The 144179-nt window shown below is 44.2% G+C and overlaps 3 pseudogenes; all 3 read right to left on the bottom strand.

The window, feature by feature from the left end:
- Positions 1–8892: 8892 nt before the first annotated feature.
- On the bottom strand, positions 8893–37397 carry LOC148147685 (NACHT, LRR and PYD domains-containing protein 3-like; annotated as a pseudogene).
- Positions 37398–51709: 14312 nt separating this feature from the next.
- Positions 51710–120531, bottom strand: LOC148147686 (NACHT, LRR and PYD domains-containing protein 3-like; annotated as a pseudogene).
- Positions 120532–138658: 18127 nt separating this feature from the next.
- The window catches only part of LOC148147687 (NACHT, LRR and PYD domains-containing protein 3-like), a 10308-nt pseudogene continuing 4787 nt past the window's right edge, over positions 138659–144179 (bottom strand).

Here is a 144179-nt window from a genome sequence, read left to right on the forward strand (position 1 = left end):
GAGATTGCAGACAGCTGTAAGAAGAATCGTGTCGTAATAGTCTGGGGCTTTAACTTTCCAAACATAGACTGAGATTACCATAGTATTAAGGGCTTGGATGGGGAGGAATTTGATCATTGTGCTCAAGAAAACTTTCTCAATGAATAAGTAGATGTCACGACTAGACAAGGGGCAGAACTCTCCATTATCTACTGAAAAATGGCACAGGCTGATGATACCCCAAATGGAGGGAGCATATATTGCTGCTAATTCTCATAGGTATAGTTGGATCATGCTTCTGGGAATCCTTATCTAACTGCAAGAGCAGGTTGTTATGGACCAGGCCAGACTCCCTCAAAATATTCCAACAAGGGAGCCCAGAACTCTTACTTTCGCTTATTTTAAAGGTACATGTGAATTCGATATTCCAGGTATGGTGCAGCTGGTCAAACCACTTGGCTTTAAGCAAAACAGTATTTATTTAAACACTACAGTTGAAACACGAACAAAGGAAAACAGAATTTAGAATAACGTAACCATCTGAAAACCATCCAACACGATGCAGCAACTTAACTGAGGAATTGGCCCAATTCCCACAACATCCCATCAACACAGCTTTTGGCAAAAGGTAAATTCAAACACAGGTTCTTACAGGTAAGAGAGATTTCAGAGAGAAAGCCAGTCAGGAACCATCTGGTGAAGCTTGAAACCTTTCTGCTATTGCAGGCAGCTTCTTACTGTTACAATTAAAATAACCTAGAAAAAACAGAACTGGGAGAACTCCCCTGCCATTGTTAAACTAGGCTCCAGTCCAGACATATTGGCACCTCTGTTCTTGGAAAAAACAAAGGACAAAATAACCTTTTAAAAGTGATAGCATTGTCACACCTCCATTACAAAAATGGCTTCATTTTAAATCACTTTGTCTTACTCTGTGAGTACACTAATTCAGTATAACCACGCAAACATGCCCTACTACATTCATTTTCAGTCTGTTTTCTCCTGCCACTAACACCTTTGATTATTCATTCAAGTCTCGACAATGTGTTGGCCATAACATTTTCGCATCCTGCCACATGTATAATTTTCAATTTGAATGGCTGCAATAACAAGCTCCAATAACAAGTTTAGTCCTTAAAGTTTTGTCCTTAAATTTCTCCAAAAACTTTAATGGGTTATGATCAATGTATATACTTGTGTTAGACACATTACTACCAACGTAAGTGTTGAAATGTTGTAACGCCAACACCAATCTCAAGGTTTCCTTCTCAGTTGTTGAAAGCTTCTTTTGATGAATGTTCGGTTTCCTGGAGAAGTATTGATAGGTCTTTCTAACTTCCCGTCTTCTTGTGAGAGTACAGCACTAACAGCCACATCACTTATATCAAAAGCCACCATGAATGGCTTTGCGTAATTAGGTGTGGTTCATACTGGGGCAGTGGTTAACACAGCTTTAGGCTGTCAAATGCTTTCTGACAGTCTGCCTTCCACTGAAACCTCCTGCATTTCTGTAGTAATTCAATAATTTAGCCAACTGCTAAATTTCAGTATGAACTTCTGGCAAAATCCACTCAATCCCAGGAAGTGTAGTAACTCTGTCTTCATTGATGGTATGGGAAACTGCCCAATAATCTGCTTTGTCTCAACCATTTGATCAAACATGGTCTCTGATAATTCTACTTTAACTCCCTTATATGTATTCTGTGATTTCTCCTCCTGTTTCAGCTGGTAACTGTGAGCTTGCTACCATACAATCAGGAAAAATCCCAGGATATGCTTCCTGCAATACCCCAGATGCCTGATTTTACACTGGCCTTTCAAACACAATAGGCGGCACTTATACCTGTGACCCAGCTGTATCGTTATCAAGGGCAAATGATATTCCTGGTGTCAAGAGGTCATCCAGTCCTCCTACCACCACTTCTTCACTTTTCACTGGACACTCTAACCTCACTCGACATAAGTGAATTCCACGTACTAGCACTTTTTCTGGCAATAGTCCTTCTGAGTTACATATCTCCTTAGATTCCTGGGTCCCTCCTTAGATTCCTGAAACCTTGTCTGCAGGCGTCTGGCTCCAGCTCATATACACTTAAAATGGCTTTCCTCACCTCCTCATATTCCCCAGATACCTCCTCTGATAGTGAGGCAAATACTTCACTAGCTCTACATACCAGCTTTGTTTGGATCAACAAAACCCACATGGTCACTGGTCGCTTCATTTCTTTAGCCACTTTCTCAAATGCGATGAAAACGTATTCTACATCCTTCTCCTCAAATTAAGGCAATGTTTGGATGTAATTGAACAGATCCCCACCAGCCCTTGGCTGTGATGGGTTTGCACATCCTCACTGTTCTCCTCACTAAGCCTACCTTCTACCTTCACCTCCATCCTTTTTAACCAACTTTCCTGTTTAAGTGCCAGTTTCTGAAGGTCAAATTCTCTCTTTATTTCTCTTTTTCCGCGTTCTCTTCTCATGCTCAGCCCTTCCTTTCCTTTCCTTTTGTTTTTTTCTGCTAAAGCCGTTTGCACTTTTTCATTTTTGTCTGCTTTTAATCGTAATTTAAACTGTTTCCATTCTTTTCCATGTTAAAGCTCTCTCATTTCCAATTAAATTCCAGCCATTTCCAGAGATTCTGATGACGTTTCCAGCAAATGTAAATGCTGAGCTGTTGCTGGAATTATCTCTCCTTTTCTGACGGATGAAGATGATCTCATCTCCAGCATGTCTGCCAGTTCCAACAGCTTTGCCTTGCTCACCTTTTATAAAACCCTCAGTCACTTTGTCCACCCCCAGAAAACCCTCAGTGACTGAACGATCCATTACTACACCAAGCCCTGTTTAAACCGACCGAATCCAACACCCAGAATAAAAGACACTAACGCCTAATACACTCTGTCTACAATCCCAAACCCAAACTGGAATAATCCAATAAAGACTGGTTTGCAAGGTTAGGTCACATGGAGAACTGGCCATTGGAGACAGAACTGGCTTGAAAGGAGGAGACAGAGGGTGGTGGTGGAGGGTTGCCTTTTGACTGGAGACCTGTGACCAGCGGGGTGCCACAAGGATTGGTGCTGGGTCCTCTACTTTTTATCATTTATATGAATGATTTAGATGTGAACCTAGGATATATAGTTGTTAAGTTTGCAGATTGGAGGTGTAGTGGACAGCGAAGAAGGTTACCTCAGATTACAACAGGATCGTAAACAGGTGGGCCAATGAGCTGAGGTGTAGCAAGATGGAGTTTGAATACAATAAAAAGTACAGCAGGTCAGGCAGCATCCAAGGAAATGTGGACTTAATGAAGGAGTTGCCGGGGGAATGGTGTCTGTGAAATGCTGATAGGGGTGGGGAGGGAAATATGTCTCTGGTGGTGGGGTCTGTCTGTAGGTGGCAGAAATGGCGGAGGGTGATGCGCTGTGTCTGGAGATCAGTGGGGTGGAAGGTGAGAACCAGAGGGATTCTCTCCTTGTTACAGTTGGAGGGGTCTGGTTCAACACCAGATGTTCAATCAGTGGAGGAGATGTACCGGAGAGCATGATTGATCCTGTGGGAGAGGCAATTGCAGTCCTTGAAATACGAGGCCATGTGGGATGTTCTGGAGTGAAATTGCTCCTCCTATGAGCAGATACAGCAGATGCAGAGGAATTGGGAGTAAAGGGTTGTGTTTTTACAGGAGTGGGGTTGGGAAAAGGTGTAGTTCAGGTAGCTGTGGGAGTCGGTGGTTTGGAATAGAGTCTGTGTGGGGTTGGTCGCCAGAGATGGATACGGATAGGTCCAGGAAAGGGACAGAGGTGTCCGAGATGGTGATGGTGAAAGGTGTTAATGAAGCTGATGAACTGTTCAACCTCCTCGTGGGAGCACAATGTGCTGGTACAATCGTTAATATAGTGGAGGAAAAGGTGGGGAATGGTGTCGGTGTTGCTGCCGAAGACGGACTGTTTCACATATCCTATGAAGAGGCAGACACAGTTAGGGTCCATGCAGGTACCCATGGTCTGAAGGAAGTTGAAGGAAAAGTTGAAGGTGGAGACCAGTTCCACCAATTGAATGAGTGTGTCTGGGAGGGGAACATTTTGGGTCGGGAGGAGAGGAGGAAACGAAGAGCTTGAAGGCCTTCACCATGGTGGATGGACATGTACAGGGACTGGATGTCCATGGTGAGGATGAGGCAATGGGGGGCTGGGGATCCAAAAGTCATGAAACAGGTGAAGGGAGTGGGGGTATCCCGAATGTTTGTGGGGAGCTCCTGGACCAAGGAGGACAGGGTGGTGTCAAGATGTGAGGAGATAAGTCTGGTGGGTCAGGAACAAGTGGAGATGATGGGTTGACTGGGGCATTTTGGGTCAGGAGATAGTCAGTTCAAGGATTGTCAAGTCTGGTGAAGGAGCTCAGTCAGAATGAGGATTATTTTCATTGGTTTGGGTGTACTGTAGTCCCCATCATCTAGAAGTTCATTCAAAATTTGGCCATTGTTAACTGAGCTTTACACCAGTTAGAGAAAGATCAAGCTGAATAAAATAATCAGTGCTTGGGATCTTCACTGAGAGGACCCATCACTCCCTATCCATGTCAGCTTCCTCCAACCATTTCCTGTTGATCGCAGAGTCCCAGCTGAACTTGATTTATTTCAACTCATTGACACAGTCCTGCTGGGATTCCTCTGTTAAACATCAGCTCTGGTCCAGGAGTGAATAGCATAATTCTTCATGCGGCGAGCCCATGTGCTGTTGGAAGGACTGTTTGTGTGGGTGCTGGGTATACACACTGATGCATCCACATTTAAACCGCGGTGTTGGTCTAGGAATGTCTCGGTGTAGGTGATGCTCCTTTGTTTTGTTCCAGTCTTATTCAGCTGCCTTGCTGTGATGACTGTCTTTGTGCCATTCATTTGATCAGCTCAATGTGGAGTAACTTTATCAACTTATTTAAAATTTCCACAAATTCCCGGTACTCAACAGACCTTCTTTGGCATTTTTCTCCCGTCTTCAATTCCTCCAATTCCGTTTCAGGCAATTGTCTCTCTGTTACTATCATGCATAAGCTCAGAGACTCCCATATCTATCATGGTCCCACCCATCTCCATTCCTTTGGCCTGTTGCCCCTTATATCTATCTCGTTGTTGGTATTGTCGACAGCGAAGGTTATCTAAGATTACTGAGGGACTTGGTCAAGTGAGACAACAGGCTGATTGGTGGCAGATAGAGTTTATTGCAGTTTAGTAAAAAAAACAAGGTCAGGACTTGTACAGTTAATGGTAGGGCCCCAGGTAGCTTTGTCGAATGGAGACACCGAGGGATTCAGGCACATTGTTCCGTTAAAGTTGTGTCACAGGTAGACAGGGTGGTTAAAATGATGGTTAACATGCTTGCTTTCATTGCTCAGACCATTGAGTCGTCATGTTGACGTTGCACAGGACATTGATGAGGCCACTTTTGGAATGTATAGTTTGAGTCACCCTGCTCTATGAAGGATGTTACTAAATTGGAGAGGGTTCAGTAAAGATTTACCAGGATGTTGTCAGAGGTGGAGGGTTTGCGTTATAAAACAGGCAGGATAGGCTGGGAATGTTTTGACTGAGCGTAGGAGATTGAGGGGTGACCGTTTGGAGGTTTATAAAATCATAGATAAGATGAATAGCAAAGGTCTTTTCCTTAGGGTGGTGGAGTTCAAAATTACGCACCATATTTTTAAGATGAAGAAGGTTTAAAAAGGACATATTAAGCAATTTATTTCTGAATGCAGAGAGCGGCTCATGTGCAGAATGAACTTGATTAGATTAGATTAGATTCCCCACAGTACAGAAACAGGCCAACAAGGTCACACCATCCTCAGAAGAGTAACCCACCCAGACCCATTCCCCTACATTTACCCCTGACTAATGTACCTAACACTATGGGCAATTTACCATGCCCAATTCACCTGACCTGCACACCTTTGGATAGTGGGAGGAAACTCGAGCACCCAGAGGAAACCCACGGAGACACAGGGACAATGTGCAAGCTCCACACAGACAGTCACCCAAGGTGGGAATCGAATCCGGGTCCCTGGTGCTATGAGGCAGTAGTGCTAACCACTGAGCCACCATACCGCCCCAACTCCCCTGCTTCACCCCACACCTCCCCCAACCAAAGAAAGTGGTGGATAATTACAACGTTTAAAAGATATTTGGATACGTAGATGAATTGGAAAGGTTTGGAAGGTTATGGGCCAAATGCAGGCAAGTAGGACTAGTTTAGTTTGGGAACATGGTCAGAGTGGATGAGTTAGACTAAAGGGTCTGTTTGCGTGCTGCATGATGCAATGACTCTGTGTGAGAAACAATAAACCAACGTTCTTTATTCTGTCCAATATATTACTCAGTTAAATATTCGAGTGTAAGCCACACTGTGAACTAGTGTTAGCTGTTATTTTACATGTTACCCAGGAGTTTTCAATAACAGGAGTTTATTCTGATAGGATATTTAAATTTCACAAACTGTTACATAATGAATGATCTCCTCAAGCTTTAGTCACTATCAAAGTGCCTGCATTAATTTCAAGTCAAATTATAGCTCTTTTTTTGGGATAATTTCTGAAAGTTCCATGATTCCATAGATCCTCAGACACAGAGGTCAATGACTATAATGGGGGTTTTTACTACCCAGTGTTTGCGGAAACCAGTACACGTACAGACTTGTGGAAATCTCCCTAGTTATTCCATACAGATCTACTAAATAAGATGTAACTCTAATAGGTCTGCGAGGAGTCTTTAAGTTGTTTAGAATTCAATCTATAAATCTTTAGATTTCATTATTCAATTATAATTGAGAACAATTCTATTCAACAATTCTTTGAAAAATCCTTCCTCTAATTTTCTAAGTCAAAGTCTGTTTGACTATATAGGTTATACAGCACTTAATTTCTCTCGTGTACAGTTTATAGAAGCCGTAATATGAGAAACATTGCTATTTTATTTTAACTGCATTTTTGGTTGAATTTCCTAACACATCCATGCATTGTAAATCATGTAAATAAAATATTTAGAACATAGAACATAGAACAGTACAGCACAGAACAGGCCCTTCAGCCCACGATGTTGTGCCGACCACTGATCCTCATGTATGCACCCTTAAATTTCTGTGACCATATGCATGTCCAGGAGTCTCTTAAATGTCCCCAATGACCTCGCTTCCACAACTGCTGCTGGCAACGCATTCCATGCTCTCACAACTCTCTGTGTAAAAAACTCGCCTCTGACATCCCCTCTATACTTTCCTCCAACCAGCTTAAAACCCCTCCAACCCCTCGTGTTAGTAATTTCTGCCCTCGGAAATAGTCTCTGGCTATCGACTCTATCTATGCCTCTCATTATCTTGTATACCTCAATTAGGTCCCCTCTTCTCCTCCTTTTCGCCAATGAAAAAAGTCCGAGCTCAGTCAACCTCTCTTCATAAGATAAGCCCTCCAGTACAGGCAGCATCCTGGGTAAACCTCCTCTGAACCCTCTCCAAAGCATCCATACCTTTCCTATATTAGGGCGACCAGAACTGGACGCAGTATTCCAAGTGCGGTCTAACCAAAGTTTTATAGAGCTGCAACAAGATCTGATTAGATTAGATTATATTAGATTAGATTAGATTACTTACAGTGTAGAAACAGGCCCTTCGACCCAACAAGTCCACACCGACCCGCCGAAGCAAAACCCACCCATACCCCTACATTTACCCCTTACCTAACACTACGGGCAATTTAGCATGGCCAATTCACCTGACCTGCACATCTTTGGACTGTGGGAGGAAACCGGAGCACCCGGAGGAAACCCACGCAGACACGGGGAGAACGTGCAAACTCCACACAGTCAGTCGCCTGAGTCGGGAATTGAACCCAGGTCTCTAGCGCTGTGAGGCACTGTGCCACCGTGCCGCCCACAAACTCACAACTCTTAAACTCAATATCCCTGTTAATGAAAGCCAAGACACCATATTCTTAACAACCCACACTTGAGTGGCCATTTTAAGGGATCTGTTACCTGCACCCCAAGATCCCTCTGTTCCTCCACACTGCCAAGAATCCTATCCTTAATCCTATACTCAGCTTTCAAATTCGACTTTACAAAATGCATCACCTCGCATTTATCCAGGTTGAACTCCATCTGCCATCTCTCAGCCCATCTCTGCATCCTGTCAATGTCCCGCTGCAGCCTACAACAGCCCTCTATACTGTCAACGACACCTCCAAACTTTTTGTCATCTGCAAACTTGCTGACCCATCCTTCAATCCCCTCATCCAAGTCATTAATAAAAATTACAAACAATAGAAACCCAAGGACAGAGCCCTGTGGAACACCACTCACCACAGACTTCCAGGCAGAATATTTTCCTTCTACTACCACTCGCTGTCTTCTGTAGGCCAGCCAATTCTGTATCCAGACAGCTATGTTCCCCTGAATCCCATTCCTCCTGACCTTCTGAATGAGCGTACCATGGGGAACCTTATCAAATGCCTTGCTGAAGTCCATATACACCACATCCACAACTCGACCCTCATCAACTTTTCTAGTCACATCCTCAAAGAACTCGATAAGGTTTGTGAGGCATGACCTGCCCCTCACAAAGCCGTGTTGACTGCATTTAATCAAGCCATGCTCTTCCAGATGGTCATAAATCCTATCCCTCAGAATCATTTCTAACACCTTGCAGACGACAGACGTGAGACTTATGGTCTGTAATTGCCGGGGATATCCCTATTTCCTTTCTTGAAGAGAGGAATTACATTTGCCTCATTCCAGTACTCAGGTACGACTCCAGTGGAGAGTGAGGTTGAAAAGATCTTCGCAAGTGGCGAAGCAATTACATTTCTCATTTCCCAAAACAGTCGAGGACAAATCTGGACCGGGCCTGGCGACTTGTCAATCTTAGCTCACTTATCATTGCACAGTCCTCAATCCATTAAGCTTAAAGACTTTTAGAAATCTCAATGTGGACCCAGTTAGTGCTTTGATCTGAGGCTCAAACAGATTTTGCCATGTTCTCGGGAGATTATCAATTTCACTTGCTGTATTTCTAATTTGTTCTTTAACCTTCTCCTTCACCCAATCACTTTGCAGGCTGTTTGATGAAGAAATTGACTCTGAAACTCCTCCAAGGGCTGAGTTGTCAGTGTGGAGGAGACACAAGCAACAAAATGGAGAAATCTCTCAAACTGCCCATCTTCCTTGCGATGGGCTTCACTGAGGAGCCTTGGGTTGTCCCTGGGTTCTGGGGTCAGGAACTGTACCAGAGCAGCTACAAACTCTTGGATGGTGAGATGTGGGAATGTGTAAAACTGCACTGTAGACAGAATCGTCTCCCGCCAAAAATTCCATCATGAATCCAGACAGGAACTGGGAGGATTGTTGGATGTACTGGATCAAATCTCCATTCCTAAGCACAATCTTCTTCTCAGAGGCTCCTGTGAAGTCCATCTCACCAAGCTTCAGTCACACATCACGGGGATCTTCAATCTCTCGGCTATGGTTTTGCAGATGTTATAAATATAGTAGGAGTAGAGCTGGGTGATGTTCCTGGGAACTTGCTGTTGTTTCCTGTCTTTTTCTGTGAAAAATTGACCCAGTGACAGACCGAGGATCCAGCAGTACGAAGGGTTGTAGCACATGGTGTACAGGATCTCGTTCTCCTCCATGTGCCTGAAAACAGCTGCTGCCACCGTCTGTTCCTCAAAAAACCTGTTAAAATATTCCTTCCGCTCATCCCCAACAAATCCCAGGATTTCATCCCAGACACTGATCCCAGCCTTTTCCAACAAATGGGATGCAGTCGGACAGCTGGTCACTAACACTGAACATCCTGGGAGCAGCTTGTGCTGGATTAAACTGTACACAACTGTACACACGTCACACCAGCTTTCAGGGTCTGTGCACATGAACTGAGGTTCTGTATTTCTCCGACTGTCAGAAAAATCGATGCTGTCTTTGAACTAATTCAAACCATCGAATGTAAACAGCAAACCCTCTGGGTTCTTCCAGAGCTCTCCCAAAACATTCCCAAATTAAGGATACTGATCCAGTATCAGGTTCCTCAGGTTTATACGACAGTTAATCGTGTTCAAATCCCAAAATTTAAAACTGAAAACAAATGTAAATTCTGGCTATATTTTCCCAGTTGCTCAGTCATAAACAACCTTTTGTACCATTATTGTCTTTCCAATCCCTGGGTCACAATCACTGTTACCATACTTGCATTGACCTAAGTAGGAAAGATGTATTGGGTAGGCTAGAGGTTATTAAGGTAGACAAATCCCCAGGACTGGATGAGATCTATCCCAGGTTGCTGAGGGAGGTGAGAGAGGAAATAACTGGGGCCGTGACATATATCTTTAGAGCATCCTTAAACAAAGGTGAAGTGCCGGACGACTGGAGATTTGCAAACGTTATTCCCCTTGATCAAGAAGGGTAGTAGGGATATTCCATACCAGTGAGCCTGGCCTCAGTGGTGGGAAAGTTGCTGGAGAAGGTACTGAAGAATAAAATGTATTTATTTTTGGAAAAGAATGGGCTTATCAGTGATAAGCAACATGGTTTTGTGCGGGGGAGATTGTGCCTTCTTAACGTAATGGAGTTCTTTGAGGAAGTGACCAAGTTGGTAGATGAGGAAAGGGCTGTGGATGTTACATACATGGACTTTAGAAAGGAATTTGATAAGGTTCCCCATGGTAAACTCATGGAGAAAGTGAAGTCACATTGTGTGCAGAGTGTTCTAGCTAGGTGGATAAAGAACTGGTTGAGCAACGGGGACAGAGAGTAGTAGTTGAAGGGAATTTCTTGAAATGGAGAAAGGTGACCAGTGGTGTTGCACAGGGATCATTGCTGGAGCCACTGTTGTTTGTGATATACATAAATGGTCTGGAAGAGGGCACTGTTGGTATGATCAGCAAGTTTGCAGATGACACGAAGATTGGTGAGTAGCAGAAAGCATAGGGGACTGCCAAAGAATACAGGAGAATATAGATAGACTGGAGAGTTGGGCGGAGAAGTGGCAGATGGAGTTCAATCCAGACAATTGCGAGCTGATGTATTTTGGAAAGCCTACAGTGAACTATACTGTAAACAGAAGAGCCTTGGGAAAATTTGATAAGCAGAGAGATCTGGGAGTTCAGGTCCATTGTACCCTGAAGGTTGCTGCACAGGTGGATAGAGTGGTCAAGAAGGCATATAGTATGCTTGCCTTCATCAGAAGGGGTATTGAGTATAAGAGCTGCAAGGTGACATTAAAATTGTACAAGACTTTGGTTCGGCCGCATTTAGAATACTGTGTACAGTTCTGGTCGCCACATTACCAAAAGGATGTGGACGCTTTGGAGAGGGTACATAGAAGGTTTACGAGGATGTTACCTCATATGAAAGGGGCTAGCTATGAAGAGAGGTTGAGTAGGTTAGGATTGTTTTCATTAGAAATAAGGAGATTGAGGTCTACAAAATCATGAAGGTTATAGACAAGGTGGATAGAGATAAGATTTTTCCCAGGGTGAAGGATTCAGTAATGAGAAGTCATGCTTTCAAGGTGAGAGGTTAAAAGTTTAAGGGGAATACACTTGGCAAGTACTTTACACAGAGGGTAGTAGGTGCCTGGAATTTGTTGCCAGCAGAGGTAGTAGAGGCAGACATGGGGTAGATTCATTTAAGATGTGTCTCAACATGAGTAGGTGGGGAGAAGAGGGATACAGATGCTTAGGAATTGGGCAGTAGGTTGAGAGAGTGGATATGGATTGGCTCATGCTTGGAGGGCCAAAGGGCCTGTTTCTCAGGTGTAGATTTTCTTTGTTCTTTGTTCTTTGTAGTCCCAGGTATGTAATTTATCTGGGGGATAAAAACTGCTCTGGAACAACTGATGAGATTGTATTTTTTCCATGTCTCTCCAGAGATGTTTGTCTCTCTACACCTCATGATCTTGGCCTCTTACCAGCAGCTCATCTTCCATTAATGTCCGATCTCGTATGTTAGCGATCAGCAGTAACTCAGTGTATTAATCCACCAGCTCGAAACTGTTCATCTCCTCATTTACTGGGACAGTGTTCACTCAGATTTTTAGTTTGTATCTGGAGCATCACCTCGTGTTTCGACTGAACACCTTCAATCTGGAACAGAAAGAAAGTGGTTCACAATGTTAGCTGTACTGTCATTACAACAATTTCTCAACACCATTTCATGATGTAATATCTACTATTGAATAAATTGCTGTCGATTTTATTTACAGCTTCAATCAACCTATGTGCAGCAATCGAACCAGTTTTTGGAAAACCCTTGAAATTGGGCAATGGTCCAGAAATGTTTCAATCATCAACTGATTTTAATCTGTACTCAACATGAAGATTTCCCTCAGATCATTAATATAACCACCCATCCAGTACTCCAGGCATTTCATTGCAAATCAACACATGGTTCTGGGAATGCCCAGTATAAACGGACAAGGAGTTATTTGGTCCCTCAAGCTGTTTCGTAAGGTCATGTCCTAGTCAAGTTAGGTTGTCAAGCTGTTACCAGAAGGATTAGTGCTTGGGCCCCTGCAGTTCACAATGATTTGAATGGGGGGGCCATTTATAATATTTTCAAATTTGCAAATGACAAAAACGCTTAGTGGGATTGCATTGAATGGAGCACACACACACTCAGACCCTCTCTCATGCACTCACACATATACTCCCACACACGCCCTCTCACAGAATTAAACCCCTTTACACTCACACTCAACACATACACACACCCTCTCAAAGTCACTCATGACTCCCTTGTGAGATTTTGTAAATCCATTTTTTAGATTAGAATCAGTCTGCCCATTGTGGCACAGACAGTCTCACACAGGGCAGCTCACACCTTCAATACACTACCTGGGTACAGATAGCCTTTACACGGAGCTAACACCTACAACACCTTATCTGGGTTGACATGACACCAATTGTTAAAGTGCACTTGAGAATGTAACTTTTAAAAAAGGGTTTGTGATTTACATATGAAGGAACTGAAACCAACATGGTCATTCTAAAAGATGAGAGATTTAACAAACTATCCAGGTCTTTTTCAATATATAATTTCAGTTACATCACACTGTAAACTTTTGCTATAAATTCTGTATCTTAAAATGTTTTTCTCCACAATCATCTGATGAAAGAGCAGTGTTCCAAAAGCTAATGCTTCCAAATAAACCTGTTGGACTATAACCTGTTGTTCTGTGACTTTTAACTTTATACAGCCCAGTCCAACAACGGCATCTCCTAATCTTAAAAGAGATAGACAGAGTAGATGCAAGGCACAAGTCAGGAATGTGATGACATAATCTCCAATTTGCCTGAATGAGCAACACTTGAAAAGCTTGACATGGTGGGTGGAGAGAGTCAGCAGGAGAGTCAGTGACTCACTGACAGCCACAAGGTGTGTGGCTTCTTCAGCGCACTCAAAGCCATCTCCAGCCCGAGTACCCAAGGAGTGACCCCACTAAGAGCCAATCACAGAGAGTCCCTCATCAAAGACCGAGAGGCAGTCAGCACTCACTGGAGAGAGCATTTTGAGGGCCACCTCCACCAATACACAGCCTTCAGCACAAGTATTCCTGACACCATTCTACAACACACTACACACACCATCTCAGCAACCCTCCAACTCACCCTGAGGGCAAAAATACCTCCAACAACAGAACAACAACAAGCACAGATGGAATCCCCAGTGAAGGACTAAAATATGGTGGAGAATCATTCTTGACATGAATCCACCTCACCATCCTTATCTGAAATGAAGAGAGCATGCTAGGAGATTTCAGAGACACTTTTATTGTGACCAACTTCAAGAAAGAAGACAGGTCCGACCATACAGAGAGATTTCCCACTGTCTGTCATGGGTAAGGTCATCATGAGAATCCTCCTCCTCAGTAGTGTCCTCCAAGGGGCTGAAGAGCTCTTCCCGAGTCTCAATGTAGCTTCAGCCCATCAAGAGGCTGAATGGCCAGGATTGTCAGTGTGTGATAAATCTAAGCAGAGTGCAGGGAACAGCAGCAACCTCTGTACATGGCCTTCTTCAATCTTCGAGACTTTGACTCTGTGGATCGTGAGGGATTATGGGATACCTTCCTCAAATGTGGGTGCCCACAGAATTCTATCACCATTCTCCGCCTGCTTCACAATGACTTCCAAGCTGTGTTCTTCACCAACACATTCACCACATGCATGAGCAGGATGTGACAGACAGAACTAAGGAATTCTGCAATCAACATATTAGATCTAAGCCCTGCAGTCCTGTCACTTCCCATCATGAATGATAGTGAACAAATGAATGACTCATTGCAGGAGAACGAGGATCCACATATATCTGCAATAATCAACACTGGGTGAGCCCAGTCAATCAATGCAAAGATAAGGCTAAACCCATTCACTATGCTGATGGGTATGCCAACTTGGCCTACACTAGTGGGTAAAGGCTGGGGCCTTGACAACATCCCAGCAATGGGACAGATGACATGTGCTCCAGAACATGCTGTACCCCTGGGCAAGCAGTTCCTGCTCAGCTACAGCACTGACATCTACCTGAGAGAGTGGAAATGTGCTCAAGTATGTGCTGTGCATAAATAACTGGACAATGCCAAACTGGCAAACTGGCAGCACCACCTGCTGACTGAGTTGGGACATTCCAAAGGCATTGTCACCAAACTGCCTGCCACACATTTTATCGATACTGCATCATGTGGTGTGGCACTATCTCGATGTGAAATGGAGTTCAATGAGCTATCTGCAGCATCAGAATTATACCTTGCATTGATAATCTGAATGGAGGGTTTGAGTTATAGGGAGAAGTTGGATAGCCTGGGACATTTTTTACTCTGGGGCATCAGAGGCTGAAACATGAATTTATAGAGATTCATAAAATCATGAGGGGCATGGAGAGGGTAAATGGCCAAGGTCTTCCCCAGGGTACCAGAGTCCAAAACTAGAAGGCAGAGGTTTAAAGTGAGAGGGCAAAGATTTCAAAGCGACCTGAGAGGCAAGTCCTTCATGCAGAGGGTGATGGATGTATGGATGGATGCATGAATAGGAAGGGTTTGGAGGGATATTGGTCAGTAGCAGGAGGGTGGAACTAGTTTAGTTTGGGGATTATGTTCAGCTTGGACTGTTTGCATCGAAGGGTCTCTTTCCATGCTGCATGACCCTGTGGCTCTATGGTGGAAGCTGGTACAATTGCAACATTGAAAAGACATCTGGGTGAGTATATGAGTAGGAAGTCTTCAGACTGGTTCCATGAAGAGTACAACAGGACATACAAACAGCAGCGCTGAAAACCAATATATGAGGTTCCAACCTGATGAAACTACACAACTACACAACAAGTAACGGACAGAGCTAAGTGATCACACAACCAATGAGACTCTGCTTTCTCCCCACTGATGCTGCCAGACCTGCTGGATTCCACCAGTAATTTTTGGTTTTGCATCACATCTAAGTTCTGCTGATCCACAAGATGTTGGACAATTAAACCATTGGGTGAGAAGGCTGCTCTCCAACAACTAAACCCTCAGTTAGGGGGGAGTCCAGGATATCAGTGCAAAAGATAAAGCTGAAGCATTTGCAACAATCTTCAAGCAAAAATACCAAGACGTTGATCCATTTCAGCCTCCACCTGAGGTCCCCATGTTCACAAATCCCAGTCTGCAGCCAATTCAACTCATTCTCCCTGATGTTCTGTGTCTAACTTCATTTAATAGCTGAACAGTTCCACAAAAAGGCCTGTACTGCGCTGTAATGTTCTATGTTGCATTAGTCTAATGTCCGTTATTAGCCGAGCGGTTCCATTAAGGGCCAGTACTGTGCTGCAATTTTCTGTGTTGTCGAGGTCTAACTTCCTTTATTAGCGATTCCATAAAGCAACTGTGTTGCACTGTAATGTAATGTTTCCCATGAGTCTAACATTCGTTATTAGCCGTGCAGTTCTATAAAGGGCCTGTACTGCGCTGTCATGGTCTATATTGCATTAGTCTAACTTTCTTTATTAGACAAGCGGTTCCATAAAGGGCTTGTCTTTCGCTACAGTTTTCTATGTTGTGTTAGACTAATGCCCTTTATTAGCCGAGCGGTTCCATAAAAGGACTGTGTGGTGCTATAATGTTCTATGGTCTATGAGTCTAACATTCTGTATTCACCAACCAGTTCATTCAACCACATCGCCCAGTGGCTCAACATTTCAACTCCCCCTCCCACTCTGCCGAGGATATGGAGGTGCTGGGCCTCCTCCACCGCCGCTCCCTCACCACCAGACGCCTGGAGGAAGAACGCCTCATCTTCCGCCTCGGAACACTTCAACCCCAGGGCATCAATGTGGATTTCAACAGTTTCCTCATTTCCCCTTCCCCCACCTCATCCTAGCTTCTAACCTCCAGAAACTCGATCCCCTGACCTGTCCGGACTTGTCCGACCTGCCCAGCTCCTTTTCCACCTATCCACTCCACCCTCTCCTCCGTGACCTATCACCTTCATCTCCTTCCCCACTGACCTATTCTACTCTATGCCACTCTCTCCCCACCCCCACCCTCCTCTAGCTTATCTCTCCACGCTTCAGGCTCTCTGCCTTTATTCCTGATGAAGGGCTTTTGCCCGAAACGTCGATTTTGCCTGTCCTCGGATGCTGCCTGAATTGCTGTGCTCTTCCAGCACCACTGATCCAGAATCATTAAAGGCCTGTACTGCACTGTCATGGTCTATGTTGCATTAGTCTAACTTCCTTTATTAGACGAGTGTTTCCATAAAGGGCCTTTTCTGTGCTGTAATGTTCTATGCTCTATGAGTCTAACATTCTTTAGTAGATGAGCGGTTCCATAAAGGGCCTGTGCTGCACTGTCATGTTCTCTGTTTTGAGTGTAAATTTCTTTATTAGCCGAGCGGTTCCATAAAGGGCCTGTACTGTGCTGTCATGTTCTATGTTGTATTAGTCCAACTTCCTTTATTTGCCGAGTGGTTCCATAAAGGGGCTGTACTGCGCTGTAATGTTCTATGCTGTATTTGTCTAACTTCCTGAATCAGACGAGTGGTTCCACGCAGCGCCTGTACTGCCCTGCAATGCACTGTGTGCTATGAGTCAAACTTCCTTTATTCACCGAGCGGTTCCATAAAGGGCCTGTACTGTGCTGTAATGTTTTATGTTGTATTAGTCTAACTTCCTTTATTAGCCGAGTGGTTCCAGAAAGGGCCTGTACTGCGCTGTCATGTTCTATGTTGTAGTGGTCTAACTGGTTTATTAGCCGAGCAGTTCCATAAAGGGACTGTGTTGCACTCTAATGTAATGGTTCCCATGAGTCTAACATTCTTTTTTAGCCAAGCAGTTCTATAGAGGGCCTGCACTGCGCTGTCATGGTCGATGTTGCATTAGTCTAGCTTTCTTTATTAGATGAGCGGTTCCATAAAGGGCTTGTACTGCGCTACAATTTTCTATGCTGTGTTCGACGAATGCCCTTTGTTAGCCGAACAGTTCCATAAAAGGCCTGTACTGTGTTGTAATTTTTTTAGATTACTTACAGTGTGGAAACAGGCCCTTCGGCCCAACAAGTCCACACCGCCCCGCCGAAGCGCAACCCACCCATACCCCTACATTTACCCCTTACCTAACACTACGGGCAACTTTAGCATGGCCAATTCACCTGACCTGCACATCTTTGGACTGTGGGGGGAAACCGGAGCACCCGGAGGAAACCCACGCAGACACGGGGAGAACGTGCAAACTCCACACAGTCAGTCGCCTGAGGCGGGAATTGAACCCGGGTCGCTGGCGCTGTGAGGCAGCAGTGCTAACCACTGTGCCACCGTGCCGCCCATGTTCTATGTTGCATTAGTCTAACTTCCTTTATTTGACGAGTGGTTCCATAAAGGGCCTGTATTGCGCTGTAACGTTTTATGTTCTATGTGTGGACCTCTCATTACTAGCTGAGCATTTCTATATAGGGCGTGTACTGTGCTGTAATAGTCTATTTTGTATTAGTCTAATGTCCTTTACGAGCCTAGCAGTTCCATAAAGGGCCTGCACTGCGCTACAATGTGCAACGTTGTATTAGTTTAACTTTTATTGTTAGTGGAGCGGTTCCATAAAGGGCCTGTACTGCACTGTCATGTGATATGTTGTAGTGGTCTAACTTTGTTTATTAGCCGAGCAGTTCCATAAAGGGACTGTGTTGCACTATAATGTAATGTTTCCTACGAGTCTACCATTCTTTATCAGCCGAGCAGTTCTATAAAGGGCCTGTACTGCGCTGCCATGGTCTATGTTCTATGAGTCTAAATTCTTTTATTAGCTGAGCTGTTCCATAAAGCTCTGTACTGCGCTGGATTGTTCTATGATGTATTATTCTAATGTCCACTATTAGCCGAGTGGTTCCATAAAGGGCCGATACTGCGCAGTAATGCTGTTTGTATGATGAGTCTAACTCCGTTATTAGCTGAGCGATTCCATAAAGATTAAATTACTTACATTGTGGAAACAGGCCCTTCAGCCCAACAAGTCCACACCAACCTGCCAATGCGCAATCCACCCAGACCCATTCCCCTAACACTACAGGCAATTTAGCATGGCCAATTCACCTAGCCTGCACATTTTTGGACTGTGGGAGGAAACCGGAGCACCCAGAGGAAATCCACGCAGACACGGGGAGAATGAGCAAACTCCACACAGTCAGTCACCTGAGGCAGGAATTGAACCCGGGTCTCTGGAGCTGTGAGTCAGCAGTGCTAACCACTGTGCCACTGTACTGCGCTGTAATGTGCTGTGTTCTATGAGTCAAACTTCATTTATTAGTCAAACAATTCCATGAAGTGATGTTACGTTATATGTTGTATTAGTCTAACTTCATTTATTAGCTGAGGAGTTCCATAAAGGGCCTGTACTGCGCTGTAAGGCTCTACATTCTTTGAGTCTAACTTCCGTTATTAGCCAAGCGGTTGTATAAAGGGCCTGTACTGCGCTGTGATGTTCTATGTTCTATTACTCTAACTTCCTTTGTTAGCCGAGCGGTTCCATAAAGGGCTTGTACTGCACTGTCATGTTCTATGTTGTATTAGAGCTGAAAATGTGTTGCTGGAAAAGCGCAGCAGGTCAGGCAGCATCCAAGGAACAGGAGAATCGACGTTTCGGGCATAAGCCCTTCTTCAGGAATGAGATTTCTGAAGAAGAGCTTATGCCCGAAACATCGATTCTCCTGTTCCTTGGATGCTGTCTGACCTGCTGCGCTTTTCCAGCAACACATTTTCTGCTCTGATATCCAGCATCTGCAATCCTCAGTTTCTCCTCTATGTTGTATTGGTCTAACTTCTTTAATTAGCTGAACAGTTCCATAAAGGGCCTATACTGTGCTGTAATATTCTACATTCTATGAGACTAACTTCCTTTATTAGGTAAAAACAATAACTGCAGATCCTGGAAACCGGATTCGGGATTAATGGTGCTGGAAGAGCACAGTAGTTCAGGCAGCATCCGAGGCGCAGTAAAATCGACGTTTCGGGCAAAAACCCTTCATCAGGAATACAGGCAGAGAGCCTGAAGGGTGGAGAGATAAGTAATGGGAGGGTGGGGGTGGGGAGAAAGTAGCATAGAGTACAACAGGTGAGTGGGGGAGGGGATGAAGGTGATAGGTCGGGGTCGGGGGGTTGGTGGAGTGGATAGGTGGAAAAGAAGATAGGCAGGTAGGACAAGTCATGGGAACAGTGCTGAGCTGGAAGTTTGAAACTAGGGTGATGTGGGGGAAGGGGAAATGAAGAAACTGTTGAAGTCCACATCGATGCCCTGGGCTTGAAGTGTTCCAAGGCAGAAGATGAGGCGTTCTTCCTCCAGGCATCTGGTGGTGAGGGAGCGGTGGTGAAGGAGGCCCAGGATCTCCATGTCCTTGGCAGAGTGGGAGAGGGAGTTGAAATGTTGGGCCACGGGGCAGTGTGGTTGATTGGTGCGGGTGTTCCGGAGATGTTCCCTAAAACGCTCTGCTAGGAGGCGTCCACTCTCCCCAATGTAGAGGAGACCGCATCGGGAGCAATGGATACAATAAATGATATTAGTGGATGTGCAGGTAAAACTTTGATGGATGTGGAAGGCTCCTTTAGGGCCTTGGATGGAGGTGAGGGAGGAGGTGTGGGCGCAGGTTTTGCAATTTCTGCAGTGGCAGGGGAAGGTGCCAGGATGGGAGGCTGGGTTGAAGGAGGGCGTGGATCTGACCAGGTAGTCACGGAGGGAACGGTCTTTGCGGAAGGTGGAAAGGGGTGGGGAGGGAAATATATCCCTGGTGGTGGGGTCTGTTTGGAGGTGGCGGAAATGTCGGTGGATGATTTGGTTTATGTGAAGGTTGGTAGGGGTGGAAGGTGAGCACCAGGGGCGTTCTGTCCTTGTTACGTTTGGAGGGGTGGGGTCTGAGGGCGGAGGTACGGGATGTGGACGAGATGCGTTGGATGGCATCTTTAACCACGTGGGAAGGGAAATTGCGGTCTCTAAAGAAGGAGGCCATCTGGTGTGTTCTGTGGTGGAACTGGTCCTCCTGGGAGCAGATACGGCGGAGGCTGAGGAATTGGGAATACGGGATGGCATTTTTGCAGGAGGTAGGGTGGGAAGAGGTGTAATCCAGGTAGCTGTGGGAGTCGGTGGGTTTGTAAAAAATGTCGGTATCAAGTCGGTCTAGGAAGGGGAGGGAGGTGTCAGAGATGGTCCAGGTAAATTTAAGGTCAGGGTGGAATGTGTCGGTGAAGTTGATGAATTGCTCAACCTCCTCGCGAGAGCACAAGGTGGCGCCAATGCAGTCATCAATGTAGCGGAGGAAGAGGTGGGGAGTGATGTCGGTGTAATTACGGAAGATCGACTCTTCTACGTAGCCAACAAAGAGACAGGCATAGCTGGGGCCCATACGTGTGCCCATGGCTACCCCTTTGGTCAGGAGGAAGTGGGAGGATTCGAAGGAGAAACTGTTATGGGTGAGGACCAGTTTGGCCAAACGAATGAGAGTGTCGGTGGAAGGGTACTGTTTGGACGTTAGGAGAGGAAGAAATGGAGGGCTTGGAGGCCCTGGTCATGGTGGATGGAGGTGTAGAGGGATTGGATATCCATGGGGTAAGTTGAAGCGTTGGGGGCCGGAGAAACGGGAATCTTGGAGGAGGTGGAGGGCGTGGCTGGTGTCTTGAACGTATGTGGGGAGTTCCTGGACTAGGGGGGATAGGACAGTGTCGAGGTAGGTAGAAATGAGTTCAGTGGGGCAGGAGCATGCTGAGACAATGGGTCGGCCAGGGTGGTCAGGCTTGTGGATCTTGGGAAGTAGGTAGAACCGGACAGTGCGGGGTTCCCGGGCTATGAGATTGGAAGCTGTGGGTGGAAGATCTCCTGAGGTGATGAGGTGTGTATGGTCTGGGAGATGATGGTTTGGTGATGGGGGGGTGGGGTCATGGTCGAGGGTCTGGTCGGAAGAGGTGTCCTCGAGTTGGCGTTTGGCTTCAGCAGTGTAGAGGCCAGTGCACCAGATTACCACTGCGCCCCCTTTATCTGCTGGCTTGATGGTGAGGTCGGGATTGGAGCAGAGGGATTGGAGGGCTGCGTGTTGTGAGGGTGAGAGGTTGGAGTGGTTGGGGGGGTAGACAGGTTGAGGTGGTTAATATCCTGACGGCAGTTGGAAATGAGGAGGTCAAGAGCGGGTAATAGGCCAGCGCGGGGTGTCCAGGTGGATGCAATGTGTTGGAGGCGGGCGAAGGGGTCCTCGGAAGGTGGGTGGGTGTCCTGATTGTGAAAGTAAGCTCGGAGGCGGAGGCAGTGGAAGAAGTGTTCGACGTCATGGCATGTATTAAATTCATTGATGCGTGGACGGAGGGGGATGAAGGTGAGTCCTTTGCTGAGGACTGATTGTTCATCTGGAGGGATGGTGAAAACTCGGCAGGGCTGGGAGCTAGGATGTGGTGTGGGTGTGGAGCTGGGAGTGGGGGTGGAGCCTGTAACTGGAGTGGGTCTGGTGGTGGGGGAATGGGGGTGGAGTCATGAGCAGGGGTGGTGTTCCCCTCAAGGTTCTGGGGGGACGGGGATGATGACAGTGGGGTCTGTGGGAGGCGTGTCAGCAGAATGCAGGTGAGTGACATTGGTGGGGGCAGAAGTGGTGGCAAACACAGCAGTGGGGGGCGGATGTCACTGAGCGTGTGACATCAGCGATGATGTGAGGGGCGGAAGTGATGTCACGTGTGGTGCATGAGGAATTGTGAGGGGTGAAAGTGGCCATGATGGGGGCGGAAGTGACATCATCAATCAGCATGGGGGTGGCAGCTGCACCAGCCACATGGCTAATGGCATCCGAGCAGTTCCAGGGGCCAGGGGAATCTACTGGAATGTTTGAGGAGTGCTGGTTATGGAGGTGGGTAGATAAAAGTTTGTTGTACTTACAGTTTTTGATGTTTGAGATGGAGTTGAAATACTGTTTGTTGAGAATATGAATTCTCCTGAGGATGTAGTACAGAAGGGGTCCTCTGCAGTTCTGAGAGAGTGTGACCCTCAGCTGAGGCAGGGCTGACTGTAGAGAGGTTAGGTGCTGACGCATTGCTGCGAGTGTGGAGCGGAGGATCTGGAAGGAGAACTGTTGCTCGTGTTTTTGAATCTGTAGTCTGTACTGTTCGGGTCCGAACTCTGCTGGTTTAAAGGTGGTCCGGAGTCCGTGTGGGATGAGTTGGTTACAGAGGTAGGCACTAAGGAAGCAAATGTGGCTGTGGTAGCGAGTTTTATTAGCCAATTGGCCTGTAATGGCCTGTATTGCACTGCCAAGTTCTATGTTGTATTAGTCAAACTTACTTTATGAGCTGAGCAGTTCCAGCAGTTCCGTACTGATCTGTAATGTTCCATGTCCTGAATCTAACTTCCTTTATTTAGTTGAGCAGTTCCCCAAAATTGTCTGTACTGCGCTGTAATGTTCTGGGTTGCATTAGTCTCACCTCCGTTATTAGCCAAGCGGTTCCATTAAGGGCCTGTCCTGCGCTGTATTAGTCCAACTTTCTTTATTAGCCGAAAGATTCCATAAAGGGTTGTACTGCGCTGTAATGTGCTAAGTTCTATGAGTCAAACTTCCTTTATTAGCCTAGAGGTTCCATAACGGGCCTATATCGCGCTGTAACATTATATGTTGCATTTGTCTGACATCCTCTACTGGCCGAGGGATTCCATAAAATGCCTGTACTGTTCTGTAAAGTCTATGTTCTGTAACTCTCATTATTAGACGAGTGGTTTCATGAAGGGCCCCTTTAAGGAAACACTCTTCTAATAAAGTAAGTTAGACTCAGAGAACATAGGGCCTGTACTGCGCTGTAATGTTCTTTATGAAACCCCTCAGTTAATAAAGGAAGCTAGACAAATACAGTATAGAATATGACAGCACAGTACAGGCCCTTTATGGAACCGGTCGGCTAATACAGGAAGCTTGACTCATAGAACATAGAACATGACAGCACAATACAGGCCCTTTACGGAGCCACTCAACTAATCAAGGAAGTTAGACTCCTAGAACATGGTTCATTACAGCGCAGTACAGGCCGCTTATAGAACCGCTTGGCAAATAAAGGAAGTTAGACTAACACAACATAGCACATTACAGAGCAGTACAGCACTTTATGGAACCAGTAGGCTAATAAAGGAAGTTAGACTCATAGAGCATAGATCATTACAGTGCATTACAGGCCCTATATGGAACTGCTCAGCTAATAAAGGAGGGTGAACTCACAGCACAAAGAACATCACAATGCTGCACAGGCCCTTTATGAAACTGCTCAACTAATAAAGAAAGTTAGACTCTGAGAACATAGAACATTACAGCGCAGAACAGGCCCTTTATGGAACCGCTGGGCTCATAAAGGTCATTACACTAATACAAACTAGACTGTGACAGTGCAGTACAGGCCCTTTATGGAACTGCTCAGCTAATAATGAGTTCCACTTATCGAACAGAGAACATTACAGCGCAGTACAGGCCCTTTTTGGAACCACTCGGCTAATAGAGGAAGTTAGACTAAAACAAAACCTAATGTGACAGTGCAGAACAGGTCCTTTATGGAACCAGTCAGCTGCTAACGAAGTTAGACTCATAGAACATAGAACATAGTACAGTGCTTTAAGGAACTGCTCAGCTGATAAAGGAAGTTAACTCATAGAACATAGAATATGACAGCGCTGTAAAGGACCTTTATGGAACCGCTCAGCTAATAATGAGTTCTAATCATAGAACATAAAACATTACAACGCAGTACAGGCTCTTTATGGAACCGCTCGGCTAATAAAGGAAGGTAAACACATACAACATAATACATTACACCCCAGGAAAGATCATTTGTGGAACTGCTCAGCTAATAAAGGAAATAAGACTCTGAGAACACAAAACATTACAACGCAGTACAGGCCCTTGACAGAACCACTCAGCTAATTATGACCGTAATATTCATAGGAAATAGAGCACTACAGCGCAGTATAGGCCTTTTTTGGAATCGCTTAGTGAATAAAGCAAGTGAGACTCATCGAACACAGAGCATTGCAGTACTGTACAGGCCCTTTATGGAACCACTCGACTAAGTAAGGAAGTTAGACTCAAAGAACATGGAACATGACAGCGCAGTACAAGCGCTTTATGGAACTGCTCAGCTGACAAAGGAAGTTAGACTAATACAACATAGAACATTTATTAATGACTTGGATGAGGGAGTCGAAGGTTGGGTCAGTGAATTTGCAGATGATACGAAGATTGGCGGAGATGTGGATAGTGAGGAGGGCTGTTGTCGGCTGCAAAGAGACTTAGATATGATGCAGAGCTGGGCTGAGGAGTGGCAGATGGAGTTCAACCCTGCCAAGTGTGAGGTTGTCCATTTTGGGAAGACAAATAAGAATGCGGAATACAGGGTTAACGGTAGGGTTCTTAGTGAGGTGGAGGAACAGAGGGATCTTGGGGTCTATGTTCATAGATCTTTGAAAGTTGCCACTCAGGTGGATAGAGCTTGTAAGAAGGCTTAGGGTTCATTAGCAGAGGGATTGAATTCAAGAGTCGTGAAGTGATGTTGCAACTGTACAGGACTTTGGTTAGGCCACATTTGGAGTACTGTGTGCAGTTCTGGTCGCCTCACTTTAGGAAAGATGTGGAAGCTTTGGAGAGGGTGCAGAGATGATTTACCAGGATGTTGCCTGGAATGGAGAATAGGTCGTACGAGGATAGGTTGAGAGTGCTAGGCCTTTTCTTGTTGGAACGGCGAAGGATGAGGGGTGACTTGATAGAGGTTTATAAGATGATCAGAGGAATAGATAGAGTAGACAGTCAGAAACTTTTTCCCCGGGTGCAACAGAGTGTTACAAGGGGACATAAATTTAAGGTGAAGGGTGGAAGGTATAGGGGAGATGTCAGGGGTGGGTTCTTTACCCAGAGAGTGGTGGGGGCATGGAATGCGCTGCCTGTGGGAGTGGTAGTCAGAATCTTTGGTGACCTTTAAGCGGCAATTGGATAGGTACATGGATGGGTGCTTAAGCGAGGACAATGTTCGGCACAACATCGTGGGCCGAAGGGCCTGTTCTGTGCTGTATTGTTCCATGTTCTATGTTCCATGTTCTATGTTCTAACATTACAGGGCAGTACAGGCCGCTTATGGAACCGCTCGGCAAATAAAGGAAGTTAGACAAATTCTCCTTCAAACATGACAACACAGTACAGGTCCTTTATGGAACCGCTCGGCTAATAATGCAAGTTAGACTCATCGAACACACAACATTACAGCGCAGTACAGACCCTTCATGAAACTGTTCGGCTAATAAAGGAAATTAGACTCATCAAACATCGAACATTACAACACAGTACAGGTTCTTTAGGGAACCGCTCAGCTAATTATGACCGTTATATTAATAGGAAATAGAGCATTGCAGCACAGTACAGGCCTTTTATGAAATCGCTCAGCGAATAAAGGAAGTTAGACTCATCAAACAAAGAGCATTACAGCGCAGTATGGGACCTTTATGGAACCGCTCGGCTGATAAAGGAAGTTAGACTCAGAACATGGAACATTACAGCGCAGTTCAGGAGCTTCATGGAACCGCTCGGCTAATACAGGAAGTTTGACTCATCGAACATATAACATGACAGTGCAGTACAGGCCTTTAAGGAACTGCTTGGCTAATAATGAGTTCTACTCATAGAACATAAAACATTACAGTACAGTACAGGCCTTTTAAGGAACCCCACCTCTAATAAAGTAAGTTAGATGCATAGAACATAGGGCCTGTACTGCGCTATAAAGTTCTTTATGAAACCACTCGGCAAATAAAGGAAGTTAGACTAATGCAACGTAGCACATTACAACGCAGTACAGGCCCTTTATGGAACTGCTCGGCTACTAATTCAGAGAACATAGAACATTACAGCGCAGTGCAAGCACTTTATTGAACCACTCGTCTGATAAAGGAAGTTAGATTCATGCAACACAGAACCTTACAGCACAGAACAGGCGCTTTTTGGATCCGCTCGGCTCATACAGGAAGATAGACTAATACAACATAGCATATTTCAGCGCAGTACAGGCCCTTTATGGATCTGCTCAGCTATAAAGGAAATTAGACTCATAGAACATAGAGCAACACAGTGCAGTATGGGCCCTTTATGGAACCACTTGGCTAATTATGACGATTATATTCATAGGAAATAGAGCATTACAGCGCAGTATAGGCTTTTTATGGAATGGCTCAGCGAATAAAGGAAGTTAGACACATAGAACATAGAACATTACAGCACAGTACAGGCCCTTTAAGGTACCACTCTTCTCATAAAGTAAGTCAGACACATAGAACATAGGGCCTGTACTGCACTGTAATGTTCTTTATGAAACCGCTCGGTTAATAAAGGAAGTTAGACTAATACAGCATCGAACATGACAGCGCATTACAGGCCCTTTATGGAACCATTGGGCTAATGAAGGAAGTTAGACTCATAGAACATACAGCATTATAGTGCAGTACAGGCCCTTTACGGAACCCCTCGGCCAATACAAGAAGTTAGACTAATACAAAGTAGCACTTTACAGCACATTACAGGCCCTTTATGGAATTGCTCAGCTAATAACGTAGGTTAGACTCATCGAACACAGAAAATTACAATGCAGTACAGTCCCTTTATGGAACCGCTAGACTCATAAAAGTCATTAGACTAACATAAACTAGAATATGACAGCGCAATACAGGACCTTTATGGAACTGTTCAGTTAATAATGAGAGTTCCACTCATAGAACATAGAACATTGCAGAGCAGTACAGACCCTTTATGGAATCGCTCGGCTATTAGAGTAAGATAGACTAATACAACACAGAATATGACAGTACAGGTCCTTAGAAAATAGAACATAGAACAATACAGCGCAGAACAGGCCCCTTCAGCCCTCAATGTTGTGCCGACCTGTGAACTATTCTCAGCTAGTCCTCCTACACAATTCCATCATCATCCATGTACTTACCTAAGGATTGTTTAAATCTCCCTAATGTGGCTGACTTGACTACATTAGCAGGTAGTGCATTCCACGCCCTTACCACTCTCTGTGTAAAGAACCTGCCTCTGACAGCTGTCTTCAGTCTATCACCCCTCAATTTATAGGTATGCTCCCTCGTACACGCTGACATCATCATCCGAGGAAAAATACTTTCACTGTCTATCCTATCTAATCCTCTGATCATCTTGCATGTCTTTATCAAATCCCCTCTTAGCCTTCTTCTTGTCAATGAGAACAGCCTTTCCTCATAAGACCTCCCATCCAGACCAGGCAACATCCTGGTAAATCTCCTTTGCACCTTTTCCAATGTGCCCATATCCTTCCCGAAATATGGGGACCAGAACTGTACACAATATTCCAAGTGTGGCCGCACCAGCGTTTTGTATAGTTGCATCATGATATTGCAGCTCTGGAACTCAATCCCTTTACCAATAAAACCTAACACGCCGTATGCCTTCTTAACAGCACTATCCACCTGGGTGGCAACTTTCAGGGATCTATGTACATGGACTCCAAGATCCCTCTGCACATCCACACTACCAAGAATCTTTCCATTTACCCAGTACTCTGTCTTCCTGTTATTCTTCCCAAAGTGCATCACCTCACATTTAGCTGCATTGAACTCCATTTGCCACCTCTCAGCCCAATTCTGCAGTTTATCCAAGTCCCCCTGCAACCTATAACATTCTTCCACACTGTCCACTACTCCATTGACTTTAGTGTCGTCTCCAAATTTACTAATCCATCCATGTGCCTGCATCTGAGTCATTTATAAAAATGACAAACAGCAGTGGTCCCAAAACAGATCCTTGTGGCACACCACTAGTAACTGGACTCCAGGCTGAATATTTTCCATCAACTACCACTCGCTGCCTTCTTTCAGAAAGCCAGTTTCTAATCCAAACTGCTAAATCACCCTCAATCCCATGCCTCTGCATGTTCTCCAACAGCCTATCATGTGGAACCTTATCAAAGGCTTTGCTGAAGTCCATGTATACCATGTCAACTGCCCTAACCTCTTCTACATGCTTGGTCACCTTCTCAAAACACTCAATGAGGTTTGTGACACATGACCTGCCCTTGACGAAACCATGTTGACTATTTGAAATCAAATTGTTGCTTGCTAGATGATTATTAATATTATCTCTTATAATCCTTTATAAAACCTTTCCTACAACAGAAATAAGGCTCACTGGTCTATAATTACCTGGGTCATCTCTACTGCCCTTCTTGAATAAGGGCGCAACATTTGCAATCCTCCAGTCTTCTGATACCAAACCTATAGACAATGACAACTCAAATATCAAAGCCTGTTATCTCCTCCCAGGCTTCCGAGAGAATTCTTGGATAAATCCCATCTGGCCCAGGCGACTTGTCTACTTTCACTTCTTCTAGAATTGATAAGACCTGTTCATACCCAATCTCAATCCTTTCTAGTCTAATATCTCATACCTCATTCTTCTCCTCTACAATATTCTCCTTTTCCTGAGTGAAAACCAATGAGAAATGTTCATTTAGCACATCTCCAATTTCCACAGCGTTCACATTCAACTTCCCACTTCTGTCTTTAACTGGCCCTATTCCTACCCTAATCATCCTTTTATTCCTCACATACCTATATAAAGCTTCAGGGTTCTCCTTTATTCTTTTTTCTAAAAACTGCTTGTGTCCTCTCTTTGCTCTTCTTAACTCTCTCTTTAAATCCTTCCTAGCTTGTAACTCTCCATCGCCTCATCTGAACCATCTTGCCTCATCAACACATAAGCCTCCTCCTTCCATAGAGGTATAGAGATGTATAGCATTGAAACCTTCGGTCCAACCAGTCCATGCCAACCACATATCCCAACCCAATCTAGTCCCTACTGCCAGCACCCGGTCCACATCACTCCAAACCCTTCCTATTCATATACCCATCCCAAATGCCTCTTAAGTGTTGCAATTGTACCAGCCTCCACCACTTGCTCTGGCAGTTCATTCCATACCCGTACCACCCTCTGTGTGAAAAGGTTGCCCCTTGGGTCTCTTTTATATCTTTCTCCTCTCACCCTAAACCTATGCCCTCTAGTTCTGGACTCCCTGACTCCAGGGAAAAGACTTTGCCTATTTACCCTATCCATGCCCCTCATAATTTTGTAAACCTCTGACGCTCCAGGGAAAACAGCCACAGGCTATTCAGCTTCTCCCTATAGCTCAAATCCTCCAACCCTGGCAACATCTTTGTAAATCCTTTCTGAACCCTTTCAAGTTTTACAACATCTTTCCAATATGATGGAGACCAGAATTGCATGCAATATTCCAACGGTGTCCTAACCAATGTCCTGTACAGCCGCAACATGACCTCTCAATTCCTGTACTCAATACTCTGACCAATTAAAGAAAGCATTCCAAACGCCTTCTTCACTATCCTATCTACCTATGACTCCACTTTCAAGGAGCTACGAACCTGAACTCCGAGGTCTCTTTGTTCAGCAACACTCCCCAGAACCTTACCATTAAATGTATAAGGAGAAAGTGAGGACTGCAGATGCTGGAGATCAGAGCTGAAAATGTGTTGCTGGAAAAGCGCAGCAGGTCAGGCAGCATCCTGAAGAAGGGCTCATGCCGGGAAAGTCGATTCTCCTGCTCCTTGGATGCTGCCTGACCTGCTGCGCTTTTCCAGCAATACATTTTAAGCATTAAGTGTATAAGTCCTGCTAAGATTTGCTTTCCAAAAATGCAGCACCTCCCATTTATCTGAATTAAACTCCATCTGCCACTTCTCAGCCCATTGGCCCAGCTAGTCCAGATCCTGTTGTAATCTGAGGTAACCCTCTTCGCTACCCACCACACCTCCAAAGTTGGTGTCGTCTGCAAACTTACTAATTATACCTCTTATGCACCCATCAAAATCTTTTATGTAAATGACAAAAAATAGAGGACCCAGCACCGATCCTTGTGGCATTCCACTGGTCACAGGCCTCCAGTCTGAAAAACAACCCTCTGTCACCACCCTCTGTCTTCTATCTTTGAGTCTGTCTGTATCCAAATGGCTAGTTCTCCCTGTATTCCATGAGATCTAACCTTGCTAATCAGTCCCCCATGGGGAACCTTGTCGAATGCCTTAATGAAGTCCATATAGATCACATCTACCGCTCTGCGCGCATCAATCTTCTTTGTTACTTAGAGTCATAGAGATGTACAGCATGGAAACAGATCCTTCGGTCCACCCTGTCCATGCCGACAAGATATCCCAACACAATCTAGTCCCACCTGCCAGCACCTGGCCCATATCCCTCCAAACCCATCCTATTCATATACCCATCCAAATGCCTCTTCAGTGTTGCAATTGTACCAGCCTCCACCACATCTTCAAGCAGCTAATTTCATACACGTACCACCCTCTGCATGAAAAAGTTGCCCCTTAGGTCTCTTTTATATCTTTCCCCTCTCACCCTCAACCTATGCCCTCTAGCTCTGGACTCCCCGACTCCAGGGAAAAGACTTCGTCTATTTATCCTATCCATGCCCCTCATAATTATGTAATCCTCAAAAAGGTCACCCCTCAGCCTCTGACACTCCAGGGAAAATGGCCCAGCCTGTTCAGCTTCTCCCTATAGCTCAAATCCTCCAACCTGGCAACATCCTTGCAAATCTTTCTGAACCCTTTCAGGTTTCACAACATCTTTCCGATAGGAAGGAGACCAGAATTGCACACAATATTCCAACAGTGGCCTAACCAATGTCCTGTACAGCCACAACATGACCTCCCAACTGCTGTACTCAATACTCTTACCAATAACAGAAAGCATACCAAAGGCCTTTTATACTAGGGTATCTACCTGCGACTCCACTTTCAAGTGCTATGAACCTGCACTCCAAGCTCTCTTTGTTTAGCAACACTCCCTAGGACCTGACCATGAAGTATATAAGTCCTGCTAAGATTTGCTTTCCAAAAATGCAGCACCTCCTATTTATCTGAATTAAACTCCATCTGCCACTTCTCAGCCCATTGGCCCATCTCGTCCAGATCCTGTTGTAATCTGAGGTAACCCTCTTCACTGTCCACTTCACCTCCAATTTTGGTGTCATCTGCAAACTTACTAACTGTACCCCTATACTTGCATCCAAATCATTTATGTAAATGACAAAAAGTAAAGGACCCAGCACCGATCCTTGTGGCACTCCACTGGTCACAGGCCTCCAGTCTGAAAAACAACCCTCTGTCACCACCCTCTGTCTTCTACCTTTGAGTCTGTTCTGTATCCAAATGGCTAGTTCTCCCTGTATTCCATGAGATCTAACCTTGCTAATCAGTCTCCCATGGGGAACCTTGTCGAATGCCTTACTGAAGTCCATATAGATCACATCTACTTGTCTGCCCTCATCAATCTTCTTTGTTATTTTTTCAAAATCTCAATCAAGATTGTGAGTCATGATTTCTCACACACAAAGCCATGTTGACTATCTTTCACCAGTCCTTTCCAAATACAAGTACATACTGTCCCTCAGGATTCCCTCCAACAACTTGCCCACCACGACGTCAGGCTCACTGGTCTATATTACCCTGGCTTTTCCTTACCACCCTTATTAAACAGTGGCACCACATTAGCCAACCTCCGATCTTCCAGCACCTCACCTGTGACTATCGATGATACAAATATCTCAGCAAGAGGCCCACGGTCCCTACCTTCCCACAGAGTTCTCAGGTACACCTGATCAGGTTCTGCTTCACAAGAGATACAATTTCTTTGGTAAACTATGGTTCCCTTACCTTATCACTTTCTCCCTGCCTGACAGGGACATACCTATCAAGGACACGCAATATCTGTTCCTTAAACCAGCTCCACATTTCCATTGTCTGCATCCCCTGCATTTTGCTTCCCCATTCTATGCATCCTTTTTCTTGCCTAATCGCATTATAATTGCGCTTGCCTCAACGATAACTCTTGACCTGTGGCATGTACCTATCCCTTTCTATCACTAAACTGAACATAACTGAATTATGTCACTCTTTCCAAAGTGTTCACCTACAACTAAATCAAACACCTGGCCTGGTTCATTACCAAGTACTAGATCCAGTGTGGCCTCCCCTCTTGTTGGCCCTTCGACATACTGTGACAGGAAAGCCTCCTGTACACATTGGACAAAAACTGATCCATCTGTTGTACTCGAGTTATAGCATTTCCAGTCAATGTTGGGGAAGTTAAAGACCCCATAATGACTACCCTTTTCCTTTCACTCCTACCCAGAATAATTTTGCCAATCCTCTCTTCCACCTCCCTGGAACTCTGTGGAGGCCTATAAAAATCTTTAAGCAGTGTGACCTCTCCTCTCCTGTTTCTAACCTCAGCTCACACTACCTCTGTAGATGAGTCATTGTCAAAAGTTCTTTCAGCCACCCTTATACTATCCTTGACTAACAAGGCCACACCTCTTTTACCGCTTTGCCTGTTCTTAATAAAAGATCTAAACCCTGGAACCTGTAACATCCATTCATCACCCTGCTCTATCCATGTCTCTGAAATGGCCACACATCAAGGTCACAGATACCTATCTATGCTGCAAACTCGACGTTATTTCGGATACTTCTGGCATTGAAGTAGACACACTTCAAACCAGTTTGCTGTCTGCCAGCACATTCCTGTGACCCTGAAATCCTGTCACTGACCTACCTACTTTCAACCCCCTGTGCACTGCAACTACACCTCAGGTTCCCATCCCCCTGCTGAGCTAGTTTAAACCCACCCGAATAGCACTCGCAAATTTCCCACCCAGGATATTACCCCTCTGGTTCAAGTGAAGACTGTACTGTTTGTACAGGTCCCATCTTCTCCAGAATTATCCAAGAACCTGAAACCCTCCCCCCTGCACCATGTTTGCAACCACATGTTCAGCTGATATCTCTCCCTATTCATTGCCTCGCTATCACGTGGCATGGGTAACAAACCAAAAATAACAACTTTGTTTGTTCTAGCTCTCAGCTTCCACCCTAGCTCCCTGAAATTCTGCCCTACATCCCTATCCCTCTTTCTACCTATGTCGTTGGTACCTACTTGGACCACGACTTGAGGCTGGTCACCCTCTCCCTTCAGGACCCCAAAGATACGATCCGAGACATCACAGACCCTGGCACCTGTTTATTTATGGCACATAATTATGGCTCATATAATTAATGTTAAGGCCTTGGGTAGTGATGTAGAACAGAGGTACCTGGAGGGGTTAAGGACACATTTATTATATAATTGATGTTAGGGCCTTGGGTGGTGTTATACAACACAGGGATTTCAGGGTTGTAGGACATAATTCTTATGAACTTAATGGTAGGGCCTTGGATGATGTTGTAGAACGGGGGACCAAGGGGGTGTCGGACATTATTTGTGTGTAATTAATGGTACGACCTAGGATAGTTTTGTAGAACAGAGGGATGTGGAGGTGTCGGACATAATTCTATTATAATTAATGGTAGGGCTTGGGAAGTGTTGTAGAACAGAGGGACCTTGGGGGTGTAGAACATAATTCTGAGATAATCAATGTTAGGGCCTTGGGTAGTGTTGCAGAACGCAGGGTCCGAGGGTTTGTAGGACATAATTCTTGTGTAATTACTGGTAGGGCCTTGAGTAGTTTGTAAAACACAGACTAAGGGGAGTAGAATGTAATTTTTACACAATTAATGATAGGTAGTGTTGGAGAACAGGGGGACCTAGGTGTTGTAGGACATAAATTCACATAATTAATGGTAGGTTCTTGGGTAGTGTTGTTGGACAAGAGGACCTAGTGTGTGTCGGACACAATTCTTATTTAATTACTGGTGGGGCCTTGGGTAGCGTTGTAGAACATAGTGACCTTGGGCGTGTAGGACATAATTCTTATTAAATTCATAGAAGGGCCTTGGGGTAGTGTAGTAGAACAGGGGGACCTAGGAGGTTTAGGACATATTTATTATATAATTAATGTTAGGGCCTTGGGTAATGTTGTTGAACACAGGGTTTTCGGGGTTGTAGGACATAACTCTTATAAAATTAATGGAAGGGCCTTGTAGTGTTGTAGAACAGGGATCTGGGGGTGTATGTCATAAATGTTATATAACGAATGGGAGGGCCTTGGGTAGTGTTGTAGAACAGAGAAACTAGGGGATGTAGGACATAATTCATACATAATTAATGGTAGGCCCTTGAGTAGTGTTTCATAACAGGAGATGTAGGATATAAACTCAAATAATTAATGGTGGGGCCTTGGGTAGTGTTGCACAACACGGGGACCGAGGGAATGTAGTGCATAATACTTATATAACGAAAAGTAGGACATAATTCTTTGTAATTAATGATCGGGCCTTGGGTAGTGTTGTCGAACAGGGGGACCTCGTAGGTGTAGGACGTACTTCTTATATAATTACTGCTAGGGCCTTGGGTAGTGTTATATAACAAGGGGACCGGGCTGATGCAGGATATAATTCATTCATAATTAATGTTAGGTGTAGTGTTGTATACATTGGGAGGAATGACATCGTCAGGGCAAGGGTTGGGGCTCTGCAGGGTGAGTATAAGAGCTTGGATAGAAGGTTAAAGAAACAGAACATCACAAGCAGTAATCTCTGGTTTACTTCCGGTCCCAATTTCAAATGAGGGAAGAACAGGGCAGATAAATCAATGCCTGAAGGGGTGGTGCAACATGCAGGGATTCTGTTTTGTGGATCATTGGGATCTCTTCTGGGACAGAAAAAGCCTGTTCGAAAAGGGAGGGTTTCACCTGAACTGGGGAGAGTTGGACTTTGGCTCAATCTACTAACTTACTTTCTTCTATGTGTGAGCCAAGTCCTGCGTGTTCTTTAAATGAAGCAATAGGAGAAGATATTCGATCTCACACTTTAAGTTTATTTTAGCAGTAAGTGGATAAAGCATACAGAGCTCTGGGTCTCGACCTTTCTGTCCCTGACAAACTATACAGTGTGTCAGTTCAGAAAAATACACACCCTTGTCCCTGACCCAGTCTTTTTATATAATAAAAAACATCATGCAATCACTGAGGTGGGATTATCTTCTGATTGGTTGTTGATCTGACTCCATTCTCTGCCTCCTTGCGTTCCCAGATGTTTGACCCCACGTGACCTTGTTTTGCAACGGAGGACCACGTGACCTTGTTCTGCGCGCGCGCATAACGGAGCATCCCCAAAGGCTTCCGAATGCCGAGTATATTTACAGTGGCAGCCAGCCATATATTTACAAGTAAGCCATATATTTACAAGTCCCCTTTTGGTCTCATGAAAATGAGACCAACAAACCAATTTGATACATCATTTTCGCTTTCCGATGCATAGTCGTCCTTTCTTGCCAGAGCCATGGTTTCTATCTCCATCTGTGCCATCTGGTAGGGCAGAGGAGCCTTCCCTTCAATAGCTGTAATGATTACTCGGTTCAACAAAGATCTAATGCAGGGGATACAACAACATCCACACAACACTAAGACAATGATCATACCCATGAGGGACAGAAACACAGATACAATTAATCCTTTCCATTTCCCAAACCATGAGCCGAACAGTTCTTCTAGAGGGTTGTGAATACCCGAATGTTCATGCATTTCTTCAGACAAGATTCTTACTCCTTCCAGGGCTCTGGTTACCGAACCATCAGGTGCCGTATTGTTGGGGATGAACGTACAACATTGATCTCCAAACATAGAGCACACTCCCTCCTGTTCTGCTAGCAACATATCTAAGGCCATTCTATTTTGTACCGTCATCAATGAGGTCGCTGCCAATTGTTCAGAGAGTCCCGCCACCGCATCTCTAGTTCTATTGGCTAGCCTGAGTACATTGTAATGTCAACGTTTTTATTTGGCATGACTGGGAATAGAGCACTAATAAGTGGAAGATTCTCAAATCTTGCTGCTATCTGGTCTACCAATTTATATTCATCAGGTACGCCGCGGGGAACACCTATTGCATCTATGTAAGTGGTTGATCCAGAAATGACATCAAACAAATCCCTACGTGTTCGTACATCTGGATTTATTCCCTTTTGTCGTTCTCCTAAGAGGAATAAGGGTACCCCTTGTCGGACCATTGCACAAGTTCCAGACCAATCTGGAGGTAGACTAACATGTAATGTTCTATCTCCACAGTACCAAAAAAGATCAGCTCTGGCCCAAACCATTGAGCTAGCATTCTGCCAGCCAGTTACATCAATCGTGTCCTGACACCAGTCAGCGGGGATGTCTCCCAAGATTGTTTTAGAACTCCGAGTGAAACAAGTGTAATCGTTGACCCTTGGGGTAAACATTGGAGGTAACGTGGAATTCTTTACAGGCAGGAAAATAACACTTAAGGTGGTACAATTCGGAGGGTCCGCCTGCATGGTGAGGGCCATCATGCAGTGAAATCCTGTTGGGTCTACATTAGGGAACAATGGGGCTGGGTAGTAAATAGGGTTGGCCTGGCCGAGGAACACGCGACGCAATTACTCGTATTCATTGAGGTTGCGGTCGCTGTCATCCAGTCCAGCCACGTGTTCCTATCACTATCCGGTAGCTAGTCTCATAATGTCCTCTCTCATAATGTTATTGGAATCTATCACCACAACTCCTGAACTTTGTTCTAACTGCACGCTTGTTGTGTTTCCGATTTTTGGCTGGTGGGTATGAGGATCTACCAAGGTTACCTTCACTAGTCCCATGGTATCCTTTCCTGATTGATCTACGCCTATTACAAAGTAAAAGCTGTTATCATGGATTTCGCACTGATTCCGTACATCTTCGGGACCAGGGCTAATGGTGAATCCTGTCAGGGTTAACAAAAGTGGATTTTTCATCTCTGAAGAATGATCAAGTTGCCCCCTAGTGAGGCTCACATGGTCTCGAGCCTTCCATCTATTATCTGAGGATGGCGACTTCTTGGGCGTCCATCTTACCCCAGTCCATGTTAATACGTGATGCCATGTCGGGCACCATCTATATTAATTGGTATGCACGCAAAGGTATACATCATACCCTCTCCAGCTTCCTGGATTGTAACCACAGTCAATCACTTCGCATAAGTCAAACTGGTATGTTATACCATGGCTTTTATCATGTCTGATGTGTACCTGGCTCCCCGCCTCCCTTAAACATTTGTCCACCCCTTGGCCTATTGCTCTTTTGCGCCTGGGACCGTCTCCCTCGTCTGTGTGTTTGTCCCTCATGGTTAAGACCCCTATTAACAGCGACATAACACTTATACATAAAAGAATAGCAAAAACTTCCAAACCCCACAGGTGAGGGTAATGTGGGCTTCTTACAAAGATAAACATTATATCCGTTACACAACCTGCCTATATATTTTAAACAAATTCTTTTTGTGTTCCGATCCCGTGTTCACTTCTGCTCTCCAGAAAAGCCCTTCCTTTGAGAATCTCTCCCCCTTTTTTCAGAATCCTCTTCCTGCAAGAGGCAAAAGTGTAAAACCCTTTTACTCTTTTTCTGTTCTTATTTGTTCTAGAGTTCTCGTTGGCGGTTCCGTGGCTGCACACTGGCTCCAGTGGTACCAGCTTTCTTCTTTCCCCTGTAGTCTGACCGCATGAGATGTCCTCTCCACAACCTTATAAGGTCCTGTCCACCTCAGCTCCGACCATTTCCGTTTGATCACTTTCAACAGGACCCAATCCGTGGTAGATGGCGGCTGGCTCTGAAGGGCCCCCTTTTCTGATCCAACCTGTTTGGAGAAAGCTGACACCAAAGCTGTTAGTTGGTCATAGTAAGGTTTGTAACTTAGGGAGGCTTCTCCTCCCTCTAAGATCTGTAGTCCGGCTCCCGGTCCCGGGAACTGCTGCCCTGTTGTAAGCTCGTACGGGGTAAATCCTGTGGTGGAGTTTACTGAACTTCTAACGGACACTAAAGCTAAGGGAAGGGCCTCCACCCAACTTAACTTTGTTTGGGCACATACTTTTCCTATTTTCCCTTTTATGGGCTGATTCGTTCTTTCAACTTTTCCCTGTGACTGAGGATGATACACTGTTCCAAACACATGTTTCAGTCCTAAAGCTGCTTCAACTTCTTGCAGGTCTTTGTTCTTGAAATGTGTGCCATTATCTGACCTGACTATCTTTGGAAACCCATGCATTGGAATGTATTGGTTTATCAAAAATTTGATCACTGTTTTCACGTCTTCCTTTTTCGTAGGTATTGCTTCTGGCCAACCACTGTATGCATCCACTGCTACCAAAAGGTACCAGTATCCGTTTACTCTCTCTATGATATCAGTGTAGTTGATCACTATTTCCTGACCTGGCATTCTTGGGAGAGGGCATTTTCCCTCGTGTGGTTTCACTGTTATCTCGCCTTGTATTCTGTACACGTTTTCAATCATTGCTGGCAAGAATGGATGCCACCAATGTGTCAGATACCTCTGCATCTGTTTTTCCACAATGTGTCACATGAGCTTCCTGGAGCATGGAAGCTATCAAACCTGGGGGTAGGACTGATCTACTGTCCGGTGACCTCCAAATCCCTTCTGACTCTGTGCCCCCTCTCTCTCTCCATACTGTCAGTTCATGAGGAGAGTCTTTCTGCTGCTCTTTGATTAACACATTTGCATCACAGACAGGCAGCAGGTCATACACTGTTCTCTCTGTTTGCATCATTATATACTGTGCTGTATACCCTGCTACTGAGTCTGCTTCTTGATTGCCCTTCGCTACTACTGTATCTGCTTTATCATGTCCTCTACACTTGACCACCGCCACTTCTGCAGGTTTCATTATGGCCTCCGCTTATCTTTTCATATCTTTTTCATGTTTAATTGGGATTTTCGCTGCTGTTAAGAATCCTGCTCTAATCCATTGACTGAGTTCTACCTGTATAGCCCCTACCACATATGCAGAGTCGGTGTAGATATTTACTTGTTTTCCCTCTGACCATTCTAACGCAGTAATCATTGCCTGTAGTTCAGCCAACTGGGTTGATTCCTTGCCTGTCACTTTTCCTGTCAACACTTCCTCAAATCCCTCAGTTGTCCATGGCACCACTGCATAGGCTGCTTTAAGTCCTTCAGTTGGATGTCTGTAACAGCCATCTGTGAACAGCACTTCTTCTGGGTCGACTTGTGGAATTGCCTGTAAGTCTGCCCTAACTTTGACGTCTCTCTGTATCCTTTCCTCAAACATGTGTGGCTCTCCTCGGAGAAGCATATCCTGAAGAAGGGCTTATGCCTGAAACGTCGATTCTCCTGTTGCCTGGATGCTGCCTGACCTGCTGCGCTGTTCCAGCAACACATTTTCAGCTCTGGCTCTCCTTCTCCCATATTGTCAGCCATGTTAATTCCTTCGTGCGTAAAAGTTATATGTGGTGCATTTAGGATTTTTTCTAACCTGGTTTGCTGCAGTGACGTCATTGTAAAGGCTGTTGAGTTCACATAGGCCACTATACTATGTGTCGTCAGTACCGTTAGTGAATGGCCCATGACTATATGTGCTACCTTTTGGAGAATTTTTGCTACCCCTGCTGCATGTCTTGTACATGGCGGGTGTTTGTCCTCTATTGGGTCAAGGGTAACACTTACATACATCAGCACTTGCCTGCCTCCCCCTTTTTTCTGAAAAAGAACACCATTTACTGTGTGTAATCTTTCAGAAATATCGAGGAAAAATGGCTCTTTGTAATCCGGGACCGCTAAATCAGCAGCCCGCGTTAGGGCCTGTTTAAGAGAGATGAAACTTTCGTCTGCCTCCGTGGTCCACTGCAAATGGGCCGACAAATTTCTCATGCCTTGTTCATTAACCATGGCTCTGAGAGGGAAAGTGAGCTCCCCATATGATGCAACGAATTGTCTGCTATATCCTGCCAACCCAAGAAATGAGAGCATGTTCTTTACAGTGATTGGTTTGGCACGATGCAGAATGGAAGATCTATGGGACAGAGAGAGACCTGTTCCCTTAGCAGAAATCACTCTACCCAAAAAAGACACCGTTTGTCTGCAGCATTGTAATTTAGCCCGTGAGACTTTGAAACCAACTTCATACAGGCAAAGCAGCAATATCTTTGTGGCTGCCAGACAAGAAACATGGTCATGTGCCGCCAAAAGAATGTCATCCACATACTGGATCAATGTCACCCCGTTTGGGAGTGACATGACCTGCAGCTGCTGTTTCAGTATCTGATTAAACAACCCCGGCGACAAAATGAACCCTTGAGGGACCCTTGTATAACGTAGTTGTTGGCCTTTATAGGAGAACGAAAAAATGTCCCTCAAATGATCAGCTAGGGGCAAACAGAAGAACGCGTTGGCCAGATCAATGCACGAGAACCACTTATGGTCAGGGGTCAGCACAGAAATCACAGTGTAGGGGTTTGGAACTGGAACTGTTGAAGTAGAAACGACGCTATTAATCCGTCTAAGATCATGCGCCATCCAATATTTACCTGTATTCTGCATCTCTCCAGGTAAGATAGGAGTGTTCCAGGCTGACTGGGAGGGTTCTAGCACCCCTGATGCTAACAGTCCTTCAATTGTGTCGGCAATGCCGGCTTCAGCCTCTGGTTTGTGTGAGTGTTGTCTCTGCCAAATCGGAGTGTGGTCTATTAAATCGAATGTGATTGGTGTGACGTGTTTGCAGTGACCAATGTCAGTTGAACCTGCTGCCCACAAGGTATCTGGTAGAGCGTCAAGCATCGCTGCAGCCTGTTTTCTCTCTACCATGAAACCTTTCAATCTGCCTATGTCCAGCAGTACCTTGTCAGTTGTCCTATACATAATTCTGTAGGCTTCCTCTGATGGTGAGTATTGTAAACCGGGTAACTGAGTCCAAACCCAATCAGTTAGCGCCATTAAACGTTTGGACATAGGTCCCAGATCCTTGGCCTGATATTTAGCATGCACGGCCAATGTGAGATGAGGTATAGCTTCTTCAGACATCTCATACCATTCCAACTGTTCTGCAGTAAGTTCAACAACACCCGCCACACCTTCTTTCCCTACCAGAATACAACTAGAGGAAATATCCCATTGAGTCCCTTCTAAATGCTGATAGAATGCATGCTGATAGATGTCATTATCATCTCGATCATAATACAGGGTAACGTGAAGGGCATCTGCAGGAGGAGCATAGGGATGCAACATCTGAACCCAGGGTCGCCATTGGCTGTATAAAGACTGTATACCATTGTTCTGCCTGTTTTCAGGTTCGAGGAGTCCCCAGTATATATCTGCCCACTGCCCTTCTGCCATTGGAGACGTGTCCGGTGATAGCATCATTTGGGATCCAGAGTGAATCATTGTCATAGAACAGTTGACAGAATAGCCATTTGGAAAGGTCACTACCAGCCCGTCTAGTCCGCACAGGACCGAGACCCCACATCTCACCAGCAAGTCATGACCCATTAGATTCATAGGGCATGAAGGTGATGAAATATACCGGTGACGAAAGGTCTGTCCGGCCACTGATGTGATCAGTGGCGATGTCAAAGGCAGGTTTTCTGGTTTGCCTGAGAACCCTACTAACTGGACGCTAGAGGATGACATATTTGACCGAGGTATATCACAAGTGATGGTAGAAAATGTTGCATCCGTGTCAACCAATAAAGACAGATTCCTGTCCATTACCCTCATTTGCATATAGGGGTCTGCCAACCCCACATGCCCCTGGATTCTCGGGCCCCGTCAATATTCGTACACCTGCCCTTCCAGTATAGTCTGGGGTACTGTCCTTGCACCAGGGCTGCAGCTACATTTGGGGCTTGGTAAGGCTGAGCAGCCTGTTGAAAAGAAGGCTGACTTGAGCGGACATACTGTCCTCGGATCAATCCCTGCCCTCCCTGAGGCCCCCACAGCATGGGACAATTCCGTCTCCAATGCCCGGACTGGCTGCATTCAAAACAGATGTTGGGTGGCTGACCTCTTGGTGCTTCGCGGCCCCTCCCTCTACCACGCATTCCTCCTGAAGCACCTATAGGCTTGTCCCCATATTGGGAGTAGGGAGGCATCCCATCAAGTGTTGGGTCCAGACTGGGCAGGATGTTTTGTGGCGATGGTCGCTGAACCATCTGATTAGTCGTCTTTTGGGAGGCCTTCTTTGTATCATTAGCCTTCCTTCTAGCCTCATCGAGCTGTAACTTTAGCAACTGCACTTGAGCTGACTCGTTGCTCTGTTTATCTTCATCCTGTTTTGTCCTGTTACCCTTCATGTGGTGCATCAAGTGTTTCTCCCACTGTTCTGTAGAACAACCTGGGATATCAGGATTACTCTCCATTGCCTCTTTTACTTCCTTCGGCATCCCTGCCATAATGGACACCTAGCCAAAAAGGCAGGCATAACCTCACCCTCCTTCATTGTGAAGGTGAGTGAGTGCATCGCTCCCGGTGGAATCGGAAATCTATCCCTCATTGCCCTACCCACACAGGTTCTGAATAAGGTAGTAAAGTGGTCCCCGCAGATGCTTCTATCTGCTGTATTTCCCACATATTCAATTGCTTGCCCAACAAAGCTCTCCAATCGCCCATAGCTAACTTGTATCCAGGATGCAGTTCATATCAGTAAATGTGAAGGGCTGATAAACATCCCCCAAATAAGAGCCTCTGTAAATTAATGGCATTTGGTGGTGCTGATACTGTACGGGCTGTCGTAATGTGTCTCTGGGACGCAGGCTGTAACTTGGTTCAGATAGGGGCTGCATTGGAGGGCCATGTTCAGCATGCATTGTGAGTGAGCCTTTCAAAGTGATGGGGTCGGTGTGTGGGTCATCCTCTGTCAGGGATTCTGCATCCTCAATATCTGTACTATTTTCAGATTCCCCCCCCATCCAATTTGTCTCTATGTCGTTGTTCCCTCAAATCTCTCCTTCTTCTGTCTGAGAACCCGTCATCTAATAACTGACCTGAATTATGTAATCTTCCCTTCCTTTCACCCTCAACACTATACGGTGTCGAGTGAGCATCTGGCTCTTCCACTAATGAATGCCTCCCTTGTTTCAGCTGTTCTTTGTTTCTGCTGTGCGTGATTATCACCCTGCTTGTCTCCTCCGCTTCTTTAACTCTCTGTGCAGCTTCTAGTGTTAGTTTTTCTACCTTTCTAATGCTTTCTTCTACTGCTTCTGCAAGTCTCTCTTTTATTGCTTCGTACTCTCTTGTTCCTACTTCTTGCACATCAAACACCCCTTCTTGAACATACATGAGTGGCATTTGTGTTACAGGATATGGGGGCAGTGGTTGTACCCCAGGCAATTTAGGATATAATGACGCGGATGGTCGTGGCTTTTCTATCTCCTTCACCAGATTTGGTTCAGAGGTACCACCCACCCTCTTTTGTAATGTTTCTACCGCCATACAGGCTAACGTCATGTTGTGCAGATGAATCCTCCTCTCTTCTTTCTCCTCTCTTCTTTTGTCCACTTTATTCTAACTAATATTGACCCTTTCTTTCCCTTCATGTGCTCTACAACTTCTAATTTAGCTTGCTCTTCTGCTTTTCCTAAAAACGGTGACAATTTCTCCCTCTCCTCATCTTTAGGGACTTTGCCCTGTTGTTGTAATTCGTCCCAAATCTTATCATATTTCTCCATCATTGTTTTTTGTTTATCCTTCGCAACCCCACTAACTAACTGAATTCTAGCTTTAGCCCACTGCTGTTTTACGGGCAACATTAAGTCAAAAGAACATCCTCCGTATTCCTCACACTCTTTATCAAATTCCCCTTTCATCTTACGTGTTTTTATTTTAATCCTCCCGTCTAGCAGTCAATTGGTCTGGATGTAATATAACTGCACAACCAACCCAATCAGAGACAAATCCGGTGGCCAGTCAGTTTGTATAGAGTACACCCGAGCAACTGACCCTTTCAGCGAGATTTATCAGCAGTGTCGCTGTTGCTACCGTTAGATTCCACTGCCAACTCTCTCTCTCTCGCTGAGACACCACCGTCCCTTACTTCAAAACACTACTGGCTTTTCTGCCACCCTCCGTACATTTCCCAATATAAGTTTTAAAACATACACCACAATTTGTGAGCGTTGCTTTTATGAGATCCTGCTCAATGGACTTTAAACCTCCTCACACTTACGTATCTTGTTGCTTTTATGGGGACTCTAGCCCCAAGGGACTTTAAACCTGTACATACTGCAATCAATACTTTATCCACTTACTATCACTAGGACACTTGCAGTATAATGACAACAATCAATTTAGTATTTCCAATTGCAGAACTTCGATATAAACAGGCGTCTGCTCACCTTTTTTTTTATATGCGGCGCCACTTGTTGTTGTCATCAAAAGTCAGTTGTCCGTTGTTTCTATTTTCTCTCTTTACCATCACTTCTCCGTCTTCATCACGTCAGGCTCACCAATTGTCGGACTTTGGCTCAATCTACTAACTTACAATCTATGTGTGAGCCAAGTCCTGCGTGTTCTTTAAATGAAGCAATAGGAGAAGATATTCGGTCTCACACTTTAAGTTTATTTTAGCAGTAAGTGGATAAAGCATACAGAGCTCTGGGTCTAGACCTTCCTATCCCTGACAAACTATACAGTGTGTCAGTTCAGAAAAATACACACCCTTGTCCCTGACCCAGTCTTTTTATATAATAAAAAACATCATGCAATCACTGAGGTGGGATTATCTTCTGATTGGTTGTTGATCTGACTCCATTCTCTGCCTCCTTGCGTTTCTGGATGTTTGACCCCACGTGACCTTGTTTTGCAACGGAGGACCACGTGACCTTGTTCTGCGCGTGCGCATAACGGAGCATCCCCAAAGGCTTCCGAATGCCGAGTATATTTACAGTGACAGCCAGCCATATATTTATAAGGAAGCCAGATATTTACAGGAGGGACCTATATCCTGGTGGGTTCTATGTCGAGAGGCTGTGAACCCTTTGTTTTAGGGAGGGAGGGTGGGGGGGCTCCCTCCCTCCCTATGTAACAGTGAAAATAGACAGAAAGATGAGGATGGTTCTGAATCAGAAAAGAGCAAGTTAGAAAAGATAAACAAAAACAATTCAGAACCCGAAGTAACTCTGAAGAATTAAACTGCATTTATTTCGATACAGATAAGGCTAATGAACTCCGGGTATGGATGACAACATAGAACTTGCCTGTTAGAGCGATTACAGGAACGTGGCTGAGGCAAGGACAAGACAGGCTGCTCAATGTTCTGGGTTTTAGATGTTATAGGAAGGAGAGAAAGAGAGGCAAGAGAGGAGGGGTATAGCATTTTTGATTAAGAAAATCATTACTCTGTACTTTACTACTGTCCTTAGTCTAGCTATTACTGTAGGACTATTTCGTGAAAACATATGGTCTGAAATGAGAAATAAGAAAGGGATGATAATCTTGATAAGGTTGGACTACAGGCCCCCAGTCGTCAGTGGGAAATCGAGAAGAAAATAGGTTGAGATCTCAGATGTATGTAAGAATAATAATGTTGTAATAGCAGAGGAGCTTAATTTTCCTAATCCAGCGCTATTTAGAAACGTGTGGTAAGGAGAGTTCAGAGCATGTTGCTCCTGTTAGAGTGAAAGGCAAGGCTGGTAAGATTAGGGAACAATGGATGAATAAAAGTATTGAAGTTCTTGTCAAAAATAAAAAAGAATCATATAGTGGCTACAGACAATGGGGATTAACTGAATCTCTTGAAGACTACAAAGAGTATTGGAGTATTCTTATGAAATAAATCAGGAAGGCAAAGAGTGATATGAGATAGCCCTGGCAGATAAGGTTCAGGAAAATCGAAAAAGATTCTAAAAGACATTTACTGCAAGACAGCAACTCCAGAGAGAGTAAGACCCCTTAAAGATTAACAATAGTATATTTGTGTTGAACCTCAGGAGATGAATATTTTGCATCAGTTTTTACTGTTGAGAAAGAAATGGAGGCGAGAGAACTTGGGGAAATAAATATTGATGTTTTGAAAATGGATGACATTACAGAAGAGAAAGTGCAGGAGGTCTTCGAAAACATAAAGGTAGATAAATCTCTAGGACCTGAGCAAGTGTATCCCAGGGCATGGTGGGGCATTAGGGTCAGAATTGTGGGGACCCCAGCAGAAATATTTGCATCATCTTTAAACATGAGTGAAATACCAGAGGACTGGAGGGTGGGTCATGTTGTACCATTGTTTAAGAAAGGATGTAAGGAGAAGCCAGGGAATTATTAACCTGAGAGTCTGACTTTGATGATGGAGAAGTTGTTGGAGGTGATTCTGAAAGATCAGATTTATATGTATTTTGTGGGGAAAGGATTGCATGGGGATAGTCAGCATGGATTTGTGTGATGAAATTCATGTCTCACAAATTTGATTGAGTATTTTTTAAGAAGTGACTGAAAAGATTTCGGGCAAAAGCCCTTCATCATGAATGCAGGGAGTGGCAGGGGGGTGGGTGGGGGAGGCTGCTAATCTAATCTAAATTCAGAGCAGCAGACGTTGTTTACTTGGACTTCAGCAAAGCCTTTGACAAGGCTCTGTATGAGATTCAAATTAATAAAATTAGATCACATGGGATTCAGGGTGAGCTTGCTAATTGGATACAAATTTGGCTTCATGTTAAGAAACAGACAGTGATGGTTGAGGTATATGTTTTGGACTGGAGGCCTGTGACCAGCAGTGTTCCACAGGGATTGGTACTGGGGATCCAGTTTTGTTTGTCATTTATATAAATGATTTTAATGAGAATATAGAAAGCACGGTTAGTAAGTTTGTGGATGACACCAAAATTGGTGGTGAAGTGGTCGGTGAAGAATGTTAGCTAAGATTACAAAGAGATCTTGATCAATTGAGTCAATGGACTGAGGAGTGGCAGATGGAAATTAATTTGGAAACGTGTGAGGGATTGCATTTGGTAAAACAAACAAAGATAAGAGTTAATGGTTGGGCCCTGGGTCGTGTTGTAGAACAGAGAGGCCTCGGGATTCAGGTACATCATTCTTTGAAATGTGTGTTCGAGGTCGACAGGGTGGTTAAGAAGGCTTGCCTTCATTGCTCAGACCATTGAATGTTGGGATGTTATACTGAGGATAACATCCCCAAATACAGAGTGTTGGGGAGGCCTATTCTGGATTAATGTGTGCAATTCTGATTGCCCTGTTACAGGAAGGATTACCTACCTTTTATCTTAGCCTGCTGGACCTCCTCCCTACCTTTTATCCTGCTGGATGAACTCGGATTTCACCAGTTTCCTCATTTCCCCTCCCCCCACCCTGTCTCAGTCAAATCCATCGAATTCAGCACCGCCTTCCTAACCTGCATCGTCTTCCCGACCTCTCCGCCCCACCCCAGTCTGACCTATCACCCTCACCTTGACCTCTTTCCACCTATCACATTTCCAACGCCCCTCCCCCAAGTCCCTCCTCCCTACCTTTTATCTTAGCCTGCTGGACAAACTTTCCTCATTCCTGAAGAAGGGCTTATGCCCGAAACGTCGATTCTCCTGTTCCCTGGATGCTGCCTGACCTGCTGCGCTTTTCCAGCAACACATTTTCAGTACAGGAAGGATTAAACTGGAGAGAGTTCAGGAAAGATTTACCAAGATTTACCAGGAATGGAGGGTTTGAGATGTAAATATAGACTGGAAAGGCTAGGACTTCTCTCACTGGTACATTGGGGGTGGAGGTTTATACAACCATGAGGTGCATAGAGAATATCAAAACAAGGGCTCATGTTTAAAGGTGAGAGGAGAAAGATTTAAAAAGGACATGAGGGGCTACTTTTTTACACAGAAAGTGGTTTGCGTGTTGGAATGAACTGCCAGAGAAAGTGACGAATGCACCTACAGTTACAATGTTTAAAAGGCATAGAGGCATAGAGATGTACAGCACAAAAACAGACCCTTCAGTCCAACCCGTCCATGCCAACCATATACCCCAAATAAATTATGCCCCACTTGCCAGTATTTCGCCCATATCCCTCTAAACTCTTCCTATTCATATACACATGCAGATGCCTTTTAAATGTTGTAATTGTACCTGCCTCCACAATTTCTTCAGGCATATCATTCCATACATGCACCACCTTCCGTGTGAAAAAGCTGCCCTTTAGCTCTCCTTTAAATCTTTCCCTTCTCACCTTCAGCTAATGTCCTCTTGTTTTAACCTGCCCATGCCCCTCATGATTTTATTTACCCCTACAAGGTCACCCCTCAGCCTCCAACATTCCAGGAAAAACAGCCCCAGTCTATTCAGCCTCTCCCTATAGCTAAAACTCATCAACCCAGGAAACATCCTTGTAAATCTTTTCTGAACCCTTTCAAGTTTCACAACATCCTTCCTAAAGGAGGGAGACCAAAACTGAATGCAGTATTCCAAAAGTGGCCTAGCCAATGTACAGCCGCAACATGACAGCCCAATTCCTCTCCTCGATGCTCTGAACAATAAAGGAAAGCATTCCAACTGCCTTCTTCACTAGCCTATCTACCTGCAACTCCACTTTCAAGGAACAGTGAACCTGAACTCCAAGGTTTCTTTGTTCAGAAACACTCCCTTGGACCTTACCACTAACTGTATATGCCCTGCCCTGATTTGCCTTTCCAAGGTGCACATTTGGATAAGTTCATGAACAGGAAAGATTTGGAAGGATATGGACCAAGCACAGGCAGGTGGGTCTTTTTAGTTTTGGAATATGGTTAGTGTGGACAGGTTGGCCTGAAAAGTCTGTTTCTGTGCTGTATGACTCTATGACTCTGTGACATTGCAGGAGGCAGTCAAAAGGCAGGTTTGTCTCTGCACATGCTCCCTTTGTCATCCACCCCAGGGGCTGGGACATGGCAGGGGGAGGATTGTGGATGGATGGAGGCACAGAGGGTCTCTTGTACACAGTGGGTGTTTAATGGAGGAACTACAGAATGGGTAGTTCAGGGGAGATGAAGACACAAGGGAAGGGCCATGGTTTGTGAGACTGCAAAATTTGCGAGAGAGCGGTGTGTAAAATTGGGGTGGGAGGGCTGCAGTTTCAGGATTGAAAGACAGAAATAGGGAAGGAAGAAAGCAAGAGAGTGGGGAAAAATATCCACAAAGTTGAAAGAAGAAGGAGAGAAAAAGACAAAAAGAAACTGTCAGTAAGAAGAGAGAGAGAGAGAGAGAGAGAGAGAGAGAGAAGAGAGAAGCTCAGAGAGAGAGAAACTGGAGTTAAGGAAAGACATGACGAGATTAAAGTGGTGATACACTCCATTCAGGTTGGTCTCAGCTCTCTCGATGGTCTCTCACACTCCCTCTTTACCAGTGGGGACAGACCCTGCTCCAGGGGCTTGTTTTAGGTGGCGCTGGTTCAGGGAGGGAATAGGGGGTATTAAAAGATCAATCTGGGATTGAGATTCAAACACTCTCTCCCTGTGGCAAACCTGCTCCAGAGATGGAGCACAACCAGAGTCATTTTTGTGGGTTTGAGGGAGGGAGGAGAGAAAGTAGCAGGTAAATAGTTTAGGCCAGACTGTCTCTGTCTGCTCCTGCTTAGCATTTTACTGTCTTGGAATTGAAGCTGTATATATTCTCATCCTGATCAAATTCCTTTTGTCTTTGAGCTTTCCCATTGACCAATGTCAAAATCATAATTTGCGATTGCCGGGAATCAAACCCAGGTCACCCGTTTGGAAGGCAGCTATACTCACCACGATAGCACCGTCACTGTCCGCTTTAACTCAACATAATCCCCAAACACATTTAAAAAAGAACTTTATCACAACAAATTAAACAGAGCTGGTGTTGACCCACCGAAGGTGATATTAGGTCAGGTGACAGTAACTGATATAAAGAGGCAGATTTGAAGGAGCATCTTCAATCGGAGGGGGAGCTGGGTCATTGGAAGGTGCAGAGAGAGAGAGTCCAGGAATCTCTCTGGTTGGGCTTGGATTCCCCACAAACCCATCAGCTGCTTCATGGAAAGGAAGGAATAAAGAAACAGAATGATACCAGGGACTGAATGGAAATGAAGTAAATTATTGTTGAAAATAAACTTGCAATCAGAAGACACAGAATTATTTACAGGACATGATGTACTCTTTATAACACTTTTTTCCCTTTTGTCGAAATGTGTGGATCAGTGAATTCAGTGAGGAAGAGTGGAGAGGACTCTGTCGCTGCGTTTCCCTCACTGGGCCTGAAGTGAACAATGATCCTATCCTCCAGCTCATTTATTTATGTATCTGTGTCACCCACTGAGAGCTGATCGCTTGGGATGAACGTATCTTTCATGCAGGTCAAACTCCTCTTTCGCTTACGCTTTTGTTATTCTTGTTGCTCCTTGCTGACAGCACTTTACACTGGCTTTAATGTTGCAGTGTCTTTCATTTTGTTCCTCAGATGGAGTCATTCTTTGTCCATTTGAAAAGAAATGTTGTCACGTTGGTATTCCTCCTTCGCCTTCTGACCATGCCTCACGTCGACTCCTCGTTCCACTATCTGCTGCAGCTAATGTTGGCTCTCAGTTACTTGGATTTGTTCATCAATAGCATTATTTTTATAACTTGATATTTCACTGCATACTTTAACTGGCCTCTGAATTTTTTCTGTGTCACCATATAAATAATTGCATTTGTGCAGCAACTGAGGTTCCGCAGCATATATGCGACAACTTCAAATGTACGAAAATCATAGAAATGCAAGGAATAACCAGCTTCAAAGAACAGTAAAATGTACGTCAGCCACAACAGCATGACGCTGGTGGTACTGGCAAAGAGTAAGATCACAGAATTCTTTCTGCTCTCTATCTCTCGGTCATTCTCTATTTTTCCCTGGGCCCTCAGTCCCTTACGCATCCTTACGGCCTCGAAGATGTGTCTGGCAGTCAGAATGTTGAGAAAGAGAATAAAAGTAAATGGTAACATTGGTGTTAAAAAATGTTGAAAGAATTTAAAACTTTCCCACCGAGCACGATAATAACTGGACCTCGTTTTACAGTACCATGGAATATTGTTGATCATCTTTCTAGGTTCATATCGAAAGTAGTTGGGAATGTTCTTCAAAGAAAGGAAAATGCAGATTGTTGCTACAACCCTCTTTGCAGTTTTCTCTGTGCAATACTTAGTTTTCATCTGACGAATACAAATGGCAACAAATCAATCAAAAGAAAAAGCAACAGTGAAGCAGACAGAGCAATCCATGGTTAAGAGGATCAGGGCATAGATAACACTACAAACAGGAGTGATGTGCAGGAAACACGGTGGATAATAACAGAAAGAGAATCGGCGAAGGATGAAATAAACAATGGTGAACAGTAGGTCAGACGCTGCCATGGCCATCAGATAGCGAGTGGTGCATGTAGAAAGGCCACACTACTGCCGAGTTAAGATTACAATCACCACTAGACTAACTGTAAGAGAGAGAGAAAGGAATAAACAGACACTAAGTTGCTGATCAAATATTCTCCATGCCTGAGCCCAGACTTAAAATAATGGCACAAAGATAATTGTTGCTCCATGTCATATGAAGCTTAAAGAATCTGAACCACAGCAGCAACCTCACTCTAACTGAATCATTTGCACTTTTAAAAAACTTGGGGAAGAACATAAAAGATGGGGTCCTGGGCTAATGGTCGGATACTTGGATGAGCAGAGTGTGGATGAGCAGAGGGATCTTGGTGTCCATGTACACAGATCTCTGAAAGTTTCCACCCAGGTAAATAGTGCGGTGAAAAAGGCATATGGCGTACTGGCTTTTATTGGTAGAGGAATTGAGTTCTGGAGTCCTGAGGTCATGTTGCAGTTGTATAAGACTCTGGTGCGGCCGCATCTGGAGTATTGTGCGCAGTTTTGGTCACCGTACTATAGGAAGGATGTGGAGGCACTGGAACGGGTGCAGAGGAGGTTTACCAGGATGTTTCCTGGAATGGTAGGAAGATCGTATGAGGAAAGGCTGAGGCACTTGGGGATGTTTTCATTGGAGAAAAAAAGGTTTAGGGGTGACTTGATAGAGGTGTACAAGATGATTAGGGGTTTAGATAGGGTTGACCATGAGAACCTTTTTCCACGTATGGAGTCAGCTATTACGAGGGGGCATACCTTTAAATTAAGGGGTGGTGGGTATAGGACAGATGTTAGGGGTAGATTCTTTACTCAGAGAGTCGTGAGTTCATGGAATGCCCTGCCAGTAGCAGTGGTGGACTCTTCCTCTTTATGGGCATTTAAACGGGCATTGGATAGGCATATGGAGGATAGTGGGCTAGTGTAGGTTAGGTGGGCTTGGATCGGCGCAACATCGAGGGCCAAAGGGCCTGTACTGCGCTGTATTTTTCTATGTTCTAAAACTTGAAGGTGAAGACCAGTTCCACCAATTGAATGAGTGTGTCTGGGAGAGGTACATGTTGGGTCAACAAAGAGCTTGAAGACCTTCACCATGGTGGGATGGACATGTACAGGGACTGGATGTCCATGGTGAGGATGGGGCAATGGGGGCGCTGGGGAACCAAAAGTCATGAAACAGGTGAAGGGAGTGGGAGTATCCCAAATGTTTGTGGGGAGCTCTTGGACCAAGGAGGACAGGGTGGTGTCAAGATGTGAGGAGATAAGTCTGGTGGGTCAGGAGCAAGTGGAGATGATGGGTTGACTGGGGCAGTTTGGGTAAGCAGATAGTCAGTTCAAGGGTAGTCAAGTCTGGTGAAGGAGCTCAGTCAGAATGAGAATTATTTTCATTGGTTTGGGTGTACTGTAGTCCCCATCATCTAGAAGTTCATTCAAAATTTGGCCATTGTTAACTGAGCTTTACACCAGTTAGAGGAAGATCAAGCTGAATAAAATAATCAGTGCTTGGGATCTCCACTGAGAGGACCCATCACTCCCTATCCATGCCAGCTTCCTCCAGCCATTTCCTGTTGATCGCAGAGTCCCAGCTGAACTTGATTTATTTCAGCTCATTGACACAGTCCTGCTGGGATTCCTCTGTTAAACATCAGCTCTGGTCCAGGAGTGAATAGCATAATTCTTCATGCGGCGAGCCCATGTGCTGTTGGAAGGACTGTTTGTGTGGGGGCTGAGTATACACACTGATGCATCCACATTTAAACTGCGGTGTTGGTGTAGGAACCTCTCGGTGTAGGTGATGCTCCTTTGTTTTTGTTCCAGTCTTATTCAGCTGCCTTGCTATAGCCAGTACTGTGATGACTGTCTTTGCGCCATTCATTTGATCAGCTCAATGTGGAGTAACTTTATCAACTTATTTAAAATTTCCACAAATTCCCGGTACTCAACAGACCTTCTTTGGCATTTTTCTCCCGTCTTCAATTCCTCCAGTTCCGTTTCAGGCAATTGTCTCTCTGTTACTATCATGCATAAGCTCAGAGACTCCCATATCTATCATGGTCCCACCCATCTCCATTCCTTTGGCCTGTTGCCCCTTATATCTATCTCGTTGTTGGTATTGTCGACAACGAAGGTTATCTAAGATTACTAAGGGACTTGGTCAAGTGAAACAACAGGCTGATTGGTGGCAGATAGAATTCATTGCAGTTTAGTAAAATAAACAAGGTCAGGACTTGTACAGTTAATGGTAGGGCCCCAGGTAGCTTTGTCGAATGGAGACACCGAGGGATTCAGGCACATTGTTCCGTTAAGGTTGTGTCACAGGTAGGCAGGGTGGTTAAGATGATGGGTTAACATGCTTGCTTTCAAGTGATGAGGCCACTTTTGGAATACTGTGTATTGTTTGAGTCACCCTGCTCTATGAAGGATGGTACTAAATTGGAGAGGGTTCAGTAAAGATTTACCAGGATGTGTCAGAGGTGGAGGGTTTGAGTTATAAAAACAGGCAGGATAGGCTGGGAATGTTTTGACTGAGCGTAGGAGTTTGAGGGGTGACCGTTTGGAGGTTTATAAAATCGTGAGGGGCATAGATAAGATGAATAGCAAAGGTCTTTTCCTTAGGGTGGTGGAGTTCAAAACTATGCACCATATTTTTAAGATGAAGAAGGTTTAAAAAGGACATATTAAGCAATTTATTTCTGAATGCAGAGAGTGGTTCATGTGTGGAATGACCTTGATTAGATTAGATTAGATTCCCCACGGTACAGAAACAGGCCAACAAGGTCACACCATCCTCAGAAGAGTAACCCACCCAGACCCATTCCCCTACATTTACCCCTGACTAATGTACCTAACACGATGGGCAATTTACCATGCCCAATTCACCTGACCTGCACACCTTTGGATTGTGGGAGGAAACTCGAGCACCCAGAGGAAACCCACGCAGACACAGGGACAATGTGCAACCTCCACACAGACAGTCACCCAAGGTGGGAATCGAATCCGGGTCCCTGGTGCTATGAGGCAGCAGTGCTAACCACTGAGCCACCATACCACCCCAACTCCCCTGCTTCACCCCACCCCTCCCCCAACCAAAGAAAGTGGTGGATATGGGCATAACTACAATGTTTAAAAGATATTTGGATAAGTAGATGAATTGGAAAGGTTTGGAGGGTTTTGGGCCAAATGCAGGCAAGTAGGACTAGTTTAGTTTGGGAACATGGTCAGAGTGGATGAGTTAGACATAAGGGTTTATTTGCGTGCTGCATGATGCAATGACTCTGTGTGAGAAACAATAAACCAACATTCTTTATTCTGTCCAATATATTACTCAGTTAAATATTCGAGTGTAAGCCATGCTGTGAACTAGTGTTAGCTGTTATTTTACATGTTACCCAGGAGTTTTCAATAACAGGAGTTTATTCTGATAGTTTATGAAATTTAAATATCCTGTTATATAATGAATGATCTCCTCAAGCTTTAGTCACTATCAAAGTGCCTGCATTAATTTCAAGTCAAATTATAGCTCTTTTTTTGGGATAATTTCTGAAAGTTCCATGATTCCATAGATCCTCAGACATAGAGACCAAATAACCAGTCAATGACTATAATGGGGGTCTTTACCACCCAGTGTTTGCGGAAACCAGTACACGTACAGACTTGTGGAAATCTCCCTAGTTATTCCATACAGATCTACTAAATAAGATGTAACTCTAATAGGTCTGCGAGGAGTCTTTAAGTTGTTTAGAATTCAATCTGTAAATCTTTAGATTTCATTATTCAATTATAATTGAGAACAATTCTATTAAACAATTCTTTGAAAAATCCTTCCTCTGATTTTCTAAGTCAAAGTCTGTTTGACTATATAGGTTATGTAGCACTTAATTTCTCTCATGTACAGTTTATAGAAGCCGTAATATGAGAAATATTGCCATTTTATTTTAGCTGCATTTTTGGTTGAAATTCCTAACACGTCCATGCATTGTAAATCATGTAAATAAAATATTTAGATCATAGAACATAGAACAGTACAGCACAGAACAGGCCCTTCAGCCCACGATGTTGTGCCGACCACTGATCCTCATGTATGCACCCTCAAATTTCTGTGACCATATGCATGTCCAGGAGTCTCTTAAATGTACCCAATGACCCTGCCTCCACAGCTGCTGCTGGCAACGCATTCCATGCTCTCACAACTCTCTGTGTAAAGAACTCGCCTCTGACATCCCCTCTATACATTCCTCCAACCAGCTTAAAACTATGACCCCTTGTGTTAGTCATTTCTGCCCTCTGAAATAGTCTCTGGCTATCGACTCTATCTATGCCTCTCATTATATTGTGTACCTCAATTAGGTCCACTCTTCTCCTCCTTTTCTCCAATGAAAATATTCAGAGCTCAGTCAACCTCTCCTCATAAGATAAGCCCTCCAGTCCAGGCAGCATCCTGGTAAACCTCCTCTGAACCCTCTCCAAAGCATTCACATCTTTCCTATAATAGGGCGACCAGAACTGGACGCAGTATTCCAAGTGCGGTCTAACCAAAGTTTTATAGAGCTGCAACAATATCTCACGACTCTTAAACTCAATACCCCTGTTAATGAAAGCCAAGACACCATATGCTTTCTTAACAACCCTGTCCACTTGGGTGGCCATTTTAAGGGATCTATGTACCTGCACCCCAAGATCCCTCTGTTCCTCCACACTGCCAAGAATCCTATCCTTAATCCTGTACTCAGCTTTCAAGTTCGACCTTCCAAAATGCATCACCTCGCATTTATCCAGGTTGAACTCCATCTGCCATCTCTCAGCCCTTCTCTGCATCCTGTCCATGTCCCGCTGCAGCCTACAACAGCCCTCTGTACTGTCAACGACACTCCAACCTTTGTGTCATCTGCAAACCTGCTGACCCATCCTTTAATCCCCTCATCCAAGTCATTAATAAAAATTACAAACAATAGAGGCCCAAGGACAGAGCCCTGTGGAACACCACTCACCACAGATTTCCAGGCAGTGTATTTTCCTTATACTACCACTCGCTGTCTTCTGTTGGCCAGCCAATTCTGTATGCAGACAGCTATGTTCTCCTGAATCCCATTCGTCCTGACCTTCTGAATGAGCCTACCATGGGGAACCTTATCAAATGCCTTGCTGGAGTCCATATACACCACATCCACAGCTCGACCCTCATCAACTTTTCTAGTCACATCCTCAAAGAACTCGATAAGGTTTGTGAGGCATGACCTGCCCCTCACAAAGCCGTGTTGACTGCATTTAATCAAGCCATGCTCTTCCAGATGGTCATAAATCCTATCGCTCAGAATCCTTTCTAACACCTTGCAGACGACAGATGTGAGACTTACTGGTCTGTAATTGCCAGGGATTTCCCTATTTCCTTTCTTGAAGAGAGGAATTACATTTGCCTCTCTCCAGTGGAGAGCGAGGATGAAAAGATCTTCGCAAGTGGCGAAACAATTGCATTTCTCATTTCCCAAAGCAGTCGAGGACAAATCTGGTCCGGGTCTGGCGACTTGTCAATCTTAGCTCACTGATATGATATGATTGCACAGTCCTCAATCCATTAAGCCTAAATACTTTTAGAAATCTCAATGTGGACCCAGTTAGTGCTTTGATCTGAGGCTCAAACAGATTTTGCCATGTTCTCGGGAGATTATCAATTTCACTTGCTGTACTTCTAATTTGTCCTTTAACCTTCTCCTTCACCCAATCACTTTGCAGGCTGTTTGATGAAGAAATTGACTCTGAAACTCCTCCAAGGGCTGAGTTGTCAGTGTGGAGGAGACACAAGCAACAAAATGGAGAAATCTCTCAAACTGCCCATCTTCCTTGCGATGGGCTTCACTGAGGAGCCTTGGGTTGTCCCTGGGTTCTGGGGTCAGGAACTGTACCAGAGCAGCTACAAACACTTGGATGGTGAGATGTGGGAATGTGTAAAACTGCACTGTAGACAGAATCATCTCCCGCCAAAAATTCCATCATGAATCCAGACAGGAACTGGGAGGGTTGCTGGATGTACTGGATCAAATCTCCATTCCTAAACACAATCTTCTTCTCAGAGGCTCCTGTGAAGGCCATCTCACCAAGCTTCAGTAACACATCACGGGGATCTTCAATCTCTCGGCCATGGTTTTGCAGATGTTATAAATATAGTAGGAGTAGAGCTGGGTGATGGTCCTGGGAACTTGCTGTTGTTTCCTGTCTTTTTCTGTGAAAAATTGACCCAGTGACAGACCGAGGATCCAGCAGTACGAAGGGTTGTAGCACATGGTGTACAGGATCTCGTTCTCCTCCACGTGCCTGAAAACAGCTGCTGCCACCGTCTGTTCCTCAAAAAACCTGTTAAAATATTCCTTCCGCTCATCCCCAACAAATCCCAGGATTTCAGCCCGGACACTGATCCCAGCCTTTTCTAACAAATGGGATGCAGTCGGACAGCTGGTCACTAACACTGAACATCCTGGGAGCAGCTTGTGCTGGATTAAACTGTACACAATGTCAGACACTTCACACCAGCTTTCAGGGTCTGTGCACATGAACTGAGATTCTGTATTTCTCCGACTGTCAGAAAAATCGATACTGTCTTTGAATTCATTCAAACCATCGAATGTAAACAGCAAACCCTCTGGGTTCTTCCAGAGCTCTCCCAAAACATTCCCAAATTAAGGATACTGATCCAGTATCAGGTTCCTCAGGTTTATACGACAGTTAATCGTGTTCAAATCCCAAAATTTAAAACTGAAAACAAATGTAAATTCTGGCTATATTTTCCCAGTTGCTCAGTCATAAACAACCTTTTGTACCATTATTGTCTTTCCAATCCCTGGGTCACAATCACTGTTACCATACTTGCATTGACCTAAGTAGGAGAGATGTATTGGGTAGGCTAGAGGTTATTAAGGTAGACAAATCCCCAGGACTGGATGAGATCTATCCCAGGTTGCTGAGGGAGGTGAGAGAGGAAATAGCTGGGGCCCTGACATATATCTTTAGAGCATCCTTAAACAAAGGTGAAGTGCCAGACGACTGGAGATTTGCAAACGTTATTCCCCTTGTTCAAGAAGGGTAGTAGGGATATTCCATACCAGTGAGCCTGGCCTCAGTGGTGAGAAAGTTGCTGGAGAAGGTACTGAAGAATAAAAACTATTTATTTTTGGAAAAGAATGGGCTTATCAGTGATAAGCAACATGGTTTTGTGCGGGGGAGATTGACCCTTCTTAACTCAATGGAGTTCTTTGAGGAAGTGACCAAGTTGGTAGATGAAGAAAGGGCTGTGATGTTATATACATGGACTTTAGAAAGGAATTTGATAAGGTTCCCCATGGTAAACTCATGGAGAAAGTGAAGTCACATTGTGTGCAGAGTGTTCTAGCTCGGTGGATAAAGAACTGGTTGAGCAACGGGGACAGAGAGTAGTAGTTGAAAGGAATTTCTTGAAATGGAGAAAGGTGACCAGTGGTGTCGCACAGGGATCATTGCTGGAGCCACTGTTGTTTGTAATATACATAAATGATCTGGAAGAGGGCACTGTTGGTATGATCAGCAAGTTTGCAGATGACACGAAGATTGGTGGAGTAGCAGAAAGCATCGGGGACCGCCAAAGAATACAGGAGAATAGAGATAGACGTGAGAGTTGGGCGGAGAAGTGGCAGATGGAGTTCAATCCAGACAAATGTGAGCTGATGTATTTTGCAAAAGCCTACAGTGAACTATACCGTAAACAGAAGAGCCTTGGGAAAAGTTGATAAGCAGAGAGATCTGGGAGGTCAGGTCCATTGTACCCTGAAGGTTGCTGCACAGGTGGATAGAGTGGTCAAGAAGGCATATAGTATGCTTGCCTTCATCAGAAGGGGTATTGAGTATAAGAGCTGCAAGGTCATGTTAAAATTTTACAAGACTTTGGTTCGGCCGCGTTTAGAATACTGTGTACAGTTCTGGTCGCCCCATTACCAAAAGGATGTGGACGCTTTGGAGAGGGTACATAGAAGGTTTATGAGGATGTTGCCTTATATGAAAGGGGCTATCTATGAAGAGAGGTTGAGTAGGTTAGGATTGTTTTCATTAGAAATAAGGAGATTGAGGGAGGACCTGATTGAGGTCTACAAAATCATGAAGGTTTTGGACAAGGTGGATAGAGATAATATTTTTCCCAGAGTGAAGGATTCAGTAATGACAAGTCCTGCTTTCAAGGTGAGAGGTGAAAAGTTTAAGGGGAATACACTTGGCAAGTACTTTACCAGAGGGTAGTAGGTGCCTGGAATTTGTTGCCAGCAGAGGTAGTAGAGGCAGACTTGGGTAGATTCATTTAAGATGTGTCTCAACATGAGTAGGTAGGGAGAAGAGGGATACAGCTGCTTAGGAATTGGGCAGTAGGTTGAGAGAGTGGATATGGATTGGCTCATGCTTGGAGGGCCAAAGGATCTGTTTCTCGGTTGTAGATTTTTACTTTGTTCTTTGTTCTTTGTAGTCCCAGGTATGTAATTTATCTGGGGGATAAAAACTGCTCTGGAACAACTGATGAGATTATATTTTTTCCAGGTCTCTCCAGAGATGTATGTCTCTCTACACCTCATGATCTTGGCCTCTTACCAGCAGCTCATCTTCCATTAATGTCCGATCTCGTATGTTAGCGATCAGCAGTGACTCAGTGTATTAATCCACCAGCTCGAAACTGTTCATCTCCTCATTTACTGGGACAGTGTTCACTCAGATTTTTAGTTTGTCCCTGGAGCATCAACTCGTGTTTCTACTGAATACCTTCAATCTGGAACAGAAAGAAAGTGGTTCACAATGTTAGCTGTACTGTCATTACAACAATTTCTCAACACCATTTCATGATGTAATATCTACTATTGAATAAATTGCTGTCGATTTTATTTACAGCTTCAATCAACCTATGTGCAGCAATCGAACCAGTTTTTGGAAAACCCTTGAAATTGGGCAATGGTCCAGAAATGTTTCAATCATCAACTGATTTTAATCTGTACTCACCATGAAGATTTCCCTCAGATCATTAATATAACCACCCATCCAGTACTCCAGGCATTCATTTCATTGCAAATCAACACATGGTTCTGGGAATGCCCAGTAAAAACGGACAAGGAGTTATTTGGTCCCTCAAGCTGTTTCGTAAGGTCATGTCCTAATCAAGTTAGGTTGTCAAGCTGTTACCAGAAGGATTAGTGCTTGGGCCCCTGCAGTTCACAATGATTTGGATGTGGGGGCCATTTATAATATTTTCAAATTTGCAAATGACAAAAATGCTTAGTGGGATTGCATTGAGTGGTGCACACACACACTCAGACCCTCTCTCATGCACTCACACATATACCCCCACATACGCCCTCTCACAGAATTAAACCCCTTTACACTCACACTCACACACATACACACACCCTCTCACAGACACTCATAATCCCACCCCGCCCCCCACACACACCCACATATACACATATACATATAAGTTTGTGGGGTGAATTTGTACTTGCAGAATTACATTTTACTTTGTTCAAATACTGCATGACTCCCATGTGAGATTTTGTAAATTCATTTTTTAGATTAGAATCAGTCTGTCCATTGTGGCACAGATAGTCTCACACAGGGCAGCTCACACCTTCAATACACTACCTGGGTACAGATAGCCTTTACACGGAGCTAACACCTACAACACCTGATCTGGGTTGACATGACACCAATTGTTAAAGTGCACTTGAGAATGTAACTTTTAAAAAAGGGTTTGTGATTTACATATGAAGGAACTGAAACCAACATGGTCATTCTAAAAGATGAGAGACTTAACAAACGATCCAGGTCTTTTTCAATATATAACTTCAGTTACATCACACTGTAAACTTTTGCTATAAATTCTGTATCTTAAAATGTTTTTCTCCACAATCACCTGATGAAAGAGCAGCGTTCCAAAAGCTAATGCTTCCAAATAAACCTGTTGGACTATAACCTGTTGTTCTGTGACTTTTAACTTTATACAGCCCAGTCCAACAACGGCATCTCCTAATCTTAACAGAGATAGACAGAGCAGATGCAAGGCACAAGTCAGGAATGTGATGACATAATCTCCAATTTGCCTGAATGAGCAACACTTGAAAAGCTTGACATGGTGGGTGGAGAGAGTCAGCAGGAGAGTCAGTGACTCACTGACAGCCACAAGGTGTGTGGCTTCTTCAGCGCAATCAAAGCCATCTCCAGCCCGAGTACCCAAGGAGTGACCCCACTAAGAGCCAAACACAGAGTCCCTCATCAAAGACCGAGAGGCAGTCAGCACTCACTGGAGAGAGCATTTTGAGGGCCACCTCCACCAATTCACAGTCTTCAGCACAAGTATTCCTGACACCATTCTACAACACAATACACACACCATCTCAGCAACCCTCCAACTCACCCTGAGGGCAAAAACACCTCCAACAACAGAACAACAACAAGCACAGATGGAATCCCCAGTGAAGGACTAAAATATGGTGGAGAGTCATTCTTGACATGAATCCACCTCACCATCCTTATCTGAAATGAAGAGAGCATGCTAGGAGATTTCAGAGACACTTTTATTGTGACCAACTTCAAGAAAGAAGACAGGTCCGACCATACAGAGAGATTTCCCACTGTCTGTCATGGGTAAGGTCATCATGAGAATCCTCCTCCTCAATAGTGTCCTCCAAGGGGTTGAAGAGCTCTTACTGAGTCTCAGTGTAGCTTCAGCCCATCAAGAGGCTGAATGGCCAGGATTGTTAGTGTGTGACAAATCCAAGCAGAGTGCAGGGAATAGCAGCAACCTCTGTACATGGCCTTCTTCAATCTTCGAGACTTTGACTCTGTGGATCGTGAGGGATACCTTCCTCAAATGTGGATGCCCACAGAATTCTGTCACCATTCTCCGCCTGCTTCACAATGACTTCCAAGCTGTGGTCTTCACCAACACATTCGCCACATGCATGAGCAGGATGTGACAGAGAGAACGAAGGAATTCTACAATCAACATATTAGATCTAAGCCCTGCAGTCCTGTCACTTCCCATCATGAATGATAGTGAACAAATGAACGACTCATTGCAGGAGAAGGAGGCTCCACATATATCTGCAATAATCAACAGTGGGTGAGCCCAGGAAATCAATGCAAAGATAAGGCTAAACCCATTCACTATGCTGATGGGTATGCCAACTTGGCCTACACTAATGGGTAAAGGCTGGGGCCTTGACAACATCCCAGCAATGGGACAGATGACATGTGCTCCAGAACATGCTGTACCCCTGGGCAAGCAGTTCCTGCTCAGCTACAGCACTGACATCTACCTGAGAGAGTGGAAATGTGCTCAAGTATGTGCTGTTCATAAATAACTGGACAATGTCAACCTGGCGAATTCCCACTCCATCAGTATGATATCGATCATGATAATGTGAATGAAACCTTCATCAACAGTGCTATGAAGCAGCACCTACATACCAACAATCTGCACAGTGACACCACGCAGCTCCTAACCTCACTCCAGCCTTCGTCCAAACATGGACAGAAAGAGCTGAATTCCAGAGGTGGGGTGAGTCTGACTGTACTTAACATCAAGGCTGTGTTTGGCCTGGTGTGGCTTCAAGGAGCCTGAGCAAAACTGGAGGCAATGAAAATCAGGGAAAATCTCCCCTGGGTGGAGTCATCCCTGGCAGAAAAGAAGAAAGTTGTGGTTCTTTGAGGTCAGTCGTCACAACTGCGGGACATCTCTGCAGGAGTTCCTCAAAGGAGTGTCTTAGGCCTGACCATCTTCAGTAATTTCATTAATGGACTTCCCTCCATCATCGGGTCAGGCATGGGGATATTAGCTAATGATTACACTGCATTTGCGACGACTCCGGTACTGAAGTACTCCTTATCCAAATACAGTGAGACCTGGACAATATGCAGGCTTGGAATGAAAAGTGGAAAAAAGCATACATGGCACAGAAATGCTAGACAATGATTAACTCTAACAACAGTGAATCAAACAATTGTCCTTTGATATTGAATGGGGTTACCGTTACTGATTCCTTAATAATCACCATCATGAGATTACTGAACAGGACTATCCACTTAAATACAGTGGTGACAAGGCAGGGCAGAAGCTAAGAATACTGCAGGGAATAACTCACTGCCTGACTTCCATCTGTCCACCATCTGAAAGTCCAAGTCAGGAGTGTGGTGGAACATTCCCCATTTGCTGAGATGAGTGAGGCTGCAACAACACTCAAGAAGCTTGACACCATCTGGGATAAAACAGTTCACTTGATGGCCACCACAACCATCTTATTTCCACCACTGACTCTCAGTAGTAGCAATATGTACCAATTATTAGATGCATTGCAGAAATTCTCTAAAGTTCCTCAAGCAAAATTGCAAATCCACAATCATTCGAAGGACATGAGCAGCAGATACATGGGATCACCATGCACTATAAATTCTATTCCAAGTCAATCATCATCCTGATTTGGAAATATATCACCATTCTGTAAGTATCTCTGCTTCACAGTCCTGCATTAGAGACAAAAAAAAGTTGACATCTCCACCTGCTGATAGTCCAGTCCTGAAGAAGAGTTACATACGAAACATCAATTTCTCCCCCTCTTGATGCTGCCTGGCTTGTTGTGTTCTTCCAGCCTCCGTCCTGTTTATTTCACAGCTCTTCATAACGGTATTATAAGTCTATGTCCTACACATGGACACTGAGATCCATATGTGAGTTTAGTCACATGTGAGATAGATAAAAGCAACTTGATATGCCCTCGTATCTGGAATATTTGGAAACATAGTTACATTATTGCCATGAAAACAATTAGTTGTGGAATTTCAAGGGAAAGATAATTGGATATTTTCAAAGTGCTTGGGCTAAATAATAATTTGATCCTGGGTGCGATAACCAGACTCTTCATTTGGGCACTATGTCTTCATTAGATTTCAGTCTTAAAATTGAACTAAAGAAATGGGTGGATTTGTTTACTGGACAATCAAGTGGCTATGATCAAAGGATTTATGATCTTCAATAATGACACTTTGCTGTTAATGATCAATACAATATTGAAAAGATCTGCAAAAAATTTCAAGTTTGAGTCACACACAATAATGTTAGTTGGGATCATGCTGGCCATCATTATAGATGCACAATTCTGTTTGGACACTGGGATTGTGGAGCTGACATGCACTGGATATTGTTGATGTGGGATACAACGCAAGATGCCATGTAATCCATCATTTTTCTAATACCTTCAATAAGGATCTGCTGCAAAGAATTATGAAGCTTATGTGGCACACTAGATGTCATCAGCATGGACAAACTTATGAGACATGGTCATTTGCAGCTCATTTGTATAAATGGTGAAAATTGCACTGAGCCTTGTGCTAGACCATTGGCCAATCTGCTCCACGCACTTCATCCTTGTTCAAGGACCAGTCTAAATTGTCTGTTGTGAGGAAATGTTTGAATAACAGTCCAGATCCAGTTTGGGAGCTGTCTGGAGATATTTAGGAGCCAGTCACTCTTTACTGGAGGTGCCAGTGTGGTCCAGCAAGACTATATTTAGATTCTGGCCTTTTCAATCATATTTTTGACGTATATGGCAGTGCAAAGATCATGTATTTACTCATCTGAACATTACTGATGCTGAAAATGTGTTGCTGGAAAAGCGCAGCAGGTCAGGCAGCATCCAAGGAACAGGAGAATCGACGTTTCGGGCATAAGCCCTTCTTCAGGAATCCTGAAGAAGGGCTTATGCCCGAAACGTCGATTCTCCTGTTCCTTGGATGCTGCCTGACCTGCTGCGCTTTTCCAGCAACACATTTTCAGCTCTGATCTCCAGCATCTGCAGTCCTCACTTTCTCCTCATCTGAACATTAATCAACTGTTTACTGCGATTATTGAACTCAGCATTAATCAGCTGGTTACTACAGTTACTAAATTTTGCAATAATTGGATGTGCATTCTGATTATTGAAGTGAATAATCTTCAACTAAAAAAACATTTATTTTGATTTGATTTTAAGATTCAAAGAAATAAATTGGGGTTAACTCTTCATTGTATGAAACTTAAAATTGATTTGCAGTTTATTCCGCACAGACTAATCCAGCAACAATTGAAAATAGTCACACTCACAGAATCCCACTTTCCAGACAAAGTCCCAGACAACACTATGATCATTTCAGGGCAGGTCCTGTCCCACTGGCAGGACAGAGCCAGCAGAGGAAGCAACCCCATGGAATAGTTAAGGGTTGGGGGAGGGGGAGGTGTACCCTGGAAGTGCTCAGCATTGATGCCTGTCCCCATGAAGCCTCATGGCATTAGATTACGTACGGGCACGGAAACATTCTGCTGATTATCAACTACCACAGCCCATGAATTTCCCTGTTTGAACACAATTTGAAGGTGGAAAGGACAGACAATGGTCTCTGTGTGGGAGGCTTCAGTATCCTTCACTAAGACAGGCTCAGCAGCACCACCTGCTGACTGAGTTGGGACATTCCAAAGGCATTGTCACCAAACTGCCTGCCACACATTTTATCGATACTGCATCATGTGGTGTGGCACTATCTCTATGTGAAATGGAGTTCAGTGAGCTATCTGCAGCATCAGAATTATACCTTGCATTGATAATCTGACTGGAGGATTTGAGTTATAGGGAGAGGTTGGATAGCCTGGGACATTTTTTACTCTGGGGCATCAGAGGCTGAAACATGAATTTATAGAGATTCATAAAATCATGAGGGGCATGGAGAGGCAAGTCCTTCATGCAGAGGGTGATGGATGTATGGATGGATGCATGAATAGGAAGGGTTTGGAGGGATATTGGTCAGTAGCAGGTGGGTGGAACTAGTTTAGTTTGGGGATTATGTTCAGCTTGGACTGTTTGCATCGAAGGGTCTCTTTCCATGCTGTATGACCCTGTGGCTCTATAGTGGAAGCTGGTACAATTACAACATTGAAAAGGCATCTGGGTGAGTATATGAGTAGGAAGTCTTCAGACTGGTTCCATGAAGAGTACAACAGGACATACAAACAGCAGCGCTGAAAACCAATATATGAGGTTCCAACCTGATGAAACTACACAACTACACAATAAGTAACGGACAGAGCTAAGTGATCACACAGCTAATGAGACTCTGCTTTCTCCCCACTGATGCTGCCAGACCTGCTGGATTCCACCAGTAATTTTTGCATCAAATCTAAGTTCTGCTGATCTATGTTCTAGCATATTTAGTCATAAAAAGATGGTGGACAATTAAACCACTGGGTGAGAAGGCTACTCTCCAACAACTAAACCCTCAGTTAGAGGGCTGTCCAGGACATCAGTGCAAAAGATAAAGCTGAAGCATTTGCAACAATCTTCAAGCAAAAATACCAAGACGTTGATCCATTTCAGCCTCCACCTGAGGTCCCCATGTTCACAAATCCCAGTCTGCAGCCAATTCAACTCATTCTCCCTGATGTTATGGAATTACAGGAGGCACTGGATACTTAAAAAGTTGTGGGTCCTGACAACTTAAATATCGAAAAACCTGCCGAGCCAAAGTGTTCTGATGGAGCAACAGCACTGGCATGGACCGAGAACGTGAAAAATTACCCAGGCACGTCTTACACAGAAAAATGAGGGCAGCTCTGATGTTGTTAATTAACATCTCATCTGTCCATTCTCTAACATGGAAATGGGAAGGAAGGTGTAATTAACAGGGCTATCAATCAATACCTGGTCAGCAATAGCCTGCGTATTGATGGCCAGTTTAGGTGCCACTAGGGCCATTGATTACAGCCTTGGTTCAATGAAGTGGAACTCCAGAGGAGAAGGGAGAGGAATTCCCCTTAACAACAAGGCACCATTTGACCTTGTGTGACACCAGGAGGCCAAGGAAAAACAACAGTCAAGGAGAATCCAGAGAAAACTCTCTACTGGTTGTAGCAATAAGTAGCAAGAAGAAAGACTGTTGTTATTGTTCATGCCAGCAATTCCACCTTCAGGACACCTTTGCAAGAACTCCTCAGGAAACATCCTAGGTCTAACCATCTTCACCTGCTACATCAATGAAAACCCAGAAGTCCATCAGTGAGCAATGTTAGTATAGTGCTTTGAGCACAGCTGCTTTCCAAGCAGTTAACCCAGATTCAATTCCTGGCCATTGCATGGTTCCAATTTTAAACTGACCACCAAGAGGATAGATGAGGGTAGGACAGCAGATGTTCTATATATGGACTTTAGCAAGGCCTTTGACAAGGTCCCGCATAGCAGGCGAGTTGTGAATGTTAAGTCACATGGCATACACAACTAGCACATGCTGACCATGTGCTAGTTCCAATTGCCCGCATTTGGTCCAGATCCTTCTAAACCCAGAGATAGCTAACTGGATTCAAAATTAACTCAACGGTAGCAAACAGAGGGTAATTGTTGAAGGTCATTTCTTGGACTGGTGTCCTGTGGCTAGTGGTGAGCCACAGGGGTTGGTGCTGGGATCTTCAGTATTTGTTACTTACATCAATGATCTGGATGTGAATGTACAAGGCATGATGGCTAAGTTTGCAGATGATACAAAATTCGGAGGTATCGTTGATAGCGAGGAAGGTTGTCAAAAATTGCAGGGTAGTGGCTGAGGATTGACTAATGCAATTCACTACAGTCACATGTGAGGTGTTACACTTTGGAAAGTCAAACCAAGGAAGGACTTAGACCGTAAATGCTAAGGTCCTGAGGAGTGCTGTGGAACAGAGGGACCCAGGAGTACAAGTACATAGTCCTTGGTATGTGGTGCCACAGGTAGACAGGATGGTGAAGAAGGCATTTAGCATGCTGGCATACATTGGTCAAAGTAACGAGTATAGGAGTTGGGACATGATGTTACAGCTGTATAAGTCATTGGTGAGGTCGCACTCGGCGTATTGTGTACAGTTTTGGTCACCCTGTTATAGGAGAGACATAGTTAATACTGGAAAGAGTACAATGAAGATTCACAAAGATGTTACCAGGATTAATCAACCTGGGCTATAGGGAGAGGTTGCCCAGTTTAGGACTTTATCTCTTGGAATGTTGGAGAATGAGGGCTGACCTTATTGTGTATAAAATCATGGGGTGGCGGGGGGCAGCAAAGATAGGATGAATGCTTATTGCCTTTCCCCAGAGATGGAGAATTGATAGCTAGAGGGCATAGGTTGAAGGTGAGAGGGTAAAGGTTTCAGAAGGACCTGAGGGGCAACTTCTTCATGCAGAGAGTGAATGGAATGAGTTGCCAGAGAAAGTGGTTGAGGGAGGTACAATAGCAACATTTAAAATTCATTTGAAAAGATACAGGGATGGGATAGGTTTAGAAGGATCTGGACCAAATGCGGACAATTGGAGCTAGCACATGGTCACCATGGAACAGTTTGGGCTGAAGGGCCTGTTTCCATGCTGTATTAGTGTATGACCAGAAAAACCTCAAGCTGAAAGGATGTTCATGGACTGTTGAGTTGCCCTGTTAATACACAAGTATGTCATTCTGTGAAAAATACATCATTTAAATTAGAACTGTGGGTGCTTGAAATCAGAAACCAAAACAGAAGCTGAGGTGGATGTGATCAAGAGCATCAAATTCCTGGGAGTGACGATAACCAACAATCTGTCCTAGATCACCCATGGAGATGTGATGGTCAAAGAGGCACAATAATGCCCCTTCTTCCTCAGAATGGTTGGGAAATTCAGCATGTCCTTAAGGACTCTCACCAACCTTTCCACATGCACCATAGAACACATTCCATCTGGAAGCAACACGGCTTAGCCCAAAAACTTCTCTACACAGGACCGTATGAAAGTTGTGAACAAAGTCCAGATCATCACACAAGCCAACCTCCTATCCATTGACTGCATCTGCACTTCTCGTTCCTGGAAAGGCCGCCAATAACATCAAATATTGCTCCCATCCCTCTTCCACCAGGCAGAAGATGCAAAAGGTTAATTGCACATATTAACAGGTTCAAGACCTGACAAATTTTAAATCTAATGTTGATCTTGTTTTCGTATGTTCCTGTGTTAGCATAACTTTGTCTCCCTCCCTATGTTCAATCACCCTGTTACCTATATGCTCTTGTCTGTTACAATCTGCCTGTACTGATCACAAAACAAAACTTTTCATTGCACTTAGGTACATGTGCCAATAACAAATCAAATCAAATCAAATCAAATCACTAGAAATATTCATCAGGTCTGGCGCCATCTATGGAGAGAAATCAGAGTTAATATTTCTAATACAGTTCTGAGGATACTGAAGATGAAACATTAACTTGGATTTCCCTCATGCAACAGGTTTTCAATTTTTTCAAACTCAAACTCTTGTACAATGAAAGGGAAATGGCCTGTTCTCCCAGCTCAGCTTCTCTCTGGTTTGGTTTGGGTTTTAGCAGTTGTGTTTTGAAGCTGCTGGACCCACAGAAGCAGGTCCAGGCTGGTCCTCTCTCTCTGACTTCTCTCCTGTGAGATCCTGGGTTTGATTTTCCCTTTTGTGTGTTTATGGGGATTGTTGTAAGTATTGGAACACCGCTGTTACGTTGGAATGATCTGTTGGGTGTTCGAATATGTTAAATTATTCTGTGTTCTGTTCTCTTTTGTTGTGTTTCATTCAGTAATCTTGTAAATAAATTCTGTTTTGTTTAAAACAGGCCAGCTGCATCACTCCTGGAATTTCCACTCGACACCTGCTTAATACAACTAGCAAAGTGAGGGTCTGGGCTACCTTCTTGAAATGTTTGGAGGGTTCTGGCCTTGTCCATAACAGATTGGGGCTCGTCTAGGATTTGTTCTATGGCTGTGATTTAGGATGAGGGTTGTTGGTCTCGAAGGCAGTGAGTGGTAGGTGTTTGTATCTTTTTATTCTGGGTGTTGAACTCGGTTGGTTTAAACAGTGCTCAGAACAGCAATGACTCTTTCAGTTACCAAGAGTTTTCAGGAGGTGGAAGCAGTGACCTTGGAGATTTTGCAAAAAGTGATTAAGACCAATCTGCTGGAATTAGCAGACAGGCTGCCTCCTTGGAGCTTCCTCCTTCCATGAGGAAAGGAGAGCATAATTACAGCAGTAGCTCAGCATTTATATTTGCTGGAAACACCATCAGAATATTTAGAGATGGCTAAAATTCAACTGAAAACTGTTTTAGCAGAGCAAAAAGAAAAGGCAGAGAAAGAGAGAGGCAAGAAAGAGAACAAGAGAGAGAAGAGCAAGTAAGAGAAAGGTGAGAGAGTGAAAAGGAGAGACAGGAAAGGAAGCAAGAGAGGGAGGTCAAACTTCAGAAATTGGCACTGAGACAGGAGAGTCAGCTTAAAAGGATGGAGATGACGGCTGAAGGTAAGCTTAGTGAAGATGAGGATTAGATTCCATACAGTGTGGAAACAGGCCCTTCGGCCCAACCAGTCCACACCATGGAAACCCATGGTAGCCAAAGGCCGGGTCAGAAACTGTTTAAATATATTCAGACATTGTCTAAAGTCGACATTTGAAAAGGTGGCTAAACAAATGCGGTGACCAGTGACCATGTGGGTTTTGTTGATCCAAACAAAATCTGTAGGTAGGGCTAGTGAGGTATTCGCATCACTTATCAGAGGAGGAATCTGGGGCGTACAAGGAGTTGAATAAAGACATCTCAAGAGCATATGAGCTTGTATCAGGAGCCTACAAGCAACGTTTCAGGAATCTAATGAGGGAGCCTGGTCAAACCTACATTGAGTTTTGAAAGAACAAACAAAGTAATTTTGATAGGTGGATAAGGGCATTAAAAATAGAGCAAACCAACGACTCTCTGAGAGAGACAATTATATTTTTGGAGTTTAATAATTCACTTCCTGAAGTAGTGAGAACTCATGAGGAAGAGCAGAGAGTTAAAATGGTAAGATTAACTGCTGAGTATGAGTTAGTCCAAAAATCTATGTTAGGCTTCCAACAGTAGTTTTAATCGGTGAGCAATAGAAATTGGGAAAAAGAAATCCTGAAGTAGAAAGGAAAGGTAGATCTTGGTGAAGATCATAGGGATAACTTACCACAGAGTAAAAAGGAAATCATTGACAGGGACAGAGAAGCTAAAAAGGTCCAGTGTGTTCACTGCAATAAAGTAGGCCGCATGAAATCACAGTGTTATTGGGTTAGGAAAAGCACTGGGAAGACAGATGTAGAAAAACAGGATAAGCCAGTGAATTTTGTTGGAGAGGTAATGGAAAGCACAGTGGAGGTTAGAAAGCTGTATTAGAATGTACAAGCTGGTTGGAGCTTGGTTAAGAAGGAAGTGACAGATCTTCTTAAACCACATATAATGTGAAGGTAAAGTTTATTCACATAGACGAGGACCAGCAGGTAACAAGGCTACAATATTGAGAGATATAGGATCCTCTCAATCTGTGGTGTTGAAAGATGAGAAGACATGTCCTTCTGAAGGACTATTGCCAGAAAAGGTACTAGTAACGGGAATTCATGTTGAGACGAGAAGGGCTGAATTATGTAAAGTAAGGTTAGAGTGTCCAGAGAAGAGTGGAGAAGTCATGGTAGGAATACTAGTCAAACTCTCAGCTCAAAGAATACAATTTGTCCATGCTAATGAGATAACTGATTCACTAGTAGGAGTGCTGCCTACTGTGGTTGAAAAGCCAGTGGAACCTCAGGTAACTGAGTTATTGTAGGACACATTTCCCGGGATTTTTCCTCACTGTGTGGTAATGAGGTCACAAAGTTACCAGTTGAATCAGAAGAAATCTAAAAGTACCGATAAGAGAGTTGGCGTGGAATTTGCAGAGACCATATTTGATCAGATGGTTGAGACAAACCAGACAGATGACATAGCATCTCAGATAAATTAACTGATTTACAGCAAAAAGATGACAATTTAAGCCAATTGTATCAAAAGGCCTACACAGACAAATAATCCATTGTATCCCAAAGTGTTACCATTATAAAAAATGATGTCTTAGTGAGGAAATGGAGACCATCACATATTCCGGTGGATGAGAATTGGGCAGCAGTTCATCAAGTCGTATTGCCAGTGAGTTATAGAATGGAAGCATTGCAAGTGGCATTTGAGATCCCGCTGTGGGGGGGGAGGGGGGGGAGGGGGGGAGGGGTTAGCATTTAGGAGTGAGAAAAACACAAGCTAAAGTACAAAAACATTTTGACTGAAAGAGAAAGAGAGACAGCAGAGAGAGAGGGAGGATAAGTGCATTAAAAATAAAACAAACATATAATGCCCGAAGAGAGACAACTATTTTGGAGGAGTTCAAAATTTCACTTCCTGAAGTACTGAGAACTCATTAGGAAGTGACGAGAGTTAAAATTGCAAGATTAGGGAGGGAGAGAAAGAGGAGAGTGAGAGAGTGGTTGAGAGAGAGCTGGAGAGAAAAACAGGGGGAGAGTGGGGGAGAAAAGGGGAGAGGGGGCAGAGAGAAAATGGGTCAGAGAGAGGAAGGGGCAGCGAGAAAGAGAAGAAGGGAAAAGAGTCAGGTCGGCTGAGAAAGAGAGAGCGAGGTGGAGAGAAAGAGAGCATGGGACTGAGTTAGGGAGAACAGAACAAGGACAGAGAGAGACAGGGTGAAACAGAGTGAGACGTTGAAGAGAGACAGTGAGAGAGCAGGGTGAGAGAGACATGGCAGGAGACAGGGACAGAGAGAAAAGAGAGACAGAGAGAGAGTCGTGGGGAAGACATGGAAAGGGAGAGAGGTGGAGTGCAGAAGTTCAAGAAGGCAGCTCACCACCACCTTCTCAAGGGAAACAAGGAATGGGCAATAAATGCTGTGGTGCTCACATCCCACAGATGGATTAATAACAGAAGGGGGAAAGAGTGAGATCACAGACTACAGAGCTGTTGGTAGGACATCAACAGTGGGAAAGCTGATGGAATCCAAAACACGAGAGAAATTCAATGTGCATGTCGGGAAAAATAAGTTCATACTGGGCGGCCAAATGGGCAGAATGTTCTCCTCCTGTTCTTAGTGCTTATGTTCTCATGGTGATTTCACAGGAACATCAGTTAATTCTTCTTCCTCTCTCCACAGATGCTGCCAGACCTGCTGAGGTTCTCCAACTATTTTTGTTGATGTTTGTGTATTAATTTGAGGTGTTACATTTGGTTGTGACATTGAAATAATTTGTCCGTTTCATTACTTTCAGATACTCACTGGGGGCTCACCGATCTACCAAAGTCCATTGTACAAAGGCAGAGCAATATAATTGGAAAGGCACGCCTTATGAGCATTGAACATAGAACATAGAATATAGAACATTACAGTGCAGTACAGGCCCTTCAGCCCTCGATGTTGCGCTGACCTGTGGAACTAATCTGAGGACATCTAACCAACACTATTCCATTGACATCCATACGCCTTTCCAATGACCTTTTAAATGCCGTTAAAGCTAGTGAGTCTATTACTGTTGCACGCAGTGTGTTACACACCCTTACCACTCTGTGCAAAGAAACTACCTCTGGCATCTATCCTATATCTATTACCCCTCAATTTAAAGCAATGTCCCTCATGCTAGCCATCACCATCCAAGGAAAAAGGCTCTCACTATTCACCCTATCTAATCCTCTGATTATCTTATATGTCTCAATTAAGTTATCTCTCAACCTCCTTCTCTCTAACGAAAACAGTCTCAAGTCCCTCAGCCTTCCCTCCATACCAAGCAACATCCTGGTAAATCTCCTCTGAACTCTTTCCAAAACTTCTACATCCTTCCTATAATGCGGGGACCAGAACAGTACGCAATACTCCAAGTGCTGCTGCACCAGAGTTTTGTGCAGCTGCAGCATGATCTCATTGTTCTGAAACTCAATCCCATGACCAATAGAAGCTAACACACCATATGCCTTCTTAACAACCCCATCAACCTGGGTGGCAACTTTCAGGGATCTATGCATCTGAACACCAAGATCTCTCTGCTCATCAACATTACCATTAGCCCAGTACTCAGCATTCCTGTTACTCCTTCCAAAGTGAATCCCCTCACACTTTTCTGCATTAAACTATATTTGCCACCTCTCAGCCCAGATCTGCAGCTTATCTATGTCCCCTTGTAACTTATAACATCCTTCGTCACAATCCACAACTCCACCAACCTTAGTGTCATCCGCAAATTTACTAACCTATCCTTCTCTGTCCTCATCCAGATCATTTATAAAAATGACAAACAGCAGTGGGCCCAAAATAAATCCTTGCAGTATACCACTAATAACTGAACTCCAGGATGAACATTTCTCATCAACCATCACCCTCCATCTTCTTTCAGCTAGCAAATGTCTGATCCAAACCGTTAAATCACCCTCAATCCCATGCCTCTATATTTTCTGCAATAGCTCACAATGGGGAACCTTATCAAACGCTTTACTCAAATCCATATACACTACATCAACCACTTTACCCTCATCCACCTGTTATGATCACTTTCTCAAAGAACTCAGTAAAGTTTATGAGGCATGACCTATCTTTCACAAAACCGTGTTGACTACCCCTAATCAACTTATTCCTCTCTAGATGATTATAAGTCCCATCTCTTATAAGTGTTTCCAACACTTTACCCACAACCGAAATAAGGCTCACCTGGTGTATAATTTCCAGGGTTGTCTTGACTCCCCTTCTTGAACAAAGAAACAACATTTGCTATTCTCCAGTCTTCTGGCACTTTTCCTGTAGACAATGGTGACATAAAGATCAAAGCCAAGGGCTCAGCAAACTCCTCCCTGGCTTCCCAGAGGATCCAAGGATAAATCCCATCTGGCCCAGTGGACTTATCTATTTTACCACTTCAGAAATGCTCATACCTCGTCCTGAGGCACCTCAATCCCACCTAGTCCAGGACCCTGTATCTCAGTATGCTCCTCAACAACATTGCCTTTTTCCAGTGTGAATACTGAAGAAAAATATTCATTTAGTGCTTCTTCTATCTCCTCTGTGTCCACGCACAACTTCCCACTACTATGCTTGATTGGCTGTAATCATCCTCTAGTCATTCTTTTATTCCTGATATACCTGTAGAAAGCCTTAGGGTTCTCTTTGATCCTATTCGCCAATTACTTCTCATGTCTACTCCTGGCTCTTCTTAGTTCTCTCTTCAGCTGTTTCCTGGCTAGATAGTAACACTCAAGTGTCCTAACTGGGCCTTCATGTCTCATCCTAACATATGCCTTTTTCTTCCTCTTGACAAGAGATTCAACTACCTGAGTAAACCATGGCTCCCGCGCTCGACAACGTCCTCCCTGCCTGTCCAGTACATACTTATCAAGGACACGCAGTTGCTGTTTCTTGAATAAGCTCCACATTTCAGTTGTGCCCATCCCCTGCAGTTTTCTTCCCCATCCTATGCATTCTAAAACTTGCCTAATCGCATCATAATCGCCTTTCCCCCAGCTTGCCCTGCGGTATATACCTATCCCTTTCCAACTCCAAAGTAAACGTAACCCCGGATTGTGATCACTATCACCAAAGTGCTCACCGACCTCCAAATCTCACACTGGTTGGTTCATTAACTGGTACCAAATCCAATGTAGCCTCGCCCCTTGTTGGCCTGTCTACATACTGTGTCAGGAAACCATCCTGCATACATTGGACAAAAATTGATCCATCTAAAGTACTTGAACTGTAGTATCCCCAGTCAATATTTGGAAAGTTAAAGGCCTCATAGCAACTACCCTGTCACTCTCGCTGCTATTGAGGATCATCTTTGCCATCCTATCCTCTACATCTCTGGAACTATTAGGAGGTCGATAGAAAACACCCAACAGGGTAACCTCCCTTTTTCTGTTTCTAACCTCAGCCGATACTATCTCAGTAGAGGAGTCCTCAAACATCCTTTCTGCAACTGTAATACTGTCCTTGACTAACAGTGCCACACCTCCCCCCCTTTCACCATCTTCTCTGTTCTTACTGATACATCTAAACCCCAGAACCTGCAACAACCATTCCTGTCCCTGCTCGACCCAGGTTTCCAAAATAGCCACAACATCACAATCCCAGGTACCAACCCATGTTGCAAGCTCCCCCACCTTATTCCAGATGCTCCACATTGAAGTAGACACACCACAAACCAACTTCTTGCCTGCCTGTGTCTTCTTGCACTTTGAAATCTTAGTTCTGGCCTCACTACTTTCATCCTCCCCTAAACTCGATCTCAAATGTAGGTTCCCACCCCCCTGCTGAATTAGTTTAAACCCTCCCGAAAAGCTTTAGCAAAATTCCCCCCAATGTTATTGGTACCGCTCTGGTCCATCCTTTTTGCAGAGGTTCCTCCTACCCCAGAATGAGCAACAATTATCCAGGTATACAAAACCCGCCCACCTGCACCATCCCTGCAGCCATGTGTTCAACTCCTGTCTCTCCCCATTCCTCGCCTCGCCAGCACATGGCATGGGTAACAAAGCAGAGATAACAACCCTGTTTGTTCCAGCTCTAAGATTTCACCCTAGCTCCATGAATTTCTATCTTAAATCCCCATTTCTTTTCCTACATACCTCATTGGTACATTTGTGGACCATGACTTGGGCGGCTCCCCATCCCCCCAAGGATCCTGAAAACATGATCTGAGACATCACAAACCCTGGCACATGGTTTGTCTCTCTCGTTCCCACAGAACAAGTGCAGTACATACATACTTTTTGCAGCAGAGTGCGGCGGAAGCTGGGCGGAAGTGAAGTCGGAGCGCAAAGCCGGTCGGGAAGGGAAGTGATTGTTATTTGAGTGGAGAAGGTTAGCTGTTTTTCAGGATGTCCAAGAATGTAGGGAGGCTGTAGAGAAGGTAGCACTGACAGGGAATACTTGCGGACACAGAGATGGGTTCAAGCGCGTATACTTCAACGCAAGGAGTATCAGAAATAAGGTGGGTGAACTTAAGGCGTGGATCGGTACTTGGGACTACGATGTTGTGGCCATCACGGAAACGTGGATAGAAGAGGGACAGAAATGGTTGTTGGAGGTTCCTGGTTACAGATGTTTCAGTAAGATTAGGGAGGGTGGTAAAAAAGGAGGGGGGGGGGTGTGGCGATGCTAATTAGAAATGGCTGCAGAAAGGCAGTTCGAGGGGGATCTGCCTATGGAGGCAGTATGGGCTGAAGTCAGAAATAGGAAAGGAACAGTCACCTTGGTGGGTGTTGACTATAGGCCCCCCAATAGCAGCAGTGATGTGGAGAAACAGATTGGGAAACAGATTTTGGAAAGGTGCAGAAGCCACAGGGTAGTAGTCATGGGCGATTTCAACTTCCCAAATATTGATTGGAAGCTCTTTAGATCAAGTAGATTGGACGGGGTGGTGTTTGTGCAGTGTGTCCATGAAGCTTTTCTAAATCACTATCTAGATTGTCGGACCAGAGGGAAGGCCATATTGGATTTGGTACTCGGTAACAAAGCGGGACAAGTGATGGGCTTGTTAGTGGGTGAACATTTTGGTGATGGTGACCACAATTCTGTGACTTTACCTTGGTTATGGAGAGAGATAGTTGCGTGCAACAGGTAGGTTTTACAATTGGGGGATGGGTAAATACGATGCTGCAAGACAGGATCTGAGGAGCAGAAGTTGGGAGCATAGGCTGTCAGGGAAGGATGTCATTGAAATGTGGAACTTTTTCAAGGAACAGATACGATGTGTCCTTGATATGTATGTACCTGTCAGGCAGGAAAGAGATGGTCGTGTGAGGGAACCTTGGTTGACGAGGGAGGTTGAATATCTAGTAAAGAGGAAGAAGGAGGCTTACATAAGGTTGAGGAAACAAGGTACAGACAGAGGTAGAACATAGAACATAGAAGAATACAGCGCAGTACAGGCCCTTGGGCCCTCGATGTTGCGCCGATCCAAGCCCACCTAAACTACACTAACCCACTATCCTCCATATACCTATCCAATGCCCTCTTAAATGCCCATAAAGAGGAAGAGTCCACCACTGTTACTGGCAGGGCATTCCATGAACTAACGACTCGCTGAGTGAAGAACCTACCCCTAACATCTGTCCTATATCTACCCCCCCTTAATTTAAAGCTATGCCCCCTTGTAATACCCGACTCAATACGCGGGAAAAGGTTCATACTGTCGACCCTATCTAACCCCCTAATCATCTTGTAATTGGAGGGATATAGGATAGCCAGGAGGGAGCTGAAGAAAGGGATTAGGAGAGCTAACAGAGGGCATGAAAAATCTTTGGCGGGTAGGATCAAGGATAACCCCAAGGCCTTTTATGCGTATGTGAGAATCATGAGAATGACGAGAACGAGGGTAGGTCCGATCAAGGACAGTAGTGGGAGACTGTGTATTGAGTCGGGAGAGATAGGAGATGTCTTGAATGAATACTTTTCTTCAGTATTTACAAATGAGAGGGACCGTATTTTTGAAGAGGAGAGTATGACACGGACTGGTAAGCTAGAGGAGATACTTGTTAGGAAGGAAGATGTGTTGGGCATTTTAAAAACTTGAGGATAGACAAGTCCCCCGGGCCTGATGGGATATATCCTAGGATTATGTGGGAAGCAAGAGAGGAAATTGAAGAGCCGTTGGCAATGATCTTTTCGTCTTCACTGTCAACGGGGGTGGCACCAGGGGACTGGAGAGTGGTGACTGTTGTGCCCCTGTTCAAAAAAGGGAATAGGGATAACCCTGCGAATTACAGGCCAGTTAGTCTTACTTCGGTGGTAGGCAAAGTAATGGAAAGGGTACTGAGGGATAGGATTTATGAGTATCTGGAAAGACACTGCTTGATTAAGGACAGCCAGCACGGATTTGTGAGGGGTAGGTCTTGCCTTACAAGTCTTGTTGAATTCTTTGAGGAAGTGACCAAGCATGTGGATGAGGGTAGAGCAGTGGATGTAGTGTACATGGATTTTAGTAAGGCATTTGATAAGGTTCCCCATGGTAGGCTTATGCAGAAAGTCAGGAGGCATGGGATAGAGGGAAATTTGGCCAATTGGATAGAAAACTGGCTAACCGGTCAAAGTCAGAGAGTAGTGGTAGATGACAAATATTCAGCCTGGAGCCCAGTTACAAGTGGAGTTCCGCAGGGATCAGTTCTGGGTCCTCTGCTGTTTGTAATTTTTATTAATGGCTTGGATGAGGGAGTCGAAGGGTGGGTCAGTAAATTTGCAGATGATCCGAAGATTGGTGGAGTTGTGGATAGTGAGGAGGGCTGTTGTCGGCTGCAAAGGGACTTAGATATGATGCAGAGCTGGGCTGAGGAGTGGCAGATGGAGTTCAACCCTGCCAAGTGTGAGGTTGTCCATTTTGGAAAGACAAATAAGAATGCGGAATAACGGTAGGGTTCTTAGTGAGGTGGAGGAACAGAGAGATCTTGGGGTCTATGTTCATAGATCTTTGAAAGTTGCCACTCAGGTGGATAGAGCTTGTAAGAAGGCCTATGGTGTATTAGCGTTCATTAGCAGAGGGATTGAATTCAAGAGTCGTGAAGTGATGTTGCAACTGTACAGGACTTTGGAATGCGCTGCCTGTGGGAATGGCAGAGTCAGAATCATTGGTGACCTTTAAGCGGCAATTGGATAGGTACATGGATAGGTGCTTAAGCTAGGACAAATATTCGGCACAGCATCATGGGCCGAAGGGCCTGTTCTGTGCTGTATTGTTCTATGTTCTATGTTAACCTCCCAACTATTCCCCTAATTATGGAGTCCCCAACGACTAATGCTCTGCTCCTCTTCCACCTTCCTTTCTGAACAACAGGGACAGACTCTGTGCTAGAGACCTGTGTCCCCTGGTAAGTTGCCCCACCCCCAAAATTATCCAAAACCTGCTATCGAGGGGAACGGCCACAGAGGATCCCTGCACTGTCTGCTAGTTCCCTTTCCGTCCCCTGATGGTAACCCATCTACCTTTTTCTTGTACCTGAGGTGTGACGACCTCCCTGTATCTCCTCCACCTCCCAGATGATCCGAAGTTCATCTAGCTCCAGTTCCCTAACATGGTTGTCGAGGGGCTGGAGTTGGGTGCACCTCCTGCAGATGCAGTCAGCAGGGGCAGTAGTGGTGACTCTTACCTCCCACATTCTGCAGGAGGAACATTCAACTGTCCTAAGCGCTATCCCCACTATTCTAAATTCCCAACGAGACTACTGAAAAAATAAAAAATAAAGAAACCAGTCACCTTACCAATTGGCGCACAGAACCTTTTTTTGGTTAGAGGATGATGGGTGGGAGACACTACCCAAGTAGTGTCACAGCTAAAGCAGCTGTCCAAATATAAAGCTTCACTTACCCAGCAGTTCCGTGTCAGCTCCTGATCAGTGTACCATGTCCCAGAATCCACTCTTTCTTGCTCCACTGAAGCAGATCAGGGACTGTGGTGTTGGAGTAGAACATTAACATTGGACCAAGGATTGACCAACTCCATAGAACAGAGAGTGACCATGAAGGGGTCAATGAAAATCAGAGGAAAGGCAAGTGGGAAGGATGTCAGAGTCTGCAGAAGGTTCTAGACAGTTTAAACATGTGGATGAAAACTTGGCAGGTGGAACATAGGGAGGAGAAATGCCAGGTGATGCACTTTGACGGGATGAATAGAAGGGTTGAATATTAATTACATGGAGAAAGACTGCAGAAATCTACAGAACAGAGGAATTTGGGAATCCGCATCTGTGAATCAGAAAACACCAGCATCTGAGTTCAATGGGGAACAGGGAAGCCAAATGGAATTCTGGAACCAAAATCAGAAATTCCTGGAAAAACACAGTTCTGAAGAAGAGTCACTGGGCCTGAAACGTTAAGATTAGATTACTTACAATGTAGAAACAGGCCCTTCAGCACAACAAGTCCACACCGACCCTCTTCAGAGCAACCCACCCACTCCTATTCCCCTACATTTTCCCCTTCACCTAACACTACAGGCAATTTAGCATGGCCAATTTACCTGACCTGCACATTATTAGACTGTGGGAGGAAACCGGAGCACCCAGAAGAAACCCACGCAGACACGGGGAGAATGTGCAAACTCCACACAGACAGTTGCCTGAGGTGGGAATTGAACCCAGGTCTCTGGCACTGTGAGGTATCAGTACTAACCACTGTGCCACCCACTCTGTTAACTCTGTTTTCTCTCCACAGATGCTGCCAGACCTGCTGAGTTCCTCCACCAATTTCTGAATTTGTTTCTGATTTCCAGCGACCACAGTCCTTTGTTCTTTTTAATGCAATGTTGGTCTTAATTTCAATGGGAATGTAGCATAGCAAGAGGGAGATTTTGCTAAAACTATACAAGGCAGTTGTGGGACCACAGCTGGAATACTGTGAACAATTTTGGTTTCTTTATTTAAGGAAAGATAGATTGGAGACAGTCCAGAGTGGGTTCACACGGCTGATCCCAGGGATGGAGAAACTGTCTAATGGGGAGAGGTTGAGTTGGTTGGCTCTGCACTCACTGGAGTTTGGAAGAATGTGAGGTGACCTTATTGAAATGGACAAGATTTTTCGAGGACTTGCCAGGGGAAGTTTGAAAAGTTTGTTTCCCCTTGTGGAAGTGTCCAGGACCAGAGAGTATAGTCTCAGAATAAGGGGTCACCCATTTCAGACAGAGATGAGGAGGAACATCTTTACTCTGAGGGAAGTAAATCTGTGGAATTCTTTCCCATAGAGTGCTGTCGAGGCTGGATCATGGAATATATTCAAGGCTGAGACAGACAGGTTGTTTCATCAGGAAGGGAATCAAGGGGTTATGAGGTAAAGGGACGATTGTAGAGTAGAGGATGATCAGTCATGATCGCATTGAATGGTAGAACAGAGGCAATGGGATGAATGGCCTTCATTTTCTCCTGTGCCTTATGGTCTTAAAATGACTATTTGTGCAGGATTTTTCAGACAATGGCAATCTCATGCACATTGCCAATCTGCCAATTATTCCTTTATTCTTGAAAGGAGGGGGAACAACATTTCAGACTAGAGATACTGCTTAGGGCTCCTTCTCAAACAGGCCCATAAATACATATCAATATGGGTATATCTGCAATTATATTATAGCAGAAACAATTTAATATTTAAGATTACTGTTTTCACTCTGAGAATCTGAACTTCTGATTCCGGTTAGTGTTATCCAAATCTGGGCTCATAGATATAGGCACAACATTAAAATCTTCTTTTGTGACAATTGCTTTTGACAGTTGTGACATTGCTATCCTGCTTAAATTTCCACACGTTTTTAAATCCGCAATTAAAAACAATTCATTTGACACCACAAGGTTGAGAGAAAACTGTCCTCACAATCCTGTCTAATTTCTTTCAAATGTTTTTGTCTCAACTTTTCAACGGAGAGTTAGTGATGTCACAGCTCCCTGGGGTGATGCACGGGAAAACAAGCCCCGCTATTCTCACAGTTGTTACAGAAGTTAATGATTTCAAACTATACTGAGCATTCCTCAATGTAACTGCCTTTTAGACCAAAGTTAACAGGAAGCATGGACCAGGCTTCTGTACTGATTAGAACTTACACTTTATCACAAACAATTAGACTCCAGCTACAGCCAAACTTTTATGAGCCATCCGCCCGTAACCCAACGAATTGCACCTCTAATCCCTTAGAAACTCACTCTTACACACATTTGCATGCATGCACACACACAGAGACACATACACACTGCAACACAGACACCCACTCACGCCAACACGTGTTTGAGTGGACAGTGTTATTGCATGATTTACATTGCGTGATGTAAATTCTCAAACTGATGCAACTAACAGACCTATCCTACAAACAGATTCTTACACTCATCCCAACAATAAAAATCACAACCAAACCTTCCCATCAGACTGGCACACATCCATCATCAAAACAGCACCTTCACGTAATGCGACACTGGAACCATCACTGACTATCTAGAGACATCACAGACCTCCCTGTTATTCTCACTGTCCATCTAGACTGATCACTGCACTTGGGAATAATCCTTCAGGAAATGTTGATCATTGAGCTTTCAGTTGTAATAATATATTAACATATTAATCATAAAAGATAATTGAAGAATAGAGTGGGGTCCAAAAGCTGGGTGAGCTGCTCACTGAAGCTGAGGATGCAGCAGAGGCACTAAATGAATATTTTGCTTCTGTCTTTACTGAGGTAGCATTGAGCATCTCAGCAGTGACAAAGAAGAGGTGCTGAAAAGGCAGGCACCACTCCAGGTAGAGAAGTCCCGGTGAGACCCATCCATCCCATTGCTGAGTAAGGCAAGGGAGACATTTGCAGACATTTTCCAGGTTTCTCTGAACACAGGATTCATCCTGGGGTATGGAAGGTTGCAAATGTAAAACCGTTGTTCAAGAAAATGAAAATGGATAACCTAATAAACTAGAGACCTGTTGGTTTGACATCACCAGTAAGAAACCTGATGGAGACCATGATACAAGATATGTTAATTATGCAGTTATTATCTTCATGGCTAGGGGCAAGTGTGGTCTTTCTTCATGCAGCACTCACTATCTGGTGGCAATGGCAATGTCTGGTCTGCTGTTCATTGTTTTTGAAGTTGTCATTCTTCGATTTCCATTTTATTATTATCCGCGGTGTTTCCTGGATATCACTCCTGTTTGTTGCGTTTTCTATGTCCTGAGCTGCTTGACCATTGATTGTTCTGTCTGGTTCACTGTTGCTTTTTCTTTTGATCGATTTGTTGCCATTTGTTTTCATCAGATGAAATCTCAGTATTGCACAGAGAAAACTGCAATGAGGGTTCTAGCAACAATCTGTATTTTCTTTTCTTTAAAGAATATTCCCAACTACTTTCGATATAAATCTGAAAGTATCATAAACAACATTCCATGGTACTGTAAAACCAGGTTCAGTTATTATAATGGCCTTCAGTGGGCAAGTTTTAAATATTTTGAACAATTCTTAACACTAATGTTCCCATTCACTTTCATTCTCTTTCTCAATATTCTGACGATCAGACACATCTCTGAGGCTATGAAGGTGCGGAAGGGACTGAGGGGTCAGAGAAACACAGAGAATGATCCAGAAATAGAAAGCAGATGGAAATCTGTGATTTTACTCTTTTCCATATCTGCCAGCTTCATACTTCTCTGGTTGATGTATATTTTATATATCTTTCATTTCAGTCATTCCTTGCATCACGCTGCTTCTCGTCTCTTTCTACATGCTGCATTAATGCTGCAGAACCTAAGTTGCTGCACAAATGCTTTTATTTATGTGGTGACAGAAAAACTTCAGAGATCAGTTAAAGTATGCAGTGAAATATCCAGTTATAAAAGTAATTCAATTGATGAATAAATCCAAGTAACTAAGAGCCAACGCGAGATGCAGCAGATAATGGAACAAGGAGTCCATGTGAGGAATGGACTGAAAGGAGAAGCAGGAGCAGCAACATGATAACACTCCTTTTCTAATGGGCAAGGAATGACTCCTTCTGCGGGGCAGAATGAAAGAGACTGCAGGAGCAAAACACAGTGCTGTTAGCAAGGAGCATTTGTTCATAGAAAGCTGAACAACAAAAGCATAACTAAAAGTGGAGTTAGATATGCAGAAAAATACATTTATCCCAAGTAATCCATTCTCTTTGAGTGCAGTGAATACAAGTATAAATGACCCAAAGGAAAGTATCATCATTCACTGCAGGCCAGAGTGGGAAAAGAAACAATAACCATCTTCCTTACTAAATTCCCTGATTCTCTCATCGAGACAAAAGTTTAAAAAAGAGAATTTTCCTGGAATAAAGATTATATAATATCCTGCAAAAAAAAAGTGTTTTTAGGTTACAAATGTATTTCAGCAACACTTTATTTGTTTCCATTCAGTGCTCCCTTGCCTGATACTGATACCCACTCCCCTTCTTGATTCGTTTCTTTCCATGAATCCGTTGCTGTGTTGATGGGGAACCCAAGGGCCAGTCAGAGGGCTGGGTGGTAGGTAAGATCTGAAGCTTGGGAATGGGGTTGGATGTGGCAGGTGAGCCAACATCCTTACTGCTTCCATGAAAAAATATTGTGTCTCTTAGTGACTCTGGAAGAACCCTGTTTCCATTGTGGCTTTATAAGAAAGGGTGTGATAAATTCAAAAAGATATTTACATCATCATGAAGAATTGTTTGTTTCTGCGAAACAGCTCTGAGATCCCTGCCTCAGCTCATAATTGTTGAAACATTGTCACCACTGCACCCTAATATTCCAGTGCCATTTCAGCTGGGTTCCAAATTATAAACTCCATGTCTTTATTTTGTCCAAATTTCTTCTATCGTCATAGTTTGCCTCTCCCAACAAATCACAATATTCCCTGATCAGCTGGTGACTGAGAAACAAACTTGTAAGGAGATCTCAGCTATCTGTAAGAATAATAGGGTGGTTATGGTAGGGGATTTTAACTTTCCAAACATAGACTGGGACTGCCATAGTGTTAAGGGTTTAGATGGAGAGGAATTTGTTAAGTGTGTACAAGAAAATTTTCTGATTCAGTACGTGGATGTACCTACTAGAGAAGGTGCAAAACTTGACCTACTCTTGGGAAATAAGGCAGGGCAGGTGACTGAGGTGTCAGTGGGGGAGCACTTTGGGGCCAGCAACCATAATTCTATTAGATTTAAAATAATGATGGAAAAGGATAGACCAGATCTAAAAGTTGAAGTTCTAAATTGGAGAAAGGCCAATTTTAACAGTCTTAGGCAAGAACTTTCGAAAGCTGATTGGGGGCAGATGTTCGCAGGTAAAGGGACAGCTGGAAAATGGGAAGACTTCAGAAATCAGATAATGAGAATCCAGAGAGTGTATATTCCTGTCAGGGTGAAAGGGAAGGCTGGTAGATATAGGGAATGACTAAAGGAATTGAGGGGATGGTTAAGAAAAAGAAGGAAGCATATGTAAAGTATCGACAGGATAGATCGAGTGAATCCTTAGAAGAGTATAAAGGAAATAGGAGTAGACTTAAAAGGGAAATCAGGAGGCAAAAATGGGACATGAGATAGCTTTGGCAAATAGAATAAGAATAATCCAAAGGGTTTTTACAAATACATTAAGGACAAAAGGGAGAGAATAGGGCCCCTCAAAGATCAGCAAGGTGGCCTTTGTGTGGAGCCGCAGAAAATGGGGGAGATACTAAATGAGTATTTTGCACCAGTATTTACTGTGGAAAAGGATATGGAAGATATAGACTGTAGGGAAATAGATAATGACATCTTGCCTAATGTCCATATTACAGAGGAAAAAGTGCTGGAAGTCTTGAAATGCGTAAAAGCAGATAAATCCCCAGGACCTGATCAGGTCGTGGGAAGCTAGAGAAGTGTTTGCTGGGCCTCATGCTGAGATATTTGTATCATCGATAGTCACAGGTGAGGTGCCGGAAGACTGGAGGTTGGCTAACATGGTGCCACTGTTTAAGAAGGGTGATAAGGACAAGCCAGGGTGCTATAGACCAGTGAGCCTGACCTCGATGATGGGCAAGTTGTTGGAGGGAATCCTGAGGGACAGGATGTACATGTATTTGGAAAGGCAAGGACTGATTAGGGATAGTCAACATGGTTTTGTGCGTGGGAAATCATGTCTCACAAACTTGATTGAGTTTTTTGAAGAAGTAACAAAGAGAATTGATGAGGGCAGTGCGGTAGATGTGATCTATATGGACTTCAGTAAGGCTTTCGACAAGGAGATTGATTAGCAAGTTTAGATCTCAGGGAATATAGGGAGAACTAGCCATTTGGATACAGAACTGGCTCAAAGGTAGAAGTCAGAGGGTGCTGGTGGAGGGTTGTTTTTCAGACGGGAGGCCTGTGACCAGTGGAGTGCCACAAGGATGGGTGCTGGGCCCTCTAATTTTTGTCATTTACATAAATGATTTGGATGCGAGCATAAGAGGTACAGTTAGTAAATTTGCAGATGACACCAAAATTGGAGGGGTAGTGGGCAGCGAAGAGGGTTACCTCAGATTACAAGAGGATCTTGACCAGATGGGCCAATGCGCAGAGAGGTGGCAGATGGGAGTTTAATTCAGATAAATGCAAGGTGCTGCATTTTAGGAAAGCTAATCTTAGCAGGACTTATACACTGAATGGTAAGGTCCTTGGGAGTGTTGCTGAACAAAGAGACCTTGGAGTGCAGGTTTATAGCTCCTTGAAAGTGGAGTCACAGGTAGATAGGATAGTGAAGAAGGCATTTGGTATGCTTTCCTTTGTTGGCCACTATTGAGTATAGGAGTTGGGAGGTCATGCTGCGGCTGTACAGGACATTGGTTAGGCCACCGTTGGAATATTGCGTGCAATTCTGGTCTCCTTCCTAACAGAAATACGTTGTGAAACTTGAAATGGTTCAGAAAAGACTTACAAGGATGTTGCCAGGGTTGAAGAATTTGAGCTATAGGGAGAGGCTGAACAGACTGGGACGTCGGAGGCTGAGGGGTGACCTTTTAGAGATTTACAAAATTATGAGGGTCATGAATATTGTAAATAAGCAAAGTCTTTTCCCTGGGAGTCGGGGAGTCCAGAACTAGAGGGCAAGGTTTAGGGTGAGAGCAGAAAGATATAAAAGAGACCTACGGGGCAACGTTTTCACACAGAGGATGGTACGTGTAATGAATGAGCTGCCAGAGGAAGTGGTGGAGGCTGGCAACATTTAAGAGACATTTGGATGCATATTTGAATAGGAAGGGTTTGGAGGGATATGGGCAGCTGGGTCTAGATTGGGTTGGGATATCTGGTCGACATGGACGGGTTGGACCAAAGGGTCTGTTTCCATGCTGCACATTCTATGACTCTATGACTGCAAGATCCAACACAGATGCATTGTCTTCCAAATTCTTGGTTGTCAATTCTCATTTGTGGATTCAAAATCTTCTGTGTTCACCCATTGATTTCTTTACTATTTTGGACTGGTGTGAATCTTATTTTATAAACTCTCTCTGAAAGTGTTAGATATTCTCCTGTGCTGTCAATGTTACCAGCGTGTGCGATGTTGAAATAAGTTACAGATCACTTTGCAGTAAGTCAAATGAAATGGCAAATAAGAACACCATAAACAATAGTAACTCGAATGATTGGGAGCAGTTTCGGACTAGTTTATGTTTTTGATGAGGTTGCTGCCCACCATTCTTGCAAATACATTCACCTCTGTCTTCATTTATTTAGCAACTGGCAGTTCCAGCTGGTTGATGGTCACTTGGTCCATATCTCTTCATTCCTTGCACATCCATCTGCTTCTGTGGCTAAAAGCCCCTGAAAAACTCCTATCATATCTGCCTCCATTACCACCCTGACATTATGCTCCAGACACCTACCACTCTCAGTGGAAAAATACCTTGCCCCACATCTCGTTTGAACTTTCCCACTTTCATCTTAAACGTATGCTCCATAGTTTTAGACATTTCAATTCTGGGAAAGAGATTCTGACTGTCAACTCTATTATTGCATCTCATAATTTTATAGACTTCGACAGAGTCTCCCCTCAGCCTCCGCTGCTCCAAGAAAAACAACCTGAGTTTTTCTAGAGTCTCCTCAGAGCTCATACCCTCTAATACAAGCAGCATCCTGGTAAACCTCTTCTGCACCCTTTACATCTCCCTGTGATGTGGCAACACTCCAAGTGAAGCCAACTAAAGTCTTATAAAGCTGCAACATGACATCCTGACTCTCCTTTCTTCCTTGCCCTTTGTGTTGAGTCCATGGGCTTCTGTACTTTCCTACATAGCTCCTTCATTTACAAACTTTACCTCACAACATTACCCATCCCCTAGCCCCAGGCCTACAGCATCACCATGCCAACCATCATGCTGCACTGACCCCCACATCAAAACTGGGACAATGATGGTGACTCGCACTTCCACAGTAACCCATGTTCTTGTCTCCCTCCGCCTCTAATATGGTGACTTTCCCATTCCTTCCACAATTCCTGTCCACTCTGCTACAAGAGGCTGTCCCCAGTGCCCTGAACTGACTTCCCCAACTTCAATGCTACTGCAGGGACCCCGAACCCCTCATTGAGAATTTAATTGAACTGATCCCCAATGACAGGAACAGACAGGGTCAGCATGGATTGGTGAACAGGAATTCAGGATCAAAAAATCTACCAGAGCATTTCGGGGATGTAATGAGTAGTTTGAGTGTCCAACTCTCTGGATTGTCCCAAACAATGTCAAAGTCCCTGGACACACTGTGCCAGGATCTCTGTCTCCCTTACCCTGACTGAGAACTGGTTCCCTGAGGCTTTGAGACTTGACCATTTGGTTGAAGCACATGCAGTGTGTTTGCTGCTTTAGCTGCTGTTTCAAGTGCCTGACGGTCCAGCCCCTTGACTGATCAGTGTCAACAACAACAATGATATGCTGCCTGGCTTATGTCTGCGATAAATAACCAGGCAAGACAGGGGCACTGTGAAATATTAGGTTCTGGTCGAGGCATCAAAGTGCAAAAAAGCCAAGGAAAGGATGTTGTGCCAGTCCCTGAGCAGGACATGTCTCAGGCGCTGGGAAGTTTGTTAGTGTTCTTAGAGTAATAATGTACTTTGTGGACAGGTAATTCTACATCTTGATGCAGTGCTTTTATTTAACTCTGGCTCATTTTGCCAGCTCCACAAGTATCTATTGGACTGGTTAATGTGAGAATCGGCTCTCAGAGTAATATGCCTCTGACTTGGTCATTCGTGATACCACACACAATTGTGTTCTACATCAGTGAATATGTAGTCTGATTCAACTCACAGACCTTTCAACTGAGAAAATAAAGCCGTCACAAACAAACCTATTGATTCTGGTTGCTCTTGCATTCTGACGAAAAATATTCTTAAAGATTTACAAGGATGTTAGAACATAGAACATAGAAAAATACAGCGCAGTACAGGCCCTTTGGCCCTCGATGTTGCGCCGATCCAAGCCCACCTAACCTAACCCACCAAGCCCACTATCATCCATATGCCTATCCAATGCCCGTTTAAATGCCCATAAAGAGGGAGAGTCCACTACTGCTACTGGCAGGGCATTCCATGAACTCACGACTCGCTGAGTAAAGAATCTACCCCTAACATCTGTCCTATACCTACCACCCCTTAATTTAAAGCTATGCCCCCTTGTAATAGCTGACTCCATACGTGGAAAAAGGTTCTCATGGTCAACCCTATCTAAACCCCTAATCATCTTGTGCACCTCTATCAAGTCACCCCTAAACCTTCTTTTCTCCAATGAAAACAGCCCCAAGTGCCTCAGCCTTTCCTCATACGATCTTCCTACCATACCAGGCAACATCCTGGTAAACCTCCTCTGCACCCGTTCCAGTGCCTCCACATCCTTCCTATAGTACGGTGACCAAAACTGCACACAATACTCCAGATGCGGCCGCACCAGAGTCTTATACAACTGCAACATGACCTCAGGGCTCCGGAACTCAATTCCTCTACCAATAAAAGTCAGTACGCCATATGCCTTCTTCACCGCACTATTTACCTGGATGGCAACGTTCAGAGATCTGTGTACATGGACACCAAGATCCCTCTGCTCATCCACACTACCAAGTATCCGACCATTAGCCCAGGACCCCGTCATTTTGTTACTCGTACCAAAGTGAATCACCTCACACTTACCTACATTGAACTCCATTTGCCACCTTTCTGCCCAGCTCTGCAACTTATCTTTATCCTGCTGTAACCTGACACATCCTTCCTCACTGTCAACAACTCCACCGACTTTTGTATCATCCGCAAACTTGCTCACCCAACCTTCTAGCCCCTCCTCTAGGTCATTTATAAAAATGACAAACAGCAATGGTCCCAAAACAGATCCTTGCGGAACACCGCTAGTAACTGCACTCCAAGATGAACCTTTACCATCAACTACTACTCTCTGTCTTCTTCCAGCCAGCCAATTCCTAATCCAAACCTCCAACTCACCCTCAATGCCATACCTCCATATTTTTTGCAGTAGCCTACAATGGGGAACCTTATCAAACGCCTTACAGGTTTGTAGGAATTTCAGCTACAGGGAGAGGCTGAATAGGCTGTTTCGCCTAGAACATCGAGGCGAAAGGATGACCGTATAGAGGTTTATAAAATCATGAGAGGCATGGGTAGGGTAAATAGACAAGGTCTTTTCCCTGGGATGGGAAGTCCAGAATTAGAGAGCATAGGTTTAGGGTCAGGGGGGAAATTTAAAAGGGACCTAAGGGGCAATGTTGTCATGTCGAGGATGTTGCAAAGAATGGAATAAGCTGCCAGAGAAAGTGGTGGAGGCTGCTACAATTACAACAGATGAAAACTAAGTATTGCACAGAGAAAATTGCGAAGAGGGCTGTCGCAACAATCTGCATTTTCTTTTCTTTAAAGAACAATCCCAACTACTTTTGATATAAACCTGAAAAAGATTATTAATAATGTTCCATGGTACTGTCATACCAGGGACAGTTACTATGGTGATTGCTGGGAAAGTTTTCAATAACTTGAACATTTATTAACACCAATGTTATCATTTACTTTTATTCTCTTTCTTAACATTCTGACTGCCAGACACATCTTTGAGGCCGTGAAGATTCGTAAGGGACTGAGGGCCCAGGGAAAAATAGAGAATGACCCAGAGATAGAGGGCAGAAAGAATTCTGTGATTTTACTGTTTACCATAACCACCAGCTTCATCCTGTTGTGGTTGATGCATGTCTTAAGGTTCTTTCGAGCTGGTGATTCCTTGGATTCCGCTGATTATAGCCTCATTCTGTTTCTTTATTCCTTCTTTTCCATGAAGCAGCTGATGGGTTTGTGGGGAATCCAAGCCCAACCAGAGAGACTCCTGGACTCTCTCTCTCTGCACCTTCCAATGACCCAGCTCCCCTTCCAATTGAAGATGCTCCTTCAAATCTGCCTCTTTATATCAGTTACTGTCACCTGACCTAATATCACCTTCGGTGGGTCAACACCAGCTCTGTTTAATTGTCGTGATAAAGTTCTTTTTTAAATGTGTTTGGGGATTATGTTGAGTTAAAGTGGACAGTGATTGTGTAGTCTTGGTGAGTATAGCTACCTTCCAAACAGGTCTGATTCCCGGCAATCGCAAGTTTTGATTTTGACATTGGTCAATCAGAAAGCCCAAAGACAAAAGGAATTTGATCAGGATGAGAATATATACAGCTTCAATTCCAAGACAGTAAAATGCTAAGCAGGAGCAGACAGAGACAGTCTGGCCTAAATTATTTACCTCCCTCAAATCCCACAAAAACAACTCTGGTTGTGCTCCATCTCTGGGGGAGGTTTGCCACAGGGAGAGGGAGCTGGGAGCTGACTGGATGAGCTGGGACTTGGGTGGAGAGGGCACCTTTGAATGACAGACCTGGGGGTATTTCAAACAGGTTCTTGCAGCCACTGTTCCCTTCTTCATGTGCACTGAGCAGGGAGTGAGTATCTGTGTGCTTTTGTCTGTCTCTGTGAGTGAGAGTATGGGGAGTGTTTGAATCTCAATCCCAGTTTGATCCTTTAATACCCCCCATTCCCTCCCTGAAACAGTCCCTCCTAAAACAAGCCCCTGGAGCACGGGATATCCCCAATGGGAAAAGGGAGTGTGAGAGACCATCGAGAGAGCTGTGACCAACCTGAATGGAGTGTATCACCACTTTAATCTCGTCATGTCTTTCCTTAACTCCTGTTTCTCTCTCTCTCTGAGCTTCTCTCTTCTCTCTCTCTCTTCTTCTTACTGACAGTTTCTTTTTGTCTTTTTCTCTCCTACTTCTTCTTTCAACTGCTCCCGCAATTCCGTCCCTAATGTCCCGCCATGTCCTGGGATACACTTGTTCAGGTCCTAGAGATTTATCTACCTTTATGTTTTCGAAGACCTCCTGCACTTTCCTTTCTGTAATATCATCTGTTTTCAAAACATCAATATTTATTTACCTGAGTTGTCTTGCCTCCATTTCTTTCTCAACAGTAAAATCATGGGGGACATGGATAGGTTAAAAGAAGAGGACATTAGCTTTAGGTGAGAAGGGAAAGATTTAAAGGAGAGCTAAAGGGCAACTTTTTCACACATAGGGTGGTGCATGTATGGAATGATATGCCTGATGAAATGGTGGAGGCTGTTATAATTACAACATTTAAAAGGCATCTGAATGGGTATATGAATAGGAAGGGTTTAGAGGGATATGGGTGAAATACTGGCAAATGGGACAAGATTTATTTGGGGCATCTGGTTGGCATGGATGAGTTGTTTTCATGCTGTACATCTCTATGCCTCTATGCCTTTTAAACATTGTAACTGTAGGTGCATTCGTCACTTTCTCTGGCAGTTCATTCCAACACGCAAACCACTTTCTGTGTAAAAAAGTTGCCCCTCATGTCCTTTTTAAATCTTTCTCCTCCCACCTTTAAATATGAGCCCCTGTTTTGATATTCCCCCACCTGAGGGAAAAGGCCTTGTCATTTACCTTCTCTATGCACCTCATGGTTGTATAAACCTCAATATTGTCAACCCTCCACCCCTAATGCACCAGTGAGAGAAGTCCTAGCCTTTCCAGTCTATATTTACATTTCAAACTCTCCATTCCTGGTAAATCTTGGGAAATGTTTCCCAGTTTAATCCTTCCTGTAACAGGGCAACCAGAATTGCACACATTAATCCAGAAGAGGTCTCCCCAACACTGTAAAACCTCAGTATATCATCCCAACTGCTATATTCCATGGTCTGAGCAATGAAGGCAAGCATGCTAAATGCCTTCTTAACCATCCTATCGACCTAGCACACACATTTCAAAGAATGATGTACCTGAACCACAAAGCCGCTCTCTTCGACAACATGACACAAGGCCCGATCATTAGTTAGAACGAGTTATGTCCTACCTTTCGTTATGTAAGAATTATGTCCTCGCCGGCTAGGTCTCCTTGTTCTACAACACTATCCAAGGTCCTGCCATTAATTAGATAACAATTATGTCCTGCAATCCGAAGGTCCCTCTGTTCTACAATAATACACAAAGACTTACCATTAATTTGAGAAGAAATATGTCCGGCATCCCTAGGCCCCCTGTTCTACAACACTACCCAAGGACTTACAATTAATTATAGAAGAAATATGTCTTACACCCCAGGTCCCCCTGTTCTACAACACTACCAAAGGTCAAGATTAGATGGTGCTGGAAAAGCTCAGCAGGTCAGGCAGCATTTAAGGAGCAGGAAAATCGATGTTTTGGACAAAAAGCCTTCATCAGAATTGAGGCAGGGAGCCTCCGGGGTGGAGAGATAAATGGGAGGGGGATGGAGCTGGGGAGAATGTAGCAAAGACTACAATAGGTGGATTAAGGTGGGGAATGAAGGTGATAGGTCAGAGAAGAAGGTGGAGCAGGTAGGCGGAGAGGAAGATTGGCAGGTACGACAGGTTATAAGGATGGTGCTGAGCTGGAAGGTTGGAACTGGGGTAAGGTGAGGGGAGGGAAAATGAGGAAACTAATGAAATCCACTTTGATGCTCTGGGGTTGAAGAGTCCTGAGGTGGAAAATGAGGCATTCATCCTCCAGGCGTCGGGTGGTGAGGGAGCAGTGGTGGAAGAGGCCCTGGACCTGCATGTCCTCGGCAGAGTGGGTGGGGGAGTTAACTATTCGGCCATGGGGCAGTGGGGTTGATTAGTGCAGATGTCCCGGAGATAAGCACTCTCGGAGAGGAGACTGCATCGGGAGCAACAGATACAATAAATGACATGTGGAAGTGCAGGTGAAACTTTGATGGATGTGGAAGGCTCCTTTGGGGCCTTGGGTGAGGGTGAGGGGGGAGGTGTGGGCACAGCTTTTGCAATTTCTGCGGTAGCAGGGGAAGGTGCCAGGATGGGAGGGTGGGCTGTAAGGGGATATGGAACTGACCAGATGGTCACGGAAGGAAAGATCTTTGCAGAAAGCAGATAGGGGTGGGGAGGGAAATATATCCCTGTAAACTGCAACAAGACCCAAGGCCTTACCATTAATTATGAAAGTATTACATCCTACACCCGCTTGGTCCCTGTGTTCTACAACACGACCCGAAGCCCAACCGTTAATTATATAAGTATTATGCCCTACACCCCTGAGATCCATGTGTTCTGCAACACGACCCAAGGCACTACCATTAACTATATAAGAATTAAGTCCTACATCCCCAATCCCCACGTTCTACAACACTACTCAAGGCCCTACAATTAATCATATAAGATTTATGTCCGACACCCATGAGGACACACTGTTCTACAACACTACCCAAGGCCCTACCATTAATTATATAAGAAACATGTCTGACACTCCCAGGTCCCTCTTCTACAACACTACCTAAGAATTATGTCCTACACGCCCTAGGTTGCTATGTTCTACAACATTACCCAAGGCCCCACCAGTAATTAAATAAGAATTGTGTCCTACACGCATTAGGTCCTTTTGTTCAACAACACTACCCAAGAACCTGCCATTAATTATGTGAATTTATGTCCTACAACACCTAGTTCTCCCTGTTCTCCAACACTACCCAAAGCCCTGTCATTTATTGAGAAAAAATTATGTTCTACGCCCCCTTGCTATGTTCTACAAACTACCCAAGGCCCTACCAGTAATGTTCTTTGTTCTATGAGTTTAACCTCCTTTATTGGCCGTGCGTTTCCATAAAGGGCCTGTACTGCACTGTAACGTTATATGTTCTATGTGTGGCCCTCTCATTATTAGCTGAGCGGTTCTATATAGAGCGGTACTGTAATAGTCTAGTTTGTATTAGTCTAATGTCCTTTATGAGCCTAGCAGTTTCATAAAGGGCCTGTACTGCGCTATAATGTGTAACGTTGTATTATTCTAACTTTTATTATTAGCAGAGCGGTCCCATAAAGGGCCTGTACTGTGCTGTAATGTTTTATGTTGTATTAGTCTAACTTCCTTTATTAGCTGAGTGGTTCCATAAAGGGCCTGTACTGCGCTGTAACGTTCTATTTCCTTTGAATATAATGGTCATAATTAGCCGAGCAGTTCCCTAAAGGGCTTGTACTGCGTTGTAATGTTCTGCGTTCTATGAGTCTTATTTGCTGAGCAGTTCATTAAAGGGCCTGTACTGGGCTGTAATGTGCTATGAGGAGAAAGTGAGGTCTGCAGATGCTGGAGATCAAAGTTGAAACTTTATTGCTGGAACAGCACAGCAGGTCAGGCAGCATCCAGGGAACAGGAGATTCGACGTTTCGGGCACAGGCCCTTCTTCAGGAATGTGCTATGTTGTATTAGACAAACTTCTTTTATTAGCCAAACAATTCCATAAAGGGCCTGTACAGTGCTACCATATCCAAAGTTTTATTAATCTAACTTCCTTTATTAGTGTAATAGTTCTGTAAAGGGCCTATACTGCGCTGTCATGTTCAATGTTCGATGAGTCAAACTTCCTGTATTAGCTGAGCAGTTCCGTAAAGCACCTGTACTGCGCTGTAATGTTCTATGTTCTATGTGTCTAACTTCCTTTATTAAACAGGCGGTTCCATAAAGGACTTATACTGGGCTGTAATGCTGAATGTTCTATGAGTCTAACTTCCCATATTTGCCAAGCGGTTCCATAAAGAGCCTGTACTGCGCTGTCATATTCTATGTTCGATGAGTCAAACTTCCCGCATTAGCCGAGCGGTTCTACATAGCTCCTGTACTGCGCTGTAATGTTCTATGTTCAATGAGTCTGACTTCCTCTATCAGCCAAGCGGTTCAATAAAGGGCCTGTACTATGGGATAATGTTCTATGTTGTATCAGTCTAACTTCTTTTATTAGCTGAGTGGTTCCATAAGGGGCCTGTACTGCGCTGTCATATTCTGTGTTGAATTAGTCTAACTTCCCCTATTAGCCTAGCGATTCCATAAAGGGCCTGTAATGTGCTGTCATGTTCTATGTTCTACAGTCTAACGTTCTTTATTAGCCGAGCTGTTCCATAAAGGGTCTGCACTGCGTTGTAATGTTCTATATTCTAAGAGTCTAACTTCCTTTATTAGTTGAGCGGTTTCGTAAAGGTCCTGTACTGTGTTGTAATGTTCTTTGTTCTATGAGTTCAACCTCCTTTATTGGCCGTACGTTTCCATAAAGGGCCTGTACTGCGCTTTATTTTCTATGTGTGGACCTCATTATTAGCTGAGCGGTTCTATATAGGGTGTGTACTGTACTGTAATAGTCTAGTTTGTATTAGTCTAATGTCCTTTATGAGCTAGCAGTTTCATAAAGGGCCTGTACTGAGCTATAATGTGTAACGTTGTATTAGTCTAACTTTTATTATTAGCAGAGCAGTCCCATAAAGGGCCTGTAGTGCGCTGTCATGTTCTATGTTCTATGAGTCTAACTTCTTTTATTTACCGAGCTCTTCCATAAAGCTCTGTAGAAGGGCTTATGCCCAAAACGTCGATTCTCCTTCTCCTTTGATGCTGCCTGACCTGCTGCACTTTTCCAGCAACACATTTTTAAGTTCTGATCCCCAGCATCTGCAGTCCTCACTTTCTCCTTGCTGTGTTCTATGTGTCAAACTTCATTTATTAGCCGAGCGATTCCATAAAGTGATGTAACGTTTTACGTTGTATTAGTCGAACTTGCTTTATTAGCCGAGTGGTTCCATAAACGGCCTGTACTGCACTGTCGTATTCTATGTTCTTTGAGTCTAATGCCTGGTATTAGCCAACGGGTTCTATAAAGGCCCTCTCCTGCGCTGTGATGTTCTATGTTTTATGTGTCTAACTGTCTTGATGAGCCAGCGGTTCCATAAAGGGCCTGTACTGATCTGTAATGTTCTATGTTCTGTGTCTAACTTCATTTAATAGCTGAACAGTTCCACAAAAAGGCCTGTACTGCGCTGTAATGTTCTATGTTGCATTAGTCTAATGTCTGTAATTCGCCGAGCGGTTCCATTAAGGGCCAGTACTGTGCTGCAATTTTTTGTGTTGTCGAGATCTAACTTGCTTTATTAGGGGTTCCATAAAGCGACTGTGTTGCACTGTAATGTAATGTTTCCCATGAGTCTAACATTCGTTATTAGCCAAGCAGTTCTATAAAGGGCCTGAACTGCGCTGTCATGGTCTATATTGCATTAGTCTAACTTTCTTTATTAGACAATGGTTCCATAAAGGGCTTGTATTTCGCTACAGTTTTCTATGTTGTGTTAGACTAATGCCCTTTATTAGCAGAGCGGTTCCATAAAAGGACTGTATGGTGCTATAATGTTCTATGATCTATGAGTCTAACATTCTGTATTCACCAAGCAGTTCATTAAAGGCCTGTACTGCACTGTCATGTTCTATGTTGTTTTAGTCCAACTTCCTTTATTTGCCGAGTGATTCCATAAAGGGCTGTACTGCACTGTCATGTTCTATGCTGTATTTGTCTAACTTCCTGTATTAGACGAGTGGTTCCATGCAGCGCCTGTACTGCCCTGCAATGCACTGTGTGCTATGAATCTAACTTCCTTTATTCACCGAGCGGTTCCATAAAGGGCCTGTACTGTGCTGTAATGTTTTATGTTGTATTAGTCTAACTTCCTTTATTAGCCGAGTGGTTCCAGTAAGGGCCTGTACTGCGATGTCATGTTCTATGTTCAATGAGTGTAACTTTCTGTATTCGCCGAGCAGTTCATTAAGGGCCTGTACTGCACTGTCATGTTCTATGTTGTAGTAGTCTAACTTGGTTTATTAGCCGAGCAGTTCCATAACGGGATTGTGTTGCACTATAACGTAATGTTTCCTATGAGTCTAACATTCTTTATTAGCCGAGCAGTTCTATAAAGGCCTGAACTGCGCTGTCATGGTCTATGTTGCATTAGTCCAGCTTTCTTAGATGAGCGGTTCCATAAAGGGCTTGTACTGCACTACAATTTTCTATGCTGTGTTCGACAAACGCCCTTTATTAGCCGAGCAGTTCCATAAAAGGCCTGTACTGTGTTGTAATGTTCTATGTTGCATTAGTCTAACTTCCTTTATTAGACTAGTGGTTTCATAAAGGGCCTGTATTGCGCTGTAATGTTTTATGTTCTATGTGTGGACCTCTCATTATTAGCTGAGCGGTTCTATATAGGGCATGTACTGTGCTGTAATAGTCTAGTTTGTATTAGTCTAATGTCCTTTATGAGCCGAACAGTTCCATAAAGGGCCTGCACTGCGCTATAATGTGCAACGTTGTATTAGGGGAGAAAGTGAGGTCTGCAGATGCTGGAGATCAAAGTTGAAACTTTATTGCTGGAACAGCACAGCAGGTCAGGCAGCATCCAGGGAACAGGAGATTCGACGTTTCGGGCACAGGCCCTTCTTCAGGCCCATAATGTGCAACGTTGTATTAGTCTAACTTTTATTGTTAGTGGAGCGGTTCCATAACGGGTCTGTACTGCACTGTCATGTGATATGTTGTAGTGGTCTAACTTTGTTTATTAGCCGAGCAGTTCCATAAAGGGACTGTGTTGCACTATAATGTAATGTTTCCTACGAGTCTAACATTCTTTATCAGCCGAGCAGTTCTTTAAAGGGCCCGTACTGCGCTGTCATGGTCTATGTTCTATGAGTCCAACTTCTTTTATTAGCTGAGCTGTTCCATAAAGCTCTGTACTGCGCTGGATTGTTCTATGATGTATTATTCTAATGTCCACTATTAGCCGAGTGGTTCCATAAAGGGCCGATACTGCGCAGTAATGCTGTTTGTATGATGAGTCTAACTCCGCTATTAGCTGAGCGATTCCACAAAGATTAAATTACTTACATTGTGGAAACAGGCCCTTCAGCCCAACAAGTCCACTCCAAACCGCCAATGCGCAATCCACCCAGACCCATTCCCCTAACACTACAGGCAATTTAGCATGGCCAATTCACCTAGCCTGCACATTTTTGGACTGTGGGAGGAAACCGGAGCACCCAGAGGAAATCCACGCAGACACGGGGGGAATGTGCAAACTCCACACAGTCAGTCACCTGAGGAATGAATTGAACCCAGGTCTCTGGCGCTGTGAGTCAGCAGTGCTAACCACTGTGCCACCGTACTGCGCCGTAATGTGCTATGTTCTATGAGTCAAACTTCATTTATTAGTCAAACAATTCCATGAAGTGATGTAACGTTATATGTTGTATTAGTCTAACTTCATTTATTAGCTGAGGAGTTCCATAAAGGGCCTGTGCTGCGTTGTAAGGCTCTATGTTCTTTGAGTCTAACTTCCTTTATTCGCCAAGCGGTTGTATAAAGGGCCTGTTCTATGTTCTATTACTCTAACTTCCTTTGTTAGCCGAACGGTTCCATAAAGGGCTTGTACTGCGCTGTCATGTTCTATGTTGTATTAGTCTAACTTCTTTAATTAGCTGAGCAGTTCCATAAAGAGCCTATACTGTGCTGTAATATTCTACATTCTATGAGACAAACTTTCTTTATTAGGTAAGAACAATGACTGCAGATGCTGGAAACCAGATTCTGGATTAATGGTGCTGGAAGAGCACAGTAGTTCAGGCGGCATCCGAGGAGCAGTAAAATCGACATTTTGGGCAAAAGCCCTTCATCAGGAATACAGGCAGAGAGCCTGAAGGGTGGAGAGATAAGTGAGGGGAGGGTGGGGGTGGGGAGAAAGTAGCACATAGTACAATAGGTGAGTGGGGGAGGGGATGAAGGTGATAGGTCGGGGGTGGGGGGAGGGTGGAGTGGATAGGTGGAAAAGAAGATAGGCAGGTAGGACAAGTCATGGGAACAGTGCTGAGCTGGAAGTTTAGAACTAGGGTGAGGTGGGGGAAGGGGAAATGAAGAAACTGTTGAAGTCCACATCGATGCCCTGGGGTTGAAGTGTTCCAAGGCGGAAGATGAGGCGTTCTTCCTCCAGGCGTCTGGTGGTGAGAGAGCGGTGGTGAAGGAAGCCTAGCACCTCCATGTCCTCGGCAGAGTGGGAGAGGGAGTTGAAATGTTGGGCCACGGAGCAGTGTGGTTGATTGGTGCGGGTGTCCTGGAGATGTTCCCTAAAGCGCTCTGCTAGGAGGCGTCCACTCTCCCCAATGTAGAGGAGACCGCATCGGGAGCAATGGATACAATAAATGATATTGGTGGATGTGCAGGTAAAACTGTAATGGATGTGGAAGGCTCCTTTAGGGCCTTGGATGGAGGTGAGGGAGGAGGTGTGGGCGCAGGTTTTGCAATTTCTGCAGTGGCAGGGGAAGGTGCCAGGATGGGAGGGTGGGCGTGGACCTGACCAGGTAGTCACGGAGGGAACGGTCTTTGCGGAAGGCGGAAAGGGGTGGGGAGGGAAATATATCCCTGGTGGTGGGGTCTGTTTGGAGGTGGCAGAAATGTCGGCGGATGATTTGGTTTATGCGAAGGTTGGTAGGGTGGAAGGTGAGCACCAGGGGCGTTCTGTCCTTGTTACGTTTGGAGGGGTAGGGTCTGAGGGCGGAGGTGCAGGATGTGGATGAGATGCGTTGGAGGGCATCTTTAACCACGTGGGAAGGGAAATTGCGGTCTCTAAAGAAGGAGGCTATCTGGTGTGTTCTGTGGTGGAACTGGTCCTCCTGGGAGCAGATACGGCGGAGGCTGAGGAATTGGGAATACGGGATGGCATTTTTGCAGGAGGTAGGGTGGGAAGAGGTGTAATCCAGGTAGCTGTGGGAGTCGGTGTGTTTGTAAAAAATGTCGGTATCAAGTTGGTCTAGGAAGGGGAGGGAGGTGTCAGAGATGGTCCAGGTAAATTTAAGGTCAGGGTGGAATGTGTCGGTGAAGTTGATGAATTGCTCAACCTCCTCACGAGAACACGAGGTGGTGCCAATGCAGTCATCAATGTAGCGGAGGAAGAGGTGGGGAGTGGTGCCGGTGTAATTACGGAAGATCGACTGCTCTACGTAGCCAACAAAGAGACAGGCATAGCTGGGGCCCATACGTGTGCCCATGGCTACCCCTTTGGTCTGGAGGAAGTGGGAGGATTCGAAGGAGAAATTGTTAAGGGTGAGGACCAGTTTGGCCAAACGAATGAGAGTGTCGGTGAAAGGGTACTGTTGGGAACGTTGGGAGAGGAAGAAATGGAGGGCTTGGAGGCCCTAGTCATGGCGGATGGAGGTGTAGAGGGATTGGATATCCATGGTGAAGATGAGGCGTTGGGAGCCGGGGAAACGGAAGTCTTGGAGGAGGTGGAGGGCGTGGGTGGTGTCTCGAACGTATGTGGGGAGTTCCTGGACTAGGGGGGATAGGACAGTGTCGAGGTAGGTAGAAATGAGTTCGGTGGGGCAGGAGCATGCTGAGACAATGGGTCGGCCAGGGTGGTCAGGCTTGTGGATCTTGGGAAGGAGGTAGAACTGGGCAGTGCGGGGTTCCCGGACTATGAGATTGGAAGTTGTGTGTGGAAGATCTCCTGAGGTGATGAGGTGTGTATGGTCTTGGAGATGATGGTTTGGTGATCGGGGGTGGGGTCATGGTCGAGGGTCCAGTAGGAAGAGGTGTTTGGCTTCACCAGTGCACCAGACTACCACTGTACCCCCTTTATCTGCTGGCTTGATGGTGAGGTCGGGATTGGAGCAGAGGGATTGGATGGCTGTGTGTTGTGAGGGTGAGAGGTTGGAGTGGGGAATGGGGGGTAGACAGGTTGAGGTGGTTAATGTCCCGGCGGCAGTTGGAAATGAAGAGGTCGAAGGCGGGTAATAGGCCAACGCGGGGTGTCCAGGTGGATGCAATGTGTTGGAGGCGGGTGAAGGGGTCTTTGGATGCTGGGCGAGTGACCTGATTGTGAAAGTAAGCTCGGAGGCGGAAGCGGTGGAAGACGTGTTTGACATCACGGCGTGTATTAAATTCATTGATGCGTGGTCAGAGGGGGATGAAGGTGAGTTCTTTGCTGAGGACTGATTGTTCGTCTGGAAAGATGGTGAAAACTCGGCAGGGCTGGGAGCTAGGATCTGGTCTGGGTGTGGAGCTGGGAGTGGGGGTAGAGCCTGTAACTGGAGTGGGTGTGGTGGTGGAATCATGAGCAGGGGTGGTGTTCCCCTCAGGGTTCTGGGGGGACGGGGATGGTGACAGTGGGGTCTGTGGGGGGTGTTTCAGCAGAATGCAGTTGAGTGACATTGGTGGTTGCGGAAGTGATGGCAAACACGGCAGTGGGGGGGCGGACGTCACTGAGCACGTGACTTCAGCGATGATGTGAGGGGCGGAAGTGATGTCATGTGTGGTGCATGAGGAATTGTGAGGGGTGAAAGTGGCCATGATGGGGGCGGAAGTGACATCATCAATCAGCATGGGGGTGGCAGCTGCACCAGCCACATGGCTAATGGCGTCTGAGCAGTTCCAGGTGCCAGGGAAATCTACTGGAATGTTTGAGGAGTGCTGGTTATGGAGGTGGGTAGATAAAAGTTTCTTGTACTTACAGTTTTTGATGTTTGAGATGGAGTTGAAATACTGTTTGTTGAGAATATGAATTCTCCTGAGGATGTAGTACAGAAGGGGTCCTTTGCAGTTCTGAGTGAGGGTGACCCTCAGCTGAGGCAGGGCTGACTGTAGAGAGGTGAGGTGCCGACGCATTGCTGCGAGCGTGGAGCGGAGGATCTTGAAGGAGAACTGTTGCTGGTGTTTTTGAATCTGTAGTCTGTACTATTTGTCCTGTTCGGGTCCGAACTCTGCTGGTTTAAAGGTGATCCGGAGTCCATGTGGGATGAGTTGGTTACGGAGGAGGGCACTGAGGAAGCAAATGTGGCTGTGGTAGCGAGTTTTATTAGCCAATTGATTCCATAAATAGCCTGTATTGCGCTGCCAAGTTCTATGTTTTATTAGTCAAACTTACTTTATTAGCTGAGCAGTTCCATAATGGACCTGTACTGCTTTGTAATGTTCCATGTCCTGAGTCTAACTTCCTTTATTAGTCGAGCAGTTCCACAAAATTGTCTGTCCTGCGTTGTAGTGTTCTATGTTGCATTAGTCTCACCTCCTTAATAAAGGAAGCTAGACTAATACAGCATAGAAAATGACAGCACAGTACAGGCCCTTTATGGAACCACTTGGCAAATACAGGAAGTAAGACACATAGAACATTACAGCGGAGTACAGGAGCTTTATGGAATTGGTCGGCTAATACAGGAAGCTTGACTCATAGAACATAGAACATGACAGCACAATACTGGCCGCTTACGGAACCGCTTGGCAAATAAAGGAAGTTAGTCTCATAGAACATAGCACATTACAGAGCAGTACAGCACTTTATGGAACCAGTTGGCTAATAAAGGAAGTTAGACTCATAGAACATAGATCATTACAGTGCATTACAGGCCCTATATGAAACTGCTCAACTAATAAAGAAAGTTAGACTCTGAGAACATAGAACATTACAGTGCAGAACAGGCCCTTTATGGAACCGCTGGGCTCATAAAGGTCATTACACTAATACAAACTAGACTATGACAGTGCAGTACAGGCCCTTTATGAAACTGCTCAGCTAATAATGAGTTCCACTCATCGAACAGAACATTACAGCACAGTACAGGCCCTTTTTGGAACCACTCAACTAATAGAGGAAGTTAGACTAAAACAAAACATAATATGACAGTGCAGAACAGGTCCTTTATGGAACCAATCGGCTACTAACGAAGTTAGACTCATAGAACATAGAACATAGTACAGTGCTTTAAGGAAGTGCTCAGCTGATAAAGGAAGTTAACTCATAGAACATAGAATATGACAGTGCTGTACAGGATCTTTATGGAACCGCTCAGCTAATAATGAGTTATAATCATAGAACATAAAACATTACAACGCAGCACAGGCTCTTTATGGAACCGCTCGTTTAATAAAGGAAGGTAAACACATACAACATAATACATTACACCCCAGGAAAGATCCTTTGTGGAACTGCTCAGCTAATAAAGGAAATTAGACTCCTGGAACACAAAACATTACAACACAGTACAGGCCCTTTACGGAACCACTTAGCTAATTATGACCGTAATATTCATAGGAAATAGAGCACCTCAGCGCAGTACAGGCCTTTTTTGGAATCGCTTAGTGAATAAAGCAAGTTAGACTCATCGAATACAGAGCATTACAGTGCTGTACAGGCCTTTTATGGAACCACTCGACTAATAAAGCAAGTTAGACTCATAAAACATGGAACATGACAGTGCAGTACAAGCACTTTATGGAACCGCTCAGCTGACAAAGGAAGTTAGACTAATAGAACATAGAACATTACAGCGCAGTACAGGTCCTTTATGGAACCGCTCGGCTAATAATGGAAATTAGACTCATCGAACATTACAACGCAGTACAGGTTCTTTAGGGAACCGCTCAGCTAATTATGACCGTTATATTAATAGGAAATAGAGCATTGCAGCACAGTACAGGCCTTTTATGAAATCGCTCAGCGAATAAAGGAAGTTAGACTCATCAAACAAAGAGCATTACAGCGCAGTCTGGGACCTTTATGGAACCGCTCGGCTGATAAAGGAAGTTAGACTCAGAACATGGAACATTACAGCGCAGTTCAGGAGCTTCATGGAACCGCTCGGCTAATACAGGAAGTTTGACTCATCGAACATATAACATGACAGTGCAGTACAGGCCCTTTCAGGAACTGCTTGGCTAATAATGAGTTCTACTCATAGAACATAAAACATTACAGCAGAGTACAGGCCTTTTAAGGAACCCCACCTCTAATACAGTAAGTTAGATGCATAGAACATAAGGCCTGTACTGCGCTATAAAGTTCTTTATGAAACCACTCGGCTAACAAAGGAAATTAGACTAATGCAACGTAGCACATTACAACGCAGTACAGGCCCTTTATGGAACTGCTCGGCTACTAATTCATAGAACATAGAACATTACAGCGCAGTGCAAGCACTTTATTGAACCGCTCGTCTGATAAAGGAAGTTAGATTAATGCAACACAGAACCGTACAGCGCAGAACAGGCGCTTTTTGGATCCGCTCGGCTCATACAGGATGATAGACTAATACAACATAGCATATTACAGCGCAGTACAGGCCCTTTATGGAACCGCTCGGCTAATAATGACCATTATATTCATAGGAAATAGAGCATTATAGCGCAATATAGGCTTTTTATGGAATGGCTCAGCGAATAAAGGAAGTTAGACACATAGAACATAGAACATTACAGCACAGTACAGGCCCTTTAAGGAACCGCTCTTCTAATAAAGTAAGTCAGACACATAGAACATAGGGCCTGTACTGCACTTTAATGTTCTTTATGAAACCGCTCAGCTAATAAAGGAAGTTAGATTAATACAGCATCGAACATGACAGCGCATTACAGGCCCTTTATGGAACCATTGGGCTAATGAAGGAAGTTAGACTCATAGAACATACAGCATTATAGTGCACTACAGGCCCTTTACGGAACCCCTCGGCCAATACAAGAAGTTAGACTAATACAACGTAGCACTTTACAGCACATTACAGGCCCTTTATGGAATTGCTCAGCTAATAACGTAGGTTAGACTCATCGAACTCAGAAAATTACAATGCAGTACAGTCCCTTTATGGAACCGCTAGACTCATAAAAGTCATTAGACTAACACAAACTAGAATATGACAGCGCAATACAGGACCTTTATGGAACTGTTCAGTTAATAATGAGAGTTCCACTCATAGAACATAGAACATTGCAGAGCAGTACAGACCCTTTATGGAATCGCTTGGCTAAGAGAGTAAGATAGACTAAAAGAACACAGAATATGACAGTACAGGCCCTTAGAACATAGAACATAGAACAATACAGCGCAGAACAGGCCCCTTCAGCCCTCGATGTTGTGCCGACCTGTGAACTATTCTCAGCTCGTCCTCCAACACTATTCCATCATCATCCATGTACTTACCTAAGGATTGTTTAAATCTCCCTAATGTGGCTGACTTGACTACATTAGCAGGTAGTGCATTCCACGCCCTGACCACTCTCTGTGTAAAGAACCTGCCTCTGACATCTGTCTTAAGTCTATCACCCCTCAATTTATAGTTATGCTCCCTCGTACACGCTGACATCATCATCCTAGGAAAAAGACTTTCACTGTCTACCCTATCTAATCCTCTGATCATCTTGCATGTCTTTATCAAATTCCCTCTTAGCCTTCTTCTTGACAATGAGAACAGCCTTTCCTCATAAGACCTTCCATCCAGACCAGGCAACATCCTGGTAAATCTCCTCTGCACCTTTTCCAATGCGCCCATATCCTTCCCGAAATATGGGGACCAGAACTGTACACAATATTCAAGTGTGGCCGCACCAGCGTTTTGTATAGTTGCAGTAAGATATTGCGGCTCCGGAACTCAATCCCTCTACCAATAAAACCTAACACACCGTATGCCTTCTTAACAGCACTATCCACCTGGGTGGCAACTTTCAGGGATCTATGTACATGGACTCCAAGATCCCTCTGCACATCCACACTACCAAGAATCTTTCCATTCACCCAGTACTCCGCCTTCCTGTTATTCTTCCCAAACTGCATCACCTCACATGTAGCTGCATTGAACTCCATTTGCCACCTCTCAGCCCAATTCTGCAGTTTATCCAAGTCCCCCTGCAACCTATAACATTCTTCCACACTGTCCACTACTCCACTGACTTTAGTGTTGTCTCCAAATTTACTAATCCATCCATGTATGCCTGCATCTGAGTCATTTATAAAAATGACAAACAGCAGTGGTCCCAAAACAGATCCTTGTGGCACACCACTAGTAACCGGACTCCAGGCTGAATATTTTCCATCAACTACCACTCGCTGCCTTCTTTCAGAAAGCCAGTTTCTAATCCAAACTGCTAAATCACCCTCAATCCCATGCCTCTGCATTTTCTCCAACAGCCTATCATGTGGAACCTTATCAAAGGCTTTGCTGAAGTCCATGTATACCATTTCAACTGCCCTACCCTCTTCTACATGCTTGGTCACCTTCTCAAAAAACTCAATGAGGTTTGTGACACATGACCTGCCCTTGACGAAACCATGTTGAATATTTGAAATCAAATTGTTGCTTGCTAGATGATTATAAAGATTATCTCTTATAATCCTTTACAAAACCGTTCCTACAACAGAAATAAGGCTCACTGGTCAATAATTACCTGGGACATCTCTACTGACCTTCTTGAACAAGGGCACAACATTTGCAATCCTCCAGTCCTCTGATACCAAACCTGTAGACAATGACGACTCAAATATCAAAGCCAAAGGCTCTGCTATCTCCTCGCTAGCTGCCCAGAGAATTCTTGGATAAATCCCATCTGGCCGAGGGGACTTGTCTACTTTCACTTCTTCTAGAATTGATAAGACCTGTTCATAACCAACCTCAATCATTTCTAGTCTAATATCTCATACCTCGTTCTTCTTCTCTACAATATTCTCCTTTTCCTGAGTGAAAACCAATGAGAAATGTTCATTTAGCACATCTCCAATCTCCACAGGGTCCACATTCAACTTCCCACTTCTGTCTTTGACTGGCCCTATTCCTACCCTAATCATTCTTTTATTCCACACACACCTATAGAAAGCTTCAGGGTTCTCCTTTATTCTTTTTGCTAAAAACTGCTCGTGTCCTCTCTTTGCTCTTCTTAACTCTCGCTTTAAATCCATCCTAACTTGTAACTCTCCATCGCCTCATCTGAACCATCTTGCCTCATCAACACATAAGCTCCTCCTTCCATAGAGGGAAAGAGATGTATAGCATTGAAACCTTCGGTCCAACCAGTCCATGCCAACCACATATCCCAACTCAATCTAGTCCCTACTGCCAGCACCCGGTCCACATCACTCCAAACCCTTCCTATTCATATACCCATCCCAAATGCCTCTTAAATGTTGCAATTGTACCAGCCTCCACCACTTGCTCTGGCAGTTCATTCCACACCCGTACCACCCTTTGTGTGAAAAAGTTGCCTCTTAGGTCTCTTTTATATCTTTCTCCTCTCACCCTAAACCTGTGCCATCTTGTTCAGGACTCCGTGACTCCAGGGAAAAGACTTTGCCTATTTACCCAATCCATGCCCCTCATAATTTTGTAAACCTCCGACGCTCCAGGGAAAACAGCCACAGGCTATTCAGCTTCTCCCTATAGCTCAAATCCTCCAACCTGGCAACATCTTTGTAAATCCATTCTGAACCCTTTCAAGTTTTACAACACCTTTCCAATATGATGGAGACCAGAATTGCATGCAATATTCCAACGGTGTCCTAACCAATGTCCTGTACAGCCGCAACATGACCTCCCAACTCCTGTACTCAATACTCTAACCAATTAAAGAAAGCATTCCAAACACCTTCTTCACTATCCTATCTACCTGTGACTCCACTTTCAAGGAGCTACGACCCTGAATTCCGAGGTCTCTTTGTTCAGCAACACTCCCCAGAACCTTACCATTAAGTGTTTAAGGAGAAAGTGAGGACTGCAGATGCTGGAGATCAATGCTGAAAATGTGTTGCTGGAAAAGCGCCGCAGGTCAGGCAGCATCCAAGGAGCAGGAGAATCGACGTTTCGGGCATGAGCCTGAAGAAGGGCTCATGCCCGGAACGTCGATTCTCCTGCTCCTTGGATGCTGCCTGACCTGCTGCGCTTTTCCAGCAACACATTTTCAGCATTAAGTGTATAAGTCCTGCTAAGATTTGCTTTCCAAAAATGCAGCACCTCCCATTTATCTGAATTAAACTCCATCTGCCACTTCTCAGCCCATTGGCCCATCTGGTCAAGATCCTGTTGTAATCTGAGGTAACCCTCTTCGCTGCCCACTACACCTCCAATTTTGGTGTCATCTGCAAACTTACTAACTGTACCTCTTATGCTCCCATCCAAATCTTTTTTGTAAATGACAAAAAGTAGAGGACCCAGCACCGATCCTTGTGGCACTCCACTGGTCACAGGCCTCCAGTCGAAAAACAGCCCTCCGCCACCACCCTCTGTTTTCTACCTTTGAGTCAGTTCTGTATCCAAATGGCTAGTTCTCCCTGTATTCCATGAGATCTCACCTTGCTAATCAGTCCCCCATGGGGAACCTTAATGAAGTCCATATAGATCACATCTACCGCTCTGCGCGCATCAATCTTCTTTGTTACTTAGAGTCATAGAGATGTACAGCATGGAAACAGACCCTTCGGTCCAACCTGTCCATGCCGACCAGTTATCCCAACACAATCTAGTCCTACCTGCCAGCACCCGACCCATTACCCTCCAAACCCTTCCTATTCATATACCCATCCAAATGCCTCTTAAATGTAATTGTACCAGCCTCCACTACATCTTCAGGCAGCTCATTTCATACACGTACCACCCTCTGCATGAAAAAGTTTCCCCTTAGGTCTCTTTTATATCTTTCCCCTCTCACCCTCAACCTATGCCCTCTAGTTCTGGACTCCCCGACTCCAGGGAAAAGACTTTGTCTATTTATCCTATCCATGCCCCTCATAATTATGTAATCCTCAATAAGGTCACCCCTCAGCCTCTGACGCTCCAGGGAAAATGGCCCAGCCTGTTCAGCCTCTCCCTATAGCTCAAATCCTCCAACCTGGCAACATCCTTGTAAATCTTTTCTGAACCCTTTCAAGTTTCACAACATCTTTCCGATAGGAAGGAGACCAGAATTGCACACAATATTCCAACAGTGGCCTAACCAATGTCCTGTACAGCCACAACATGACCTCCCAACTCCTGTACTCAATACTCTTACCAATAACAGAAAGCATACCAAAGGCCTTTTATACTATCCTATCTACCTGCGACTCCACTTTCAAGTGCTATGAACCTGCACTCCAAGCTCTCTTTGTTCAGCAACACTCCCTAGGACCTGACCATGAAGTATATAAGTCCTGCTAAGATTTGCTTTCCAAAAATGCAGCACCTCCCATTTATCTGAATTAAACTCCATCTGCCACTTCTCAGCCCATTGGCCCATCTCGTCCAGATCCTGTTGTAATCTGAGGTAACCCTCTTCACTGTCCACTTCATCTCCAATTTTGGTGTCATCTGCAAACTTACTAACTGTACCCCTATACTTGCATCCAAATCATTTATGTAAATGACAAAAGTAAAGGACCCAGCACTGATCCTTGTGGCACTCCACTGGTCACAGGTGTCCAGTCTGAAAAACAACCCTCAACCACCGCCCTGTGTCTTCTACTTTTGAGCCAGTTCTGTATCCAAGTTCTGTATCCCGTTCTCCCTGTATTCCATGAGATCTAATCTTGCTAATCAGCCTCCCATGGGGAACCTTGTCGAACGCCTGACTGAAGTCCATATAGATCACATCTACTTGTCTGCCCTCATCAATCTTCTTTGTTTCTTCTTCAAAATCTCAATCAAGGTTGTAAGTCATGATTTCTCACACACAAAGCCATGTTGACTATCTTTCACCAGTTCTTTCCAAATACATGTACATCCTGTCCCTCAGGATTCCCTTCAACAACTTGCCCACCACCAACGTCAGGCTCACTGGCTTTTCCTTACCACCCTTCTTAAACAGTGGCACCACGTTAGCCAACCTCCAATCTTCCAGCACCTCACCTGTGACTATCGATGATACAAATATCTCAGCAAGAGGCCCACGGTCCCTACCTTCCCACAGAGTTCTCAGGTACACCTGATCAGGTTCCGCTTCACAAGAGATACAACTTCTTTAGTAAACCACGGTTCCCTTACCTTATCAAATCCTTCCTGCCTGACAGGGACATACCTATCAAGGACACGCAATATTTGTTCCTTAAACCAGCTCCACATTTCCATTGTCTGCATCCCCTGCATTTTGTTTCCCCATTCTATGCATCCTTATTCTTGCCTAATCGCATTATAATTGCCCTTGCCTCAACGATAACTCTTGACCTGTGGCATGTACCTATCCCTTTCTATCACTAAACTAAACATAACTGAATTATGTCACTCTCTCAAAAGTGCTCATCTACAACTAAATCAAACACCTGGCCTGGTTCATTACCAAGTACAAGATCTTTTGTGGCCTCCCCTCTTGTTGGCCCTTCGAAATACTGTGACAGGAAACACTCCTGTACACATTGGACAAAAACTGATCCGTCTGATGTACTAGAGTTATAGCATTTCCGGTCAATGTTGGGGAAGTTAAAGTCCCCCATAATGACCATCCTGTTGCTTTCACAGATCTAACCCTGGAACCTGTGACATCCATTCATCACCCTGCTCTATCCATGTCTCTGAAATGGCCACACATCAAGGTCCCAAATATCTATCTATGCTGCAAACTCTACGTTATTTCGGATACTTCTGGCGTTGAAGTAGACACACTTCAAACCAGTTTGCTGTCTGCCAGCACATTCCTGTGACCACGAAATCCTGTCACTGACCTACCTACTCTCATCCTCCTGTGCACTGCAACTACACCTCAGGTTCCCATCCCCCTGCTGAGCTCTTTTAAACCCACCCGAATAGCACTCGTAAATTTCCTGCCCAGGATATTACCCCTCTGGTTCAAGTGAAGACTGTCCTGTTTGTATAGGTCCCACCTTCTCCAGAATTATCCAAGAACCTGAAACCCTCCCTCCTGGACCATGCTTGCAGCCACGTGTTCAGCTGATATCTCTCCCTATTCATTGCCTCGATATCACGTGGCATGGGTAACAAACCAAAGATAACAATTCTGTTTGTTCTAGCTCTCAGCTTCCACCCTAGCTCCCTGAAATTCTGCCCTACATCCCGATCCCTCTTTCTACCTATGTCATTGGTACCTACTGGGACCACGACTTGAGGCTGGTCACCTTCAGGACCCCAAAGGTACGATCCGAGACATCACAGACCCTGGCACCTGTTTATTTATGGCACATAATTATGGCTCATATAATTAATGTTAAGGCCTTGGGTAGTGTTGTAGAACAGAGGGACCTGGAGGGGTTAAGGACACATTTATTATATAATTGATGTTAGGGCCTTGGGTAGTGTTATACAACACAGGGATTTCAAGGTTGTAGGACATAATTCTTATGAACTTAATGGTAGGGCTTTGGATAATGTTGTGTAACGGGGGACCAAGGGGGTGTAGGACATTATTCGTGTGTAATTAATGGTACGACCTGGATAGTTTTGTAGAACAGAGGGATGTGGGGGTGTCGGACATAATTCTATTATAATTAATGGTAGGGCTTGGGAAGTGTTGTAGAACAGAGGGACCTTGGGGGTGTAGAACATAATTCTGAGATAATCAATGTTAGGGCCTTGGGTAATGCTTTAGAACACAGGGTTTTCGGGGTTGTAGGACATAACTCTTATAAAATTAATGGAAGGACTTTGTCGTGTTGTGGAACAGGGACCTGGGAGTGTACGACATAAATGTTATATAACGAATGGGAAAGCCTTGGGTAGTGTTGTAGAACAGAGAAACAAGGGGATGTAGGACATAATTCATGGGCGGCACGGTGGCACAGTGGTTAGCACTGCTGCCTCGCAGCGCCAGAGACACGGGTTCAATTCCCGCCTCAGGCGACTGACTGTGTGGAGTTTGCATTTTCTCCCCGTGTCTGCGTGGGTTTCCTCCGGGTGCTCCGGTTTCCTCCCACAGTCCAAAGATGTGCAGGTCAGGTGAATTGGCCATGCTAAATTGCCCGTAGTGTTAGGTAAGGGGTAAATGTAGGGGTATGGGTGGGTTACGCTTCGGCGGGTCGGTGTGGACTTGTTGGGCCGAAGGGCCTGTTTCCACAATGTAAAGTAATCTAATCTAATCATAATTCATACATAATTAATGGTAGGCCCTTGGGTCGTGTTTCATAACAGAGGGACCCAGGAGATGTAGGATATAAACTCAAATAATTAATGGTGGGGCCTTGGGTAGTGTTGCACAACATGGGGACTGAGGGAATATAATGCATAATACTTATATAACGAAAAGTAGGACATAATTCTTTGTAATTAATGATCGGGCCTTGGGTAGTGTTGTCGAACAGGGGGACCTCGTAGGTGTAGGACATACTTCTTATATAATTACTGCTAGGGCCTTGGGTAGTGTTATAGAACAGGGGGACCGGGCTGATGCAGGATATAATTCTTTCATAATTAATGTTAGGTGTAGTGTTGTATACATTGGGAGGAATGACATCGTCAGGGCAAGGGTTAGGGCTCTGCAGGGTCAGTATAAGAGCTTGGACAGAAGGTTAAAGAAACAGAATATCACAAGCAGGAATCTCTGGCTTACTTCCAGTCCCAATTTCAAATGAGGGAAGAACAGGGCAGATAAATCAATGCCTGAAGAGGTGGTGCAACGTGCAGGGATTCCATTTCGTGGATAATTGGGATCTCTTCTGGTACAGAAAAAGCCTGTTCGAAAAGGGAGGGTTTCACCTGAACTGGGGAGGGACCTATATCCTGGTGGGTTCTATGTCGAGAGGCTGTGAACCCTTTGTTTTAGGGAGGGAGGGTGGGGCAAATAGACAGTGATAATAGACAGAAAGATGAGGATGGTTCTGAATCAGAAAACAGCAAGTTAGAAAAGATAAACAAAAGCAATTCAGAGCCCGAAGTAACTCTGAAGAATTAAACTGCATTTATTTCGATACTGATAAGGCGAATGGACTCCGGGTATGGATGACAACATAGAACTTGCCTGTCAGAGCGATTACAGGAACGTGGCTGAGGCAAGGACAAGACAGGCTGCTCAATGTTCTGGGTTTTAACTGTTATAGGAAGGAGAGAAAGAGAGGCAAGAGAGGAGGGGGGATAGCATTTTTGATTAAGAAAATCATTACTCTGTACTTTACTACTGTCCTTAGTGTAGCTATTACTGTGGGACTATTTCGTGAAAATATATGGTCTGAAATGAGAAATAAGAAAGGGATGATAACCTTGATAAGGTTGGACTACTGGCCCCCAGTCGTCAGTGGGAAATCGAGAAGAAAATAGGTTGAGATCTCAGATGTATGTAAGAATAATAATGTTGTAATAGCAGAGGAGCTTAATTTTCCTAATCCAGCGCTATTTAGAAACGTGTGGTAAGGAGAGTTCAGAGCATGTTGCTCCTGTTAGAGTGAAAGGCAAGGCTGGTAAGATTAGGGAACAATGGATGAATAAAAATATTGAAGTTCTTGTCAAAAATAAAAAAGAATCATATAGTGGCTACAGACAATGGGGATTAACTGAATCTCTTGAAGACTACAAAGAGTATTGGAGTATTCTTATGAAATAAATCAGGAAGGCAAAGAGTGATATGAGATAGCCCTGGCAGATAAGGTTCAGGAAAATCGAAAAAGATTCTAAAAGACATTTACAGCAAGACAACAACTCCAGAGAGAGTGAGACCCCTTAAAGATTAACAATAGTATATTTGTGTTGAACCTCAGGAGATGAATATTTTGCATCAGTTTTTACAGTTGAGAAAGAAATGGAGGCGAGAGAACTCGAGGAAATAAATATTGATGTTTTGAAAATGGATGACATTACAGAAGAGAAAGTGCAGGAGGTCTTCGAAAACACAAAGGTAGATAAATCTCTAGGACCTGAGCAAGTGTATCCCAGGGCATGGTGGGGCATTAGGGTCAGAATTGTGGGAGCCCCAGCAGAAATATTTGTATCATCTATAAACATGGGTGAAATACCAGAGGACTGGAGGGTGGGTCATGTTGTACCATTGTTTAAGAAAGGATGTAAGGAGAAGCCAGGGAATTATTAATCTGAGAGTCTGACTTTGATGATGGAGAAGTTGTTGGAGGTGATTCTGAAAGAACAGATTTATATGTATTTCGAGGGGAAAGGATTGCATGGGGATAGTCAGCATGGATTTGTGTGACGAAATTCATGTCTCGCAAATTTGATTGAGTATTTTTTAAGAAGTGACCAAAATGATTTCGGGCAAAAGCCCTTCATCAGGAATGCAGGGAGTGGCGAGGGGGTGGGGGGTGGGGGAGGGGGGGGAGGCTGCTAAACTAATCTAAACTCAGAGCGGCAAACATTGTTTACTTGGACTTCAGCAAAGCCTTTGACAAGGCTCTGCATGGGATTCAAATTAATAAAATTAGATCACATGGGATTCAGGGTGAGCTTGCTAATTGGATACAAATTTGGCTTCATGTTAAGAAACAGACAGTGATGGTTGAGGTATATGTTTTGGACTGGAGGCCTGTGACCAGCAGTGTTCCACAGGGATTGGTACTGGGGATCCAGTTTTGTTTGTCATTTATATAAATGATTTTAATGAGAATATAGAAGGCACGGTTAGTAAGTTTGTGGATGACACCAAAATGGGTGGTGAAGTGGTCAGTGAAGAATGTTAGCTAAGATTACAAAGAGATCTTGATCAATTGAGTCAATGGACGAAGGAATGGCAGATGGAAATTAATTTGGAAACATGTGAGGGATTGCGTTTGGTAAAACAAACAAGATAAGAGTTAATGGTAGGGCCCTGGGTCGTGTTGTAGAACAGAGAGGCCTCAGGATTCAGGTACATCATTCTTTGAAATGTGTGTTTTGGTCGATAGGGTGGTTAAGAAGGCATTTAGCATGCTTGCCTTCATTGCTCAGACCATTGAATAGAGCAGTTGGGATGTTATACTGAGGTTTTACAGAGTGTTGGGGAGGCCTATTCCGGATTAATGTGTGCAATTCTGATTTCCCTGTTACAGGAAGGATTAAACTGGAGAGGGTTGAGGAAAGATTTACCAAGATTTACCAGGAATGGAGGGTTTGAGATGTAAATATAGACTGGAAAGGCTAGGACTTCTCTCACTGGTACATTGGGGGTGGAGGGTTGACATTATTGAGGTTTATACAACCATGAGGTGCAGAGAGAAGGTAAATGACAAGGCCTTTTCCCTCAGGTGGGGGAATAACAAAACAGGGGCTCATATTTAAAGGTGGGAGGAGAAAGATTTAAAAAGGACATAAGGGGCAACTTTTTTACACAGAAAGTGGATGCGTGTTGGAATGAACTGCCAGAGAAAGTGACGAATGCACCTACAGTTACAACGTTTAAAAGGCATAGAGGCATAGAGATGTACAGCACAAAAACAGACCCTTCAGTCCAACCCGTCCATGCCAACCATATACACCAAATAAATTATGCCCCATTTGCCAGTATTTCGCCCATATCCCTCTAAACTCTTCCTATTCATATACACATGCAGATGCCTTTTAAATGTTGTAATTGTACGTGCCTCCACAATTTCTTCAGGCATATCATTCCATACATGCACCATCCTCTGTGTGTAAAAGTCGCCCTTAAATCTTTCCCTTCTCACCTTCAGCTAATGTCCTCTTGTTTTAACCTGCCCATGCCCCTCATGATTTTATATACCCCTACAAGGTCACCCCTCAGCCTCCAACATTCCAAGAAAAACAGCCTCAGTCTATTCAGCCTCTCCCTATAGCTAAAACTCATCAACCCTGGCAACATCCTTGTAAATCTTTTCTGAACCCTTTCAAGTTTCACAACATCCTTCCTAAAGGAGGGAGACCAAAACTGCAGTATTCCAAAAGTGGCCTAACCAATGTACAGCTGCAACATGACAGCCCAATTCCTCTCCTCGATGCTCTGAACAATAAAGGAAAGCATTCCAACTGCCTTCTTCACTAGCCTATCTACCTGCAACTCCACTTTCAAGGAACAGTGAACCTGAACTCCAAGGTTTCTTTGTTCAGCAACACTCCCTTGGACCTTACTGTATATGTCCTGCCCTGATTTGCCTTTACAAGATGCACATTTGGATAAGTTCATGAACAGGAAAGATTTGGAAGGATATGGACCAAGCACAGGCAGGTGGGTCTTTTTAGTTTTGGAATGTGGTTAGTGTGGACAGGTTGGCCCGAAGGATCTGTTTCTGTGCTGTATGACTCTATGACTCTGTGACATTGCAGCAGGCAGTCAAAAGGCAGGTTTGTCTCTGCACATGCTCCCTTTGTCATCCACCCCAGGGGCTAGGACACGGCATGGGGAGGATTGTGGATGGATGGAGGCACAGAGGGTCTCTTATACACAGTGGGTATGTAATGGAGGAAGTACAGAATGGGTAGTTCAGGGGAGATGAAGACACACAGGGAAGGGCCATGGTTTGTGAGACTGCAAAATTTGCCAGTGGGGTATGTAAACTTGGGGTGGGAGGGCTGCAGTTTCAGGATTGAAAGACAGAAATAGGGAAGGAAAGAAAGAGAGAGAAAGTGAAACAAGAAGATAAAAAGCAAGAGAGTGTGAAAAATATCGACAAAGTTGAAAGAAGAAGTAGGAGAGAAAAAGACAAAAAGAAACTTTCAGTAAGAAGAAGAGAGAGAGAGAGAGAAGAGAGAAGCTCAGAGAGAGAGAGAAACAGGAGTTAAGGAAAGACATGACGAGATTAAAGTGGCGATACACTCCATTCAGGTTGGTCACAGCTCTCTCGATGGTCTCTCACACTCCCTCTTTCCCAGTGGGGACAGACCCTGCTCCAGGGCCTTGTTTTAGGAGGCACTGGTTCAGGGAGGGAATGGGGGGTATTAAAGGATCAATCTGGGATTGAAATTCAAACACTCCCCACTCTCACTCACAGAGACAGACAGAACCACACAGATACTCACTCCCTGCATAATGCACATGGCGAAAGGGACAATGGCTGCCAGAACCTGTTTGAAATACTCCCAGGTCTGTCACTCAAAGATGCCCTCTCCACCCAAGTCCCAGCTCATCCAGTCAGCTCCCAGCTCCCTCTCCCTGTGGCAAACCTGCCCCAGAGATGGAGCACAACCAGAGTCATTTTTGTGGGATTTGAGGGAGGGACGAGAGAAAGTAGCAGGTAAATAGTTTAGGCCAGACTGTCTCTGTCTGCTTCTGCGTAGCATTTTACTGTCTTGGAATTGAAGCTGTATATATTCTCACCCTGATCAAATTCCTTTTGTCTTTGAGCTTTCCGATTGACCAATGTCAAAATCATAATTTGCGATTGCCGGGAATCAAACCCAGGTCACCTGTTTGGAAGGTCGCTATACTCACCACGATAGCACCGTCACTGTCCACTTTAACTCAACATAATCCCCAAACACATTTAAAAAAGAACTTTATCACGACAATTAAACAGAGCTGGTGTTGACCCACCGAAGGTGGTATTAGGTCAGGTGACAGTAACTGATATAAAGAGGCAGATTTGAAGGAGCATCTTCAATTGGAAGGGGAGCTGGGTCATTGGAAGGTGCAGAGAGAGAGAGTCCAGGAGTCTCTCTGGTTGGGCTTGGATTCCCCACAAACCCATCAGCTGCTTCATGGAAAGGAAGGAATAAAGAAACAGAATGATACCAGGGACTGAATGGAAATAAAGTAAATTATTGTTGAAAATAAACTTGCAATCAGAAGACGCAGAATTATTAACAGGACATGATTTACTCTTTATAACACTTTTTTCCCTTTTGTCGAGATGTGTGGATCAGTGAATTCAGTGAGGAAGAGTGGAGAGGACTCTGTTGCTCCGTTTCCCTCTCTGGGCTTGTAGTCTACAATGATCCTTTCATCCAGTTCACTTATTTATGTATTTGTGTCACCGACTGAGAACTGATTTCTTGGGGTGAACGTAACTTTCATGCATGTCTAACTCCTTTTTCGCTTACGCTTTTGTTGTTCAGATTTCTACTGTTGCTCCTTGCTAACAGCACTTTACACTGGCTTTAATGTTGCAGTGTCTTTCATTTTGTTCCTCAGATGGAGTCATTCTTTGTCCATTTGAAAAGAAATGTTGTCACGTTGATATGCCTCCTTCGCCTTCTGACCATGCCTCAGGTCGACTCCTCGTTCCATTATCTGCTGCAGCTAATGTTGGCTCTCAGTTACTTGGATTTGTTCATCAATTGAATTATTTTTATAACTGGATATTTCACTGCATACTTTAACTGGCCTCTGAATTTTTTCTGTGTCATCATATAAATAAGTGCATTTGTGCAGCAACTGAGGTTCCGTAGCATATATGCAATGTCTTCAAACGTACGAAAATCATAGAAATCCAAGGAATAACCAGCTTCAAAGAACAGTAAAATAGATGTCAACCACAACAGTATGAAGCTGGTGGTAATGGCAAAGAGTAAGATCACAGAATTCTTTCTGCTCTCTATCTCTCGGTCATTCTCCATTTTTCCCTGGGCCCTCAGTCCCTTACGCATCCTTACGGCCTCGAAGATGTGTCTGGCAGTCAGAATGTTGAGAAAGAGAATAAAAGTAAATGGTAACATTGGTGTTAAAAAATGTTCAAAGAATTTAAAACTTTCCCACTGAGCATGATAATAACTGGACCTCGTTTTACAGTACCATGGAATATTGTTGATCATCTGTCTAGGTTCATATCGAAAGTAGTTGGGAATGTTCTTTAAAGAAAAGAAAATGCAGATTGTTGCTACAACCCTCTTTGCAGTTTTCTCTGTGCAATACTTAGTTTTCATCTGATGAAAACAAATGGCAACAAATCGATCAAAAGAAAAAGCAACAGTGAACCAGACAGAGCAATCCATGGTTAAGAGGACCAGGGCATAGATAACACTACAAACAGGAGTGATGTGCAGGAAACATGATGGATAATAATAGAAAGAGAATCGGCGAAGGATGAAATAAACAATGGTGAACAGTAGGTCAGACGCTGCCATGGCCATCAGATAGCGAGTGGTGCATGTAGAAAGGCCACACTTCTGCCGAGTTAAGATTACAATCACCACTAGACTAACTGTAAGAGAGAGAGAAAGTTACTGATCAAACACTCTCCATGCCTGAGCCCAAACTTAAAATAATGGCACAAAGATAATTGTTGCTCCATGTCATATGAAGTTTAAAGAATCTGAACCACAGCAGCAACCTCTCTCTAACTGAATCATTTGCACTTTTAAAAAACTTGGGGAAGAAACATGGACAGCAAATTGCTCACAAAAAACAGTCATGCACTCAATGATTTTTTTGAGGTTGGCAGCAATTGATTTCACCTCCTTTATAGATTACTCAGACAGGCTAGAGATTCCCCTGAAATGCACAGTGTTTCTGGGGCACAGTTGCAGAATTAGGGTGGCACGGTGGCTCAGTGGTTTGCACTGTTGCCTCACAGCACCAGGTTCAATTCCCACCTCAGTCAACTGACTGTGTTGAGTTTGCACATTCTCCCTGTGTCTGCGTGGGTTTCCTCCGGGTACTCTGGTTTCCTCCCACAATCCAAAGATGTACAGGTCAGGTGAATTGGCCATGCTAAATTGCCCATAGTGGTAGTGGAATGGGTCTGGGTGGGTTACTCTTTGGAGGGTCGGGGTGGACTTGTTGGGCCGAAGGGCCTGTTTCTATATTGTAGGGAATCTAATCATCTAATCTAATCATTTTACCCAGCAACAGTGAAGGAATGACAATATTTTTCAGTCAGAATGTAAACTAGTTTGAAAGGGAACTTGCATGCGATGGTGTTTCTCTGATCTGCTGCCCTTGTTCTGCCGAGAGATCATGGAAGGCGATATTCAAAGGAGACTTGCACTGTTCCTGGTTTGCATCGTGCAGGTGATATTCATTGCTGGTCATGGTGTCATTGGTGAAGATAGTGAGTACTGAATGATCTGTGTGCTAATCACCATGACCGGCTGTTTGTCCTGTACAATGTGGAGCTCTATGGATGTTACACTCAGTGCTGCACTTGAGCTGCACTCAGCCAATATGTGGAGAATATTCCATCCCAGGCCTGAACTGTGCTTTCTGGATCGTGGACATGGATTAGAGAGGCAGATGGGAGGTTACTGTCACAGTAATCAGAGTGTCTGACATACTCCCATGGCTACAGCACTTGTCTGGCTGGACCAGGTAATTTTCATCAATGGTTGGTACAGGTTATTGATAAAGACAGAAACCTGAAGATGCTGGGATCCAAGCTACATCTACATCTCTAATTTTGAAATTATGATGAAAGAAAGGACATTGATGAGGCAGCTGCAGAATTTCGAATCAAGGTACCACCATGCAGAACCCAGCAGAGATGTACAGCAACTGAGATGACTGACCTCCAATAGCCATAACCATTTTCAGCTGGAGTCAGGATGAAACCAAAGAGTGTTGTAATCTCACTGAGTTCAGTTTTCAAGGGCTCCTTATTGTGAACAGGTGCTCATAATGTATATGTTTAAGAGCTGAAGATTTCTTTTCTGGAATTAAAATTTAACTGTAAAAATAACTGATTGAGGAACAGATCATCAATCCTTCTGTAAAGGTAAGGCAAACTATTCTGAGTTTGGTGCATGACAGCGTTAACATGTGGAGATGGTAAGGACAGCAGATGCTGGAAGTCAGATCTATAGAATGTGGAGCTGGGAAGGAACAGCAGGTCAGGCAACATGTGGTTGTGTTAGAGGGTCAGAGGCCACAGTACAATAAACAAGCAATGAGTGACAGAGTTTGGGCTCCTGGTAGAGTTGGAATGTTTGTCATTATCACACGAAAAGAAGAGAAATGCTCCTAATTCTGGAAGCTGGACTTGTGAGCAATGTTATTGACATAGAGTATACAGATGTATAGAGAGCATAAAGGACTTTGTGACACAGGTATGGAAATAATATCTACACTAATGAGAAAGACTGCAACTGAAGTTCACTAATGTGGAATACTTATTCAGGGTTAGAACACTTGGTAATGGGAGAGGCTTGTATGGTATATTAAAGCACCATGTTAAGTGTTCTGCATTCCAGACTGTTAATTTGAGGTGATGTTCTCCAACATAATTATAAACCATAGTCTTAATATTGCAGTTTGTATAGTTAGTTATTTGGTGAAAAAGACATTTTTTATTCCTATTCTATTGGTATGTTTATTTTTATATATTGCCTTAAAGCTGATTGATACACGGTTCACTTCCTCCTCCCAAGGAGGACACACATCTCAAAGTGAAGAGCAGCGATCACTGGAAAATTAACTGTGGGCAGATTATGAATTGCAGATTGAATAATTATTCATCCAAATCGAATGAAATACAAATGTGAAATAGTCCAGCTCTCTATCCACCCTTATTAATGTAGGAATAATAAATTAATGTCGCCACATCCCACAGCTTGTCTTAACCTTGCTGGAAGATTAATCAGTACCAAAAATATTATTTAAATCAACAAAATATGTCTACAGGGCATTTTATTGAATTCACATTGTTGGTCTGCCATTTTAATTTCATAAAAATTATCACATCTGTAAATGTCCACTGGGACACTTCACTTTACAAACTGAGCACCAGACCTATACAGCCAGCTGTTCCTGGATCTGAAATGTTAACTCTGATTTCTCTCCATAGATGCTGCCAGACCTGCTGACCTTTCCCAGCAGTATCTGTTTTTTGTTGTTATTGTTGTTGACTCAGTCTTCGGATAACACATGAAATTTGTTTAATATTTTACCACTCAACAGTCCAACAATAACATTTTCTCTCAAGTGAAGTATTTGGAATTGAAGAAAGGAGATGTTATTGCATCAAAGAGTTCGATCCACTGTGTTATTCCCCTGATATAAAACACACTGTGCCAGATATGTCCCAGCCAGCAGTGTTGATGCAGCAGCCCTGACATTTACAATGTGCTGTGGGAATGAACAGTTCAGTATTATCATTACTGTAAACATTTATAAACTTCCAAGTGCTAGCTGGCAACAATACGTCCCTTCAATACTAACTCACTCCCACACCCCACCAATGCAATTTCCATCCTTCAATAACCACAAAACAGTCTGGGTTTACTCAGCACATAAATGTGATCTCCAATAAACCATCCCACTTGTAAACCACAATCACTGTTTGGACAGACATCCCGTCTGACAGTCCGTGCGATTCTGTCCCATGCTATGGGGCAAAGAATATCACGCAAACCAGGGAAACAGACTATACAACGCACATGTCTTTTTGACAATCAAAGAATTCAACAATGTACATCATAATTCATATTCTTTTAGCAGTGTGCTACTGATGGACATGAATCAACTGGCGACCCAGGTTTTTATCCAACTCACTGACTCTCTGAGTCCTGGACATCAGGTCAACTGAAGGTCCCAACAGCAGGGCTAACTCTCAGTCCATATGGCTGGTTGTTCTTGATCCCAAATGGACCCTCAGAGCAACACAACAATATCAAATATCCTAAATTGCACAACAATCACCCCAAACCAACTTGTCTTTCATCAGTCAAACATCCTGCTGAACCACTCAATCTCTACTGTTCTGAGCCTTGTGGACCAGGTAGAAGAACAGAGATTTCACAAAGTTGATGGGGTACTGCACTCCATGGTGTAACACAATGGCCTCACATTGAATCGGTTTAAAAATAATCCAGAGGATTCATCTGTCAGTAAAAACAAAATAACAATAACAATAATCAAAATAATATTAATAATACTTATCCAAACTGGTAGCCAAAGACTAAATAACAATCCCAAATGAATGTACATGAGAACTCCTTCACAGTGACCAGTATTGGTCCAGAAACATCAAAGGGTAACAGCAACAAAGGGCAATGTGGGAAACATCCTGTTGGACAAAGTTATTTGATTCTCTGCTAACACTGTATTCCAGATCTCAGCTTTTGTCCTAATAAACTCCACACCACAGCACTGTCCAACATTTTACAAATGGCACAACTCTCTCGTCTTTTTGACAATCAAATAATTCAACATTACACATCATAATTGGAATCCTGTGCTCAAAGCCCCTCCCAGTGAACTGTCCTCCCAAATATCATGCCCTCACACAACCACTGACTGAAAAGAACAGACAAGATGGTCAAATCTATCCGTGCTTATATTCACTTCTCACTCTGTAATGACTTGCTCAACTCGATTGTTGCTCGCCTGTTGTATCTGGGCTCCCATTTGGAGCCAGCTGTCTGAGCAAGATGCACCAACACAATCCCTTCACATCAAGAAATAGGAAACACCAGGTATCACTAAGAGATGGGTTGTTACAAGACCCATAGGACCAATAGCAGGATTTGAATTCCCACAGAGAAAGAGTGGTCTTGCTAAGCATTTTGTAGACCAGCCAGGGCTGGTGCTCAGCCAAACTCCATCAGTGTGGCCTCAGAGCAAACCCATTCTGCACAGTATAGAGAAACAGACAATGCTGCACATTACTGAGGAACCTCCTAATCAAACATCTATCTTCTTTAGTCTCAGTAAGTGAGGATACTGGCATCTGCCATCAGTATTAGCCTTGCTAAATGGAAATAAAATGATTAAGAGTCATAGAGTGGAAATCAGTCTGAGTTAATGTAGAGATGTATGCAACTTAAGTTGTTATAAGACTTACCAGGAAGACCAACAGTAGCAAGAATGGTGTGGTATACTTTAGTGACTTTTTCTATTGGAAGATGCATTTTGTTTTTGTACAACAACCTCTCCCTGCTGCTGGCAATTTGTTGGACCGGGAGAATTCTCTCAAAATAGGAACTGACACAGTTCCAGTGATGCTTTTTTTATACTGCATGGCATCTCCACTGGGAAACTGTGATTATATCTTCAAATTTTTTATATCATTTTGAACAAACAAATGATGACAACAGATTCATTTTAATGATGTGATATCATTGAGATTTGCCTCTGTAATTGAATACCCCAAAGACTGGATTAATCTGATCCTATCAGGCATCAAAGTTAATTTCAATTTGTCTTCAACAACAATACTTGTATTATTTCACATACTATCAACACCATAAATATCTAAATATCTTCTGATATTCATTTCCATGAAGCCCTTCATTTTGCTGAAGTTTTTCAGTCATTCAGTACCTCATGCTGTCGAGCTCCTTGAGAGCTGTTCTACTGCACACTGTTATCCCACTGCTATTCTTGCTCATTCCTTTTTCTAACTCATTTAGGAAATTCTTTCTGTGAACGAGCACTCTAATACAGAACTTGAAGCTGACACTGATCATAACAAGAACTGGAACTTATGCTCAAACAAATACGAGAAAAGAAACTAATTCAGAACCTTCCCTTCAGAATTATAGAATGACAGAATCACATAGAACAGAAGAAGCTGGGCGGACAATCATGTTTGTCCCACTAAAATTGTACTGAACCACCATTTGTCCCATTTTCCAGCACTTGGCCCATAGCCTTGAAGGTTATGACATTTCAAGTGCTCATCAAGTATTGTTTAAAGGTGGTGATGTTTCCTGTCTCAACTCCCTTCCCGGTCAATATATTGCAGACCCCTTCCATCCTCCAGGTGAGAAGAGTTTTCCTCATGTCCCCCCTAAGCCTTTCAGCTTAAAATTATCCTGCCTTGTTATTGACCCTTCGACAAAGTGGAAACAACTACTGTTTATCCGCACTGTCCATGTCCCTCACAGTATTATTCCTGCTCTAAAGTAAGCTGTCCGAGCTTATGAGCCACCCTCTTCAGAGCTGCATTGTCACACCCACAGCAACATTCTCGGTGAATCTCCTTTGCACTCCCTCCGGTCCAATCACATCCATCCTCTGGTGCAGTAACCAGAACTGCACACAATTCTCCAACTCTGACCTCAACAAAGTCCTGATTGATTCAGTTTTTTGAAGTGGGAACCAAGAAGGTAGATGAGGGCAGTGTGATAGCCATTGTCTGCATGGACTTTAGCAAGATCTTTGGCAAGGTATCGCATGGGTAGGTAGTTGAGTAAGGTTAAATCTCATGGGGAGAAAGTGAGGACTGCAAATGTTGGAGATCAAAGTTGAAAATGTAGTGCTGGAAAAGCACAGCAAGTCAGGCAGCATCTGAGGAATAGGAACATAGAACATAGAACATTACAGCGCAGTACAGGCCCTTCGGCCCTCGATGTTGCGCCACCCTGTCATACCAATCTGAAGCCCATCCCGCTTACACTATTCCATGTATGTCCATATGCCTGTCCGGGAATGATGAAGGGCTTATGCCCGAAACGTCGATTCTCCTGCTCCTCGGATGCTGCCTGATCTGCTGTGCTTTTCCAGCTCTGGACTCTAAATCTCACAGGATCCAGGAGAGCTAGTCAATTGGATCCAAAATTGGTTTGATGATAGAAGGCAGAGGGTGGTGGGGGACGATTGTTTTTCAAACTGGAGGTCTGTGACCAGCGATGTACTACAGGTTCTGAGTCCACTGTTATTAATCATTTATATCAATGAATTGGATGGGAATTTCAGAGGTACCATTAGTAGGTTGGTGGTGGCACCAAGATTGATGGTACAGTGGGCAGTGAAGAAGGTTATCTATGAATGCAGCAAGATCTTCAATAACTGGGCCATTGGGCTGAGGAGTGGCAGATTGAGATTAATTTAGATAAATGGAAGGTGTTGCATTTTGGCAGGACTTACATAGTCAATAGTAGGGGCCTGGTGAGTGTGACAGAACAAAGTTTCTTTTTCATCAGTCAGAGCATTGAGTATTTGGATTGGGATGTCTTGTTGCAGCTGTACAAGACATTGGCGAGGCCACATTTGGAATATTGCATCCAGTCCTGGTCGCCTTACTATGTGAAGGATATCATTAAACTGGAAAGAGTGCAGAAAAGATTTCCTAGCATGCTGGCTGGACTGGAAGGTTTGCATTACAAGGAGAGGTTAAATGGGCTGGGACTTTTCTTCCCTGGAGAATAAAAGACTGAGGGGTGACCTTACAGAGGTCTATAAACACACACGCACGAGCAGTTCACACACATGCACACACAGCACAGCACAGACACACTCAACACAGACACACATGCACAGGCACACACACACACACCTACAATAATTTTTATACCTTTTTCCGGAATACCTTCCTTTGCTTGGAAACAAAATTGACTCTGCTCATCCATCATTCCTTCAATCTTCCCTTGGCACAAATGTGCTAACCCGTGTCCATCACAAGCAAACTGGACGATCTCACAATTTATCAGCGATTTCAAGTTAATGTATTCCACCACTCTCACTTTGTCTCTCTATATTCACATTTTCTAAGGACCAAACAGAGACCTATTAGTATTTCACTAAATGATAAATGAGAAAATTAAGGTTTATTGGGTAATTGGAACAGAAATGTTATCTTGGATTCTTCGATGAGTCAGGAAACCAGACACTGAATCAGCTCCATATCAAGATACTTCAGAAGTATTATTGTGGACTTGGGTCAAATCCTATAGGGTTTGAGTATACTGGTTCAGTAATGCCCTATAGGGAAAGAGAAATGCTGTCTTTACTCACTCTGATTAGATTAGATTAGATTAGATTACTTACAGTGTGGAAACAGGCCCTTCGGCCCAACAAGTCCACACCGACCCGCCGAAGCGCAACCCACCCATACCCCTACATTTACCCCTTTAACCTAACACTACGGGCAATTTTAGCATGGCCAATTCACCTGACCCGCACATTTTTTTGGATTGTGGGAGGAAACCGGAGCACCCGGAGGAAACCCACGCAGACACGGGGAGAACATGCAAACTCCACACAGTCAGTCGCCTGAGTCGGGAATTGAACCCGGGTCTCTGGCGCTGTGAGGCAGCAGTGCTAACCACTGTGCCACCGTGCCGCCCATTGAAGAAAGTGAAGATCTATGTGTTGAACTGAAACAAAAGAAGGTGGTGATCACTTTGACAGGATTGTACTAAAGCCCCCGCCAATAGTCCGTGGGAAATTAAGGAGTAAATATACAGGGAGATTGCAGACAGCTGTAAGAAGAATCGTGTCGTAATAGTCGGGGACTTTAACTTTCCAAACATAGACTGAGATTACCATAGTATTAAGGGCTTGGATGGGGAGGAATTTGATCATTGTGCTCAAGAAAACTTTCTCAATGAATAAGTAGATGTCACGACTAGACAAGGGGCAGAACTCTCCATTATCTACTGAAAAATGGCACAGGCTGATGATACCCCAAATGGAGGGAGCATATATTGCTGCTAATTCTCATAGGTATAGTTGGATCATGCTTCTGGGAATCCTTATCTAACTGCAAGAGCAGGTTGTTATGGACCAGGCCAGACTCCCTCAAAATATTCCAACAAGGGAGCCCAGAACTCTTACTTTCGCTTATTTTAAAGGTACATGTGAAGTCAATATTCCAGGTATGGTGCAGCTGGTCAAACCACTTGGCTTTAAGCAAAACAGTATTTATTTAAACACTACAGTTGAAACACGAACAAAGGAAAACAGAATTTAGAATAACGTAACCATCTGAAAACCATCCAACACGATGCAGCAACTTAACTGAGGAATTGGCCCAATTCCCACAACATCCCATCAACACAGCTTTTGGCAAAAGGTAAATTCAAACACAGGTTCTTACAGGTAAGAGAGATTTCAGAGAGAAAGCCAGTCAGGAACCATCTGGTGAAGCTTGAAACCTTTCTGCTATTGCAGGCAACTTCTTACTGTTATAATTAAAATAACCTAGAAAAAAAACAGAACTGGGAGAACTCCCCTGCCATTGTTAAACTAGCCTCCAGTCCAGACATATTGGCACCTCTGATCTTGGAAAAAACAAAGGACAAAATAACCTTTTTAAAGTGATAGCATTGTCACACCTCCATTACAAAAATGGCTTCATTTTAAATCACTTTGTCTTACTCTGTGAGTACACTCCATTATGCTGACTATAACCATGCAAACATGCCCTACTACAATCATTTTCAGTCTGTTTTCTCCTGCCACTAACACCTTTGATTATTCATTCAAGTCTCGACAATGTGTTGGCCATAACATTTTCGCATCCTGCCACATGTATAATTTTCAATTTGAATGGCTGCAATAACAAGCTCCAATAACAAGTTTAGTCCTTAAAGTTTTGTCCTTAAATTTCTCCAAAAACTTTAATGGGGTTATGATCAATATATATACTTGTGTTAGACACATTACTACCAACGTAAGTGTTGAAATGTTGTCACGCCAACACCAATCTCAAGGTTTCCTTCTCAGTTGTTGAAAGCTTCTTTTGATGAATGTTCGGTTTCCTGGAGAAGTATTGATAGGTCTTTCTAACTTCCCGTCTTCTTGTGAGAGTACAGCACTAACACCCACATCACTTATATCAAAAGCCACCATGAATGGCTTTGCGTAATTAGGTGTGGTTCATACTGGGGCAGTGGTTAACACAGCTTTAGGCTGTCAAATGCTTTCTGACAGTCTGCCTTCCACTGAAACCTCCTGCATTTCTGTAGTAATTCAATAATTTAGCCAACTGCTAAATTTCAGTATGAACTTCTGGCAAAATCCACTCAATCCCAGGAAGTGTAGTAACTCTGTCTTCATTGATGGTATGGGAAACTGCCCAATAATCTGCTTTGTCTCAACCATTTGATCAAACATGGTCTCTGATAATTCTACTTTAACTCCCTTATATGTATTCTGTGATTTCTCCTCCTGTTTCAGCTGGTAACTGTGAGCTTGCTACCATACAATCAGGAAAAATCCCAGGATATGCTTCCTGCAATACCCCAGATGCCTGATTTTACACTGGCCTTTCAAACACTTATACCTGTGACCCAGCTGTATCGTTATCAAGGGCAAATGATATTCCTGGTGTCAAGAGGTCATCCAGTCCTCCTACCACCACTTCTTCACTTTTCACTGGACACTCTAACCTCACTCGACATAAGTGAATTCCACGTACTAGCACTTTTTCTGGCAATAGTCCTTCTGAGTTACATATCTCCTTAGATTCCTGGGTCCCTCCTTAGATTCCTGAAACCTTGTCTGCAGGCGTCTGGCTCCAGCTCATATACACTTAAAATGGCTTTCCTCACCTCCTCATATTCCCCAGATACCTCCTCTGATAGTGAGGCAAATACTTCACTAGCTCTACATACCAGCTTTGTTTGGATCAACAAAACCCACATGGTCACTGGTCGCTTCATTTCTTTAGCCACTTTCTCAAATGCGATGAAAACGTATTCTACATCCTTCTCCTCAAATTAAGGCAATGTTTGGATGTAATTGAACAGATCCCCACCAGCCCTTGGCTGTGATGGGTTTGCACATCCTCACTGTTCTCCTCACTAAGCCTACCTTCTACCTTCACCTCCATCCTTTTTAACCAACTTTCCTGTTTAAGTGCCAGTTTCTGAAGGTCAAATTCTCTCTTTATTTCTCTTTTTCCGCGTTCTCTTCTCCTTTCTGTTCTGCTACAGTGATTCTGTCCTTTCCTTTTCATTATGCTCAGCCCTTCCTTTCCTTTCCTTTTGTTTTTTTCTGCTAAAGCCGTTTGCACTTTTTCATTTTTGTCTGCTTTTAATCGTAATTTAAACTGTTTCCATTCTTTTCCATGTTAAAGCTCTCTCATTTCCAATTAAATTCCAGCCATTTCCAGAGATTCTGATGACGTTTCCAGCAAATGTAAATGCTGAGCTGTTGCTGGAATTATCTCTCCTTTTCTGACGGATGAAGATGATCTCATCTCCAGCATGTCTGCCAGTTCCAACAGCTTTGCCTTGCTCACCTTTTATAAAACCCTCAGTCACTTTGTCCACCCCCAGAAAACCCTCAGTGACTGAACGATCCATTACTACACCAAGCCCTGTTTAAACCGACCGAATCCAACACCCAGAATAAAAGACACTAACGCCTAATACACGCTGTCTACAATCCCAAACCCAAACTGGAATAATCCAATAAAGACTGGTTTGCAAGGTTAGGTCACATGGAGAACTGGCCATTGGAGACAGAACTGGCTTGAAAGGAGGAGACAGAGGGTGGTGGTGGAGGGTTGCCTTTTGACTGGAGACCTGTGACCAGCGGGGTGCCACAAGGATTGGTGCTGGGTCCTCTACTTTTTATCATGTATATGAATGATTTAGATGTGAACCTAGGATATATAGTTGTTAAGTTTGCAGATTGGAGGTGTAGTGGACAGCGAAGAAGGTTACCTCAGATTACAACAGGATCGTAAACAGATGGGCCAATGAGCTGAAGTGTAGCAAGATGGAGTTTGAATACAATAAAAAGTACAGCAGGTCAGGCAGCATCCAAGGAGCAGGAGGGTTGACGTTTTGGGCACAAGCCCTTCATCAAGAATACGGGAGGTGGGGAAAGGGGACTGAGAGATAAATAGGAGGGTTGGGATGGCAGTGGGGGGAAGGTAGCTGGGAAGGTGATAGGTAGGTGCAGGTAGGGGCTGATAGAGATAGGTCAGAGCCGAGGGAGAACAGAAGGGTGGGAAGGAAGATGGACAGTTCGGACAGGTCAAGGAAGCAGTGCTGAGTTGGAGGGTTGGATCTGGGATGAGGTGGGGGAGGGGAGATTAAAAACCAGTGAAGTCTATGTTGATGCTGTGTAGTTGATGGGTCCCAAGGTGGAAGATGAGGCATTCTTCCTCCAGGCGTCAGGTGGCTTGGAGTTGTAGAGGAGACAAAGCTCTTGCATGTCCTTGGCAGAGTGGGAAGGAGAGTTGAAGTGGTCGGCACAGGGTGGTGGAGTTGTTGGGTGCATGTGTCCCAGAGATGTTCCCTGAAGCTTTCCAGGAGTTGGCATCCTGTCTCGCTGCTATAGAGGAGACCACATTGAGAAGAACGGACACAGTAGATAAGGTGTTTGAATATGCAGGAAAATCTCTGCTGGATGTGAGAAGATCCTTTGGATGGGGATGAGCAGAGAGTTGTGAGCACAGGTTTTACACGTCTTGTGGTGGCAATGGAAGGTGCCGGGTATGGAGAGTGTGTTGGTGGGAAATGTGGACTTAATGAAGGAGTTGCCGGGGGAATGGTGTCTGTGAAATGCTGATAGGGGTGGGGAGGGAAATATGTCTCTGGTGGTGGGGTCTGTCTGTAGGTGGCAGAAATGGCGGAGGGTGATGCGCTGTGTCTGGAGATCAGTTGGGTGGAAGGTGAGAACCAGAGGGATTCTCTCCTTGTTACAGTTGGTGGGGTCTGGTTCAACACCAGATGTTCAATCAGTGGAGGAGATGTACTGGAGAGCATGATTGATCCTGTGGGAGAGGCAATTGCAGTCCTTGAAATACGAGGCCATGTGGGATGTTCTGGAGTGGAATTGCTCCTCCTATGAGCAGATACAGCAGAGGCAGAGGAATTGGGAGTAAAGGGTTGTGTTTTTACAGGAGTGGGGTTGGGAAAAGGTGTAGTTCAGGTAGCTGTGGGAGTCGGTGGGTTTGGAATAGAGTCTGTGTGGGGTTGGTCGCCAGAGATGGATACGGATAGGTCCAGGAAAGGGACGGAGGTGTCCGAGATGGTGATGGTGAAAGGTGTTAATGAAGCTGATGAACTGTTCAACCTCCTCGTGGGAGCACAATGTGCTGGTACAATCGTTAATATAGTGGAGGAAAAGGTGGGGAATGGTGTCGGTGTTGCTGCCGAAGACGGACTGTTTCACATATCCTATGAAGAGGCAGACACAGTTAGGGTCCATGCAGGTACTTATGGTCTGAAGGAAGTTGAAGGAAAAGTTGAAGGTGGAGACCAGTTCCATCAATTGAATGAGTGTGTCTGGGAGGGGAACATTTTGGGTCGGGAGGAGAGGAGGAAACGAAGAGCTTGAAGGCCTTCACCATGGTGGATGGACATGTCCAGGGACTGGATGTCCATGGTGAGGATGAGGCAATGGGGGCGCTGGGGATCCAAAAGTCATGAAACAGGTGAAGGGAGTGGGGGTATCCCGAATGTTTGTGGGAAGCTCTTGGACCAAGGAGGACAGGGTGTCAAGATGTGAGGAGATAAGTCTGGTGGGTCAGGAACAAGTGGAGATGATGGGTTGACTGGGGCAGTTTGGGTAAGCAGATAGTCAGTTCAAGGGTTGTCAAGTCTGGTGAAGGAGCTCAGTCAGAATGAGGATTATTTTCATTGGTTTGGGTGTACTGTAGTCCCCATCATCTAGAAGTTCATTCAAAATTTGGCCATTGTTAACTGAGCTTTACACCAGTTAGAGGAAGATCAAGCTGAATAAAATAATCAGTGCTTGGGATCTTCACTGAGAGGACCCATCACTCCCTATCCATTTCAGCTTCCTCCAACCATTTCCTGTTGATCGCAGAGTCCCAGCTGAACTTGATTTATTTCAGCTCATTGACACAGTCCTGCTGGGATTCCTCTGTTAAACATCAGCTCTGGTCCAGGAGTGAATAGCATAATTCTTCCTGCGGCGAGCCCATGTGCTGTTGGAAGGACTGTTTGTCTGGGGGCTGGGTATACACACTGATGCATCCACATTTAAACCGCGGTGTTGGTCTAGGAATGTCTCGGTGTAGGTGATGCTCCTTTGTTTTGTTCCAGTCTTATTCAGCTGCCTTGCTGTGATGACTGTCTTTGCGCCATTCATTTGATCAGCTCAATGTGGAGTAACTTTATCAACTTATTTAAAATTTCCACAAATTCCCGGTACTCAACAGACCTTCTTTGGCATTTTTCTCCCGTCTTCAATTCCTCCAATTCCGTTTCAGGCAATTGTCTCTCTGTTACTATCATGCATAAGCTCAGAGACTCCCATATCTATCATGGTCCCACCCATCTCCATTCCTTTGGCCTGTTGCCCCTTATATCTATCTCGTTGTTGGTATTGTCGACAGCGAAGGTTATCTAAGATTACTAAGGGACTTGGTCAAGTGAGACAACAGGCTGATTGGTGGCAGATAGAGTTTATTGCAGTTTAGTAAAAAAAACAAGGTCAGGACTTGTACAGTTAATGGTAGGGCCCCAGGTAGCTTTGTCGAATGGAGACACCGAGGGATTCAGGCACATTGTTCCGTTAAAGTTGTGTCACAGGTAGACAGGGTGGTTAAGATGATGGTTAACATGCTTGCTTTCATTGCTCAGACCATTGAGTCGTCATGTTGACGTTGCACAGGACATTGATGAGGCCACTTTTGGAATGTATAGTTTGAGTCACCCTGCTCTATGAAGGATGTTACTAAATTGGAGAGGGTTCAGTAAAGATTTACCAGGATGTTGTCAGAGGTGGAGGGTTTGCGTTATAAAACAGGCAGGATAGGCTGGGAATGTTTTGACTGAGCGTAGGAGATTGAGGGGTGACCGTTTGGAGGTTTATAAAATCATGAGGGGCATAGATAAGATGAATAGCAAAGGTCTTTTCCTTAGGGTGGTGGAGTTCAAAATTACGCACCATATTTTTAAGATGAAGAAGGTTTAAAAAGGACATATTAAGCAATTTATTTCTGAATGCAGAGAGCGGCTCATGTGCGGAATGAACTTGATTAGATTAGATTAGATTCCCCACAGTACAGAAACAGGCCAACAAGGTCACACCATCCTCAGAAGAGTAACCCACCCAGACCCATTCCCCTACATTTACCCCTGACTAATGTACCTAACACTATGGACAATTTACCATGCCCAATTCACCTGACCTGCACACCTTTGGATAGTGGGAGGAAACTCGAGCACCCAGAGGAAACCCACGGAGACACAGGGACAATGTGCAAGCTCCACACAGACAGTCACCCAAGGTGGGAATCGAATCCGGGTCCCTGGTGCTATGAGGCAGTAGTGCTAACCACTGAGCTACCATACCGCCCCAACTCCCCTGCTTCACCCCACCCCTCCCCCAACCAAAGAAAGTGGTGGATAATTACAACGTTTAAAAGATATTTGGATAAGTAGATGAATTGGAAAGGTTTGGAAGGTTATGGGCCAAATGTAGGCAAGTAGGACTAGTTTAGTTTGGGAACATGGTCAGAGTGGATGAGTTAGACTAAAGGGTCTGTTTGCGTGCTGCATGATGCAATGACTCTGTGTGAGAAACAATAAACCAACGTTCTTTATTCTGTCCAATATATTACTCAGTTAAATATTCGAGTGTAAGCCACACTGTGAACTAGTGTTAGCTGTTATTTTACATGTTACCCAGGAGTTTTCAATAACAGGAGTTTATTCTGATAGTTTATGAAATTTAAATATCCTGTTATATAATGAATGATCTCCTCAAGCTTTAGTCACTATCAAAGTGCCTGCATTAATTTCAAGCCAAATTATTGCTCTTTTTTTGGGATAATTTCTGAAAGCTCCATGATTCCATAGATCCTCAGACACAGAGGCCAAATAACCAGTCAATGACTATAATGGGGGTTTTTACCACCCAGTGTTTGCGGAAACCAGTACACGTACAGACTTGTGGAAATCTCCCTAGTTATTCCATACAGATCTACTAAATAAGATGTAACTCTAATAGGTCTGCGAGGAGTCTTTAAGTTGTTTAGAATTCAATCTATAAATCTTTAGATTTCATTATTCAATTATAATTGAGAACAATTCTATTAAACAATTCTTTGAAAAATCCTTCCTCTAATTTTCTAAGTCAAAGTCTGTTTGACTATATAGGTTATATAGCACTTAATTTCTCTCGTGTACAGTTTATAGAAGCCGTAATATGAGAAACATTGCTATTTTATTTTAACTGCATTTTTGGTTGAATTTCCTAACACATACATGCATTGTAAATCATGTAAATAAAATATTTAGAACATAGAACATAGAACAGTACAGCACAGAACAAGCCCTTCAGCCCACGATGTTGTGCCGACCACTGATCCTCATATATGCACCCTTAAATTTCTGTGACCATATGCATGTCCAGGAGTCTCTTAAATGTACCCAATGACCCTGCCTCCACAACTGCTGCTGGCAACGCATTCCATGCTCTCACAACTCTCTGTGTAAAAAACTCGCCTCTGACATCCCCTCTATACTTTCCTCCAACCAGCTTAAACCCCTCCAACCCCTCGTGTTAGTAATTTCTGCCCTCGGAAATAGTCTCTGGCTATCGATTCTATCTATGCCTCTCATTATCTTGTATACCTCAATTAGGTCCCCTCTTCTCCTCCTTTTCTCCAATGAAAAAAGTCCGAGCTCAGTCAACCTCTCTTCATAAAATAAGCCCTCCAGTCCAGGCAGCATCCTGGGTAAACCTCCTCTGAACCCTCTCCAAAGCACCACATCTTTCCTATATTAGGGTGACCAGAACTGGACGCAGTATTCCAAGTGCGGTCTAACCAAAGTTTTATAGAGCTGCAACAAGATCTGATTAGATTAGATTATATTAGATTAGATTAGATTACTTACAGTGTGGAAACAGGCCCTTCGACCCAACAAGTCCACACCGACCCGCCGAAGCAAAACCCACCCATACCCCTACATTTACCCCTTACCTAACACTACGGGCAATTTAGCATGGCCAATTCACCTGACCTGCACATCTTTGGACTGTGGGAGGAAACCGCAGCACCCGGAGGAAACCCACGCAGACACGGAGAGAACGTGCAAACTCCACACAGTCAGTCGCCTGAGTCGGGAATTGAACCCAGGTCTCTAGCGCTGTGAGGCACTGTGCCACCGTGCCGCCCACAAACTCACAACTCTTAAACTCAATATCCCTGTTAATGAAAGCCAAGACACCATATTCTTAACAACCCACACTTGGGTGGCCATTTTAAGGGATCTGTGTACCTGCACCCCAAGATCCCTCTGTTCCTCCACACTGCCAAGAATCCTATCCTTAATCCTGTACTCAGCTTTCAAATTCGACTTTACAAAATGCATCACCTCGCATTTATCCAGGTTGAACTCCATCTGCCATCTCTCAGCCCATCTCTGCATCCTGTCAATGTCCCGCTGCAGCCTACAACAGCCCTCTATACTGTCAACGACACCTCCAACCTTTTTGTCATCTGCAAACTTGCTGACCCATCCTTCAATCCCCTCATCCAAGTCATTAATAAAAATTACAAACAATAGAGGCCCAAGGACAGAGCCCTGTGGAACACCACTCACCACAGCTTTCCAGGCAGAATATTTTCCTGCTACTACCACTCGCTGTCTTCTGTTGGCCAGCCAATTCTGTATCCAGACATCTTTGTTCCCCTGAATACCATTCCTCCTGACCTTCTGAACGAGCCTACCATGGGGCACCTTATCAAATGCCTTGCTGGAGTCCATATACACCACATCCACAACTCGACCCTCATCAACTTTTCTAGTCACATCCTCAAAGAACTCGATAAGGTTTGTGAGGCATGACCTGCCCCTCACAAAGCCATGTTGACTGCATTTAATCAAGCCATGCTCTTCCAGATGGTCATAAATCCTATCCCTCAGAATCATTTCTAACACCTTGCAGACGACAGACGTGAGACTTATGGTCTGTAATTGCCGGGGATATCCCTATTTCCTTTCTTGAAGAGAGGAATTACATTTGCCTCATTCCAGTCCTCAGGTACAACTCCAGTGGAGAGTGAGGTTGAAAAGATCTTCGCAAGTGGCGAAGCAATTACATTTCTCATTTCCCAAAACAGTCGAGGACAAATCTGGACCGGGCCTGGCGACTTGTCAATCTTAGCTCACTGATATGATATCATTGCACAGTCCTCAATCCATTAAGCTTAAAGACTTTTAGAAATCTCAATGTGGACCCAGTTAGTGCTTTGATCTGAGGCTCAAACAGATTTTGCCATGTTCTCGGGAGATTATCAATTTCACTTGCTGTATTTCTAATTTGTTCTTTAACCTTCTCCTTCACCCAATCACTTTGCAGGCTGTTTGATGAAGAAATTGACCCTGAAACTCCTCCAAGGGCTGAGTTGTCAGTGTGGAGGAGACACAAGCAACAAAATGGAGAAATCTCTCAAACTGCCCATCTTCCTTGCGATGGGCTTTACTGAGGAGCCTTGGGTTGTCCCTGGGTTCTGGGGTCAGGAACTGTACCAGAGCAGCTACAAACACTTGGATGGTGAGATGTGGGAATGTGGAAACTGCACTGTAGACAGAATCATGTCCCGCCAAAAATTCCATCATGAATCCAGACAGGAAGTGGGAGGGTTGTTGGATATACTGGATCAAATCTCCATTCCTAAACACAATCTTCTTCTCAGAGGCTCCTGTGAAGGCCATCTCACCAAGCTTCAGTCACACATCACGGGGATCTTCAATCTCTCGGCCATGGTTTTGCAGATGTTATAAATATAGTAGGAGTAGAGCTGGGTGATGGTCCTGGGAACTTGCTGTTGTTTCCTGTCTTTTTCTGTGAAAAATTGACCCAGTGACAGACCGAGGATCCAGCAGTACGAAGGGTTGTAGCACATGGTGTACAGGATCTCGTTCTCCTCCATGTGCCTGAAAACAGCTGCTGCCACCGTCTGTTCCTCAAAAAACCTGTTAAAATATTCCTTCCGCTCATCCCCAACAAATCCCAGGATTTCATCCCAGACACTGATCCCAGCCTTTTCCAACAAATGGGATGCAGTCGGACAGCTGGTCACTAACACTGAACATCCTGGGAGCAGCTTGTGCTGGATTAAACTGTACACAATGTCAGACACTTCACACCAGCTTTCAGGGTCTGTGCACATGAACTGAGGTTCTGTATTTCTCCGACTGTCAGAAAAATCGATGCTGTCTTTGAATTAATTCAAACCATCGAATGTAAACAGCAAACCCTCTGGGTTCTTCCAGAGCTCTCCCAAAACATTCCCAAATTAAGGATACTGATCCAGTATCAGGTTCCTCAGGTTTATACGACAGTTAATCGTGTTCAAATCCCAAAATTTAAAACTGAAAACAAATGTAAATTCTGGCTATATTTTCCCAGTTGCTCAGTCATAAACAACCTTTTGTACCATTATTGTCTTTCCAATCCCTGGGTCACAATCACTGTTACCATACTTGCATTGACCTAAGTAGGAAAGATGTATTGGGTAGGCTAGAGGTTATTAAGGTAGACAAATCCCCAGGACTGGATGAGATCTATCCCAGGTTGCTGAGGGAGGTGAGAGAGGAAATAACTGGGGCCCTGACATATATCTTTAGAGCATCCTTAAACAAAGGTGAAGTGCCGGACGACTGGAGACTTGCAAACGTTATTCCCCTTGTTCAAGAAGGGTAGTAGGGATATTCCATACCAGTGAGCCTGGCCTCAGTGGTGGGAAAGTTGCTGGAGAAGGTACTGAAGAATAAAATCTATTTATTTTTGGAAAAGAATGGGCTTATCAGTGATAAGCAACATGGTTTTGTGCGGGGGAGATTGTGCCTTCTTAACTTAATGGAGTTCTTTGAGGAAGTGACCAAGTTGGTAGATGAGGAAAGGGCTGTGGATGTTACATACATGGACTTTAGAAAGGAATTTGACAAGGTTCCCCATGGTAAACTCATGGAGAAAGTGAAGTCACATTGTGTGCAGAGTGTTCTAGCTAGGTGGATAAAGAACTGGTTGAGCAACGGGGACAGAGAGTAGTAGTTGAAGGGAATTTCTTGAAATGGAGAAAGGTGACCAGTGGTGTCGCACAGGGATCATTGCTGGAGCCACTGTTGTTTGTGATATACATAAATGATCTGGAAGAGGGCACTGTTGGTAGGATCAGCAAGTTTGCAGATGACACGAAGATTGGTGAGTAGCAGAAAGCATAGGGGACTGCCAAAGAATACAGGAGAATATAGATAGACTGGAGAGTTGGGCGGAGAAGTGGCAGATGGAGTTCAATCCAGACAATTCCGAGCTGATGTATTTTGGAAAGCCTACAGTGAACTATACTGTAAACAGAAGAGCCTTGGGAAAATTTGATAAGCTGAGAGATCTGGGAGTTCAGGTCCATTGTACCCTGAAGGTTGCTGCACAGGTGGATAGAGTGGTCAAGAAGGCATATAGTATGCTTGCCTTCATCAGAAGGGGTATTGAGTATAAGAGCTGCAAGGTCACATTAAAATTGTACAGGACTTTGGTTCGGCCGCATTTAGAATACTGTGTACAATTCTGGTCGCCACATTACCAAAAGGATTTGGACGCTTTGGAGAGGGTACATAGAAGGTTTACGAGGATGTTGCCTCATATGAAAGGGGCTAGCTATGAAGAGAGGTTGAGTAGGTTAGGATTGTTTTCATTAGAAATAAGGAGATTGAGGTCTACAAAATCATGAAGGTTATAGACAAGGTGGATAGAGATAAGATTTTTCCCAGGGTGAAGGATTCAGTAATGAGAAGTCATGCTTTTAAGGTGAGAGGTGAAAAGTTTAAGGGGAATACACTTGGCAAGTACTTTACACAGAGGGTAGTAGGTGCCTGGAATTTGTTGCCAGCAGAGGTAGTAGAGGCAGACATGGGGTAGATTCATTTAAGATGTGTCTCAACATGAGTAGGTGGGGAGAAGAGGGATACAGATGCTTAGGAATTGGGCAGTAGGTTGAGAGAGTGGATATGGATTGGCTCATGCTTGGAGGGCCAAAGGGCCTGTTTCTCAGCTGTAGATTTTCTTTGTTCTTTGTTCTTTGTAGTCCCAGGTATGTAATTTATCTGGGGGATAAAAACTGCTCTGGAACAACTGATGAGATTGTATTTTTTCCATGTCTCTCCAGAGATGTTTGTCTCTCTACACCTCATGATCTTGGCCTCTTACCAGCAGCTCATCTTCCATTAATGTCCGATCTCGTATGTTAGCGATCAGCAGTAACTCAGTGTATTAATCCACCAGCTCGAAACTGTTCATCTCCTCATTTACTGGGACAGTGTTCACTCAGATTTTTAGTTTGTACCTGGAGCATCACCTCGTGTTTCGACTGAACACCTTCAATCTGGAACAGAAAGAAAGTGGTTCACAATGTTAGCTGTACTGTCATTACAACAATTTCTCAATACCATTTCATGATGTAATATCTACTATTGAATAAATTGCTGTCGATTTTATTTACAGCTTCAATCAACCTATGTGCAGCAATCGAACCAGTTTTTGGAAAACCCTTGAAATTGGGCAATGGTCCAGAAATGTTTCAATCATCAACTGATTTTAATCTGTACTCAACATGAAGATTTCCCTCAGATCATTAATATAACCACCCATCCAGTACTCCAGGCATTTCATTGCAAATCAACACATGTTTCTGGGAATGCCCAGTAAAAACGGACAAGGAGTTATTTGGTCCCTCAAGCTGTTTTGTAAGGTCATGTCCTAGTCAAGTTAGGTTGTCAAGCTGTTACCAGAAGGATTAGTGCTTGGGCCCCTGCAGTTCACAATGATTTGGATGTGGGGGCCATTTATAATATTTTCAAATTTGCAAATGACAAAAACGCTTAGTGGGATTGCATTGAGTGGGGCACACACACACTCAGACCCTCTCTCATGCACTCACACATATACCCCCACACACGCCCTCTCACAGAATTAAACCCCTTTACACTCACACACATACACACACCCTCTCACAGACACTCAAAGTCCCACCCCGCCCCCCCCCCCCCCCCCCCACACACACACCCACCCACATATACACATATACATATAAATTTGTGGGGTGAATTTGTACTTGCAGAATTACATTTTACTTTGTTCAAATACTGCATGACTCCCTTGTGAGATTTTGTAAATCCATTTTTTAGATTAGAATCAGTCTGTCCATTGTGGCACAGACAGTCTCACACAGGGCAGCTCACACCTTCAATACACTACCTGGGTACAGATAGCCTTTACACGGAGCTAACACCTACAAACACCTTATCTGGGTTGACATGACACCAATTGTTAAAGTGCACTTGAGAATGTAACTTTTAAAAAAGGGTTTGTGATTTACATATGAAGGAACTGAAACCAACATGGTCATTCTAAAAGATGAGAGATTTAACAAACTATCCAGGTCTTTTTCAATATATAATTTCAGTTACATCACACTGTAAACTTTTGCTATAAATTCTGTATCTTAAAATGTTTTTCTCCACAATCATCTGATGAAAGAGCAGCGTTCCAAAAGCTAATGCTTCCAAATAAACCTGTTGGACTATAACCTGTTGTTCTGTGACTTTTAACTTTATACAGCCCAGTCCAACAACGGCATCTCCTAATCTTAAAAGAGATAGACAGAGTAGATGCAAGGCACAAGTCAGGAATGTGATGACATAATCTCCAATTTGCCTGAATGAGCAACACTTGAAAAGCTTGACATGGTGGGTGGAGAGAGTCAGCAGGAGAGTCAGTGACTCACTGACAGCCACAAGGTGTGTGGCTTCTTCAGCGCACTCAAAGCCATCTCCAGCCCGAGTACCCAAGGAGTGACCCCACTAAGAGCCAATCCCAGAGAGTCCCTCATCAAAGACCGAGAGGCAGTCAGCACTCACTGGAGAGAGCATTTTGAGGGCCACCTCCACCAATACACAGCCTTCAGCACAAGTATTCCTGACACCATTCTACAACACACTACACACACCATCTCAGCAACCCTCCAACTCACCCTGAGGGCAAAAACACCTCCAACAACAGAACAACAACAAGCACAGATGGAATCCCCAGTGAAGGACTAAAATATGGTGGAGAATCATTCTTGACATGAATCCACCTCACCATCCTTATCTGAAATGAAGACAGCATGCTAGTAGATTTCAGAGACACTTTTATTGTGACCAACTTCAAGAAAGAAGACAGGTCTGACCATACAGAGAGATTTCCCACTGTCTGTCATGGGTAAGGTCATCATGAGAATCCTCCTCCTCAGTAGTGTCCTCCAAGGGGCTGAAGAGCTCTTCCCGAGTCTCAATGTAGCTTCAGCATATCAAGAGGCTGAATGGCCAGGATTGTTAGTGTGTGATAAATCTAAGCAGAGTGCAGGGTACAGCAGCAACCTCTGTACATGGCCTTCTTCAATCTTCGAGATTTTGACTCTGTGGATCGTGAGGGATTATGGGATACCTTCCTCAAATGTGGATGCCCACAGAATTCTGTCACCATTCTCCGCCTGCTTCACAATGACCTCCAAGCTGTGTTCTTCACCAACACATTCACCACATGCATGAGCAGGATGTGACAGACAGAACTAAGGAATTCTGCAATCAACATATTAGATCTAAGCCCTGCAGTCCTGTCACTTCCCATCATGAATGATAGTGAACAAATGAATGACTCA

This window comes from Chiloscyllium plagiosum, unplaced genomic scaffold, assembly GCF_037043375.1.
Source record: "Chiloscyllium plagiosum isolate Xiang-an unplaced genomic scaffold, Cpla_swu_hap1 HiC_scaffold_15, whole genome shotgun sequence".
Lineage (NCBI taxonomy): Eukaryota > Metazoa > Chordata > Chondrichthyes > Orectolobiformes > Hemiscylliidae > Chiloscyllium > Chiloscyllium plagiosum.